The sequence below is a fragment of the Capra hircus genome, chromosome 5, assembly GCF_001704415.2.
Source record: "Capra hircus breed San Clemente chromosome 5, ASM170441v1, whole genome shotgun sequence".
Taxonomy (NCBI): Eukaryota; Metazoa; Chordata; class Mammalia; order Artiodactyla; family Bovidae; genus Capra; species Capra hircus.
Genome location: NC_030812.1, coordinates 30,616,069 through 30,760,247, shown reverse-complemented (window position 1 = coordinate 30,760,247; position 144,179 = coordinate 30,616,069). Strand labels below are relative to the sequence as shown.

General features: G+C 42.8%; 4 protein-coding genes and 1 non-coding gene across 12 annotated transcripts; 1 reads left to right on the top strand and 4 right to left on the bottom strand.

Moving 5' to 3' along the window:
• Positions 6,306–25,928, bottom strand: KANSL2 (KAT8 regulatory NSL complex subunit 2). Of its 4 annotated transcripts, none has more exons than XM_013963666.2 (10): positions 25,260–25,928; positions 24,414–24,680; positions 23,245–23,423; positions 22,645–22,759; positions 18,756–18,919; positions 18,413–18,579; positions 17,376–17,472; positions 13,696–13,847; positions 7,721–7,840; positions 6,306–7,032 (listed from the first exon to the last, which is right to left on the bottom strand). In XM_013963666.2, the coding sequence occupies exons 1-10, from the start codon at positions 25,313–25,315 to the stop codon at positions 6,901–6,903; spliced, it is 1,449 nt and encodes a 482-aa protein (XP_013819120.1). In that variant the 5' UTR covers positions 25,316–25,928; the 3' UTR covers positions 6,306–6,900. The 4 variants fall into 4 exon arrangements, with proteins under 4 accessions (XP_013819120.1, XP_013819119.1, NP_001273955.1 ...); XM_013963665.2 differs by having other exon boundaries at positions 13,594–13,847; positions 25,260–25,927; NM_001287026.1 differs by having other exon boundaries at positions 6,316–7,032; positions 13,594–13,847; positions 25,260–25,302.
• Positions 7,320–7,392, bottom strand: MIR1291 (microRNA 1291). Its single transcript, NR_129572.1, has one exon. It is a non-coding gene; the product is annotated as a microRNA 1291 (primary transcript).
• On the bottom strand, positions 29,368–70,062 carry CCNT1 (cyclin T1). Of its 2 annotated transcripts, NM_001285696.1 has the most exon segments (9): positions 29,383–35,351; positions 44,932–45,002; positions 45,167–45,330; positions 46,483–46,528; positions 47,969–48,031; positions 49,505–49,565; positions 51,941–52,069; positions 66,235–66,316; positions 69,797–70,028. In NM_001285696.1, coding segments are annotated over 9 exon segments (2,181 nt in total). In that variant the 5' UTR covers positions 69,958–70,028; the 3' UTR covers positions 29,383–33,947.
• Positions 70,130–113,226, top strand: LOC102182479. 3 transcript variants are annotated; one of them, XM_005680017.3, is made up of 4 exons: positions 99,158–99,295; positions 108,658–108,780; positions 111,633–111,777; positions 112,202–113,226. In XM_005680017.3, the coding sequence occupies exons 1-4, from the start codon at positions 99,241–99,243 to the stop codon at positions 112,248–112,250; spliced, it is 372 nt and encodes a 123-aa protein (XP_005680074.1). In that variant the 5' UTR covers positions 99,158–99,240; the 3' UTR covers positions 112,251–113,226. The 3 variants fall into 3 exon arrangements, 1 of the variants encoding a protein (XP_005680074.1); XR_001918046.1 differs by lacking the exons at positions 99,158–99,295; positions 111,633–111,777; positions 112,202–113,226 and adding exons at positions 70,130–70,233; positions 77,139–77,227 and having other exon boundaries at positions 108,658–109,173; XR_001918045.1 differs by lacking the exons at positions 99,158–99,295; positions 111,633–111,777; positions 112,202–113,226 and adding exons at positions 70,299–70,443; positions 77,139–77,227 and having other exon boundaries at positions 108,658–109,173.
• On the bottom strand, positions 112,718–132,639 carry ADCY6 (adenylate cyclase 6). 2 transcript variants are annotated; one of them, XM_018047856.1, is made up of 22 exons: positions 132,574–132,639; positions 127,166–128,024; positions 123,555–123,704; positions 123,048–123,169; positions 122,841–122,952; positions 122,544–122,671; positions 121,862–122,020; positions 121,647–121,788; positions 121,410–121,538; positions 121,115–121,140; positions 120,749–120,896; positions 120,462–120,559; positions 120,200–120,287; positions 119,943–120,059; positions 119,521–119,679; positions 119,074–119,252; positions 118,098–118,133; positions 117,886–118,015; positions 117,310–117,573; positions 116,362–116,566; positions 115,408–115,532; positions 112,718–115,182 (listed from the first exon to the last, which is right to left on the bottom strand). In XM_018047856.1, the coding sequence occupies exons 2-22, from the start codon at positions 128,021–128,023 to the stop codon at positions 115,057–115,059; spliced, it is 3,501 nt and encodes a 1,166-aa protein (XP_017903345.1). In that variant the 5' UTR covers position 128,024; positions 132,574–132,639; the 3' UTR covers positions 112,718–115,056. The 2 variants fall into 2 exon arrangements, with proteins under 2 accessions (XP_017903345.1, XP_017903346.1); XM_018047857.1 differs by lacking the exon at positions 132,574–132,639 and adding an exon at positions 131,468–132,262.

Below are 144,179 nucleotides of genomic sequence, written 5' to 3'. Positions count from 1 at the left end.
AGAGTGGTATCATCTGCATATCTGAGGTTGTTGATATTTCTCCTGGCAATCTTGAGTCCAGTTTGTAATTCATCTAGCCCAGCATTTCATATGATGCACTTTGCATATAAGTTAAATAAACAAGGTGACAACATACAGCCTTGACATACTCCTTTCCCAATTTGGAACCAGTCTGTTGTTCCATGTCCAGTTCTAACTGTTGCTTCTTGACCTGCATACAGATTTCTCAGGAGGCAGGTCAGGTGGTCTGGTATTCCCATCTCTGTAAGAGTTTTCCACAGTTTGTAGTGATCCACACACTCAAAGGTTTTAGCGTAGTCAATAAAGCAGAAGTTTGTTTTGTGATCCCCTTGCTTTTCCTATGATCCAACAGATGTCGGCAGTTTGATCACTTGTTCCTCTGCCTTTTCTAAATCCAGTTTGTACATCTGAAAGTTCTCAGTTCATATACTGCTGAAGCCTACCTTAAAGGATTTTGAGCATTACCTTGCTAGCATGTGAAATGAGGGCAATTGTATGATAGTTTGAACAATCTTTGGGATTATCTTTCTTTGGTATTGGAATGACGACTGACCTTTTCCAGTCCTGTGGCCACTACTGAATTTTCCAAATTTGCTGACATATTGAGTGCAGCACTTTAACGGCATCATCTTTTGACATAGTGATTTCACTTCCTTTGGATGTATTCCCAGGAGTGGAAATGCTGGATCACATGGTCATTCTAATTTTTTGAAGAAGTTTCATACTATTTTCCACAGCTACTGCACAAATTTGCATTCCCACCAACAATGAGCTTCCCTTTTCCCCACATCCTCACCAACACTTTCTCTTGTATTTTTGATGACAGTCATCCTGACAGGGGTGAGGCAATACCTCGCTGTGGTTTGGATTTGCAGTTCCTTGATGATGAGTGATGTTGAGCATCTTTTCATGTGTCTGTTGCCCCTCTGTATGTTTTCTTTGGAAAAAACGTCTATTCAGTTCCTCTGTGCAATTTTGAAACAGATTTTTTTTCTTTTTTGCCATTAAGTTGTAGTTCCTGATGCTGTGCTGCTGCTATGCTTTCATGTGCGACTTTTTGCGACCCCATGGACTGCAGCCCGCCAGGCTCCTCCCTCCGTGGAGTTTTCCAGGCAAGAATGCTGGAGTGGGCTGCCATTTCCTTCTCCAGGGGATCCTCCCAACACAAGAATCGAATCAGCGTCTCTAGTATCTCCTGCATTAGCAGGCAGACTCTTTACCATTAGTGCCACCATAGATGAGTGATGAATGGGCCACATTTAACACACGATTTTATTTTTTAATTATTAAAATATTACACACACATTATTGAAACATGAAATTTCACCTAAAGGAGAAGAGATTGGTAAGTCCCATCCCCAGAAGTGACCGCTATGACTGTTTTTGTGCATATCTCTCAGGCTCTGCTTCTCTCCTCTCTCTCTCTCTCTCACACAAGCAGATTCATTCATATCTATGTTGATGTCACATAAAGGTGGTCTTATAGATAGGATCCTGGGTGCAGACAATTGGTCCATGTACATACACAAAGAGAACCCTGAGGTCTCCTTGTCGTCAGACAGAGACCCTACACCCACTTTCTTAGATGCACAGGATTTGTCCATCCATGTGGACTAAAACTGATGGATCCCATCCCCATCTCCATGAACATAAGTGTCATTGCCAATTTCCTACTATTTCAACCAGTACTCTGATGTATCTTTGAAAAATTGAGCAAGAATTTTAGTGGGGCCAGATTTAAGGGTCAGCACTGCTATACAAAAATGTGCGGTGGGACTTCTATGGGTCCTGCACACTGTTCCTTCAGAGGAGTGTCTATTCACTCTTCCATTGAGGGGATCTACCGTGGCCTCTGAGTCTTCTTCACTTTGTCACCAGGGCTGGTTGGCCAGACTAAAACTGCTCCAGTGTTCTTTTTCTGGAACCATTACAGACACTTTACCCCATTTTTACAATCTTGATGGATTTAAAGTCCACTAGATGAGTATGATCAAGCTACTCTTTATCTGTGTGGCTTCTTTCACTTGGGATGTTCATCCACGTGGTAACATGTATCAGTACTTCATTTTTTTCATTGTGCTTAAACATAGATATTTACTATTCAAACCGTTATAACTATGCTTTAAATTCAATGGTATTAACAACATTCACATTGTTATACAAATATCCTCACCATCCATGTTCAGAACTTTTCAATTTTCACTAGTGAAACTCTGTAGCCATTAAGCTCTACTTTTCCTCAGCTCCTGGCAACCAACAGCATTCTGTGTTCTGAATTTGACTTTTCTGGATACCACATACATGTGAAATCACATTCTTGTCTTTTTGTGAGAGTTATTTCACTCATCATCATGACTCCAAGGCTCATATACATTGCAGCATGTGCTGGTATTTCCTTAGTTTTGAAGACTGAACTACATTACTTTGTATATATGCCACATTTAGTTTGCGCATTCATTCATCAGTGGACACTTGGGTTGCTTCTACCATTTGCTCTTATGATTAATGCTGCTATGAATATGACTGTACCCATATCTGTTCTAGTCTTTGCTTTCAGTCTTTTTGGTATATATCCTCATGTGAAATTGATCATACATTAATTCTGTGTTTAAGTTTTTAAAGACCTACCGTACTGTTTTCCACAGAGGCTGAACCATTTCACTCTGTTCCTCCTATGACAGATAATAATGCTGTATATGGAATCTATCCCATTTTTGTTATCTTTTGGCCACACTGTGCAGCACGGGGCATCTTCGCTCCCCACCAAGGAGTAAACCTGCACCCCTGCACTGAAGTGTGGAGTCTTAACCACTGAACCATCAGGATTCACTTAACCTCTGGATCTGCTCCATTTTGCTGATCTGTTTACCCACTGATGGGCATCTGCACTGTTTCTGCCTCTGGGCTCTTGTGAACAGTGGTGCTATCAATATACATGTGTACAGCTGTTTTCAGTTCTTTGGGATATGTATCTGAGAGCAGAGTTGTTGAACCACATGCTAATTGTACATTTATGTTGTAAACATAGGTTGTGCCTTTTCCCATTTCCAGTTTTTAAAGTTTCCAATTTCTCTACATTGTTGCTAACATTTGTTATTTTTAGTTTTCTCGATTACAACCATTTTGGAATATGTGGAGTTGTTGAATATTGATTTTAATTTGCACTTTCATCATGACTAACGATATTTGGCATCTTTTTTTCTGCAATGACCATTTATATCTCTTGTGTGAAGAATGGTCTACTGAGGTCATTTATCCATTTTAAAACTGGGGGTTTTGTCTATGTTGGCATACTCTGGATAACGTTTCATCATATATTTAATGGGCAAATATTTTATTTCATTATGGGCTATACTTTCACTTTCTGAATTGTATCTTTTGATGCAAACAGATTTTTAATTTTGAGGAAATCCAATTTATTTTTTCATTGCCTGTGCTTTGCTGTCAGATCTACAAAACTGTGGCTAAATCCAAAATTATGAAGATTTATCCCCATGTTTTATTGGAGCGTTTAACAGTTATCCCTTCGTATCTGTGAAGAGTTGATTCAAGGACACTTGGGCATACCAAAATCTGCATGGTATTTGCATATAACCTAGGGACACCTTCCTATATGCTTTAATCCAGCCTTCAGTGAAAAGAGAAAAACATCTCAGTAGATGAAGACGTGAGCAGTGCACTTGGCCATCTACTTTTTGTGGAAGGAGACATGGCTGGAGGTGAGAATATACACAGATTCTTAAGCAGCAACCAAGGATCTGGCTGACTGGTCAGGAAATTGGAAGAAAAGGGACTAGAAGACACAAAGAGGGTGAGGTAAAGATACATGACAAGACATGAGAATATGAATCAAACATGAAACTGTTTCTCTGTCACTTGTTAACACCCACCAGAAAGCATTCTCCACTTAAAAATGGCACTGGAAAACCAAGTAGACAAAGTGGCTTGATCAGCTGATGTTAACTATCCTTCATCATCACCCTAGAACTAGGACAGATACATAAACGAAGCAGACAAAGATGGAGATTATACTGAAATGGACTCCTAGTTATCACCTGGCTACTGTCCCCTCCAAACGTCTAACCAGCGACCAACAGAGGCAACACTGAGCCCCTGTTATGCACTACCCCTCAACCACACCACCTTCTTGGTAGTAAGCAGAATATACCAGGCCCTTTCAGTCCTTCAAGAGCAAGTGATACATCCTCACAGGGATGTACCCTATTTCAGGTACAGGTTTTGCCTTTCCTGTTCACAGGGCTTCAGGCAGCACTTCAGGCAGCACTGCAGGCATGAAATTCCACATGACCTATCACCTAAGGAATCCACTGCACAGCGGAGAATCAACTGACCATATCACACACTGCACCATCCAGGAGCAGCTGGCCTTAGACAGCCCTGGAACAGCCTACTGAAGGTACAGTTGAAAAACACCAGCATGGAGGAAATACTTCTCAAGGATGGGTGCTATCCTTCAGGACACAGTTGTTCATTATTTTAGTCGCTAAGTTGTGTCGCATTCTTATTGTGACCCCATGCACTGTAGCCCACCAGGCTCTGTCCATGGGATTTTTCAGGCAAGATTACTTGAGTGGGTTGCCATTTCCATCTCCAGGGGATCTTTGCAACCCAGAAATCTAACCCGGGTCTCCTGCATTGCAGGTGCTGAGCTTCTGTGGAGGCCCTCTTCTTCAGCACGCACAACATGCACTAAATAAGAAATCTCTATAAACTGTTATGTTCCTCTGGGAATTAAAAAATGGGCTTGGGACCAGGAGACAGAAGCAGAATAGCCCTGCTTATTACAACCATGACCTGCTGGGTATTTCCACCTGACTTTAGGCTCTGCAAGATTATAGGTCCTGATCCTTAAGGCATTCTTGCCAGGAAAGATAGGATCTATTCGTTGTTCAGTCAGTGTGTCCAACTCTGCGACCCCACGCTAGGCTTCCCTGTCCTACACTATTTCCTGGAGTTGGCTCAAACTCCTCTTCACTGAGTCAATCACACCCCCAACCATCTCCTCCTCTGAAGTACCACCAGGAAACTTCAAACTCTGTCCAGGATAAGGAGCTCCGTATCAGGATAACTGACTGATCAGCTGAACAAAGTAGGGCTCCAGCTCTATCTGTAGATCTACGCTGAGACCACAGCTCCCTCAGGATGCTGCCACTAAAGGCAGGCCATGTCTTCTGACAGGTAACCTTTGCTTAGGGACTACCATGCAACAGCATTTCCTGAGCTATAAATGCAGCCCAAATAAGTCTCTTCCTACCAAATCTTAATTACAGAGGATAAAACCTTGGAGGAGAGTAGTAGCTATTTGTGGGCTTTTCCAAACGCTTCACCTTGCATTTGCAGACAAGTGGCCATCAGAATCTCTGGGTTCTAGGATACAGGTTCCATGGCTTCTACTCCACCCTCCGGCCCCTGCCAAAGGTATCTGAACCTGTTAATTTATAAAACCACCGGACTGAGTGACGTGGATGCTAGCAGTTTGCCAGCAATTTTTTAAAACAATAAAAAGACGGGACTTCCCTGGCAGTTTAGTGGTTAGCACTGTGCACTACCACCCCAGGAGAGTGGGGGTCTTGTTGGGAAACTAAGATCTTACATGCTGTGTGGTGGAGCAGAAAAAAAAAAAAAAAAAATGGGAAGATATTTTAATCCCTAATCTTGTTGCAGAAGTTTTTCAATCTGCATAAGGGATGTTCATGAATAGTATAAAAAGTACTAGACAAGAAAGCAGTGGGAACAAATAAACTGGAGTATACAGCAAGCCCTATTCAAGGTGATCTCAGGATTCATCTGACAGGTCTTCTGAGTCACTTCCTGACCATTCCCAGGAAATAAACTAAAGCCAAGGTGATAATGTAACTATGTAACTTTTCTCCATTCCAGTTTTTACAAAGGGTAACTTTTTGGCCTCCCTGTCATATTACATTACGGTGAGATCACACACTCCTAGCTTTACACACACACCCACACCCCCCCACACCCACTCCTAGCCTTAGAGGATTTTGAGACAACAGCCATTAATTGTGAGAAAAAAATGTGAGTGGGAGGAGGGAGCACAGAGGATGAAAAATTCCTCCCATTTGGGAGGAATATGCAGAAATATAACTAGACAAGTAGGTTTTAATAAGGGAGCCCTTTCCATTTACTTATTACAGGTTTTTAAATCTTTTAAGTGATATCTGTCTTCTTTTCCCTTTCCCATCAGACAGCTCCCAACCCACCCCCACCAACATATAGACACCACACTCTCAAACACAAACAAAACATGCATTCAACTCCTTGTTTTATATTTTCATAACACTTTAACATTTAATAGAAACTATGTACAATAATTTTTTATCGTATCTTACATAAGATAGCCACTACAGAAAGTTACACAGGTTAGAAGCAAGATGGATGGTTTAGGAAGGCCCAGTTCTGTGGGCTATTTTCTCAAAGACTATGGGTCAGAGTTCATTGAGGAGAGGAGCTTCAGAGTACCCAAGGATGAGAGGTGAGGAAAGGCTAAAATACAGGCTGCTAGACAGAGATAACCAACCACTGGGTCCCTCAACATCCCAAGACTTGGGAAACAGCATTACAAAAACCTCTCTTCCCTTAGGCACAGTCTCCAGGACTCTCCATCCCAGCAGCTCTGATGGGAATCACCTACCTCTCCCCCTTGCATGGAGTGGGAAGACATCCACAGCTTGTAGACACTATTGGTCCCTGCCCCCAACCTCTGACTAGAACACTCGATAACCCAAAAGAAAAACAAGGTAGTCTGGACTGTCCTTTATAGTGAGAGACGGGTCAGAAATACTTGTTTAAAGAATGGGAAATACAAATCCTCCGAAGTCAACTGGTTCCCAGAACAAGCTATCAACTAACAGAAGTGGGTTCCGGCTTCCCATTTGCAGTAGCTATTCCACTCTGAGACAATGGTGCGGGGGCTTTCTCAGAATTTCGAGGTCCCTGTGATCTGCACCCATCTCCAGCCATCTGCATCTGGCCCTGTTAAAACAAAGTCAGTTTGGTTACAAACTCATCCATTGTGGCCTGCAGCATGAATCTGACTTATATAAAGCCCATATACAGTAAGCAACCAGAACAAGACAGCAGATAGAAAATAACTATGTAGTTGCTATTCCCCATACCTGACTATTCCTGACCCCTGGAGTCACAAATCATTACTGGTAGCATTCCCGAGGCTCTCCCAATGCAAAAGAAAGCTGTGGGTTGTTTCTTCCAAATGAAATAGCCATTCCCTGCTGAGGTTCCAGAACAACCAACAGATCACACAGGAAGACAGTGCTCTGGGCCTCTGTTTGAAACCAACAGCTATAGTGTAACTGCAGGTCTTCAGTCAGGGCCGTGAGTGTCCCAGCCAAAGCTCAAAGAAAACAAATCACACTGCTTTGCTTAACTTTTATGATGAAAACAATTCTAATACTGAACTCTCCCTTAAATCAACAATTTACCTACATTCTTTGCCTCAACCTTTCCTAGTTAACCAAATAAATTTATGTCCTGCTCTCCCAGATATGGGGACCAGGGGCTAGTAAATGTTCTAAGGCCCATCTGGAAAACTGCATCCAGGGGCACCTTCACAGCTAGTGGTGACAACCTCAACCCCCGGGAGTACATGCCAGCCAGAGCCAGCATGGAGCTCTCTGCCTGGCTGAAGTTATTCTTCACTTGCCAAAATATCCACTGGGCCTTCGGCAATTTCTTTGACTGGATGATCTTCAAGGGTTAGCGAAGGATCAAAAAGCAAGGGTGAAGGAGGGCACTGCATACTGTCACCCACAACATCCAAATCCTAAGAAAAGAAAAAGAAAAAAACCTATCAGCAACACCAAGTGAATCAACAAGCTAGACTCAAAAGAGTCTGCCTACTTTTAGCAACTCTCACAGCAGTTCTCCCATCCTTCCCTCACCCCTTGTCTACCTTTAAACAGTAACAAATGTGCGTGCAACAAATGGGAGGAGATCGAAAAGTACTGATTCTTGTTGCCAAAAATAAAGCATAGACCACTATAGTAGCTTTTAAGAGTATTTTTTAAACAAGAAAATTCAGGGACAGAAAGTAGAACAGTAACTACCAAGGGCTAGAGACAGAGGCAATGTGGGAGTTACAGTTTAATGGATACAGTCTCTGTCTGAACTGAGAAAAGTTCTGGGGAAAGTTCAATGGAAATTGATCGTGGTGATGATTGCAATATAGTTTAAATGTACTTAATACCACTGAATAGTATGTTTTAAAATGGCAAATCTTACATTATAAGTATCTTACCACAATAAAAAATATTTTAAAGAAACATACTGGGAATTCCCAGGCAGTCCCGTGGTTAGGACTCTATGCTTTCCTTCACTGCCAAAGGTGTAGGTTCAACCTCTGGTTAGGGAACTAGACCTGCGCAGCACCCGGCCCTCCCCACAACAGGCATTACTTCTAAGACTAGCTGTAGTCAACCTCTAAGTTCATGAGTGATGCATCTAAAATGGACAGCAGCATAATTATAAATTAAAATGAAATACTGCCTTAACAGATTGGACACTATGAGACCACTTGATAAATATTCTAACAGCCACAAAGCCAGCCAGTGAGTAAAACAGGAAGAGGTATAGGGAAGAAAGAAGGAAGACAATAAAACTCAAAAGTCCTTTTGAATGGCCAGGAGACATTCTGGTTCAGTCATTATGCCACAGAGAGTAAGTTCCTGATTTTTAAACCTAACATAATCCAACTGCCTTTTAAAATACACACATGACATTATATTCTACAGACTTATGTTTCTTCCAGTTGAACTGGCTATTCCCACTGGAGGGCTGAAGCCAACAGACCACAGGAAGACAATGCTCTCGGCTCCTGTCTGAAACCAACAGCTACAGCAAACTACTGGTCTTGATTCAGGGCCTAAAGCGCTATAAAAGCTCAGACAATGGGTCAAATTCACTTTCATGCCTCTGCTTTCTAAGCTTTACTGCTAAGCTCTGCTTCCCAAGAGCGAAAACTATCGAAGGGTTTAAACTGTCCTGTGTTCAAGGCCCTTTACAGAGGATCCATGTCTCCAATAATTCAGCTTCTTCAGAAAAGCAAAGTTCTATGCTTTAAAAATAAGTCCTAAGAATTCAAAATCCTTTCCGTTGGTTTTGATCACCAAAACAAAGAATCATATCCTTAAGGTAAAGGAAGGAATATAACTTTGAAGCCTTTGACTGTGTGGATCACAACAAACTGTGGAAAATTCAAGAGATGGAAATACCAGACCACCTTACCTGCCTCCTGAGAAATCTGTATGCAGGTCAGGAAGCAACAGTAAGAACTGGACATGGAACAGACTGGTTCCAAATTGGGAAAGGAGTATGTCAAGGCTGTATATTGTCACCCTGCTTATTTAACTTATATGCAAAGTACATCATGTGAAATGCTGGATGAAGCAAACTGGAATCAAGATAGCCGGGAGAAATATCAATAACCTCAGATATGCAGATGACATCACCCTCATGGCAGAAAGCAAAGAACCAAAGACCCTCTTGATGAAAGTAAACAGAGTGAAAAAGTTGGCTTAAAACTCAACATTCAGAAAACTTATCATGGCATCTGGTCCCATCACTTCATGGCAAATAGATGGGGAAACAAGGGAAACTGTGTGTGGGGGTGTGTGTTTTGTCACTTAGTTGTGTCCGACTCTTTGAGACCCCATGAACTGTGGCTTGCCAGGCTCCTCTGTCCACAGGATTCTCCAGGCAAGAATACTGGAGTGGGTTGCCATTTCCTTCTCCAGTGGAAAAATGATTTTGGTGGCTCCAAAATCACTGCAGATGGTGACTGCAGCCATGAAATTAAGACACTTGCCCCTTGGAAGAAAAGTTATGAACAACCTAGACAGCATATTCAAAAGCAGAGACATTACTTTGCCAACAAAGGTCCATCTAGTCAAAGCTATGGTTTTTCCAGTAGTCATGTATGGATGTGAGCTGGACTATAAAGAAAGCTGAGCACTGAGGAATTGATGCTTTTGAACTGTGGTGTTGGAGAAGACTCTTCAGAGTCCCTTGGACAGCAAGGAGATCCAACCAGTCCATCCTAAAAGAAATCAGTCCTGAATATTCATTGGAAGGACTGATGCTAAAGCTGAAACTCCAATACTTTGGCCACCTGATGTTAAGAACTGACTCATCTGAAAAGACCCTGATGCTGGGAAAGACTGAAGGAGAGAGAAGGGGATGACAGAGGATGAAACGGTTGGATGGCATCACTGACTCAATGGACATGGGTTTGAGTAAGCTCCAGGAGTTGGTGATGGACAGGGAGGCCTGGCGTGCTGCAGTCCATGGTCGAAGAGTCGGACACGACTGAGCGACTGAACTGAACTGATAAAGGATGTGCTAGACTTAAAGCTGCTCAATCTGAGCAGAAACATAAGGAAAAGGATATAGCTGGCTACCTAACATCTATTTCAGATGCGTTAGAAACTTCTGTACACAGAAACCAATGTTCTCACACCGTTAAGACTATTAACTACCGGGACTCCCTGGCAGCCCAGTGGTCAAGACGTCATGCTTCCACTGTAGGGGGTGCAGGTTTGATCCCTGTACTTGTTTCAAGGAACTAAGATCCTGCATGCTGCAGACAGAAGGGGGGAAAAAAAACAAAACTGTGAACTGTTCTATCCAGTTCTTTTAGTATGCACAATTATCACGCACTTGACCCTTGCACAATGCAGTGGTCAGGGGCCACAATGTCCAGTCAGAAATCAGTGTCCATGGTTCTGTACCCTCAGATTCAATCAACCGCAGACCATGAAGACTGTAAAAAGTATGCACTGGAAAAAAAAAATCTGCGTAGTAAGTGAACCCACACAAGCTCAAGCCCATGTTGTTCAAGAGTCAACTGCATAATTAACTAGTGTGAAATTTAAAAGAACCCACATAAGTAATGTGGCAAAACGTTTCAAAGTCTCGAAATGACAATGGCATAGAAAGTTTTCAAAGAAAAATAGATACTAAAAAGGCTTTCTTCACATATTGAGTGTTGTCCGTTATGAGAATTAAAATTGGGAACAGGAACCTAAAATAAGAGGAAGAAAGGATCAGCAGAAACGCCTAACATAAGAGGAATATGTGGAGACATACCAGAACATAGGATAGAATCCACATTTCGTTCTGATGTCAAATACAGAACTCAAAAAAACAAACAAACACAAAAAGAGAGCAAGCTCAAAGTAACAGGATTAAGTTATTAAATTATTATTTGTCAAACAGCCTTAGATCAAAGGACAGAAAACAGGCAAGTGTTAATGTCTGATACCTGGTCCTCCCACAAGTTACCAGAAATTATTAAGTTACAGAAATGATATCTAAGAAAGAACATAGGAGGATTGCTGGGTGGAATTCACATAATTAAGAAACTATTTTTTCCCAGCAAGACTACAATATTCAGAATTTATGGGAAGACAAAATTTCTTTTATAAAACTGAATTTGAATATGTTTCAACATTTTCTGGAGAATTTTTACCTCCAAACAATAAAACTACTTTTTAAATGACCAATGTGGTTCATCTAAAGTACATTAATACGGACATAATAGATGATCAAGTACAAATAGCTAATTATCACTTTTAAGCCTCTAACAACAAAGGTCCCTCTTAAAAACCCATTAGATTCTCAAAAATGAAGTTACTTCTCGTACATTCTTTCACATCTCATAATCACTAACATTTTGTGTTATTATTCTCTGAAAAGCAAACAAGAATATAATCTTCAACAAAAAGAGTCATATTTTCTCAGATCTAAATCATCAAAAGTTTGAGAGAGAACACTTCAAAAGGGTCAAAACAGAAATGGCTCTAGAAATTAACAATCACATGAAATAAAAACAATAAAAAAATTAACAATAATCTAGTACATGTAAATAAAACAAGTGCTGATTTCTACATATATACATTACTATGTGAAGGGAATCTGGCAACATAGTACTTGATCGGGTTGTTTTCAAAACAGATAAATCTGTTCATGTTATTAAGTCTGTTTTTAAAAAAAGGAAAGATAGTACCTCTGGGTTTTCTTTACATGTAAAAATGAAGAAAAGTGGACAAAAATTTGCCCATCAATCTAAGGCTATCTATTCAACACTCTCTTCAACACAATCTCACTGGAAAACTTTGGAAAGCACTAGAGTATATAATCTCTAAGATTCTCATATCCTAAGAATCTGTTTGAAAGAAAAAAATTTTTTAATTGTTTTTACTTTTTTTAGCTGTGCCATGCACCTTGCCATGCACTTTCCCCACCAGGGATCAAACCAATGCCTCAGCAGTGGAAGTGGGGAGTGCAAACCACTGAACTACCAGGGAAGTCCAGAAAGAAATGTTTTAAAAAGCAATCATAATCAAGATTACAACCAAAAGTATAATTTTATTATCATAAAGTGACAAGCATTAATATACTAAGCCCACAGACAGTATACAATCAAAAAAGAGAGTAAGGAAATTTATTCAGTTCACTCTTCTTTTCGGTCCACACCACTTGGCTTGTGCGAACTTAGCTCCCCAACCAGGGAATGAACCCAGGCCACAGCAGTGAAAGCACCCAGTCCGAACCACTGGACCTCCAGGGAATTCCTTGGAATCAGCTTACTGATTCACCGAATCTGTTTACTGAATCAGTACCACTTTTTAAGATATTAGCCTTTCCTGACGTATCTTTTTAGTGAGCAATACTGTAGGCCATCCAAATCCTGCTTCTACTCCTACACAAACAATACTGCAACCTTCACTAAATTTTCTATTTAGATTTGTCACTTTAAATATGCCATGGTTATATACAAGACATCTTATTAAAATCAGAAGATTTATCTTCATAATAAATAATGGAAACCTTTACTCAGAAAGCTAAAGATTAAGCCAAGTGCTAAAAAGAGAGAGGGAACATCAAATGATCCCTAAAGTGAATAACATAGTAGGGTAGTGCTAATTAGGCAAGCAAATATAATGAGAGATGCGTTTAAGAGCGAGGAGCAGGCTGAAAAAGGCAATAAAATGTATACACTTAGAAGGTTGTCACAGTAAATATTTAGAGTTCAATGATATCCAAGTCTGTTCACAAAAGAATCTTTAATAACTATCAAAAATGAAAAACAGGCAGAGCTAAGTTTAGGGCTGTTTTTTTGGAGGGGACACATTAATCTAAAAATGATAACCCTGACTACACAACCAAAACACTTTGCACTGCTGAGTAGATACTGGAATTCATTTGTATTGTTAAGATTCTAGTGAATTACCTCGTGAATGGGCACCAAATTTCCCAGCTACATAAATCCAATCACAAAGAGACTTTCCTCCAACTTCTCTTAGTTTGTAATTTCCCTTATCATGCCCTCAGAAAAACTTCTGTAAATTTAAACTGTCTCCAAATGAAAGTGTTAACATACAAATACGACCATACATATCATTTCAAAAACTTATCAGTTTTTTTCTTTTTTAAACCACAAATGACTAACCTAGTCTCACCATTAATAAATAAGGCCTTGCCTCAAGGGCCAACCAGAGCAGAGCTTCTCTAACTTACATCACTGAACTCCAGAGGTAAACTCTCAGTGGGCTGAAGCTCGGCAGCACTCAAGTACAGATCCATGGGGCCGGCTTCCAGATCGTCTGGCACAGACAGTACCTGCTCGGGCTTATACATCTGAGGAGGCAACTGGAAATGCAGTGGGCAGCAAGGATCCTCAGAAAGGCTTACAGGAACTGGTTTGTTGCAGGGTACCTCTTCAGACCCCTGGCAGCATTTGAAGAGAACCTGATTCGTGTCCTGACAAATATCTGTAGAAAAATGGTCAAGGGAAATAAAATGGATCTATCTAAGGCACAAAAACGTTGTCTGCCATGTAAAATTCAAGGTCTGGACTACACAAGATTATTAGTTACATTTGATACAGAATCAAATGCAAGTAACAATTTTTAAAGTTATTTCTCAAACTTTCATTTCCTAGAGTAATTCTAGCTCTACCAGTAGTGTAAAGCTAGTCCCCAACCTCCATTTCAGGGTCTACACTTTAGAACAGACACTAATCTCATTCTCTCCATGAGGGTCAAATATAAAACATTTAAAAACACAGTGCTAAGTGTCAACAGTAATGATCCTAGAAATCTATACCTATCCAGAAGAAAAATGTCAGGGCAAAAGCAAATAGCTTGCAGAGGCCCCTAACTCTGTAAGACTCCTTCCAAGAGTCAAAAGATACAATGTTGTTTCTGCTGTTAAGCAGATGGGCAGAAAGTTGTTTCTATTTTTAAAAATAAACATTTTGAACTGTGTTTCCAAAATGTTTATTACATACATTTGTTTAAAAGAAGCAGTGTACTGGGGGAAACAGAGGCTCTAGTAATGTAATTAGGTATCATACTCTAACAGGAAATACTTTGCTTTAATAAGGGCCCATGGAAAGAAGTACTCCAAGTACACTCCAGGAGCCCTAACTACTTCTATTATGGGTAGAAGCAGAAAGGGGCTATATTTCCAAGTTGGCAAAGAAGCGCTGTAGGATGAACGAACAATGAAATCATGATTAGATAGCAAAATTTCAGAAGTCAGTCTACAAAATATATTTTTCTTAAGTTTTAGCATTTCCTAATATCCTAACTACACAGTTGTTTTCCCTAAATTAACAGACAACTGTCATTTCAAATTTGGGCTCATTTTTTAAACAAGAAAGCACAATTTTCTATAAATTGATTGTACCCAATTTTCTATAAACTGCTTATGCAAGTATGGGTAATTTTTAATCCTCCAAATTTTAAGGTAACTTTTTACAGGTGAAAATTACATTACAGTTTTTAAGCCAAATAAACCTCTTGAAGAAAGTTACTTTTTTTAATCCATTCTTAGAACTTGCCAAACTCTCTACAACGGAGTTGGCACAGCACTGCCACCACCGGCATTATGGCCATCTGTGTGCTGTAGGATGCTTACTAGCAGCATTCCCGGCCTCTGCCCACTCGATGTCAGCAGCACCCCCGCCAGAGCCATGACGGACAAATGTCTCCACATGCTGCCAAGTGGGGACAACGGCCCCAGCTAAGCACTACTGCTCTCAAGGTACAGGATATAGCTCACTGTAAACAAGTAACTATCGAAATGAAAACCAGTTATCAAGTGAACAACAAACTGCAATCTCTGTGTGCTTAAGAAGCCCAACCTTGTTTAAATTATCAAAATCTTAAATGTCAATCCATTAAATGTTTTAATTAGAACTTTTCATGTAATTCAAAGGACTTTCACAAGCCTCTCAGTTATTATCACAATATCCCTGAAAAACCTTCTACCCCCCTCCTCCCCCCCTTTCCTTTCAGATGGGGACAACAGACAAAAAAGGGAATGGATGACCTACAACTAGAGACTGGGTCCTTCACTTTCAGTCCAGGGCTCTCTCCATTAGACCAGAGTAAAGAGTTAACAGGTCACCAATGGCAGTCGCATCTTTCTCTGGGATAAGGACTTAAGGAAGGGTAAGTGACTTAGGCAACCATGGAGTGGAAAGGAAAAGAACATAAAAGAGAAAAATAATACTTCCCTTCTCTTTCCAAATACACTTTATGTTCAACTTTGCTTTTTTAAAATATTAAAATTCTAATAAACTGAGTATAGTACAGTAAGAAAAAGCCTAGAATATTCTTTAATATCCATAAGTTGGGTTTTTGCCTTATAAAGTAATTCAAGGCCACTAAAGAAAACCTTAAAGTACAAGGCAGAGGGAAAACGGCATTCATAACCCCACCATCCAAAAATAGTCACATTTCTGTCATATTCCCTCCCAGTATTAGTTCCATGCAGTTAAAACCATACTCTACTGAATTCCATATTCTATTTTTGTCACTGTCATTTTCTGGTCATTCATAATCTTTAAATATGTTTGATTCCTGAACATATTCCATATTACATTTTATCAAAATTTTCCTATTTTCCATCCCTGAAAATTTTAAGGCTGTCTCTAGTTGGAAGAATTTTATGTAAAAATATTAATCTGTATTTGATTATCTTCTTAAATTCCCAGAGATGACATCAAAGAACATGAACATTAAAAAAGAAAAAAAAAAAAAAAGAATATTGTCAAACTGCTTTCTAAAAAGCCTGTACCACTTTACAGTCTCACTGGCAGTGTTTAAGGGCCCATTTCAGTATTTCCTCACAAACTTTTGAAACTTACTAATTATATTTCATACATAGATAAGTATCAAATTTCTAGATTAGAGGATTCCCAGGTGGTCCAGTGGTTAGAACTCAGCACTTTCACTGCCAGGACTTGGGTTCAATCCCTGGTCAGGGAACTAAGATCTCACAGGCTGTGGCAGTGCAGCTAAAGAGAAAAACAAAATGCATAGATGAAAAAAACTTCCTTGTTTTCTTATTTCACTTATTTATAGTGAAGATGAAAACTTTTCAACTATCAGCCACTTCTTTTAATCTGTCCGTAGATAGCCTTTGCCCAATTATGTTTACAGTATTTATCTTTAGTTTTTAATTACTCTGTATAAAAATTTTGTATACTGATATCAAGGACATAATCCTTTATCAAACATTTGTTACAATAATAAACTCGTATTTAATAAACAGAATAGAAAAAAAATCAGTTTTCCTTTCAAAAAAGAAAGTTTTCCCTCCCTTCTTACCAAAGAAAATACATTTTACTTTCCAAATATTTGTGTATTTTGCCAGGCAAATGAAATCCAGCAAGATTTATGCTTTTCATATAATAAAGATTATATTTTAAAAGTGCATTAACTATGAAAGTTACTTTTCTCAATGTTCATAATGTATATGCACTTTCACAATCTAAGACACAACTCAAAAAATTTTACAACCGAATTATAAATGTAAGTTTCCTGTTTGAATGAAAACTAAAATATACAAGCCATGGTCCTGACCACACAAAAGGATAATATTCAAAGACGGCTCACGGTTCAGAATCATCCCACTGTTTTCAAATACACAACAATTTTATTTTATAGTAACTGGACTTAACATTATAATTTTAATGAAAAAGTTAAACCAGGGATCTCTAAATTTTGGAATCCTAGTATTAATCAACTACAAATAAGTATTAGCCCCTATCACCAATGACTGAGATGTTTCTTTCTAATGAATTGACCATTACATTTCCAAGATCCGAAATGGCCAACAGACCATAGAAAGAGACTTCTTTAGGCTCCTGTTTGAAACCAACAGCTTCAGCAAACTGCTGGCCTTGATTCAGGGCCAAAAGAATACAAAGACCTTCAATTAACTAAACTATCACAGATCCCCACTAGCCTTCAGATTAGCTAGCAAACTAAACAGAGCAAAAAAGATACGGGTAAGGCAGTGTCTGGTCATTGGAAGAGACTGATTGGAACAACGAACATCATCCACAAAGGCCAAGCATCTCTGACTGGAACGAGTGGTATGGGCCTAAAATGAGAAAACACGTTAGTCAAAATAAATTATCTATCATTTAACAATTTATTCACCGATGCTATGCAAAAGGAAAAAAAAATTCAACCTCATGTCCAAATAACGAGCCAACCATAATTTGAAATACAATTCCTCCGTATTACAAAAGTGTGATACACAGGCCTAGCGTTTTTCAAACTACCTTTTACTTATCTTAAATTGTAGTCTTATGCTGAGCCTCAAAAAATATGAGAAAAATGGAATTACTCTGACATTTTGTTTAAAAATAGTTTTAAACAAATTTAAAAATGATCACTTAACTTGTTTCATCAAACTGACTGACAATCATTGTTATTTATTCTACTTATTTCTCTGCTTTCTAAAACAAGTGTCACAAACTGTTAGGTGTTCTGTGCCTATTTCTGAAATGAAGATTTCTGAACCAAGTAACTTAGAGATCTATAAAAATCCTTCAATATGCAGATGAAAACAAGAGTCCAGGGAGGTTCATTTATCAGAGCAGGCACAGAATTGATCAGAAGGGAACTAAAACCCATGTCTCTGGACTCCCAGGTAAGTGCTCAATATAGCCCATGTCCAATAAGTTAAGAGTTCAGAACAAAACTTTTGAAAGTGAGAGTTAATCGTTCAGTCACATCCAACCCTTTGCGACCCCACAGACTGTAGCCCACCAGGCTCCTCTGTCCATGGATTCTCCAGGCAATAATACTGGAGTGCATAGCTAGTTCCTTCTCCAGGAAATCTTCCCAAACCAGGGATCAAACCCAGGTCTTCCATGTTGCAAGCAGATTCTTTACTATCTGAGCCATCAGAGAAGCCCTGTAAGCCTAGTAAGTTAGATTTTAGAAACAAAACTGTACAACAGCATTCACCGTAAAAGCAAAGTGTTCCCTGTAAAAGCAAATGTATACACCTTAGAGGTATATACACAAATTACCTGTTGGGCAGCACCATCTGTGGCCAGCATTCTGCGCTCCTTCAGCTGTCTGTGTAGTAAGGCTTCCACTCCATAGCGCTGACGATACCGACGAAGACATTTTAGACGCTTTAAGTTTTCTCGTTCTTTGGCCAAAAGTCCCTCTGGGCCAGTCAGGAGACTACTACCTGGAAAGTCAAAACAGTCAAGATGTTATCTGCCAAGCAACCAAGGATGCATCTTCAAACAGTTTCAGAAGCAAATCCTTCTCCAGTCCAGGTAACAAAAAAGAAGTAAGTCTAACTACCAAATTCACATGTTGATTAAACCCATGACAGGTTGTTGGAACTGGCATAAAACTTGCCTAGAGCTTCATGTTCCACTTTGCGATTGTGTAAGTAACGTCGCTTCTTCTCTTTGAGCAGATGCTGAAGTCGTTTAAACTGATCAATGTACAAAGATTGCAAACGAATAAGCTTCTCACGCATAATCAGGGCCACTTCTTCTGCTGTATAGACACCAGCATGTCTAGAATAAGATGATTCAAAAAGGATAAGAAGGCACAACAATAAGACCCAAGCTTAAAAGGAGCAAAGAGTAAAGGTTAGACTTAGGTTTGCTATTCAACAAGCAGTCAGTGCTAAGATAATCACCTTACTAAATAAAAATGTTTTCACAGAATTTTATTATTGTCATTAAAAAACAAACTACCCAAGAATGGATACTAATGTATGATCTCAAAATGTGGATAAGGAAAAATGTTTCATTATGCTCCCCAGTTATTTCCATTATGTTTAAACAGGTGTAAAGATACAGAACACTCAAAACTTCTATTAATCTAGTCTTGTTCCCTTTAATAATTTAATACAGAAAAAATCACTTACCAGTAAAGTATTAATTTAGTAGCATGTATCTCAATATATTTTAATTAAAGTACAAAAGATCACAAACAATTACAACTTCTAATTTAAAAGTACACTAATTGGTGGTCCAGTGGTTAGGATTCTACGCTCTCACTGCTGAAAGGCCTGGAATCAATCCCTGTTCAGGCAACTAAGATCCCATAAGCCACAAAGCATAGCCAAAAATAAATAAATAAAAATAAGCTACACTTGTATTTTGGAGTTTATACCAGCCCTCAAAACACTGATCCCAATGGCTAGTCAATGTCCTCAGCTCATTCTCTTGACAATATTCTGAAAATATAGTACCCTGGAGAAACCCTTAATTGCCAAGACCTAGATCCATATCAACTTTATTAAGCTTTGCCACCAACTATGAATTAACAAAACTTAGAAAAAAAAAACTTATTCTAGAAAAAAAAAACAGCTAGATATATACCTTGACTTGATACTCTCCTACTTTGATCTAGTAAAAATTATTTCTATTATTTAATAGGCAAAATATACATGAACTATATGCTAATTTTAAATCCAAAAAGTATGTGCTCTTTAAAATTTAACTCTTAAATCACTGAAATACACAGAATAAAACTATTAACTTTAGGACTGAGAGCAAATAATCTCTGCCAAAAACTTTTCTTAAATATAAACAGGAGATAATACCTGTGTATAAGAAAAGTACAACTACAAAGTACTCTGAAATTATAAAAACAGCAAAATCTAAGACTCAGAAAATGTGAAAATTTCAAAACTATCTAATGTTTAAACAAGGTGATGAGGTTATTCATATTTAAGAAAATGGGGCATATCTGCATTAATGCCTGAATCCCTAAAATATTGAGGCCTTAACCTAACATCATTTGTTAAAATGAATTAATTTCATTGTACCCTCAGAAGAGAATTTAACTGGGGACTACAATTTACAACAAATCATTTGGGGAGGCAGATGAGCATCCTAACTAAGGTAAATGCCTACTGCTGCTGCTAAGTCGCTTCAGTCGTGTCCGACTCTGTGCGACCCTATAGACGGAAGCCCACCAGGCTCCCCCGTCCCTGGGATTCTCCAGGCAAGAACACTGGAGTGGGTTGCCATTTCCTTCTCCAATGCATGAAGGTGAAAAGTGAAAGGAAAGTCACTCAGTCGTGTCTGACTCTTTGTGACCCCATGGACTGCAGCCTACCAGGCTCCTCCGTCCATGGGATTTTCCAAGCAAGAGTACTGGAGTGGGGTGCCATTGCCTTCTCCGAGGTAAATGCCTATCATGTGACAAATGCGTCATTTATTTAAAGATGGAGCCACAAATATTCACAGCTAGTTTTAATTTTAAAAATCATGTTTTTTTTTTTTTTTTTTAAATCTTTAATTCTTACATGCGTTCCCAAACATGAACCCCCCTCCCACCTCCCTCCCCATAACATCTCTCTGGGTCATCCCCATGCACCTGCCCCAAGCAAGCTGCACCCTACGTCAGACATGGACTGGCGATTCAATTCTTACATGACAGTATACAAGTTAGAATTCCCATTCTCCCAAATCATCCCACCCTCTCCCTCTCCCTCTGAGTCCAAAAGTCCGTTATACACATCTGTGTCTTTTTTCCTGTCTTGCATACAGGGTCGTCATTGCCATCTTCCTAAATTCCATATATATGTGTTAGTACACTGTATTGGTGTTTTAATCATGTACTAACTCTTCTTGCTCTGATATGCACAACTCTAAGTCTAGGTTTATTATTAGACCAATTTCAAAAAAGGGAATCACTTATTATATCGTGTTAAATTGTTTTTGCCCTTTGTTCCTTTCAGGGGAAACTGACATCTAGCCCTTTTACCACTTATTATTTCTCATAAAATTAACTGGTATTTTGTTTCATGTAACAATCTCCTATAAGGGCTTCCCTCCTAGCTCAGTCGGTAAACAATCTGCCTGCAATGCAGGAGATCCAGATTCAAATCCTGCGTTAAGAATCCTGGGAAGAATTCCTGGGTTGGGAAGATCCCCTGGAGAAGGAAATGGCAACCCACTCCAGTATTCGTGCCTGAAGAATTCCATGGACAGAGGAACTTGGCAGGCTACAGCCCACGGGGTCGCAAGAGTTGGACACGACTTAGCGACTAAACCACCAATCTCCTGTATGTAAGTCAGGTTAGCGTAAATGTGGATCAGTGAAGACTGACCCACTCTAGATTAGCAGAGACAAAATAAAGTTTCTGGACCTTACAAACTGAGTGTTTACCACACCCAAAGACAATCACTTAAACAATCAAGTATGGCATTTCCAGAAGCACAATGTAACTATATAAATTACATCTATATCTATCTATATCCACATCTATATATATATATATATATATATATAATATCTATATCTATCTATCTATCTGTGGCTTAGTATAAAGTTTCTACTGTGAAAATATCCTGCTAGAAACAAGTTTCTTCTCAAACTACTTACATGGACTTTCCAAACAAGTAGTTCCTGAACAGCTCTCTAAATTCAGATTACTTAAAATAGATGAAACTATTCTACTCAGAAAATAGAACCCTAAATGACTTCTTATAAAGTTCAGAATCCAAGGAATGAAGAAGATGCTATTCTAAGAATTTGTCAAACACAGTCAAGTCTAGAAATGCATCACCCCTCCCACTATTTAAGAGTTCTTCCACCTAAACTGTCAGTGGGAAGTATCAAGAGATAGAAGTTAGGAAAAAACAAAAACTAAACCCAAACTATGAGACACAGAAACATTAGACTTCTGAGTGGCAATGTTCTGTAACTCCAAAGCGATCATGGGTTAGGTAAAGAGCAGAACCTTAGTAAGATGTAATTAGGACAATTACTCCTAGGTTTCTAAATCAGTTTCTCTTTCTTAGGCATGAAATCAAAGGAAGCTCTTAAACACCTTTTAATTTTTCTTAAACATATAAAGGTAAATAAAATATAAATTAATCAGAACTTTGGGGGTAAAAAAGTTGTTATTCAAATATAATCAGTTTTTCATTCCTGAGGTTTAAGTCAAGAACAAATTCTCATCACTCTTCTCTGATCTCTACCCACCTCTCAACTCCTATGTCCAAGAAATCTATTTCCCCCCTGCATTTTCTCCCATGTAGAATTTGATGTCCAAAAATTTTCCCAAATTACAAGACTTCTAAAAAAAGAATTGAATCCTACTCTGAGGCAAGATGGTGATGAATAATGACACTTCAATATGCAGAAGCTATTACTGCTCACAAATAGCTAAGCTATCTTCAACCCTCCTAGCTTATTAATCTATTAACAGCATGCAGTACTACAATCCACATACTACCTTCTAAAATATGTTAAAGCCCTATGTGGAGTTACAACTTACTTTAGGGGATCTTCTTGATCACTGTCTATGCTATCAGCTTCACTGTCAGGGTCACCTCTCCATGTCTGATCCACAGTAATGGGTTCCTGCTCCCCATCACTCCAGCTGTCTTCATCTGAGGCAAGGAAGGGAGAGCAGCCATTAAGACTTCCCACCTCTGTAACTCCACCACACAAAACTAGATTACTTAACACACCAATCCAAATCTTAAAATTAAAAATGCTTAATACAGAAGCACTGGCAAAGAAATATACTTCCTGAGTATAAGTACTTACAACACAAATGAGTTAACCATAGCCTCAAAAAGACAGAAAGGTCAACTCAAAATTATTGTTTCCTGAAATTATCTTACCTAACAAAGTAAAGTATAAAAACAGCACTGAAAGAGTCATAAACTCAGGATAAAGTAAACCTAAGCACACACTAATTAAAACCAAAAAGACTGGTGAACAGCAGCAGTCCTGAATTCTCCCAAACTGGCAATGAATTAATAATAATATTGTACTTTCAAGTGCCACATATGTTCAAGGCATTGAGATAAACCAAAGTTCTTTGTTAACTTTCTTCCTGTTTTTTCATTATGAGAAAGAAGATCCTTACCCAGAATTCGGCTGGCTTCACTGCGGCTACTTTCTGGAGTCTGAGACCCCAGCTCTGTCTTAGCGTAGGAGCTCAGCTGGCACAAGAGTGTTTCACCCACAGGCCCTGGATTAGTCTTTTTCATTTGCGCATGAAGTGCCAGGGCATTCCTCCGAGCATGTTCAGCACAGAAGGATACCCTACGGAGACAAAATATTAACGTTTCATACTCATGCTCCCTCTTACAAGAGTTCAGTGATTTCCACAGATAGTGATCTTTAGATCATTTTCAGGCAATCAAAATGACTATTATCTTCATTTAGAGATTAAAAATGCTAGTGAGGCAGAGTAATTTAATGGGCAAGGTCAACTCATTTGGTATTACTGAAGGGAAATGCAGGTTAACATATCCTAGTGATCTATCCATCTAAGGAAATATTCCAACTATAAAAATGCTGGTATCATTTTGCAACAAGTCACACTGATCCACTTTCATCTCTCAAAATTGGTTCTGGGAGGCAATTTTACATTTTATAACACTTCAAAATCAATCCATTGTAGGTAGTAAGATGTGGGACACAATGCAGAATTATCTAGCCAAATTATTTGTGCATGGATAGTTTAAATGATCAAATCTTTTCCTAAAAAAAATACACATGTATACAATTTTGCATTACCTAAGATTCAAGGACAGCCAAAAGAGCCATGGAACCTAGGCTTAAGAATTTATTTTACAGGGCTTCCCTGGTGGCTTAGCTGGTAAAGAATCTGCCTGCAATGCCGCAGACCTGGGTTCGATCCCTGGGTTGGGAAGATCCCTTCGAGAAGGGAAAGGCTTACCCACTCTAGTATCCTGGCCTGGAAAATCCCATGGACTGTATGGTCCACGGGGTCGCAGAGTGGGACACGACTGAGCAACCTTCACAAGGTAAAATTGCCAAAGAGATAATAAAACGGCCCAACTAGGAGATGTCTCCTCGTTTTCACCATTTTAAAAAATTTTCCAAGGATATACCCGTAACTTCAATTTTACAAACACGTGGCCTAAAAAACTTGGCGACTTTTTCCAAGTCCACATCCTGCCACATCTTCCTCTCACTTAAAAACTAAAAGTACATACGACAGTATCTATCTATCTGTCTGCCTGTCTGTCTCTCTCTCTCTATATATATATATATACACACACATACCCATCTTTCTTCTCAGGCTTTGGGGCAGCACTGGGACATCTTTTTCCGTTCTTCGTCGATATGTAACTACACTGCTTGAAAGGCGCATTCTTGTCTTCAAGGATATGCTTAATGCAAAATTCCTGCCCCTCCAGACGAGGTTGCGAACATGGACGATGAGTAAACGAACAAGACAGGGGCTCCTGAGATCTGGGCACTGGGGTGATCCTCCCCCGATTGGTCGGCAAGACGTGAATCCGAATCCTGTTCATACCAAAACCTGCAGAGCTGCACAAAGATCAAAAAGCCCTTAAACTTCCCGAAAAGCCCAGCTCCACAATACCCGGGCAGACTGCGCGCGGCTTCTAAAACGCCAGGCCGAAGTCACGCTCCTTAACTGCCTTCCGCCCAAGTCTACCAAGATGTTACTGAATTTGCCTCATCTCAACTCCTCTGTCCAAGCCCTCCCCCAACTCCGACCACAGCCACGTTGAAAGCATCTCAAGGGCTCGCACGGTCGTCACACGAGGGAGAAGCAGCAAGAGGCGGAAGCGCCAGCTCCTGCCGCACGTCGCGGCGCAACGCCGCAGACCCACCCGCCCCACCCCTGGCCTCCGCCTCCCCGCATGCCGCCTTTGTCCCGGCCCGCCTCAAAGCTGAACGCTGGGCCCTGCCCATCCTCGGAGGCCGGTGCAAGCGCCATTTTGTCCTAAGACTCCAAGCACAGGCGAATCTGGGTCCTGGAAGCCAAGAGGAGTAAAGCGCCCCTGACGCTGACTGAGACACAGTAGCAGCTCGGAACAAACAGAAGGGGCGAAGCAGCAGCCTAACTCCAAAACCGAAGAGCAAGCACAGCCGCCATCTTACCTCTGCCGCTGCGCCGCGCCACTCGCTTTCTGGCAGCGCCAGCCACTTCTAACCATGCCTTTCCGGGCTCCCAGCCACTGATTGGATACTGAGCCTACGACTCTGTGTCACCATTGGCTATCTATCGAGTTCAGGGGGCGGGGCGCTGGGAAAAGGCGAGGCTGGGTGGCTAGATGAGGTGTCTGTCAGCAACTCAGCTCGGGAGAGAGTGAGGCGGAGGGAGCGTGGGTTGTGGGTCGGCGGGGACAGCTCTTTACATTTCCGACCGTGGCTGATGTCCAGGCGGATTTGGGGCGCTCTGTGTGTGATCTGAGGCCGCAGCTATTTCACCACCCCTACATAGTCGGTACAACAAAATCGACATGTAGAGGCCAAAGAATCACTGTACATTTGACTCTCATTGTCTATACAGGAAAAGGCTTCAGTTTTCTTTCGTGAACACTTCATTTGTGGAAACATTTTTTTCAAGTATTTACTGAGCCTGGGAAATTACACGTATAAACTTTTAATTTTCAGAACCCTAAGAAGTTAGAAACTACGAATAGAACGGGCCCATATCTAGTAAATAGGGCGAGGTGAATTTGAACCCAGCCTTTATTCTGAGTTTCCCCAGTGGCTCAGACGGTAGAGAATCCACATTAAGTGTAGGATACCCGGATTCCATCCCTGGGTCCGGAAGATCCTCTGGAGAAAGGAAAGCCAAGCCACTTAAGTATTCTTGCCTGGAGAATCCCATGGACAAGAGGAGCCTGGTGGAGAGGGGTAGCAAAGAGTGGCACACGACTGACTAACTCATTCTTTATCCCTTTCTTCTCTCTTCTATAGTGAAGTGCATTGGACTGAGAGGGCTTCCCAGATGGCTCAGGTGGTAAAAGTGTCTGCCAGCAATGCGGGAGGCCCCGACTCGATCCCTAGGTCGGGAAGATCCCAGTATTCTTGCCTGGAAAATTCCATGGACAGAGGAGCCTGGTAGGCTATAGTCCACGGGGTCTCAGAGTCTGACACGACTGAGGGAGTTCACTTTCACTTTTTTTCACTTTTTGGACTGAGAAAATTGAGTTCTAAGAAAATTGAGTAAATGAGTTCTAGTTGCGGCCTTGCTTCTCTACAATTCCATGCTAAATAACGCAGGTATATAGAATGGCAGATAAATCCCAATCTTATAATCCTTTAAGGAATTTTTAGTTAAAAGCATTTCATCTCACCAGGACTGTTACATACATAAGCAAACATTCCAACCCTCAGAAGTACAGAGATTTGTTATAAACATCCTATAACTTAAAACTAGTAGAGGCAGTCACATTACAGAAAACATGGGAATCTTCAACCAAATGCAGTGATATCAAAAAGGAAAATTAAAACTACTATAGAGAACAATGTAAAGAGGCATTAGGGACTAGGTAGAGATGCAACAAAGGCTTTAGTTAGGGAGTCTAGAGAAGGCCTTAGTTGTGGGAGCGGGGGAATGCTGTGAAATCCTACTAAACTTGAGAAGACAAAATATGCTATTTAGAACCACTTCTAAGTTGAGGAGGGACAGAGATTATTAAATGATCAAGATATTGGCAAATTCTTTCTGCTTTTTATCAAAGTAGATGGCTGTTTTTAATCCAAGGAGAACTTTGTTAGCTACTGAACAGGTTAAAGTAGACCTGAGGCTGTTCCTAGAGGTTAGGAAAGATGAATCGAAGGATATTTTTAATTTGGAGTTTTGGGGACTAATCCTAGAGGAAGTGAGTGTTGGAGGGGGAGGAGGATAAATGAGTGCTAAAATCCCGTACTTTCTATAGTCACTCTATTTTCCTCCAGCTTATCAGGCCAAACACTGGAAGTCATCCTTGATTTCTCTTCAAACCTTACAGCAGATCCTGATAAGTCACTTCAGTCGTGTTCGACTCTATGCAACCCCATAGACAGCAGCCCACCAGGCTCCCCCATCCCTGGGATTCTCCAGGCAAGAACAGTGGAGTGGGTTGCTATGTCCTTCTCCATACAGCAGATCCTACCAGCTCCAATTTCAAGATATGTACTTCTTGTTACCTTCAGCACTTCCAACCTGGTCCAAGCCACTTTCATCCTGTACCTTAATTACTTTGAGTGTCCTTACCTTTGACTTCCTGTAGTCCACTTTCAACACAGCAGCCAAATGAATATTTGGGGGGTGGGGTGGGGGTCCACGCCTCACAGCTTCCAGCAGCTCACAATCTTAGTTCCCTGACCTGAGACTGAACCTGGACCCTTGGCAGTGAAAGTCCTAACCGTTGCACCACCAGGGAATTCCCCACCAAATGAATACTTTAAAACCCAAGCTAGATCATGTCACCTCTCAACACTTGTCAATAGCGCTCCATTTCACTGTCTTTATAATGGCTTACAAGGCCCTACTTTATCTAGTCTTCTGCTGCTTCTATAACCACATTATCCTACTACTTACCATCTTCCTCAGTCACTTCTGTAACTAGCCCCACTGGCCTCTGCTCTTTCTCAAACATGCCACTATCTTCTCACCTCATAAACTTTGCAACACAGAATCATCTTACAAATATTCCTGTGGCTTGCTCTCACCTCTTCAGGTCTTTGATGAACTGTAATTTCATAAGGCCTTCCTCCCTAGCCATCTTATTTCCAATTTCAACAATCTTACCCACACATATGAAATCCCTCTCCTTCCCTGCTTTACATTCTCCAAAGTACTTATCTAGCATGTTTTGTCTCTTCAACTAGAATGTAAGTTGTATGAGGGCAAGATGCTTGCTTTGTTTACTGCCATCAGTAAATGGTATATAGTACTTAGTAAATACTAACTAAGGAATAAATGAAAGGCAAGGGAGTGCCTAAAACTACTTTCCAGAAAAGATGTAATCTAGCTTTCAGTTTTAACTTGTTTTCATCACTGGGGTTCTTTGGTTTTGAGTGTTATGTGAATCAAAAAAAGGGTCAAGATTCCACAGTGCAAAAAAGGTAGCACAAGACAAGTGACAATCCACAAACTGAATGAACTAACAGAAGTAGCCCCAGAGCTAGAGATTACAATAAATACAAGCCTCTAAGGGAATCCACAGAAGTCATAGAGAGGGCTTCCAACTTTCTACAGAATGTTGAATGATAGAGATCAAGCCAATCTTACTGGTTTTCAAAAGTGTCAGAGACCAGGATGATTTAGGCACTGAACCCTAACCCTATACCAGTTAGTTTAACCAACCTCTGTAACTAGGGATCCAGCTGTTTGGAAGTTTATATTGATTTATACCTCATCTATTCCCAAGGATGAAACAGTTGATATCTCTTTTAACAAAAGCAAATCACTAAATGTATGACTTTATAATAAATTTATATCATCCATTCTCACACTGTTCATTTACTACTTCTCTGTTCTTCCATTTAAGTCAGACCAATATTCCTAAAATATCAGCAACTTTATCACTAAAGTTTCAGGAGGGGCACCACCAACAAAAATGTTCTTGTAATATTTCAGAAAATGGAAGAAGAAATGCACAGGACTCGATTTTCTTTTAAAGAAGTGTTTAACACTGTTAAATTTATCTTTCCTTTTAGAGCTTTTAAACTATAGCTACTTCTAACTTTTTAAAAAATAATTTTAAGCATTATAGCCTAAAAATTCTTTCCATTTAATTGTATAATTTACAAGAATTACCTTGTGTGTGTGATTTTATTATTTCCCAGGAAAAGGGTGAGTATTCACTATCAGAGGCTATTAATTTTTTTTCTTATTAAAAGCACTGCTGTCTATACCAACATTTCAGATTTTTTCAAAGAACCAAATATACAAGTATGAATCACTGAGAGTGCTCACTAAATAAGCAGTACATGATGCTATCTTCTGTTAGAGCTGTTTCTCTGTGTGCCAGGCATCCTTCCAGGTATCCACGTGACAGTGTAGAATGAGGGCTTTCTCCCCTCAGCCACATCATACTTACACTGTTAGCTTCACTGTGATGATCAAATCTTAGGTATTCCCACTGAACTCAATTCCCACAGGATCCTGTGCAGTAAGAAAGTACATACTATACTACCAAAACTAAGACAACTATTATTGTATCAATGAAATGACAGGTAAAGACTAACTTGAAGACTCAGCACACATAAATGATCATCAGATGAGTGTTTAACATTTATTGATGGGATGGATAAATACCGATTGAGAAACATACTTGACAGCAAAATATCAAATTGATAGCCAGACTATAAAATGTATACAATGTACTTGTTTAATTTTTAAAAACATTTTTTAAAATTTTTTACAAAGAGCCCTTACTGTAATGGTCACTTACGTCTTATCATTCACATAACAGCAGTAGAGATCCCAGGAGTAGCATCCAGAACTGAGGTGCCCCAAGGAAGACAGAGGCAAGAGCAGAATAATATGCTGAGAAAGGACTCTTAAGAGCAATACAAAAAAAAAAAAAAAAGACAAAAATATCACCACAAAATTGTACCTGAGTGACATAGATTGGTAAAGTGTTTCATTTTTTTTTTCCTTCTTTGCTCTTTGGTCTGATAAGAAAACAGTTTTAGGTGTGGGGAGTAGGGTGAGGAGGTGGTCAGTTTCAAATCCAGAAACCTAGGTTAACACTAAGTCAAGTCAGCTGCATTCTTTTGTGTGCTTAACCCAGCCAGCACTTCCATCTTGTAACCAAATCCAATGTGATCAACCACTAATCAGTTAAGGCCTCAGCTTTCAACTGAAGAGTTCCTGATAACTTGATGGAGACATACTTGCTCTGGCTTCAATTAGCATGCTGTCAAGCATCCCTCTCCATGCTTAATATGGCAACAGAAAACCCAAGTCTTTCTCTTCTTTTCATTCACCATGAATACACACTTAAAAACAGGAAGAGTAGACACCACTTTTCAGTAAACATTCCTTTAGAGACATTAAAATGAAGGGTCTCCCACTTAAAAATAATTCTCACTCAAGACCACTCTATCAGGCAGGATTATAGTACCAGGCTTTTTATCCCACATAGGGATAAAGAGATAAAACTTGACAGTGTGATACAACATGAACATTCTTTAAACCAACAGGAACAGACACTCAGTTAAAAGCTGGGTGTTGACAAGCAGCAACGCAAGAAATCTGGGGAGACATCAGTCACTGAAAGTTTAGTGGGACTGCAGAGGGCTTACTTCTCACCATGTGAAGGGTTGCATAGGCTGCTTAAATTCTCCCAACCCCAAGACAGTAACATTTGTATTCCAACTTCAAGATGTTTGAGAATCCCTTTTCCCTGGCATTAAGATCAAAACAGATCATCAACAAAGGAATAATCCTCCTAAAAGTTAATCAGTTCCCAAGTTCCCACAGTCCCCTGTTTTTGTGGGAAATACAGGTATCTTTAGAATCCAACCATACTGGGATAAGACCCCTCTAATTGGCCTTTGTCCAGGAACAAAGAGGGGAATGGATTTTCAATGTGGGGAATTAGGTAGCAGAGGTGAAAGTAAACCCAGCACTGATGTTACCATGATTTTATTTCTATATTCTAATCCATTGCTGTTCCACCTGGAGATTTAATTTTTCTATCAATACTGGTGAAGCCAATAATACAGAACTATGTAAAAGGATACATTAAATGAAAACACTAAAATCATCAAAAAAAAAGGGGGGCGGGCTGAGGGTCTCAGATATGGAAACACATTAATTCAAGTAAAAAGACTAGACTAATTCCCAGTATTTTCTAAACCCAAAAAGCATAACTGATACTTCAGAAGACCAACGTAGCTTTAGATTAATGCTTCACTAAAGGTAAGTGAACAGCAACACAGGTATCTGATTAAAAGTCCTAAGGATAATTCACAGATAATCGTTTTTGCCAACATGAGATTCAAGCAAAGTTTCAGGAATGAGATTTATAGAACTTGAGGCTCCAGGCCTGCTTATCACCACTTATCGTTGATAGTCTAGGTTAAAAGAGGGGGGGAAAAGCCATGTTTACGAGACTAACTTTGGATGTATAAATCCTGTTTCTCACCCTTTGAAGTGAGGGTAAAAGACGACACAGTGTTTAGAAACCGCACAACCTCGTGAAGCCTAAGTTTATGGAATTTGGACAACATGCATGCTAGCTGACAGGGACATCTGCTAACCCAAAGACAATGCAGCGAACACTTCATGCAGAGCCCATAAGGAGGCTCATAACGTACGCACAGATATAAAAGCAGACACTACAGGTATCTTAAAACAGTATCAGGAGGCACTAATACAGAAAAGTCTCTAAACTGACCTATATCAGCAACGATCTACTAGTGCAAAGGCCAGACTATGAGGCAGAAAGCAGCTTTTAGGCTCTAGTAAGCACTTTTTTCAAGGTCACTCCTGACAACGTTCTAAGGAACTAACTACAGACTGCCATGGAGAACTGCTGAGGCCAGGTGAATATGTATCTCTGTGGTGAGGAAGCAAATGTGATTAGAAAATATGCGACATTTCACGAGAAAAACTTAAAGCTGTAAGAGACATTTTCATAATCAAATCAGTGATCATCACTTCCACAAAGATATGAAAGCAAACTAAATAACCTTGAAAGGTCAAGGAAGAAAGCTGACTCCACCAAACAAAATCTAAACAAACAGCCTAAATTTAGTGAACACATCACGCATCTACCAATTACCAAACATAACTCAGAAAATATCAAGGAAAAAGAGGAAAATGTCATCTGTAAAAGTGACATTCCAAGTCAAAAGTATTACTGGTGTATCGATCAGCAGAGAGCTCACTTTGCACAGCAATGGCAGGCACTCTAGAAAGTTAAAATATGAAGAAACGTAGGACACTAATCACCTTCGGTTAAGGTTTATTGTACAAATTCCCTCCTGTATTAGGCCAGTGCATCAGCAATTCCAACTGCCTCAGTTTTCTCCCCAACCTGTCCCCGGCAAGCAGCAGCACACGTAGAACTCCTATCTCCCTATGACTTCCAATGAAAATATTCAATTTATCCATAAAGAATATTTGGTGTGAAAAAAGCTGCATTAAAATCAAGAAGACAAATTCAAACTGCATCACCTTTTCCATAGCAAAAAACACCATGAAGATTGAAGACTATCACAGTAAATGATCTGTGACTTGGTGGCATTTTCAGCTGGACAACTGGGTTTAGAATTCTTTCTAGCCCCCTGAAAGATTTCTTTCCTCAACAAAAACATTCACTCCTAAAATATGGGACAATTAAGTACCCATAAGAACAGGACTCCTGATCCATTTTCCTAAAGGACTTTTAGAAATCTCCAGAAGAACTTCTGCCTAGAATTAAAGCCACCAAAGATGGACAATCTAAACATAACAGTTATCTGTAGGCTAGGCTTGCTCACCCTCATGGCATCAGCACTGCTAAATTCGTAAGTTTCGGTCTCTGAAGTCATACAGGCTGCAAAAATTGAGGATGCAGCTGCTTCCCTTCAGACATACAGAAAGTCTTACATTCATAATATAATTTAAAATATAATGTCCTAAAAATCCCCAATCACAATTTCCATTGTTTTCAGTATCCTCTAGCTCCATGGCTTCTCCCAGAACTATTCTCACATATGGTCTGGGCTTCACAGAAAGGACAGCACACCCCACTTCCATTCAGGGACCCTGAGACTGCTCTCACTTGAACACTTTGCTAAAGCCCAACGTGGGGGGCGAAAAAAAAAAAAATACAATTCTGTAGGGCCAAAGCCAGCCTAGCTCTCCAGCCTTCTTCCTCAATCCCATCTTTGTTCTTTATCAAAAGGAAAAAGAGGGTAAAAAAGGAAGTTCGTGTAAGAGTTCAAAATCAGACTATTGGCTGCACCTGCCCAAACCAGAATTTAGAAGGCTACTTTCAATTACAACATAAAGAATAGGGGGAAACATCCTGCCAAATATATGCCTCTTCCTCCCTTTATGCTCAAAAAGGCCACACCGTGTTCTCTCTAGTAGACTGTCCAGAAGTAGAAATGGTGAAGGACAGGGAGGGAAAGATAAAACATGATTTTTAAACACACACATACTTAATATCACACATACCCACACTTATATACACACTTACAGGTCGAAACACTTCAAGTGGCCAGAGTCTGTCTCAGGACTCATGGCCAAAATCCTATCTTCCCATCCCGCCTACACACACCCCCAACCCTCCAATCCCACCCGGAAGGACTCATTACTGTGTATCTCATACACACAGCAAAATCCCTCCCCCTCCCCCAATTATATATAAAAAAAAACTAAACAGATAACTTATTTTCTTTAAATTATTTTTTAAAAGTCTCTTAAAAGATTTTGACGTTTAAATACTTCCTCTCTTCTGATATATTAAACACCAAAAGGATCCACAACTGTTTGATAAAACAAACCCTCCATATTTCAGTCCTGGCAAGAAGAGGGAAGATATCAACTCTAATCAACCTAATTAGGAGGTGGAGAGGCCAAGAAGAGAGAAAGTATTCTGAATCATTCACAGCTTTAACACATTCTCACCTCTCCAATACCAGTAAAAACTATAATAAAATAGTTAAATTTCTGAGGCAGGAGATATTAACCACCAAGGCCCTCAACCATCCTCCCACCTATGTCTCAATATTAATTTATTTCCTAGTCCAAGAAGGGTGACATATTTCATATGAGAAGTAATTTTCTTAGTCCAGAATCAGTAGTTTAAAAACAAATGTGTTTTTAAAGAAGCTTTTTTCTCTTCTTTTTTACTTGGGAAGGGGTGGAAGTGGTGGAGGAGGTTCTGATGGTAGAGGTGGTGGCCGGGGTTTGTCTGTGTTGCCAGATCTGGAGGACATTCCACCAGCCCGTGGATTCATATATTCTCCGTAAGAATGAACATATTCAAACGCTGGGGGCTGAGTGGGCTGAACACCCTGGGCATTGAGAAGGGAGTTAAGCATATTCACAGTATCTTGATAGTCTGTGGTCTGGGGTGTATTGTGACTATTGGCCCCAGTGGAGCTTTTATCCAATTTCATGTGAGGAACTCGGGTTTTACAGCTGGGCTGTGAAAAATGAAGGCCACTTGTGTCTGAGCTATGCCCAGGCAACTGGGCCATTGTAGGAAGAGGTGGGAAGGAGAAATTTATGGAAGAGGATTTAGCACTCTTGGCAGTCTTGGTTGAGTGATCATACACCGCCCCTCCAGTCTCTTCAGGGAGGGGCCTTTTACGAGAAGAACTGGAAGAGGAGAAAGAGCTAGACAAGCTATAGGGTTTGTGTGCTAAGGTGCTTGTCTGGCTACTATGTTTTGGATCACCCAGACGTTTGTTCCCAGTACCAGCTGGAAGCTGTGAGTGAGAGTGTTTGTGTGAGTGGTGATTATGATGATGATGATGATTAGATGGGTGAGTTTTGTGCTTTTCTTTGTGCTCTCGGTTCTTTGTGACACTGTCATCTACAGAATTGTGCTTGTCAGCTGCAGTGTGAACTTTAATGCGCATTTTTATCTCCTCTGGTTTTGTAGAGGCAGCTTTATCTCCACCTGTCATTGGGATTCTCATTTTGAGAGCTGTTTTGTCAGTTTTTTCCAGAAAAGGCCGCTCAGGGTTTTCTGAGCCCTCTATGGGCATTTTCAGAATGACCGAAGAATGGCTGTCATGGTGAGACAGGAGATTCTGGGCAGCATACGCATACTGTGACTTCACATTGGCCTCCATGTTCTCCAGTTGCCTCTTCTGGGCAGCCAACTCTTCTGCATGCTTTGCACGGTATTCTTTCAGTGATACTTTAGCTGACGGCACACTTTTACTATTCTGTTTCTGGGAAACAAACGCATTTGAACCATCCTGTTGTAAGGAATGATCAGCTCCAAGTGCTAAATTCTCGCTCTTCCGATAACCCTGAGCAGGTTCTACCTTGAAAGGAGGGTGGGAGGGCAGCCAGCGCTCACTTGACAACATCTCCACATTGCTTAAGTTGCTCTTTGAGTCTTCAGTGGCTGGAAGGGAAGGCACTGCACTTGTGGCAGAAGAAGCTGACATGCTCATTAAACCTGCAATAGTTGTATCTGAAGAGCTCTGGGAAATCATATTAAGGATTGTCTGCTCCGAAGAGTTTTCATCTGCTCCTCGGTCATCTGCTTTTGTTTTCCTGTCAGCCTGCCATGCCTAGAATGAAGCAAATAGCATTTTTTCACTTCAAGTAATTCAACATATGGGAGAAAAACAGTGAAATGAGTGGACTGTGTCTGCTGTGGCATTGGGAGTTGGGATAGCCCATAACCAGAAGGCTACTCTAACATGAGACTGATAATTATTACCATCAGGAGATTTAAGATTTTTTAAAACTTCAATCAAGAATCACAAGATCGCAAAGAGGCACAATACCTAAGGTATGAAAGCAAACCAAGTGTCCAACAAAAAAAAAAGAATGGATTTTAAAAATGGGGCCTATACATACAATGAAATATCATTTAGCCTTAAAAGAGGAGGGCAGTTCTGTGAAGACAGCAGACTAGGAAGCCCCAAGAATCTGTCTCCCACCTAAACAACAACTGTACAGGCAGAATCTTTTTGCTATAACTATTTTGGAACACTGTAGTCTGCTGAAGGCTTGTAATTTCCAGGATAAGTAAGCCATGGGCAAATAATTGGGTTTAATTTCCCTCAATTTCAGCTCTCAGCCCCAGGTAGCTGTGCATCCGTTCCTACAGTAGCTTTCTCACCGCTTGGGGAAGCCTGACTGGCAAATGCTGGAGATGTTGCTCTGATCGCTGACTGCTGCTTTCAATCACAGAGGCACACAGAGGCAGGAGACCACTGCTGCACCTCCCTCCATTGTTGGGATCCCCTCCTCCTCTGGTTGAAGTGAATTCCTCAGATACAAAGGGCCAATACCCTTCCTTCCCCACTTCATTTTTTCCTTTTCCCTCTTTGGGAGCCAGACATTATGGTAGAACATTTGGAAACTACAAATACAGAAATGTCTAGGAGAAGGCTCAGAAAAGAGAAGTCCACAATTTTACACATCAGGCTAATCTTCAGCACAGAGATATCCCTCAAAATCAAGCCACCAGCCCAAATATACAAAAACAAAAAATAACAAACCCCAGGAAAGCGAGGGAATCTGATTTCCAGAGTTACCATGTTATTAATATTTAAACATTCGATCTTCAACAACAAAAAATCACAAGGCATATAAAGAAGCAAGAAGTATAGCCCATTCGAAAGGAAAAAGAAAATCAACAGAAACTGTCCTGAAAAAGACCCAACGGCAAATCTACTAGGCAAAGACATTAAAATGACTGCCTTAAAGACACTTAAGGAAATGAAGTTGAAAGTTAAGAAAACAACCTGTTAACAAAACGAGATATAAACATTTAAAAAGAAAATAAAATTTTTTAAAGAAACCAGAAAGAAATCCTGGAGCTGAAAAGTACAATAACTGAAATGAAAAATGCACTGGAGGATTTCAAAGGCAGATCTGAAGAGGCAGAAAAATCAGCAAATTTGAAGACAGCACAATGGAAATTATATCAAGTCTGAGGAACCAAAAGGATTAAAAAAAAGAAAATCAGAGTACTATAACTTTAGGATGTTCAAGATAATCCCATGATAAATACGAAGAAAACAGCCTAGAATACAAAACACAAGCAAGAAAGTTTAAAATTTTTCACTATGAAAAATCAACTAAGTACAAAAAACAGTAATGCAGGAAATGAACAAAAGGCTCTAAGGCATATAAGCATACTTGTGGAGATGTTGTGGGTTCAGTTTCAGACCATCTCAATGCAGCTAATATCACCATAAAGTCAGGGAATTCCCTGGTAGCTCAGTCGGTAAAGAATCTGCTTATAGTGCAGGAGATCCAGGTTCAGTCCCCTGCTTGGGAAGATCCCCTGGAGAAGGAAATGGCAACCCACTCCAGTATTCTTGCCTGGAAATCCCATGGACAGAGGAGCCTGGTGGGCTACCGTCCACAGGGTCACAAGAGTCAGACTGAGCAACTAAACCACCACCATCACAATAAAGCAAGCCACAAAAAATTTCTCATTACCCAGTGCATATAAAAATTATCCTTATATTGTCTATTAAATATGCAGTAGTATTATTTCTTAAAAAAACAAGCACATACATTAATTTAAAATACCTTATTGCTAAAAAATGCTAACCATCATTTGAGTTGTAGTAGTATTAAGGATTACCGATCACATATCACCATAATAGGAATTTCCAAAATATAACAGACACAAAGTGAGCAAATACTACTGGGAAAATGGCACAAACAGACCTTTTCATTGCAAGGCTGCCACAAACCTTCATTATAAAAAGTGCAATATCTGCAAAGTGCAATAGCACTAGGTATGCCTATATAAAAAATACCATAAGTGACAGAAGTAAATCTCCCCGTATCTGTAATTACTTTAAGTGTAAGTGGACTAAACTCTTAAGGAAAAGATAGATTTGTAGAATGGATAAAAACATATGCCTGAACTCCAACTTATAGTTATCTGTATGCCACTGAGATCCAAAGACCCAAACAAGCAAAGTGAAAGGATGGAAAAAGAAATACATGCGAACAGTAACCATGAGAACATGCCTGCTATTCTAAGAGCAGACAAAATAGACTTTAAATCAAAAAAGGTTTTAAGAGACAAAGAAGGACATTATATATGTTAAAAGGCTAGGTACAGAAATAAGACACACCAGTTATAAACATTTACATACCTAGTGACAGGCCATCAAAATTATGAGGCCAAAACCTAAAAGAATTCAAGAAAAATAGACAGCTTTACAGTAATAGTTGAAGACTTCAATACTCCCTCAGAATGGTAGATAGATCAGACAAAAGATGAGGAAATAGGACTTAAATGATAAACTAACTAGATCCAACAAACATATACAGAACACTCTCCCCCAAATCAGCAACATACATTCTTTAAGTGAATATGAGACATTTTCCAGGACAGACCATATGTTAGGCCTCAAACTTAGTCAACAGATTTTAAAAGACACATATCGTACTAAAAATCAAAACAAGATAAAAGTTAGTGAAAACTGGGGGGAAAAAAATCACAATGGATCAAAGAAATCAAAGGGAAATGAGAAAATACTTAAAGAGAAAAAGGAAAACAAAAGTACAACATTTCAAAACTTAAGGGATGTAGCAAAAGTGGTGCTAAGGGAGAAATTTCACTAAAATCAGGAAACTAAAATCCCACAAGCTGTGAAACACAAACACAAATCAACAAACATCTCAAAATAACAAACTTTTACAATTTAAGGAACTAGAAAAAGAGGAACAAAGGTAGCAGAGAAATATACAATAAAGATTAGAGCAAAGAATAAAATGGAAAAAAAAGAAAAATAGAGAAAAGTCAAAACAAAATTTGGGGACTTCCCTGGTGGTCACGTAGTTAAGAATCTGCCTGTCAATGCAGGGGACACAGGGTCAAACCCTAGTCCAGAAAGATCCCACACGACGTGGGACAATTCAGCCGGTGCACAACTACTACTGAGCATGGGCTCTAGAGCCCTTGACCTGTAACTACTCAGCCTGTGTGTTCCAATCCCTGAAGCCTGCACATGTAGAGCCCGTGCTCCAGAACAAGAGAAGCCACCAAAAGAAGTAACACCAATCCTTTTCAAACTCTCCAAAAAATAAGAGGAGGGATACTACCCAACTCATTCTATGAGGTGAGCATCACCCTGATAACAAAATCAGACAAAAACACTGTAAGAAAGGAAAACTACAGGCCAATATCCCTTAAAAACATAGATAAAAAATCTTCAACAAAATACTAGCAAAATGAATTTGACAGCCTATTTTAAAACCTACATATCATGACCGTGGGATTTATTCCTGGAATATAAAGACAGTTCAACATACGGAAATCAATTGCTATACTATGTCACAAAAAGGGAGACACGACTGAGCACAAGCACATCACATAAGCAGAATGAAAAGGAAAAAACCAATACATGATCATCTCAATTTATGAAGAAAAAGCATTTGACAAAATGCAACACACTTTCAACATAAAAATACTCAACAAACTAGGGATATAAGTAAACTTTCTAAACATAATAAAAGCCATATATAAAAAACCCACAGTGAATATCATATTCAATGATGAAAGACTGAAAGCTTTCCTTAATATCAAGAATAAGGGAAGGATGCTCACTTTCAACACCTGCATTCAACACACTTCTGGAAGTCCTAGCCACAGCAATCAGGCAAGAAAAAGAAATAAAAGGCATCAAATTGGAAAAGAAGAAGTAGTATTATCGGTCTGCAGATGACATGAACTTATATGTAGAAAACTACAAAGATTCCATCAAAAAATTATTTTCTCTAATTCTATTAGAATTAATCAATGAATTAGGCAAAGTAGCAAGATAAATAAAATTCAGTTACAATTCCCTGAATGAACAGTAAACAATCTGAAAAGGATATTATATGAAAACAATCCCATTTGCAACAGCATCAAAAAGAATAAAGTACTTAGAAATTACCAAGTAAAAGACTTGCACGGGTTTCCCTAGTAGCTCAGAAGGTAAAACACCTGACTGCTATGCAGGAGACCCGGGTTCAATCCCTGGGTTGGGAAGATCCCCTGGAGAAGGAAATGGCAACCCATTCCAGTATCCTTGCCTGGAAAATCCCATGGACAGAAGAGCCTGGTGGGCTGTACAATCCATGGGGTCACAAAGAGTCGGACATGACTCAGGGACTAATACACAAAGACTTGCACAGTGAAAACTGCAAAACACTGGTGAAAGATATTATGGAAAACATAACCAGAAACTCATCCCGTGTACTGGATCCAAACATTAATTCAAACATTAGTATTGTTAAATGTGCATACTCAAAGCAATGTATAGATTCCTGCAATCACTATCAAAACTCCAACGCCATTTTTTGCAGAAATAAAAAATCCATCCTACAATTTATATGAAATCTCAAAGGACCCTGAATAGACAAAACAATCTCGAAAATGAAAAACCAAGCAAGAAGACTCACACTTCCTGATTCCCAAACTTACTACAAAGCCACAGTAATCAAAACAGTGGGGTAATGACATATAGATGAATGGAACAGAAGTCCAGAAAAAACCTTGTCATACATGGTCAAATGATTTTTGACAGGGATGCCAAGACCATTCAATGGGGAAAGGACAGTTTTTTCAACAAATGGTACTAGGAAAACTACACATCCACATGCAAAAGAATGAGACTGGACCCTTACATTATACCATATACAAAAATTAACTCAACACAGATAAAGGATTCAAATCTGAGATCCAAAACAATAGAATTCATATACCCTGAGAAAACCATAATTCTAAAAGACTATACCCCAATGTTCAATGCAGCACTACTTATTTACAATATCCAGGACATGGAAGCAATCTAGGTGTCCATTGACAGATGAACGGATAAAAGAAATTGTGATACCTATATACAATGGAATGTTACTTAGCCACAAAAAGGAATGAATTGGAGGCAGTTAAACTGTGGTGGATGAACATAGAACCTGTTATACAGAATAAGTCGGAAAGAGAAAAACAAATATCATATATGAATGCATATATATGGAATCTATAAAAATAGTATTGATGATCCTATTTCCAGGGCAGGAACAGGCACCGAGTACAGACTTGTGAACACAGAGAACTTCCCCTTGTGGGGGAAGGAGAAGGTAAGATGAATTGAGAGTAGCACTGAAATATATACATGACCACATGGAAACAGTGACAGATTTTATTTTCTTGGGCTCCAGTATCACTGCAGATGGTGACTGCAGCCATGAAATTAAAAGATGCTTGCTCCTTGGAAGAAAAGCTATAACAAACCTCCATAGTGTATTAAAAAGAAGAGACATCACTTTGTCAACAAAGGTCTGTATAGTCAAAGCTATGGTTTTCCCAGGAGTCACGTACAGATCTGAGAGTTGTACCATAAAGAAGGCTGAGTACCAAAGAATTGATGCTTTTGAATTGTGGTGCTACAGAAGATTCTTCAGAGTCCCTTGGACGGCAAGGAGATCAAAGCTGTCAATCCTAAAGAAAATCAACCCTGAATATACATTGGAAGGACTGATGCTGATGCTGAAGCTCCAATACTTTGGCCACCTGATGCAAAGAGCTGACTCAAAGGAAAAGACCAATGCTGGGAAAGATTGAAGGCAGGAGGAGAAGGGGACGACAGAGGATGAGATGGCTGGATGGCATGAATGGACACAAGTCTGAGCAAACTCCAGGAGATAGTGAAGGATAAGGAAGCCTGGCATGCTGCAGTCCATGGGGTTCAAAGAGTCGGACATGACTTTGCAACTGAACAACAACAATGGCTGGTTCACTTGTTGTAAGGCAGAAACCAATATAACACTATAAAGCAATTATCCTCCAATTAAAAATAGATATATACAACTCTTAGAAGAAAGCAAAGAACAAAAGGTTCACAACACTGCATTCAGCAATAACTTCTTAGATATGACAGCAAAGGCCAGGTGACCACACCCCTCCCCAAAAAGGACTCCATGGAAATATTTAAATTTTGTGCATCAAAAGACACTATCTGGAGTAAAAGGCAACACACATAGGAGAAAATATTTGTATAGTATATATCTGCTGAGGGATTAGTATCCAGAATGTGCAGAGAACTCCTAAAATTCAACAACAAAAACCAAACAACCCAATCTGAAAATGGACAAAGGACTAGAACAGACATTTCTCCAAAGAAGATACACAAATGGCCAATAAGAATATGAAAAATGCTTAACATCATTCATTATCAGGGAACTACAAATCAAAGCACATCCTTTAGACAGCTACTGCCAAAAAAACACACATTAACAGCAAATGTTAACAAAAATATAAAGAAATTAGAACTCTGTGGAACTAAAAAGCCTCTTGATAAAAGTAAAACAGGAGAATGAAAAAGTTGGCTTAAAGCTCAACATTCAGAAAACGAAGATCATAGCATCTGGTCCCATCACTTCATGGGAAATAGATGGGGAAACAGTGGAAACAGTGTCAGACTTTATTTCTCTGGGCTCCAAAATCATTGCAGATGGTGATAGCAGCCATGAAATTAAAAGACGCTTACTCCCTGGAAGGAAAGTTATGACCAACCTAGATAGCATATTAAAAAGCAGAGACATTACTTTGCCAACAAAGGTCCGTCTAGTCAAGGCTATGGTTTTTCCAGTGGTCATGTATGGATGTGAGAGTTGGACTGTGAAGAAAGCTGAGTGCCGAAGTATTGATGCTTTTGAACTGTGGTGTTGGAGAAGACTCTTGAGAGTCCCTTGGACTGCAAGGAGATCCAACCAGTCCATTCTAAAGGAGAGATCAGTCCTGGGTGTTCTTTGGAAGGAACAATGCTAAAGCTGAAATTTCAGTACTTTGGCCACCTCATGCGAAGAGTTGACTCCTTGGAAAGGACTCTGATGCTGGGAGGGATTGGGGGCAGGAGGAAAAGGGGACGACAGAGGATGAGATGGCTGGATGGCATCACCGACTCGATGGACGTGAGTCTGAGTGAACTCTAGGAGTTGGTGATGGACAGGGAGGTCTGGCGTCCTGCAATTCATGGGGTCGCAAAGAGTCAGACACAACTGAGCAACTGAACTGAACTGAACTGTTTGGTAGGAATGCAAAATGGTACACCAGTATGGAAAACAGTGTAGTGGTTCCTCAACAAAATAAAAATAGTACTAGCATATGACCCAGCAATTCTACTTCTGGGTATATACCCAGAAGAACAGAAAGCAGGGTCTCGAAAGAGATACTGTACACCAATATTTATTGCAGCATTATATACAAAAGCTAAAATGCAGACACAAACCAAATGTCTATCAATGGAAGAATGGATAAATAAAATGTGGTACAAACACACAAAAGATCATTCAGCCTTTTAAGAGAACAATTAGAATTCTACAATATGCTACAACATGGATAAACCTTGAGGACGTGCTAACTGAAATACGTCAGTCACAAAAAAACAAATAATGTATGATTCCACTTACATGAGGTTTACAGGTACTAACAATAGTCTAAATAATGAAATATAATTGTGGCTGCCAGAGTTGGGGAATAGACAGTCATTGTTTAACGGTTATAGAGTTTTAGTTTTAGAAATGAAAAGTTGTGGGGATAGATGGTAATAATGACTGCAGAACAGTATGCTGCTGCTGCTAAGTCGCGTCAGTCGTGTCCAACTCTGTGAGACCCCACAGACAGCAGCTCACCAGGCTCCCCCGTCCCTGGGATTCTCCAGGCAAGGACACTGGAGTACAGTATAAATGCATGTAATACCTGTATACTTAAAAATGGCTAAGACAGTAAATTTTATGTTATTTGTATTTTACCACAATTTAAATTTTTAAAAAAATTTTTTAAAGAGGGAAATTCTGCCATTTGCAACAACATAAATGAACCTAGAAGACCTTTTGCTAAGTAAAATAAGCCAGACAGAGAAAGACAAGTATTATGTGATCTTACTTATGTGAGGAATCTAAAACAGTCAAACTTGTAGAGAGTAAAATAGTAGTTTCCAGAGACTGAGGGAAGGAGGAAACAAGGACATATTAGTCAAAGGGCAAAAAGTTTCAGTTATCCAAGATGAATATATCTGAGAGATCCTCTGTACAGCATAGTACCTATAGTGAAACATATAATCCTGTGGGAATTCTCTGGTAATCCAGTGATTAGGACTCGGTGCTATCACTGCCAGGGTCCCAGGTTCTAACCCTGGTCATGAAACTAGGGGCTTCCCAAGTGGCACAGTGGTAAAGTATCCATCTTCTACTGCAGGAGACGCAAGAGACGTGGGTTCAGTCCCAGGGTCGGAAAGATCCCCTGGAGGAGGAAATGGCAACCCACACCAGTATTGCCTGGAAAATTCCATGGACAGAGTCTGGTGGTCTATAGTCCATGGGGTCGCAAAGAGTCAGAAAACAAATGATCATACACACACACACACACACACACACACACAAAACTAAGATCCCGCTACAAGGCAATAAAAATTATGAAGTTGTATTCATTCATGAACATCCTTGTCTTATGATTACAGTTAGTCTAAAACTCTAGAAATTTTGGTAAAGTTTTACACAAAAGTAAAAGACAAGACTTGTGTACTCTCAAATCTCCTTTGAACCCTAGGCAAACTCATTTTCTATAACTCAACTTAGGAGAAAGAAATTAAGCATCCTCAGTCTAGAATTCTCAGAAATGCAAGCAATACTTTTAAGCTTTCTAACACTGAAAAAAAAAAAAAGAGAATAATTTCGTTAATCATAAATAAGACTTTCAAGAATACCCAAAATATAACTTTGAACTGTGATCTATATAAAAACAAAATTCTAAAATCCATTTAAAAGCAAGTAATGTCAAAGATAAAATTACAATACCAGCTCTAACCTCCTAACTCTGTCTCTTTCCTATATAAGAAGCCAACATTCTGTGTCTCAGAAAAGCCAAATTTTCCCCCTTAACACTCTACACACAAAAAAATACTCAACCAATGTTGCTCACCAACTAAAAACCAAGAAGAGTTGCAAAACACAAAATAAACCCTGCTGTTACCTACATCAATGCATTTCTGAGCCAGTATTCTAGCTATGAAGCTGACATCGTAACTACTGCATAACTATAAAAAGTAGAAATTCCAAACCTAGGGTACATATCCATCTGGTATCTCACTGGTGCAGTCAAAAGAAAGTGACAACAATAATTCTTACCCTCCAATTCCAAATTCGTTTTAGCCTGTTGGGGGTTTTCTCCAGAATCTGTAGAAATTCATGTGTCAGTTCTACAAATGAAATTAGAACATTTAAGAAAAATTCAGAGAGGCAGAAGTAATGAAACAAGAATAACCTCAACTAACTGTATTTATCTGAAATCAAGTCACCTTTGGCCAGGTATGTGACAGATCAAGAGCAAGTGCTTTTCAAGGTCCCTTACTCTAAAACTTACCATCTAAAAGTTCCAAGGTCACAGTGGCGTCAACATACTCCCACCAGTGCTTCCCATCAGTTGAGACTGGGATCTCCCAGTTGGACCACTTGCAAGCCAGATGAATGCAGACACAGGCCACCACAGGAGGTGTGTACTGCAGGCTGAATGTGGTCAAATGCAGGCTGACATCAGAGGGAAGGAAACAAGAGAGTGTCATGAGCTCTCAACTGAACCCAAAGTTAAAAAACTCTCCATTATTAAAAAAAAAAAAAAAAGAAAAAAAAACACTGGAGAGCAAGAAAGGCAAGAAATAGCCAGTGCTCTGATCCAACACCCAACCTAATCTTTCCATTAACCCATCTGCTCAGGTAACAACTTGTCTAATTTTTTTGACTATACATCATTTAATCCACACACTGATGAAGGACCAGAAAAAATAAAAACAAAAATAGACTGAGTACTCAGTTTTTTTAAATAAGGATTAATCAGCCTAAGAATAAGGTCAGAACAAAAGAAAAATTTTAACATTTTTAATATGTATAATCCCTAAATCAAATACTTAAGGAACTATCCTAAAAATTATCTTATTTCTTGCCAGTCATAGGTCTGGTCTCTTTTAAACATTGAATAGATAATCACTCACTCAAGTGTGAATATGCTTGATAGTTTATTTTTAAAATCTCCCCCATCAGGCTATAAAAATGAACTTCTTAGCCTTGACAGTCATTAGGAGTATCTTTGGTTTCCAAGAACTACAGAGTAGATTGGAGATGAGAATGAGCAAATAATTTGGTAATACATGTTATGTGTTAACTTTTTCTTTAAAAAGGGAATGAGAAGGAAAAAGTATCACAACTCTTCACACATATATGTGCCCATTTATCTGGGAGTGAGTGAAGACAAAGAGTACCTTTTAAAATACCACAATTACAGCAGAATCCTCCAAACTAGATTTTAGTCACCAACTGGCAATGAAATCCAAGTTTAAATAAACTTTCAAAACTATGCTCTTGGATATTTAAATGTAAAGTAACAAATGCAGAATTAAGTCGGCTATCAATCAGCAACGAAAATATTTTATCACCTTAACAAATTTAATAAGCAGCATGGAAATTTTAAGGCACGCATGACAACTGTGCAGAAAAATCAACAGTTACCATGGACTTGTCTATAACACATTCTATTAATATCAGAGATCCTTGACTAGATCTTCGGCTCCTAGCTTACTAAGTGCCAGACCTATCATCTTTCCATATACCCAACAAAAAGTGACAATTCCAACCCAAGTAAAGTACTATCCCAAAAAGAGAAGAGAAAAATATTAAAATATAAACCTGTTGGTTGCCATGAAGTAAGAAGTTTGTGCTAAGTCCTTGCTTGCTAAAAAAAAAAAAGGGGGGGGGGTTATTAGTTCCATTCATTCTCAATAATTACTTAGTAAGCATTTAATATTTGCAAGGCAGAGAATACAGTGGCAAATGAGACAGACATGGTCTCTGACCACCTGATGCTTACATTCCACTATCAAATGAAACAGTTTAAGTGATTTTTTAATTATATTAACAATTATGCTGCTTCCAGACTTAGGGACTCAAGCTTTATTCTGCACACCACATATAAGGGTTACATATTTAAAATACAATTCCTGGGCATCCTCCCTAGAGTCTAACTCAACACTTTTGGAGAAGGATGTAGTAACAATGAGCATTTTTAACAAGTAACTCAGAGATCCTGATACAAGAGTCCACTAAGAAATTCTAAGCTAGGGGCTGAACTAATCTGGAGGCAAGATCAGAAGACCTTTACATATTTGGAAAAAATTAGCAAATGACATAAATTATTTAAACATATTACAATTAAAAAACTCCTCCTTCAAAAAAAAATTTGTCTGGGTGACAAATTTTAATCTTCCTTAGATGAAATATTAACATATTTAACTCATCTCTGTTTAACACTATGCTTGCTCAATGTAAACCTTTTAATGTTCTCAAAATATAAAGAACTCAAAAAACTTGAATTTTCAGATGAAACACATGATAAGGCCAATTATCAGTGAAAATCTACAAAACAAGAAATTGTGTTTAAATGCACAATGCTATTAGATATTCTTTCTTGATATTACTATTTGAATAAAAAGAAGAACTAGGTTTAATGCAATCATGGCTACTAAAGTTAAATTAGAATAAAAAGCAAGTCTACCAAGGAATTAACAATGATGAAAGTTAAGTTCAAATCAATTCTACATGGCCTTCTGGGTAGCCTTTAACAGTGTCCAGGACAACCAACCCTAGAATCAAATTAAGATCACTTCCCTGGTGGCTCAGACCATAAAGCATCTGCCTGCAATGCGGGAGACCTGGGTTTGATCCCTGGGTCAGGAAGATCCCCTGGAGAAGGAAATGGCAACCCACTCCAGTACTCTTGCCTGGAAAATCCCATGGACAGAGGAGCCTGGTAGGCTACAGTCCATGGGGTCGCAAAGAGTCGGACACGACTGAGAGACTTCACTTTCATTTTCACCCCCAAGATATCCTTAAAATTGCTATTGGATACTTTGATTTTAGTGACTTTTCAAAATCTGCCTCCAGCTTTGATAAACAAGAAACTCACTCACTTTATCTGGGAGTCACCTAAAAACACTACAAGAACTCAACAGAAAAGCTCCAACCACTCATTTTGAAATCTAAAAGCCAGATAGGTTTTTTTAATTTAAATTTTGGCCAAAGCAGCTGTATTATGTATTAGCCTACAGTAAATCTTAGCCTCTAAATGGTAAAACAGTTTAAGATAGCATCTCAGGTTGGGATTGGGATTCCTTACCTCGAACAAGCTGAGTGCACTTTACCACATGTGTATGTGGGTGATCAATTGTTAGTTCAAAGCCTAAAAAAAAGTAACTGGTTAAAAACCTAAAGATACTCAAAATATTTTATACTGCTTTTATCTGAGTCATCATTGAAGGCTTCTCTCATTTTCTGGTCCCAAAACTGCCTATTGAGAAGCTGAGAGTCACATAAAGTATGGAGCACACTCTTAAGATTATCTTCAAAGGCACCACTCAGATTAATGACGTTAATAGAGTCTCAAGATCCCTGAACTATCAGTAACATCTGAATACAAAACGTGTTCTTAGGGACAACAGAATATATGACTGGAAAAGATGCAGTTACACAATGATTATCTGTGAAAGCTTAACCTTTAGAAAACATTTTTAAAACCTATTCCTCTCTTACTTCAGTCTTCTTCCTTTTCATCATCTCAATCATCGTTAAGTACTGATCATTTTATCTAACTTTAAATGATCTTAACCAAAATGTAGTATGTCTATAAAAATTTTTCCAAGAAATTTCTTTTTGTGTACGTAAATAAAATTATCTAGTATGAGTAAAGAAATTCTAGGGAATTCCCCGGCAGTCCAGTGGTTAGGACTCCGCACTTGCACTGCCAAGAGCCTGGGTTCAATCCCTGTCAGGGAACTAAGATCCCTTGTGCAGCAAGCCCAAAAAATAAAAAAAAGTCTGAGGCAAACTGATTAAAAAAAAGAAGAAGATTCTATTGCAAAATTTACTTGATGCAAATTATTCTAAAAGCACAACTGATTCTTACAAGTTAGATTTTACAGGTTTCCACATTAAAATATTAAAATGTATCCCACCAGAAAAATATCATTGCCCCCTAAAGTATGGCTACCTTGAAGATAACTAATATAAAGTAAAAATTAGCAGAAACTAATTTGAAGAATTCATTGTGTGTATAGGTGTATATGCAAAAAATACAGGCCGATCAGCAACTTTCCCACATGACTCATGAAATACTCTATCTAAAGAGAAAAATGAGAGCCCAAAAGAACAAGAAAATCTTTATTTTCCGTATTTGCTAAGCTTTTAAAGGCAGTCTTATGAAAATAATACTAGATAATAACAGTACATCATCAGTTCTTTAGCCCATCAATTTAATTTAGCTTGAATTCCTCCATCTCCACTCTACTGTTTTAAATGCTGATTACCAATTTTTAAAACAAATACTGTTATTTAAATATAAGGACAGACTATGAAAACTCCTGGAAGGAAAAAAGTTATTTAGATAGTTTCTGCTATTATTTATCAGAAAGTTAAACACTGCCAAATCTTATCAAGCAAATCATGAATCCTAGAATAAAAACAAGCAGAAAAAGCCTGCTAATGGCTATCTCAAAGGTCGGTGGTGCCTTCATTCTCTCTGTGGCAGGGTTAAGCAATCTCTACAATGTACAAAAACCTTCCCAAGAAATTCTCTTCCTGTTTCCTATTTTGCAAATTAGAAAAACATTCTATTGCATACATATTTCTTTAATGTTTTAAAGGAAAATAAACTTACCTAAAGTCTGCAGAATTATGCTTTCTAGTATCACCAGATCTTGAACTTGCTGCAGGTAAGCCTGCAGATGTGAGAAGACACAAATTATTCCCCAAAAAGACACAGTATATAACATAAAGTGTAGACAATTCTATCATAACAACCTCCAAAGGAAACCAAAGCCACAAAAGGCAAGGGTGCAGTTATGAGGGAAAGTAGGAACTGAAATTAATCCTTATCCCTAACGGATTCTCCTTTAAAAAAAGAAATAGATAAATAAGTGGTACAGCAAAAGATGTCACTTTATTTATAAAGGGCTACAGAATAAACACCAGACATCTGGTTCATTTTCAGACTGACATTTTAGGTTATAATGTTCATATGATACAGATTAAAAACTTTTTTTAAATTAAAATATTAACATACCTTTTTTTAACATCATCAAAACACACTGCACAGCCTTCCCACAGTACTGCATGCAATCTCAAACATTTGATTCCTGTTAAACTTTCCTTTTAGAGTAATGCTGCTGCTGCTACTGCTAAGTCGCTTCAGTCGTGTCCGACTCTGTGCGACCCCATAGACGGAAGCCCACCAGGCTACCCCGTCCCTGGGATTCTCCAGGCAAGAACACTGGAGTGGGTTGCCATTTCCTTCTCCAATGCATGAAAGTGAAAAGTGAAAGTGAAGTCGCTCAGTCGTGTCGACTCTTAGCGACCCCATGGACTGCAGCCTACCAGGCTCCTCCGTCCACGGGATTTTCCAGGCAAGAGTACTGGAGTGGGGTGCCATTGCCTTCTCCGTTACAGTAATGCTAGATTTTTTAAATTCACAGAGGAGTTCACAAGAAAATAGAACAAACAAAAATCCTTCAAATTTGTACAGCCATTACTGTAGCCACTATCCATACATGTCTATCAAGCACCTGAGATGTGCTATGAATGTATAATATACAATGAATTTTAAAGACTTAGTTAAAAAATAATAACGTTAAAAAACACTTCATTAATAATGTTTTAAAACTGACTATATGCTGAAATGACTATATTTTGGGGCTTAACAAAATGCTATATAAAATGTTAAATTAATTTTAAATTTAAATAAAAATTTAAAATAAAAGCTTAATGAAAAGCTTAATAATTTTAATTACATATGTGACTTCCCTTACATTTTTATTAGATAGCACTGGTATAGAGCTCTAGGAGAATGAAGCTTGAGCCAAGAGCTAAGAGACTTATGTTGCTGCTAACTTTCCACTGAACTTTATGATCTTGACTGAGTCCAATAAGGACTTAACCTATGTATGGTAGCTCTCCTTTCCACATAATGAAGAAAGCATCTTCTCCGAGTCACCTCATAAGACAGACTCAGGTGAGAAGTCATGTAAATATACTTTAAAGAAAAAAAAATTGGGATTTTACTTTTTATTTCATTAAAATTTTGTTATTTGGTCAATTCTGCAGACCAATGGCAATTAGTAGTCTTAAACATAAATAAAAGTTCAGACCAACAACTTTTCAACAAAACTACTCTGGTGCAGCCCAGAGAGAAAATGTCAAGACACTGCTATTTTAAACACTTGACTCATATAACTAGGAGCTGTGGTTCCACAATTTCACTTATCTCTTACATGCATCCACTGTAACAGACAAATAACCTGGTACAGAAATCTGTAGTTTTTCTTCAAACTCATTGCTCCCCAATCACTGAATTCTAAAGCCAGGAGAGTTTCCCCTCTTTATAAGGTCAAGGAAAGATGGAAGGGAGGAGGCAGGGGAAGCTATATGTAGACACAAAGGATAAAAGGGCAGAAGCATATATATCTGAATTATAATCAACAGTATTCTCCTAGGCGAAGAAGGGGAGATGAGCTTCGACTTTTACTTTAAATGATTCTTTAGTGTCTGAGTTCTTTTCTAATGAGCATACTTGAATTTCTTAAAAAGTTAAACATATAAATGACAGGATCCATTTTTTAAAAATTCATTAACAAAAATAATGTTCTCCATAGAGATATTTCCAGTAAAAAGCTGGAAATTATCTTAAGAGATAATGGTTAAAATATATGTACATACATGATGAAATTCTATATCAGTATTTAAATAAAGTAGAGAATTGATGGGGAAATATTTGACATACAGTAAGTGAAAAAAGTAGGTATAAAATATATACATGTATAGCTACTTATAGAAAAGAAGCTGGAAATACTGGTTCATTTATATATCTGTGGTACAAATTATACCTAGCTAATATATTTTCTTCTTTTTATGCATTTTCCAATTTTACCAGAAAAAATACAACTTTTACCATAAAATTTCTATGTTTTAAGGAAAAAACAAACACTAAAAATTCCTTTAACAATCCCCATTGAGATTTCAGTAAATCAAAGTTGCAAAATTAAGTTATGATCAAAATAAATTAAGAAAAACAGATGTATGTAATTAATCAACCCCCTACCTCACTCCTGGTATCAGGAAGTGATTCCTGTGGATGGAGACAAGTGTGTGCTACCTTGATGACGTGCTCCAATTTTTTTGGCTGCTCCTCTACTTTGGCTGCTAAAAATAAGGCTGCTGGAGCCACAGACTGGATGAAGAGAAAATAAATCATTTTTATTATTTATTTCTAGAGCAAGGTAGTTCTAAAAAAGAACTAAGTTTTAAACCAACTTCTTTGTTTACCTCAATTTTCATCACCTGTTATGCTTTCCCTTCTATTTAAAATATCTTCTCCTCTCCTATCCATTAACCCAAGCCCACTTCCTAAATCAATCCTTCAATGAACTCTCATTAAAAGCTACTTTCAAGTAGCCACTATAGATGTAAGTAGACAGCTTTCTATTTAAAATGAGATTAAGTTTTATCAAAGCACTCTATATACTTTTTAAAAGGATTGTTAGGGAAATTAAAATAGAGGTAACCTTGTTCTCTTGTTCTAGAGAAGGAAATGGCAACCCACTCCAGTATTCATGCCTGGGAAATCCCATGGAAAGAGGAGCCTGGTGGGATCAGTCAGACACGACTTAGTGGCTAAACCACCACCACCAGTCTTGTTCAGACTTCAGAAGTAGGGCAGCAGGCCTCTGACTGACTTCTGACCTTGCCCGAACTCTGCCTGGACTACATGTCTGCCTGGCAAGGACACCAACCGTTACCAGCAAGTCAAGAGGCACTTTAGAGAAGAAAGAGAATGTGACTTGAAATCTCTAAGCCCCTAAGGGCCTGGCCAGCCCAGTCCCACCTCCAGGGTCTAAGAATTCTTATGACTAACAAGATGAAATAAACAGCATTGTAAAGTTACAGTAAAACCACAGCTGCTTTTTCGCTAGCAAACTGATGAAGATATCAGTTTGCAGCATTGGACTATAATAAGCAGGAGCCCCCAAAACTGCAATCTGAAGCCTCACCCGTGGGGTAGATGTACCACCCTGATCTTTTCCAACTGGGCCTCCAGATTGCTGTTAACTTCTCACGGCTGTTCAAGTCTGGATGTAGGTTGTCAGCCCAATTTGGTGATGTATACACTGTTACACTTCTATTTCTTTTCTTTTAATGACTGTATATTGAAATTAAGTCAAATAATCTTCTATAAAAAAATGAAATTATTTATTTGTGTGTAACGAGTGGTTTCTTTTGTTAATGAATCCTTCGAACCTAAAACGAAAGTAAAACTTTTGGCAAAACATAAATTGGCACTGTAAGCAGGATTCGTGAAGCAAAATGCCACTCTTAAGAAGAAAGACATTAAGGTTAATGAAGTCTTTATTTCCAGATGGGAAGATGCCTTACTTCTTGTTGGCTACTGGACATATGCACTGGACTGTGTGAGAAGTGGGACCCCAAATTAAAGAGGGCTGAACCTTTAAAAGTTACTGAATGTTTGCAGCTCTTGCCAAGTGAGAAAGAACAAGAATGTACCATGATGGATCAGAGAGGCTGGATCCTCTCTGCCTACCATAAGGTTCAAGAAGCCAAATTAAAACTGGTTGAAAAGAAGTCAAAACTGGAGAAAGAATTATGCGACCTGCAAGGTTGATTGTCCATGTTACAATGTCAAAACTACACTTTAGCTGACCAAGTATCCATTTTCCAGTTGGTAGCTGAAAAAGCTGCTGTAAAAGTGCACAAGTTAAATATCGAAAGGAGCAAGGCACAGTTAACAAAAAGAAGTTCATTCTCAGGAAATGACGGGGGGAAGAAGAGAGACCAAGAGACATTTTAAATCTCAAACAGAAACTAAACCACTGCCTGTCTTGATATATGTGTCTGTCTCAGTATGTGTCTTTGTCCTTGGATAACACTGCTAAGGTTAACTTGTAAATGAGCTCTATTTAACTGACTTAAAACTGCGTACTTACAAATTAAAGCTAAATATCTAGAAAACTGGCCAAGATAAATTTTAGGACCACATGATCTGGGAAATATTTAGTACGAAGCCGATATCTGCCACTGAAGATGGTTTAAGTCTGTTGAGTTAATCAGTATAGATGTCTCAATATGTCTTATAGATGTCTAATATGTCTTAGAGTCATCGTATAATAATCAGTAGAATACGTTCACTGTGCCTAGGCTTAATATAAGCTAAATAAAATCTTGCTGTTTCCTTTACAAATTTGTCAGCAAGGAAAGTAACTCAATGTGTAGAAATTTTTAAGGAAAGAAAATGTAAATGAGGTAAGAGCTTTTTTAAGAATAATTATGCTTTAGGAAAGTCTCCCTAACATAATAGGGCTTTGCTGGTGACTGAGTGGTAAAGAATCCACCTACCAAAGCAGGAGACTTGAATTCCATCTCTGGTCTGGAAGATCCCACACGCCATACAGCAACTAAGCCTGTGCTCGAGTCGGAATGGCAACTACTGAGCGCTAGCACTGCAACTACTGAAGCCAGCAGGCTCTAGAGCCCTTGCTTCACAAGAGAAGCCACCACAATGAGAAGCCTGTGCACCACAACTACAGAGTAGCCCCCACTCGCCACAACTAGATAAAGCCCACACAGCAATGAAGACCCAGCACAGCCAAAAAATAAATCAAAGTATTAAATAAAGTCTTTTGTCATCTTAGTTATGGCTTTATTCTGATGCCTTTGTAAAAAATATTTGAAAGACACTTGCTCCTTGGAAGAATAGCTATGATAAACCTAGACAGTGTATTAAAAAGCAGAGACATCATTTTGCCAAGAAAGGTCTGTACGGGCAAAGCTATGGTTCTTCCATAGTAGGTCTGGTGGTGCTAATGGTAAAGAATCTGCCCGCAATGAAGGAGACCTGGGTTCGGTCCCTGGTTTGGGAAGATCCCCTGGAAAAGGGAATGGCAACGCACTCCAGTATTCTTGCCTGGAGAATGCCATGGACAGAGGAGCCTGGTGGGCTACAGTCCATGGGACTGCAGAGCTGGACACAACTGAGTGACTAACATATACACCATGGTTTTTCCAGTGCTCATGTATGGATGTGAGAGCTGGACCATAGAGAAGGCTGAGCACCAAAGAATTGATGCTTTCAAACTAGTGCTGGAGAAAACTCTTCAAAGTCCTTTGGACAACAAAATCAAACCAGTCAATCCTAAAGGAAATCAACCCTGAATATTCCACTGGAAGGACTGATGCTGAAGCTGAAACTCCAATACTTTGGCCACTTGATGCGAACAGCCAACTCACTGTAAAAGACCCTGATGCTGGGAAAGACTGATGGCAAGAGGAGAAGAGTGAGACAGAGGATGAGGTGGTTGGATGGCATCAATGGACGTGAGTTTGAGCAAACTGAGGGAGATAGTGAAGGACAGTGAAGTTTGGCATGCTGCAGTCCATGGCGTGGCAAAGAGTCAGACATGACTTAGCGACTGAATAACAACTTTGTAAAAATATCACCTCTTCAAGATTTACAGAAGTCTTGAAGATTAAATTAAAATTAACTATTAATAGATAAACAAATTTCGTTATTAACAGTAAGCTGGTATCAGACTGGAACTTGGTTTTCTCTGTTAAGAGAACAGTTTTCTTGGCATGTGGCTTTTGATAAAACTGAGAATTTCATTGCCTTTAAGTGATTTATATTTGTTTTTAAAACCTTTTGCAACTTTGGTAAAGTAAATAAATATTTCACAATGATCTATGAAGAATGTGGCACACACAGATAAGCTCATTTTGCTTCTACAAAAAATTAATCCTTCATTGTCAGACTTTTGCTATCCTGATGTTCTTAGAACATGGCAACTGTCTACTTCTAAACCAAGGAATTTAAAACAGGTAAACAAAGGCTATAAATGAAACAGTCAGGGGACTGGGAAATCCAAGATGGCTGCTTGACTTTTCCTGGCTCCCTGATAAACCGCATTTCTTGTTTGATGGGACTGACCACTAACCCTGGCTAGAGGGTTAATGCCTTCACAAAAAACTGTTTCACTTAATAGTAAATTCTAGTTTTGTTAACTGAGATCTATGTTGACCAAGACTTATTTCCCAGATAGCTCCTTGCTGTTATATTTTATTGCTAAGACATTTAACTTAATTTTTCTAAAGCTTATCTCAGTAATCTACCTTTGGATGGAGAGCAGATACCCTGTGACATAAAATAACCTGTATCAATCAATGAACTATATGCCAATTGGAGCTTATGGAAAAAACAAAATAGAGCCCTTGGGTTTCTAGAACAGGAAATTTCCAGAGGCCGGAAAAAGTCATACTAAGAATAGTCAATTTGCTCAATTATACACAGTATATCAGGCTCTAAAACAAGAAAATTTAACAGAATGTCGTATTTATACAGATTCTTGGTCAGTAGCCAACGACCAAGATTGGCCAGTTGGCTTCCCCTAAGCATAAAGAATAACTGGCGAATTCACTCCAAAGAGCTATGGGGAAAGCAATTATGGTCTGACATTTGGGAAACTGTTCAAACTACTACTGTTTCAGTCTCTCATGTAGATGCTCACAGTGTCCCAAATTCTAGGAAATAATGGTATAACTCTATTAGAAATGAACAAACCTGAATTCAAGCAGAACTTGATCCAGACTCCAGCAACTTAAAATGTTCGACTTCATGCACACACCAAAAATGGGGCCATTTGGGAGAAACAACATACAGGTGGGCTCAGGATCGAGGTTATTTCTTTAACTATAGATCTCATTAAATGTGTTATTTTACGATGTCCAATTTGTCAACAATTAAGCATAGAAGCTTGCAACAACCAGTAAAGGACAAGTGGCACATGGCAAGCTGCCTGGGCAAATACAGCAAACTGATTATATTGGTCCATTAATTTGGGAAGAAGGATGCCAATGTGTGTGAACTGCTGTGAACACCTATTCTGGATATTTAGTGGCCATTCCCTTGGGGAAAGCCAATCAGAGTAATACTATTAAAACACTGGAGATAATTAATCTATATTATGGTGTTCCACTTCAAATTCAGAGTGACAATGGATCACATTTTAAAGTAAGTTAATAGAAGAGTTTGTCCAGGAACATAATGTACAATGGATTTTTCATATTTTATTATCCTCAAGATGCTGGCTTGACTGAAAGAATGAATGATCTGCTTAAATAACAATTAATTAAACTTGGAGAGGGTTCTTATAAAAACTGAAGGACTAATTTAAATACTGCCCTCAATATTTTAAATAATAGACCTATAGGAGAATTAGAAACTCCTTTGATGAGGATGACTATTCTAAACGTACAGATTCGTAAAACAGAGTTCCATCCTGAGACAGCTAGAATTAGAAAGTCAGCCCAGGAGCACCAGTTCCTTTCTGAGCTACTCCTGAGGCCTCAAGACTGGATTTGTCACCTACACATGAACAGATACCTTCTAAAGGAGTGATATGTGCTATTTCAACTGGTGTTGCAATTAAAATGTCTCCCAGACACTTTGAATTAATCCAAGAATGCTTCAGTTTAGCATTAACATGGATTTGTGTCCATGGGGAGTTACAGACCTAGACTACCAAGGAGAAATTTGAGTAATTTTACTAAATGAGGAAAAGGATGATCTACTTATTAATAAACATAATCAAGTTGTCAATTGCTGATTCTTCCATTTGTAACTGACAAAGTACAAAACGGAGAACCTCCCACCTTAGAGGGTTTGGGTCCACAAATGAAATACATATTAAAAAAAAAAAAAAAGAAAAGAAATACATACTATTGAAGCTAAAGTCTGGGTGAGGCAGCCTAACCATCCTCCCATACCTGCGGCTGATATGACTGCACAGGGGAAGGATATCATCATATAATCTCCAGACAGGAAAAATGGAAATGTGCCATTAACATACTGTTATTCTCTAGAAAAGACTCTTCTTGGAGACTTACTGTAATGTGGATTGTTATTCATACCTCAACTCCTGATTATCTGCTACTCTTAAGAAAAGAACATGACAAAAAATGTTGGAGAATCTTCAGATGGAGAAATAGGAGCCAGACCCAAACTCAGGATAACTTCACCTGCCTTGCAAACAAGGCTTTGACTTTCTATGGACAAAATTTATCTGTCTGCTATATTACATCAATTTCATGTGTTACTCATTTTGTCTGGGGGAGAGTATTAGTTGTGGCATTTTACTGGGAATTGTTTGGACTTTAATAATCACACCACTTACTGATAGACTATGATAAGCCTACCAAGAGACTGCTAAGTGGACCAACATCTCACATTTGGGAATCCTACTTATCACAGAACTTCATCAAGTATTGTGAATGGACTATCTTCCCTAAATCCTATGTTTTTTAAAATAGCCCCTCAACTTGTATGTATTGTAATCAGTTATTTAGAAACTAACTTCTATGTATCAGTTAGGAACCCCTTTTTCCAGATGCCTAACACATATTGATCATTATTACTTTTCCTCCATGAGAACTTAGGTATTGTGGACTCAAATCCTATTCCTTACTCTCTCTATTCCCAGTATTAGCTTCCCCTTAAACCTTTATGAAAGATTTTGCAAGGAATCAAAGAGTTACAAAATTTCATAAACATAACCATACCTTAATAGAACATTTTGTTGTTACTACTGTAACTGCCAATAACTTAATGGATGTAGGAGTTGATGCACAAAAACGTACTTCTCATTCATGGTGGGTCTTTTTCTTTACTAAATCCCCTACTGCTCAAAGATTCTTTTCTGCACTGTTTAACCCATTACATATTTCTTTGATCACTTTATTTCTGTTGACTATCTGGAACTGTTATTTGACTTATAGAATTAAACAGACTGTTCATGTTACTCTGCCTTATTCCTATGCTCTTCAGTCTGAACAATTCTGAGGTCAACTGGTAAGGATGAGTCTTGTTCAGGCTTCAGAAATAGGGGAGCAGGCCTCTGACCCACTTCTGACCTTGCCCAGACAATGCCTGGACTACATGCCTGCCTATAAGCACATCAACTGTTACCATCAGGTCAATCGGCACATTAGAGAACAAAGGGAGTAGGACTTGAAATCCCTAAGCCCCTGAGGGCCTGGCCAGCCTCTCTTCCCCATCTAAAAATTCTTAAGACTCAGGAAGATAAAACAAACAGCACTGTAAAATTAAAGTAAAACTAGAGCTGAATCTTTTTGAAGTAATCTTTTAAAATTATTTTTACTATCAGTCACCAAAAACTATGCGGAGATGATATTTACAATGTTACATTCTCACAAGAGCTGATTTTTTGCACACAAACTGATGCTATCAGCTTGCGGCCTGAGATTACAAACAGAAGCCCGCAAAATTGCAATCTGAAGTCTCACCTGTGGGGTGGACGTACCACCCAGGATCCTTCCAACTGGGAATCCAGATTGCTGTTAACAAGGGACTGGCCAGTGCTGTTCAAGTCTGGACATAGGCTGTTGGCCCAATTCTGTTACTTGTCTCTACTGTTTTTTATTTTTTTAATGATTGTATATTTAAATTAAGTCAAATAACCTTCTATAAAAAAACTGAATTTGTTTATTTGTGGTAATGAGTGGTTTCTTTTGTTAACGAATTCTTCAAACCTAAAGCGAAAGTAAAACTCTCGGCAAAACAAGGAGTAAATTGAAATGTCCAGAATCAGCAAGTTCTTAGAGACAAAAGTAGACTAGTGGTTGCCAGGGGCTGGGAAAAGAGAAATGGAAGTGACTGCTGAAGTATAAGGCGTTTCTTTCTGGGGTGATGTAAATGTTCAGAAATTAGATCATGGTGATGGTTGTTGGCCTCTAAATATATCAAGAACCAGTGAATTGTACATCAAAAGAAGGAATTCTATCATATGCAAATTATCTCAATTATACTTACATATGGAGAAGAGCACAAAACTGGAATTAGTGCTCTCACTGCTGGGACCCCAGGTTCAATCCCTGTTTGGGGAACTAAGATCCCACAAGCCATGCTGTGAGGCCAAAAAAAGTCAAGCCAATACACAAGAAGACAGAAAACTCAGACGCTAGAAAAGAAATCAGAATAGGACATAAACATACCCTGGTGATTTGGGAAATCTCAGGAAGCAGAACTTCTCTAGAATCTTAACAAGAATGTCAGTGAATCAAACACGGCAATAGCATGAACTAGACAGAATTCACCAGAAGTTAAAGAAAACAATAAAAAATTTTATTGAAGTGAAATATTTATTTACTGAGTATAACTGATAAGAATTCTAATATTTATTTGTATTACTTTGTGAAAAGATTTTTCTCCACAAATTCAATACAGAATATTCCTCTTCCTTTACATCGGCTGCAGCTGTATATGGAGCTTGCTGCAAATATTCTACTAGACCTCAAAACAAAGACAATCCAGAGGAAAATGGGTGTGAACAAAGACGTGAGAAATCAGGGCATCAGGCACATTTTGAACAGTACATGAGTAAAGGATATAAATAAAAGGAAATAGGTCACAAAAAATTTTTAAGAAGAGAGTGACATTAAACATTTTGGGCAAAAAAATGTAGAGTTTAAGAAATAATTAGAAAGATTAAGCCAGTGGTAGATGGAACTAAAAGGAAGAAAGGATAGATACATTACGTTACTTTTTCTTAGAGAAAATTTTACTAATACAAGCACTAGGAAACAAAGTTTAGAATAGGCACTAGCAGTAGAAATAAAGTAAAAAAGAGATACAGTTTTCACCTTGGAAAAATGAATAGGTTTTCAGTAAATATATACACACACACACACACACACACACGTAATTGCATGAAGAGAAAATTCTAGTGGAAATATACGCCAAAAGCTTAATTGGATTATCTCTGAAGACCATAGTTACAGAGAAATAATTACCTCCTTCAATTTGTCCTCTTTAATTTTATGATAAAAATATATATTTATAGGGTGAGAAAAACAGAACAGTACCATTACAGAAATTAATAGGACTTTATAACTGATTGGACAAAGGGGAAAAGGAAAAAGATAACTCAAAGGCAATACTAAGATATTAAGCCTACAACTTTGCCTTCAAGGATCTAAAAATACACTTGAAAGAATCTAACATATATATATACGTAAACATATAATAAAAACAATGTCTAACAAGGCACTATCTCAGTTAAGTGAAAGACTGCAACAGATAAATTTCAACCTAATTGTTGTGCAATCAACCATATACTCATTGCTCCTCACGCAATCATACACCAAGCCAGTTTATCGAAGTATTTTCCTATCAAAGGTAGTTTCAAAAGGAATTCTTATGCCAAGTAAGAGTGTAAGATTTCTTCCATATTATAAACAGTAATAATGCCAGCTAATACTTGCTATGTGCAGGCATTCTGCAAATTAATTCACCTATATCCTATGAGGTAGGCACCATTTTTTACTCCAAAGAGATGAGAAAACTGAGGCCCAAGGTAACTTGCCCAAGGCCAAAGAGCTGTAGGCAGTGCAGCAAGGATCCAAATTGAGATGTGTCTGACTCAAGAGATCATCCTCTTAACCACTCAGTTAAGTTCAGTCACTCAGTCCTGTCCGACTCCTTGCAACCCCATGAACCACAGCATGCCAGGCTTCCCTGTCCATCACCAATTCCCAGAGTTTACCCAAATTCATGTCCGTTGAGTCGGTGATGCCATACAACCATCTCGTCCCGTTGTCCCCCTCTCCTCCTGCTTTCAATCGTTCCCAACATCAGGGCATCAAGTGGCCAAAATATTGGAGTTTCAGCTTCAGCATCAGTCCTTCTAATGAACACCCAGGACTGATTTCCTTTAGGATGGACTGACTGGATCTCCTTGCAGTCCAAGGGACTCTCAAGAGTCTTCTCCAACACCACAGTTCAAAAGCATCAATTCTTCAGTGCTCAGCTTTCAGTGCTCAGTCCAACTCTCACACCCATACATGACTACTGGAAAAAGCATAGCCTTGACTTGATGGACCTTTGTTGACAAAGTAATGTCTCTGCTTTTTAATATGCTGTCTAGGTTGGTCATAACTTTCCTTCCAAGGAGTAAGTGTCTTTTAAAAAATTTCATGGCTGCAGTCACCATCTGCAGTGATTTTGGAGCCCAAAAATATAAAGTCAGCCACTGTTTCCCCATCTCTGCCATGAAATGACGGGACCAGATGTCCTAAAAAATAAAGTCAGCTACTGTTTCTCCATCTATTTGCCATGAAATGATGGGACCGGATGCCATGATCTTAGTTTTCTGAATGTTGAACTTTAAGCCAACTTTTTCACTCTCCTCTTTCACTTTCATCAAGAGGCTCTTTAGTTCTTCTTCACTTTCTGCCATAAGGGTGGTGTCATCTACATATCTGAGGTTATTGATATTTCTCCCGACAATCTTGATTCCGGCTTGTGCTTCCTCCAGCCCAGCGTTTCTCATGATGTACTCTGCATAGAAGTTAAATAAGCAGGGTGACATACAGCCTTGACATACTCCTTTTCTTATTTGGAACCAGTCTGTTGTTCCATGTCCAGTTCTAAGTGCTGCTTCCTGATCTGAATATAGGCTTCTCAAGAAGCAGGTCAGGTGGTCCGGTATTCCCATCTCCTTCAGAATTTTCCACAGTTTATTGTGATCCACACAGTCAAAGGCTTTGGCATAGTCAATACAGAAGAAATAGACGTTTTTCTAGAACTCTCTTGCTTTTTCGATGATCCAGTGGATACTGGCAATTTGATCTCTGGTTCCTCTGCCTTTTCTAAAACCAGCTTGAACATCTGGAAGTTCATGGTTCACATATTGCTGAAGCCTGGCTTGGAGAATTCTGAGCATTACTTTACTAGCATGTGAAATGAGTGCAATTGTGCAGGAGTTTGAGCATTCTTTGGCATTGCCTTTCTTTGGGATTGGAATGAAAACTGACCTTTTCCAGTCCTGTGGCCACTGCTGAGTGTTCCAAATTTGCTGACATATTGAGTGCAGCACTTTCACAGCCATCAGGATTTGAAATACTAAACTTGACCTTTTAAGAGTCAGTTAATGAGAGTAATATACACCCAAATTTGTCAGCTATTACAACACCTGTGTAACAAATATTAGAAAACGCAACATAAATACACACATATCAAGTTGCTCACCTTTACTTTTACATTCCCCCACTTGAAAACATTTAAGATAGTAAATATAAAAATTCAGTTCAGTTTCAGTTGCTCAGTTGTGTCCAACTCTTTGCAACCCCAGACTATAGTGAGGCTTAATTTCTTCTCAAAAAATGAATGCAATGCCAGGATTTAAGTAAAAATAAACCAGTCATTTAATCATGTCCACTAAAGGAATACAATTTATGCAATCATAAGGTAAGTTCGCTTCGAAGGTACTGGAAATACACTATATCTTGTTCTGAGTGGAGGTTATGTATAAATAAAATGCAGAAAAGAATTGTGCTGCACCTCAGACTTGAGTGCTTTGTGTTGCTGCTATTGTTGTTTAGTCACTAAGTCCTGTCTTGACTCTTCTGTGACCCCACAGACTGCAGCCTGCCAAGCTCCTCTGTCCATGAGATTTTCCAGGCAAGAATACTGGAGTGGGTTGCCATTTCCTTCTCCAAGGGATCTTCCCAACCAGAGACTGAACCCGCATCTCCTGCACTGGCAGATGGATTCTTTACTACTGAGCCACCAGCGAAGCCCATGCTTGATGTTATACCTCAATAAAGATTTTAAAATTTTTTTTAAAAAAGGCAAGAGCTTTAGGCTCCAAAACACTATAGAAGAATTACAACAAAACAAGGAAAGTATTCATGGCACATGGCACACAGCTTTGATAGATGAGAAAACCAAAATAAAATAGGGGCAAAAAGAATCAACTGAGAGTTTTTAAGTCAATTCTTCAATTTCACAAGCAGAACAATGACCAACAGGCATAAGAAGTTCAATTTCACTAACTGAAGAAATGTAAATTCAGAAAATAGGACTCCCACTATCTTGCTCACCACTCTATCCCTAGTACTTGACAAATAGTATTTCCTAAAATAATGAGTATTTGTTATTAGTGAGGATGAAGAGAAAAGAACAGTCTTCCACAGTGCTGGAAACAATGTATGCTGATATAATCTTTCAGTAGAACAAACAGACGCATAAAAATCTTTTAAATGCATACCCTTGGACACAATTCCATCTATAGGAACTTATAAAAGTCATGTGTACCAGACTATTTTATATAAATTATTTATAAGACAATAAACTATAAGCAACCCAAACATCCACCAATCAAAAGCTGGTAAAATAAATTATAGGAACTACTCAAATACTATGTGCCCATTTAAAATAACAAGAAAATACCCAATACATAAATACTGTTAAGTGATAAAAGGCAACTGCATAAGAGTCATATAGTAACAAGTGATTTTTATAGAAATACATAAATGCTGGTACTACAGGCACAAAAAAAGGTCTGAGACACTACTGTCAAAATGTTTATCAAAAGTTACTTTTGGAGGATGGGATTACAGATGAGCTTTTACTTTCTACATTGTACATGCTTGTATTAATTTTTACCACAAGCATTTATTACCTTTGTAATAAGAAAAAATTAACAAGAAGAATGTATGAGCATTTCACAGGACATACTATGTATCAATGCCACAATGTACTAAATCCCCTTAAATTTGAATTTGGACTTACCACAGCTAAACCCTTAGAATTAACATCCTACAGGAGTCATATTTTTCACCCATTAATTCCAGAATGTTCCTAAAATCAGTTCTCTAAAGAGGATCAATAACCCCAAATTAAAAGAATCACTGGATTCTCGAAAAGGTACTGAAATCCGAAAGAATATCTCTATATTGGATAACTACCAGATCATTCATTCATTCATTAAGTTTACTGAAGGTGCTTTAGAGGATACACAGAAAAGTCTCTGTTCTTGCTAAGATAAATACACAGAAAATAAGACAAGATGTAATTTAAAAGGTAAAGCAGGGGAAACACACCCACACATGTTGCTGTTTAGTCACTGAGTCGTGTCCGACTCTTTCCTGATCCCATGAACTGTAGCCAGCCAGGCTCTTCTGTCCATGAGATTTCCCAGGCAAGAATGCTGGAGTGGGTTGCCATTTCCTTCTCAAGGGGATCTTCCTGACCCAGGGACTGAAACCGCATCTCCTGCATTGGCAGGTCACTGAGCCATCAGGGAAGCCCATACATACATACACACACACACACACACACACACACAAACACACACACATATAAATACACACACATGCATAGAGTGGACAAATTGATGTGAGATGTATTTCACCCTGGATTTCAAATCTTTACCATAATAAAAGAAATGTAGAAAACTTTTAGAATGGGCAAGACAGCAATAGACTTCCTCTTAAAATACCACTTTTTATCCACTACTTTCTCTTCTAGAGCCATCAGACAGCCTCAATAAATGCTTCTCTCTCTTAAGAAGAATGTGCTCCTGGCAATCAGAGGAGGTAGAGGGATTAAAGATAGGAGACAGCCAAAATGACTGAATAATCTGCAAAAATTGGGAATATTTAATCCACAAATCTAAAGGGTTTCCTGTACAATTATTCCCAATAATGAGTCCACTAATATCTTGCTTTTTAATTTCTTTTCCTATGCCATAAAAAAGAGAATTCAAACCCTATTATCCTAAGGGTAAGTCTGAAACACCTTACCTCAAAACATAACCTTTTCTTAAAAAAAAGTGAAATATTTGACTCATAAATCCATATGAAGTAGTCATCAAGTTCAGCCCTATTATCTTGTGATTTTATTAAACAAATATATTCTTACCTGCAATTGGAATATCACTATTCACTTGCTTCCAAGTCATTTACAATAATGTTAAATAGGACCATTTCAGGTAGCAAAACTGAAAATAGCATTATTTACAATTCTGTCCAGAAAAAAAAAATCCCTTTATTACTATTATTTTATTTTTCTCCTCTTAAAAGTCATCACCCAGTCATCACATAATGTACCTTCCCCTTCCAACCAGACACTGATTGGACTCTTTTCAAAAAGATTTTTAGAAAATGTAAATGACTAACATTCACTTGTTTTCCTGTGACCGTATTATTAACCAGTTCAAAAGTTACACTTAAGTTAGTTTCCCCTTTAACACTACTCTCCCAAACCGAAAATGTTAACTCTAAGTTTTCAGTGATCTATTAGAGAATCCACCTACGGTAAGAATGCACTAAAGCTAAACAAGTAGCTAGACACTAAACAGAAAAACTAGAAGGCTGGATTCAGAATAGCAGTGTCATACATAATGAAAGTGATCAATACTAAATTCTAAACTTCAAACCCCAGTTCAGCAGCAAACATCAACCACAAAAGAAATATGAAGTTGAAATTAATCACAAAAGAATTATACCATATAAAAAAATTATACTTACATTTCGATGGAACTGTGTAAAGGACTGAATCATGTAGAATCGATGCATGTACACTATAGCAGTGTTGATCGTCAATTGTGAGCTAAAATGTTCAAGTTAAGGACCCAAAACAGATAGTACAATCCCCCAAAATACAATCTCTATATGCCCCCAAAAGGACCATGCAGCCAAGCACAGTAGATGCTCTTAAATGAAAATCATACTTACCTCTTTGCGGTGCGGAGAAAGGGAATTCTCTACCCTATTGGTGGGACTGTAAACTGATGCTGCTACTATGAAAAACAGTATGGAAGTTCCTCAAAAAAACTAAAAACAGAGTTGCCATATGATCGAGCAATCCCACTCCTGGGCATATATTCATAGAAAATTCTTCTAATTCAAAAAGATACATGCACTGTAATGTTCACAGCAGCACTATTTACAAAAGCCAAGGTATGGAAACAACCTAAACGTCCATGGACAGATGAATGGATAAAGAACATGTGGTGCATATACGCAATGGAGTATTACTCAGCCATAAACAACTGTATATAATATATACAGATAAGCAAACAGATAACAGCATAGGGAACTATATTCAATATCCTGTAAAAAACCATAATGGAAAAGGACATTTATATATACGTATAACTAAATCACTTTGCTGTACACCAGAAACTAACACAATGTTGGAAATCAATAATTATAATTCTTCAATTTTAAACAAAGATATCATACTTGCCTCTCAGAATTAAAAAGCAAATCTGTTTTCATCAAACTATTGACACTTAACACAATGCCTTCTATGAAACAGGTATCACTATAAACTTGCTGAATTAATAAACAAGGTCTCAATATGTGTGGGTCGAGGACTACAAACAAAACTACTTAAGACCTGTCACCTGTCTACTGAAAATCCTGCCAAGGTGATCCATTAGCACAGAGTCTCTCTTCACACTGATTCACAACACCCTTCCCTGATCTGTCCTCTAGGTATGCTTCTGCTTATCTCATCTTCTCAAGCCCTCCCCGATCTGCCCCCTAGGCTGCTGCTCAGTTGTGTCGCCAGGCTTCCCTGTCTTCTACCATCTCCCAGAGCTTGCTCACACTCATGTCCACTGAGTCAGTGATGCCATCCACCCATCTCATCCTCTGTCGTCCCCTTCTCCTCCTGCCTTCAATCTTTCCCAGCATCACGGTCTTTTCAAATGAGTCAGTTCTTCACATCAGGTGGCCAAAGTATTGGAGTTTCAGCTTCAGCACCAGTCCTTTTAATGAACATTCAGGACTGATTTCCTCCTAGGAATGTTTCCACTAATCTCATCTTCTAAGCTCCAGCAATTAACTTTTCAGTTCTACTTCCCTCTGGCAACCAAACCTTCTCAAAGGTGATCCCTGCGACCAGAAACACTTTGGTATTTAATGAATTATTTGATATTCACTGAAAAGAAAAATTTCGATTTTAACTTTTAACACAATTTTTAAAGATTATGCTCCATTTCCAATTTCTACAGAATATTGGTTATATTCCTCTTGTTGTAAAATATAAAATACATCCTTGTAGTCTACCTCACACCCAGTAGTTTGTACCTCCCACTCCCACCCTTACATTGCCCCCTCACCGCTACCCACTGCTAACCATTAGTTTGTTCTCTAGATCTGAGTCTACCTTTTTGTTTCCACTAGTTGTATTCCTTAGGTTCCACATGTAAATAATATACATTTGTCTTTTTCTTTCTGACTGTTTCACTGAGTATGATAACCTCTAGGTCCATCCACATTGCTGTAAATGGCATTACTTCATACTTTTTTATAGCTAAATAGTATTCCATTGTCTATATATACCACCTATTCTTCATTCATTCATCTGTCCATGAACATTCAGTTTGCTACCATATCGTGGCAACTATAAGCAATGCTGCTATGAACAAACTGAGTGCTCATATCTTTCCAAATGAGTGTCTTTGTTTTTCCAGATATATACCTAGGTGTGGAATTGCTGGGTCATATAGTAATTCAATTTTTAGCTTTTTGAGAAACCTCTATTTGGTTTTCCACAATGACTGCACCAATATACACTACCACCAACACTGTCCAAGGGTTCTCTTGAAAAGGGAAATTTCTGAATGCCTTACTTAAAAAGACCTCAGAAAACAATCTGGGATATACACAGATGGGGGCTTCCCAGGTGGCCCTAGTGGTAAAGAAACCACCTGTTTACTATTGCAGAAGACGCAATAGACACAGGAACAACCCCTGGGTCAGGAAGATTCTCCGCCTCCACCCTCCCGGTAAGAAATAGCACCCCTCTCCAGTATTGGCAACCCACTCCAGTACTCTTGCCTGGAAAATCCCATGGACAGAGGAGCCTCGTAGGCTGCAGTCCACGGGGTCGCACAGACTCGGACACGACTGAAGCGACTTAGCAGCCAGTATTCTAGCCTGGAAATTTTTATGGGCAGAGGAGCCTGGCAGGCTACAGTCTATGGGGCCGCAAAGAGTGGAACACGACTGAGCACACAGAGATGAGACAGTACCACAGTAATACACACACAAGGAAAATACTAGGATGCACTAAAACAGAATTTAAAAAATTTTAACTCAGTACGGACTGGATGCTTAGGAAACACACTGAATATGGGCATCAAAGACACCTTTTTTCAAGTGAGGACAACCTTAAGAAAGAAACATACAGCCAGCAACACATTTAAATAGTAGTTGCGCCCAAAAACAATTTTTTTACTTCCTAAGTGGAAAGAACTTCAAAACTCTACAGCTTTGTCTGCTACAAAATGCGTAGGTTTTCTGACCAAAACACTTAAAGGGGAAAAAAAACCCACTAAATCTTTTAAATATGAGAAAAACGAATATATATTAGCATTTTGAGTAACTTAAAACCCCAGTATTTTATAAAAGATTTTTCAGAACATTAGATGTGTAAGTCTACTTGCCTACAAACTAAACTGACATCGTTCCTTCCTCTGAAATACTGTAAAACTCTTAACAGTAACTACTTTTTGAATATATAAGTGCCAAATATTGTGCTGGGCATAGAAATCAAATTCAAGAGGTATCATCCCATTTTATAAACCAGTCTTCAACAAGCAGTAAGTGGAAGGAACGGATTTTAAGCCAAAGCTGGGGTATTAATTCTAGGCCACCCTTTTAATAAGACCCTCAGGTACTGAAATTTCTCAAAACTCTCTATACACAGTAAGTTTAAGGCAGCCATCAACAGTGAAACCTCCACCAGACACTTTGGGCATAACAGAAAAGCAGAATCTCAAAGTCACCAGAACAGGAGATCACAACACACCGAAATGGGACTACTACTACTTTAAAATACAAAGCGGGAAGGAAACGCATTCCCACTAAGGCTGGTGGCACGGGTGAGCGAGCGGGAAATTAACTCCGCCTCCCTTCCCTCTCGCGAACACTTAACTTTTGCCCATCGTAGGCTCTCCTAACTAGACACCCAGTCCCTGCCCACCCTCCTCCCTTCTTGACTAACAGACCTTGAAGACTGGAAGCAGAGCAGGGCGGGACCGACTTCAAGGCCGAAAGGCCTAGGCCGCAAGGATACACGTTAAGACGTTGGCCCATGTCCTGGAGCAGATTGGCCGCCTGCTGGCGATTAGAAAGTTCTTTATCTGGATCTAAGCCAAAACGACGAGACGGGCTATTTTCCAGTTGTTCTCGAGTAAAATACCACCGTTTATTGTTGTTCTTCCTCTCTCCCTCCATAGTGCTTCAACCAGAAGGCAGCGGCGGCGGCTGCAAGCACTTCTCGGCGTCACCTAAGCGGCGACACACATCCGCTGTGCGGGGGCAACTGCGACGTGACGAACTTCCGCAAAGGCCGGACGGCTAGGTTGTGACACGCTTCCGGGGAGGAAGTAAAGGACCTACTTCCGGAATGGACCCCTGGTCAGCCTGCAGCCGAGTTAACAGCCAGTAGGCGATCAGAAAAACCTTGGTTCTAGGACGCAGGCGCCAGTCATGTGACCCTGAAAAGGCAAGGTGGGGTTAGGAGTTCTCGTTAAAAAAAAAAAGTCTCCTCTCGCGAGAACTATTTTGAGCCTTCGCGCCCTGAGCTAGGGGGCGAGGCAAAGGCTGTGGGTGGGTGAGGCTCCCGCCCTCGCGCCGCGTGGCGGTTTCTCGGAGAATTTCGCTTGTGACGGAGGTGGCTGTACAAAATGAGGCAGATAGAGAACTTGACAGAGAAAATGGGTAAGAGTGTCAAAAACTGAAAAAAGTAATCAAAGCGAGTAGCCCTATCCTATATCGTAACATAAAGCCACCGGAAGCTCTTGAATTAGTTGGTAGGAGTATAAATTACCCACTTGAAAAGCTTCAACGTGTAGCTAAATCCTCGAAAACACTAATGATTCGCCACGCTGAAGCAATTTAAAGGAATAAAATAATTTCATTTTATTAATAATTTAGTGCTTACCACATCGCTGACTCTTATTCAATCGGAACAGCCCGAAAAAGTGGTATTATCTTAACCCCATTGTATGACCGGATGAACTAAAACTGCTCCTTCCGTGTGGAAAACTTCCACTACCATCCTGCGCATGCAGATTTTTAAATTCCTGTCCACTGTCAAGCTATATCCCCGCTCCAAGCTTGAGGGCTGTTTGTTCCTAGGCAAGATACTTAATTTCTCTGTACCTGTTATAAATGGTATGCTGCTGCTGCTAAGTCGCTTCAGTCGTGTCCGACTCTGTGCAACCCCATAGACAGCAGCCCACCAGGCTCCGCCGTCCCTGGGATTCTCCAGGCAAGAACACTGGAGTGGGTTGCCATTTCCTTCTACAATGCATGAGTGAAAAGTGAAAGTGAAGTCGCTCAGTCGTGTCCGACTCTTTGTGACCCCATGGACTGCAGCCTACCAGGCTCCTCCACCCATGGGATTTTCCAGGCAAGAGTACTGGAGTGGGGTGCCATTGCCTTCTCCTAAATGGTATGCAGTACATACGATTTAGGTTCTGAAAAGGATTAAGTGATTTGATAAGTTACAAACAGTTACAGTAGTACTGGGCACATAGAAAACATTCAGTAGGTTTCCTCATAATATTTATTACATTATGTGAAGTTGAGGGTAGGAACAATACCATCTATGCTTTTATATCCTTAGCACCTACCTACTGTAGTCCTGGCCCTAGTAAATGAATGTTTGTCAAACAAATGGTCACTACAACCTATAATAAAGAAACTGAGGCTTGGGAGATTAGGTAATTTGCCCTACACTATACCACTTGTAAATGTAGATTTTAAAATCAAATATAATTTCATTGTTCTTGCTTTCCTGGAACAGTCAATTCACCTTGATTATATTTGAGTAATATTAGAACCTTTTGTCTTTTATAAAAAATATTTTGAGTTTTGTCATTTCTAGACATGGCGTTTCCCACTCAGTTTGATTCTAATTCATTCTCAGAAGTATTTTCTTTTACTGCAAGCCTTCCTCTGCCTATAGTTAGCATTAAGTGAAAGAGGAGAGTGAAAAAGTTGGCTCAACATTCAGAAAACAAAGATCATGGCATCTGGTCCCATCACTTCATGGGAAATAGATGGGGAAACAGTGGAAACCGTGTCAGACTTTATTTCTCTGGGCTCCAAAATCACTGCAGCTGGTGATTGCAGCCATGAAATTAAAAGACTCTTACTCCTTGGAAAGAAAATTATGACCAACCTAGATAGCATATTCAAAAGCAGAGACATTACTTTGCCAACAAAGGTCCATCTAGTCAAGGGCTATGGTTTTTCCAGTGGTCATGTATGGATGTGAGAGTTGGACTGTGAAGAAAGCTGAGCATCGAAGAATTGATGCTTTTGAACTGTGGTGTTGGAGAAGACTCTTGAAAGTCCCTTGGACTGCAAGGAGATCCAACCAGTCCATTCTAAAGGAGATCAGTCCTGGGTGTTCTTTAGTAGGAACGATGCTAAAGCTGAAACTCCAGTACTCTGGGCACCTCATCCGAAGAGTTGACTCATTGAAAAAGACTCTGATGCTGGGAGGGATTGGGGCAGGAGGAAAAGGGGATGACAGAGGATGAGATGGCTGGATGGCATCACTGACTCAATGGACATGAGTTTGAGTGAACTCCGGGAGTTGGTGATGGACAGGGAGGCCTGGCGTGCTGCAATTCATGGGATCGCAAAGAGTCGAACACGACTGACCGACTGAACTGAACTGAACTGACTGAAGTGTTAGTCACTCAGTTCTGTCTGACTCTTTGCAACCCCATGGACTATAGCCTGCCAGGCTCCTTTGTCCATGGGATTTTCCAGGCAAGAATACTGGAGTGGGTTGGCATTCCCTTCTCCCGGGGATCTTCCCGACCCAGGACTTGAACTCAGATCTCCTGCATTATAGACAGATTCACCATCTGAGCTACCATTAGCTCCATTTTACTCCAGAAAAATTGAGAAAATGATGATAGGTATGGAGTAAAGGGATAAAGTAGATGATTGAATAGTTAATCCCACTAGGGGATTGTAAATAGAAGTAGTATGAGAGACCCTTGTAAGTTAATAATTACTTAAGAAAGCAGGTTTGTTTAGCAACAAAATCATGCAACAGAAGCAAGAGATATGCCCCAAAATAATAAAACAATGGTGGCATCAGACTCACATGTGGCCCAGTGAGCTCAGTAAGTTAATGATCCCTAGGACATGCTTTCTGCACACATAAAAAAACAGTAATTTGTGCACCTAACTTGACCATGTAAGGGCAAGAAAACCCCCCTCCTCAACCTGGAGCAGAAGCTGATGATGGAAGCATGATGTCTACTCAAAGATAACGAAGTTCTGATCTTCCTGCCCACTTTTTCTTTAATTATAAAACTAGCCCAGTAAACTCCTGGGGCATGGCATCCTTTCTTCCATCTGCTTATAAGCCTCACAAGCATCCAATTTTAATAAATCACTGCTTATCTATCACTTTGTCTCTTGCTGAATTCTTTTTCTGTGCTGAGATATAAAGGACTGGTACCAGAGCTCTTCAGAGCCCCTGAAATGACACCAAATGGTTTCAAAAATACTTACTTCAAATTATAACATTAAACATTTTTTATTTCAAACTTCTTCCATGGCAGACTTTTTCTGTTAATGAAGAAAGCACTTTTCAGTCATGTCATCATGAATTTTGTCTTTTAAACAGCCAAAATTATTTCTCCCAGATCCCTCTTGCCTGTTTCTCTGACCGGTGTTTGGTTCTCCGCTAAATCTCTTGGATTGATGACTCCATTTTGAATTTGCTACCGTAACTGTGTACCAGTCTTCCAAGAAAAAGTTCTTGTGTTTGACAGGCTTCAGGCAAAGCAAATGCTAGCCAATGGTTTACTACCCTGTCATACGGAAGCGGGGGACCTGTGTAAATCAGAGAAAGGAAATGTTCTTTGACTAAAGATGAAATTATTGAAAGTAAGCAGCAGTGACTACATAATTGCTAAACATAGCTTTTTGATTCAGGCCTGATATCAAACCCCAGTTATTTTAAAACTGTCTTAACCACTTTGAAGTGTATAGTTCAGTGTCAACTGCATTGTTATGTAACAGGTATCTACAGATTTTTCTTTTTGCATAACTACAAGTCTATATCCATTGAAAAATTTCCCAGTTCCCCCTCCCCTAACCCTGACAACTCCCATTCTGCTTTCTGTTGCTTTGAATTTGAATGCTTTAGACATTTCATATAAGTGGAAAGGTATTTATTCATATTAGTGGACAGGTATTTCATATATGTCATATGAGACAGTCTCACAGGATTGTCTTTCTGTGACTGGATAATGTTCACTTAGTATAATGTTTCACTTATTATAATGTTCTAAAAATTCCCAGTTATGTATTGACTAGCTGTGTGATCTTTTTTTAAAAAAATATTGTTATTTTTTTGCGAACTTTAAACTTCTTATTTTGTATATGGGTAAAGCTGATAAACAGTGTTGCAGTAGATTCAGGTGAACCGTGAAGGGACTCAGCTGTACATATGCATGTATCCATTCTCCCCCAAAGCCGTCTCCTATCCAGGCTGGCACGAAAACTTTGAGTGGAGTTCCATGTGCTATACAATAGGTCCTTGTTGGTTATCCATTTTGAATATAGTATTGTGTACATGACCTTCCCAAACTCACTAAATGTCCCTCCCCCCCCCAACAATAAGTTTATTTTCTAAGTCTATGAGTCTCTTTCTGTTTTGTAAGTAAGTTCATTTGTATCATTTCTTTTTAGATTCCATATATAAAGGATGTCATAGGATATTTTTCCTTCTGTCTTACTTCACTCAGTATGACAATCTGGGTCCATCATGTTGCTGAAAATGGCCTTATTTCTTTGGCTGAGTAATATTCCATTGTATATATGTATCACATTTTTTTTCTTGAAAGAAAGCTCCTATTTATTTTTTATTTTAATTAAAAATATTATATGGATGTATAGTTGATATATAATATTATATAAGCTACAGATATATAATATAGTGGTTCATAACTTTTTAAAGGTATACTCAATAATTATCATAAAATACTGGCTATATTCCCTGTGTTCTCATTCTCCAATTTTTTTTACACATGCACACCCGTACTACCCATTAATAGAGGAGATAATAAATGTTAATCTAATCTGGTAAAATTTTAGATCCAGTAGTTTAATTATTTCATTAAGATAGTTCAGTTTCTTCTGGTTTAACAGTTTCTTTTCAGTATTTTGAACTGTATTATCCTTCCCCTGCTCCTTGTAAAACTGTTGTCAGAATATATGGAAGAATGTAGCTAATATGACCTAGTGTCCATGCTGAGGAGGTAGAATCTATAAATAATCCAGTATCCTCTGTACGAATGGTCTGGTCTGGTCTGTTCTATTCCATGAACTTGTTCTGCACAGGTACAGTACTTCTCTCTAACATTTTTGCCTTTTTTTGAGAGTGAGAGTCTAGTGTTCCTTGCCAGAGTCCACAGTCTCAACCATTTAAACCCATTCCCCTCATTCCCAGCTCGGCATCTTCTGCTCCATAGCCTCCTCATCCCAATTTCTGGCAGTCCTCTGGCCACTAAAGGCTTCTCCATCCCTGCACCAGGCCAATTTTCCTAAGCCTTACAAAGGCCAAGGGCAGCCAGTGATGCTCTCTAAGGCTCATCCCGGAGTGATGGAATCTTTTTTCTTTTAAGTTTTTAATCTTCTCCTTTTTTTAATTTTAAATTTATTTTTTAATTTAAGGTTATTACTTTACAGAATTGTGTTGGTTTCTGCCAGATGTCAATGTGAGTCAGCCATACGTATACCTCCCTCCTGAACCTTCCTCCCCATACCACCCCTCTAGGCTGTTACAGAGTCCTGGTTTGAGTTCCCTGAGTCATACAGAAAATTCCCATTGGCCATCTATTTTATATTTGGTAATATAAGTTTCCATGTTACTCTCTCCATACATCCCACCCTCTCCTCACCCCCCCCACCACTGCCTGCCACACTGTGTCCATAAGTCTGTTGACTATGTCTATGTCTCCACTCCTGCCCTGCAAATAATTTCATCAGTACCATTTTTCTAGATTCCATATATATGCATTAGTATACGATACTTTTTTTTCTCTTTCTGACTTCACTCTCTATAATAGGCTCTATGTTCATCCACTTCATTAGAATTGACTCAAATGTGTTCCTTTTTATGGCTCAATAATATTCCATATAAATAACCTCAGATATGCAGATGACAGCACCCTTGTGGCAGAAAGTGAACAAGAACTAAAGAGCCTCTTGATGAAAGTGAAAGAGGAGAGTGAAAAGTTGGCTTAAAACTCAACATTCAGAAAACTAAGATCATGGCATCCGGTCTCATCACTTCATGGGAAATAGATATAGAAACAATGAAAGACTTTATTTTGGGGGGCTTCAAATCACTGCAGATGGTGACTGCTGTCATGAAATTAAAAGACGCTTACTCCTTGGAAGAAAAGCTATGACCAACCTAGACAGCATATTAAAAAGCAGAGATATTAATTTACCAACAAAAGTCCGTCTAGTCAAACCTATGGTTTTTCCAGTAGTCATGTATGCAAGTGAGAGTTGGACTATAAAGAAAGCTGAAAGTGAAAGTGAAGTCGCTCAGTCCTGTCCGACTCTTTGCGACCCCATGGACTAGTAGCCTACCAGGCTCCTCCCTCCATGGGATTCTCCAGGCAAGAGTACTGGAGTGGGTTGCCATTTCCTTCTCCAGGGGATCTTCCCAACCCAGGGATTGAACCTGGGTCTCCCGCATTGCAGGCAGACGCTTTAACATCTGAGCCACCGGGGAAGAAAGCTGAGCACTGAACAACTGATGGTTTTGAACTGCAGTATTGGAGAAGCCTCTTGAGAGTCCCTCGGACTGCAAGGAGATCCAACCAGTCCATTCTAAAGGAAATCAGTCCTGGGTGTTCTTTGGAAGGACTGATGCTAATAACGCTGAAACTCCAATACTTTGGCCACCTGATTCGAAGAACCAACTCATTGGAAAAGACCTTGATGCTGGGAAAGATTGAAGGCAGGAGGAGGAAGGGACAACAGAGGATGTGATGGTTGGATGGCATCACTGAAGCGATAGACATGAGTTTGAGTAGGCTCCAGGAGTTAGTGATGAACAGGGAAGCTTGGCATGCTGTAGTCTTTGAGGTCGCAAAGAGTCGGACACGACTGGGCAACTGAACTGAACTGATTCTATTCTTTTTGATGTGATGGTAAGTGGAATTGCTTCTTGAACTTCTCTTTCTGATCTTTCATTGCTAGTGTATGTAAATGCAACAATTTCTGTGTATTGATTTTGTAACCTGAAACTTTACCAAATTAATTGATGAGTTCCAGTAGTTTTCTGGTAGCGTCTTTAGGATCTTCTATGTATACTCTCATGTTATCTGCAAGCAGTGATGGTTTAATTTCTTCTTTTCCAGGTTGGATTCCCTTTACTTATTTTTCTTCACTGGTTGCTGTTAGCTGTGATCTTAAATGTCATCCTGAACAGAACACCATTTGGCACACGGTAGGTGTTCAACATATGCTTATTGTCAGAATAGTGTTAGCTTTCAGACACATGGCCCTTAAAGAACAACTGGCAAAATCTTAGACCAGAGAAATTTCCCTCTTTTTTTTTAAACATTTTAAATAGGACTCTTTCCTGTCACACTTACAAGGCTATTCATTCTGAGTATAGGATGATATTTCATGCTTTGATCTTATTTTGCATTGTGCTTATGAATGTCATATTTCAGTCGTGTCACACATTACCATTTACTGCTTTTACAACAATTTCTCCACACATTCATGTAGTTTCCAAACAAAAATATGAAAAGATGGTGTGCTATTCATAACTATCCCCAGCTCCACGTTGAGTGATGTGTATATTTATATGTTTATTACAAAATTTATTGATAGGATATATAGCATGTAATTTATAAAACTAAAATATATAATTTTCTTTATTGTAAATTTTTTATAGCCAGCTGATCCTCATGAAATGCTTTCACTGAATTTTCCCAAATCTTGAATCAAGAACCAAATGTGTGGTGACATTTGACAGACAAATACAGGCATACCTTGGAGATATTGTGGGCTCAGTTTCAGACCACCACGATAAAGCAAATATTGCAATAAAGTGAGTCATGAATATTTTGGTTCTTAAATGTGCAGTAGCATTATATCTAAAAAACAATAATACATACCTTAATTTAAAAATATTTTGTTGCTAAAAAATGCTAACCACCATCTGAGCCTTCAGTGAGTTGTAATCTTTTTGCAATAGTAGCACAAAAGATCACTGACCACAGATCACTATAACAAATGTAATAGTAAGGACAAAGCTAAAAACATTGTGAGAACTACCAAAATGTGACACAGAAACACAAAGTGAGCAAATGTGGTTGGAAAAAAGTTTATGCTGGTAGACTCACTCCAACCTTCAGTTTTTAAAAAGCACAGTATCCGCAAAGTGCAAAAAAGTAAAGGGCAATAAAATGAGGGATGACTGTATAGCTTTGATTGCTAGTTGACATTTTCATATGCATTAATAAGGTGAAAGTGAAGCAAAGAGACATGTTGGAACTTCAATTATTTGTCAGTGACTTGAGCAACATCTTTGCTGAATTGGATAATAGTTTTTGAATACTGGAAAAATATTTCAATTTTTTGTGCTTTTGACAATTTAATGGCTGTAGATATGATACATTTTTAAACTTAATGTACATTATTAACATTTTCTTGATCACTTTCTTAAGTCTAAACAGTTGACAAAGCAAATGAATTGACTGTAGTATTTACCAATTTCTATAGTGTGATTCTTTCACCACAGTTAATTTCAAACTACCAGTGTGACATCACTGATCATGAAATTGGGAAGAGATGAACATACCATCACGTAGTATTTCCTCCACACAGATGTAATAGACAGGGATTCTGGTTTCCAGTATGACATACAAAGAGCTTAGACGTTATCACTCCTGTTCTTGCAACAAAAAAGTTGAACAAACTGAAAAGCAGTAACCCTTCTTAGATCCATCAGAGAATCAAGGTGACAGGGCAAACCTCTACCACAAAAAAGAAGAATCAGAACACAGAATCGTGGCTTACTAGGAGCAAAATCATGGAACCAGTAACTGATGTAAATATTTAAAGGACAACTGATTAACTACTGGAGACTGAACATGAACTTGATTGAAAGATTTCCAGAAACAAAAATTCCTTAGTGCCCAGCCTAAGTAGATATCCACATTTTTATGAGTTTTACCTCTCAGAGCCCCACAGGTTTTACTATGAAGATAGGAGAAAAATCCTTTCATCCTTCCAGTGGGGAGAGTGAAAAGTAGCCATTTTGAAATATACTAGAGCATTCAGTTCTTAAAAAAGCCCTTCCCTCAAGGGAAACTATTCAACAGAGCCTGACCAATGTGGGAGAAGGAAAATAAGCCAACTCCAGTTTCCTGTAGCCGTCTTGTTTCATGTAAGAGGGAAAAAAGACAAAAAGCGTCTATGAAGGTCAGAGTACGGGGACACAATCTCACTAAAAGAATGAGACCCACAGGACACTTCCCTTCCCCACCCTTTACCAACACATCAGTTGAGTTCCTGTTAACAGGTGATTCTGTCCAAAAGAACTATAAACTCAGACCCTATTAAGAAGGAATTTCTAGGGAAACCCAAAGACATCAGAGGAAACAAGGACATCAGAGGAAATTTGACACCTACAGCTTTAACAAACAGGAAACATAGCCTAACTCCCAGTCAGACAAACACAGAACCTCAGTTCCTTTTGCCAAATATATCATGTCTCACTTTCTACAAAAAATTACAAGGCATGCTAAAATGCAAAAAATACAGTCTGGGTATTTCCCTGGCAGTCCTGTGGTTAGGCTCCATGCTTCCACTGCAGAGGGGCCCAGGCTCAACACTTAGTCAAAGAACTAGGATTCCACATGCCCTGGGGCATGGCCATATATACAAATACATATTGGGCAACTGGACAAATATATATTTGGCCATGCCCAGGGCATTCGAGATATATATATAAATATATGTACACATAAAGCAAGCATTAGAATCAGACTCATATATGGCAGAAACTGGAAATGTAACTGATTAATATCCTAAGGACTCTAATGGAAAAAGTGGACACCATGAAAGAATCAGTGAGTGATATAAGCAGAGAGATGAAAACTCTTAAGAAAAAATCAAAAGGCTAGAAATCAAAAGCACGATAGCAGAAATAAAAAATGCCTTGATGAACTAATCACTACTCTGGATATGACCAAGGAAAGAATCAGAGAGTTTGAAGATATGTCAGCAGAAACTTCCCAAACTGAAAAGCAAAGAGGAAAAGTAATGAAAACAACAGAACAGAATATCTAGATACAATAGATGTAAATAACTTCATAAACATAGATAATAGTAAAATGTAATAAAATAATTAGGAAAAGATGAATTTTTAGGATTCACTACTGGCATGCTGCAATCCATGGAGTTGCAAAGAGTCAGACATGACTGGGCAACTGAACAACCACCACCCTTATTTTTAATGAGTATATTTTATTCAATTGTAAGTCTAGATAATCTATAGATTATCTGTAATAGCAACAACAATAATAATAATGGGTTAACCAGCTCACAAAATTCCTGAAAACTTAGCAGGTAGTTCTCAAAAGTCAGTATGAACTGGCACAGCACATTACTCTTGAAATAACTTAAAGGCTTATTGAAAGTACCATATTCAGATTTATTAGTGCATTATATACACATATAAGGTTCTATTATATGCAGAACATATGCTGAGGAAGTTTGCATACATTATTTAATTCTGTTAACTATGAAGTAGATATCATAGCCCTTAAAGTCAGACACCTAGAATATGGCAAAACTAAGATTTGAGCCCACATCAGTGGCTTCCCTGGTGGCTCAGACAGTAAAGAATCCACCTGCAATACAAGAGACCCGGGTTTGATCCCTGGGTCAGGAAGATCCCCTGGAGAAGGGAATGGCAAACCACTCCACTATTCTTGCCTGGAGAATTCCATGGACAGAGGAGCCTCGCAGGCTATACAGTTCATGGGATCACAAAGAGTTGGACACAACTGAGCGACTAACACTTTCACTTCACTTTTTCCAGTGCTCTTTCTACTCACTGCTTTCTGAAGCTTACAGTATAAAGACTAGGACAAGAAAAAGGGTAACAAGCACTTGGTTCATCAATTTTTGTGAAGTTATTTTGTCCACTGCCATTCCATCCCTACTGTGAACCCATAAATCCTGTGCCTCCTCAGACAATGGGAGTTTCAGTCATAGTAGTTCTTCAGGACATTCAATTCAGTTCAGTTCAGTTGCTCAGTCGTGTCCAGCTCTTTGGAACCCCAAAGACTGCAGCACGCCAGGCTTCCCTGTCCATCACCAACTCCTGGAGCCTACTCAAACTCATGTCCATCGCTTTAGTGATGCCATCCAATCATCTCATCCTCTGTTGTCCCCTCCTCCTCCTGCCTTCAATCTTTCCCAGCATAAGATCTTTTCCAATGAGTTGGTTCTTTGCATCAGATGGCCAAAGTATTGGAGTTTCAGCTTTAGCATCAGTCCTTCCAATGAATATTCAGGACTGATTTCCTTTAGGATGGACCGGTTGGATCTCCTTGCAGTCCAAGGGATTCTCAAGAGTCTTCTCCAACACCGCAGTTCAGAAGCATCAATTCTTCAGTGCTCAGCTTTCTTTATAGTCCAACTCTCACATCCATACATGACTACTGGAAAAACCATAGCTTTGACTAGACAGACCTTCGTTGGTAAAGTAATGTCTCTGCTTTTTAATATGCTGTCTAGGTTGCTGTCCAGCTTTTCTTCCAAGGAGCAAGCATCATTTAATTTCATGATTTTGAAGCCCCCCAAAATCAAGTCTCTCACTGTTTCCATTGTTTCCCCATCTGTTTGCCGTGAACTGATGGGACCGGATGCCATGATCTTAGTTTTCTGAATGTTGAGTTTTAAGCCAACATTTTCACTCTCCTCTTTCACTTTCATCAAGAGACTCTTTAGTTCTTCTGCCATAAGGGTGGTGTCATCTGCAATATCTGAGGTTATTGATATTTCTCCTGGCAATCTTGATTCCAGCTTATGCTTCATCCAGTCCAGTATTTCGCATGAGATACTCTGCGTATAAGTTAAATAAGCAGGGTGACAGTATACAGTTTTGACCTACTCCTTTCCTGATTTGGAACCAGTCTGTTGTTCCATGTCCACTTCTAACTGTTGCTTCTTGACCTGCAATCAGATTTCTCAGGAGGCAGGTTAGGTGGTCTGGTATTCCCATCTCTTTCAGAATTTTCCAGTTTGTTGTAATACACACAGTCAAAGGCTTTGGCATAGTCAATAAAGCAAAAGTAGATGTTATTCTGAAACTCCGTTGCCTTTTCCATGATCCAGCGGATGTTGGCAATTTGATCTCTGGTTCCTCTGCCTTTTCTAAATCCAGCTTGAATATCTGGAAGTTCACGATTCACATACTGTTGAAGCCTGGCTTGGAGAGTTTTGAGCATTACTTTGCTAGCATGAGAGATAAGTGCAATTGTGCGGTAGTTTGAGCATTCTTTGGCATTGCCTTTCTTTGGGATTGGGATGAAAATTGACCTTTTCCAGTCCTATGGCCACTGCTGAGTTTTCCAGATTTGCTGGCATATTGAGTGCAGCACTTTCACAGCATCATCTTTTAGGATTTGAAATAGCTCAACTGGAATTCTATCACTTGCGCTAGCTTTGTTCATAGTGATGCTTCCTAAGGCCCACTTCACTTCTCATTCCAGGATATCTGGGTCTAGGTGAGTGATCACACCATCGTGGTTATCTGAGTCATGAAGATCATTTTTGTACAGTTCTTCTGTGTATTCTTGCCACCTCTTCTTAATATCTTCTGCTTCTGTTAGGTCCATATCATTTCTGTCCTTTATTGTGCCCATCTTTGCATGAAATGTTCCCTTGGTATCTCTAATTTTCTTGAAGAGATCTCTAGTCTTTCCCATTCTATGGTTTTCCTCTATTTCTTTGCATTGATCACTGAGGAAGGCTTTCTTATCTCTCCTTACTATTCTTTGGAACTCTGCATTCCCATGGGTATATCTTTCCTTTTCTCCTTTGCCTCTCGTATCTTTTCTTTTCTCAGCTATTTGTAAGGCCTCCTCAGACAACCATTGTGCCTTTTTGCATTTCTTTTTCTTGGGGATGGTCTTGATCACTGCCTCCTGTACAATGTCATGAACCTCCATCCATAGTTCTTCAGGCACTCTGTCTATCAGATCTAATCCCTTGAATCTATTTGTCACTGCCACTGTACAATCATAAGGGATTTGATTTAGGTCATACCTGAATGGTTTACTGATTTTCCCTACTTTCTTCAATTTAAGTCTGAATTTGGCAATAAGGAGTTCATGATCTGAGCCACAGTCAGCTCTCGGTCTTGTTTTTGCATGATCTGAGCCACAGTCAGCTCCCAGTCTTGTTTTTGCTGACTGTATAGAGCTTCTCCATCTTTGGCTGCCAAGAATATAATCAACCTGATTTTGGTGTTGACAATCTGGTGATGTCCATGTGTAGAGTCTTCTCTTGTGTTGTTGGAAGAGGGTGTTTGCTATGACCAGTGTGTTCTCTCGGCAAAACTCTATTAGCCTTTGACCTGCTGCATGGGCAGGGGCTCTGGGTGCAGTAGACCTGTAGGGCATAAGCCCTCTTGGAGGAGGTGGCCTTTAACCCCACCGTAGAGCCACCAGAACTTCCACAGGACTAGGGGAACAGACTCTTGGAGGGCACAAACAGAACCTTGTGCACACCAGGACCCAGGGTGAAGGAGCAGTGACCCCACAAGAGACTGACCCAGACTTGCCCGTGAGTGTCCAGGAGTCTCTGGCAGAGGGGTGGGTCAGTGGTGGCCTGCTGCAGGGTTGGCGGCACTGAGTGCAGCAGTGCCTGCATGGGACCTTTCGAAGGAGGTCGCCATTATCTTCATTACCTCCACTATAGTTTGGCCTCAGGTCAAACAACAGGGATGGGACATAGCCCTGCCCATCAACTGAAAATTGGATTAAAGATTTACTGAGCATGGCCTCTCCCATCAGAACAAGACCCAGTTTCCCCCTCAGTTAGTCTCTCCCATCAGGAAGCTTCCATAAGCCTCTTAATCCTCCATCAGAGGGCAGACGGAATGAAAACCACAGTCACAGAAAACTAACCAATTTGATCACATGGACCACAGCCTTGTCTAACTCAATGAAACTATGAGCCATGACGTGTAGGGCCACCCAAGAAGGATGGGTCATGGTGGAGAGTTCTGACAAAACGTGGTCCACTGTAGAAGGAAATGGCAAACCACTTCAGTATTCTTGCCTTGCAAACCAATAAACAGTATGAAAAGGCAAAAAGATAGGACACTGAAAGATGAACTCCCCAGGTCAATAGGTGCCCAACATGCTACTGGAGATCAGTGGAGAAATAACTCCAGAAAGAAGAGATGGAGCCAAAGCAAAAACAACACCCAGTTGTGGATGTGACTGGTGATGGAAGTAAATTCCGATGCTGTAAAGAGCAGTATTGCATAGGAACCTGGAATCTTAGATCCATGAATCAAGGCAAATTGGAAGTGGTCAAACAGGAGATGGCAAGAGTGAACGTCAACATTTTAGGAATCAGTGAACTAAAATGGACTGGAATGGGTGAATTTAACTCAGATGATCATTTATCTACTATGGTGAGCAAGAATCCCTCAGAAGGAATGGAGTAGCCATCATAGTCAACAAAAGAGTCCAAAATGCAATACTTGGGTGCAATCTCAAAAACAACAGAATGATCTCTGTTTGTTTCCAAGGCAAACCATTCAATACCACAGTAATCCAAGTCTGTCCCCCGACCAGTAATGCTGAAGAAGCTGAAGTTGAATGGTTCTATGAAGACCTACAAGACCTTCTAGAACTAACACCCAAAAAAGATGTCCTTTTCAGAACATTACCATGGTTACCAAAAACAGACTCCACTGCTCCCGCCTGAACATTCTAGAAGAAGGCAGGGAGGACCTGAGATGGCCTTCTTCAACTTATATCTGTTAGGATATCAAAATTCCTTTCAGAATAAGAAGAGGGACAAACCTGAAGAAACAAGTAAGGGAAACATAGACTAGAGGGTTAGAAGGGCCACTTCTTAGTCATTTCTTTTCCTACCTTGGGTTAGAGTTTTATCCCCCAAGATTAACCACTACACTAGTTAAAATTATGGAGTAGAGAAAGTATCCATTCCCTCTCCTGTCATTTAATATCCTTGTTAAAACACCCAGTTTGTTCAACTGAATGAATTCATTTGCTCATTTAATCAATATTTTTTAAGCATCAACTATGAGTCAGACTTTATGTTGGTGACTAGGGTTACAAAGATAGATAGGATTAGACCTCTCTCTGCCATAAAGTGGCCAACTATCCAATGAAGATAAGTATGCAAACAAAAAAATTTGCAATATGGTGTATGATTCAGTTAAATATGGAATGCTGTAGAACCACTAAAGAGGAAGTACCTAATGCTATTAGACTGAAATGAGAATACAAGGATCCTTTAGAGAAGAACTTCCACAGGAAATGCTTCTAGAGCTCAGTATTAAAGGATGATTGGAATTAACCGAGTAGACAAGAAGGGAATACAGCACAGACAAAGGAACAGAGAATTGAGAGTCTTATTAAATGAGCTCCAAGTCCTTGAGTACAGACAAACGGTAGACAGGAGCTAAGAAGCAGGTGTTGAAAACTAGGCAGGGGCCAGATAATTGAGGATTATGTTATCCATGCTAACCTGTTAACTTTATAGGAACTATTGAAGGAATTTTAGTAGGCAGTGAGTAAATAATCAGACCTGTATTATATCTGCAATACCTAGCAGTACCTCATATCTAATAGAGGTCTCATAAATGTATTTGTAGGGTGAATGAATGAATAAGTGATACTGAATGACTAATTCTAAAGGGAGGATTTACAGATGTGACAAGATTAAGATAGTAAAAGATGAATCACTTGAAAACGGAAAAAAAAGAGAAAGGGTCCTCCAGGCAGAATGAAGAACACATGTGAAGGACATTAAATGTGGGCAGGAACTGTTGCAAAAGTTGAATTGGGGTAAAAGGTGGGAGAGGGGGATAATCGGGGAAGGATAAAGCACAAAGTTAAGGCTGAGAAGGACTGAGCTTGTGTAGGACTCCATTGGGCACTTTCTGTTCTCTAATCCTATCAAAGCTCTGTTTCATGTATTTAGCATTCAGGTAAGATTTGTACAAAGGGTCCCACTAATAGACCCTGCTGCTGCTGCTGCTGCATCGCTTCAGTCGTGTCTGACTCTGTGCGACCCCGTAGACGGCAGCCCACCAGGCTCCCCCGTCCCTGGGATTCTCCAGGCAAAAACACTGGAGTGGGTCGCCATTTCCTTCTCCAGTGCATGAAAGTGAAAAGTGAAAGTGAAGTCGCTCAGTTGTGTCAGACCCTCAGTGACCCTATGGACTGCAGCCTTCCAGGCACCTCCATCCATGGGATTTTCTAGGCAAGAGTACTGGAGCGGGGTGCCATTGCCTTCTCTGAATAAACCCTAGGAATCCCTTAATAGCCCTACACCCTACTTGCCCCCACCCAGCTGGGTCGAAGCATTGTGCCCTGGTGAGGATTGTTTTGTCTCCAAATTAGTTCATCACCCTCTCTCAGAGAAACACACTTGGCCTACTCACTAATTTCCCATGTTCCATTTTGGTTTATATATTGCCCTCCTGTAATGATAGTTGAGAATTTAGCTTCCCCTCTCCCATCCTAGTTCTTCTAGTATAGTTATGTCACAATTTTAGGTTTATGGTAAGAAAAATTCTAAGAATGACCCTCAATGAATCTTGGCCTTATATCATCCCCTCCCCTTTGAATGTGGGTGGAACCTCTGAATATGATGGAAAACACTCCGGTGATTGTTACTTTACATAGAAAAAAAAGGAGATTATGTGAGTGGGCCTAATCTAATCACACAAGCCCTTTAAAATCTGAGTGGTTTTTTCCAGTTAACAGAAAAGTGGAATTTGGAGATTGGAAGCATGTGGGGCTCTGAAGATGGAGGGGGCTGCATGCCAAGGAATGTGGGTGGCAGTTGCTGCTGTGGCTAAGTCGCTTCAGTCGTGTCTGACTCTGTGCGACCCCAGAGACGGCAGCCCACCAGGCTCCCCCGTCCCTGGGATTCTCCAGGCAAGAACACTGGAGTGGGTTGCCATTTCCTTCTCCAATGCATGAAAGTGAAAGGTGAAAGTGAAGTCATTCAGTCGTGTCTGACTTCGCGACCCCATGGACTGCAGCCTACCAGGCTCCTCCATCCATGGGATTTTCCAGGCAAGAGTACAGTACTGGGTTGCCGTTGCCTTCTCCGGGGTGGCAGTTAGGAGCTGAAAAAAGTGTCCCAGCTGACAGTCAGCAAGGCATCAGTCCTATAACAACAAAAACCTGAATTCTGTCAATAACCTGAATGAACCTGAAAATAGATTCTTCCCAGAGACTCCAAATAAGACCCCAGCCCAGCCAAGACTTAGATTTCAGCCTTGTGAGACTAAGTAGAGACTGCAGACTTCTGACTTAGAGAAGTGTCAGACAGTGAGTGAATGATGTTGCTGTTTTAAGTATTTATTTATTTGGCTGCGTCCAGTCTCCGTCGCGGCAGATGGGCTCTCCCATCTTAGTTGCAGCATGTGGGATCTTTAATTGCTGCTCACGGGAATCCTCTTCTAGTTGCAGCATTTGGGATCCAGTTCCCTGACCACGGATTGAACCCTGGCCAGCTGCACTGGGAGAGCGGAGTTTTAGCCACTTGGACCACCAGGGTGTTGTTTTAAGCCACTAAATTTGTGGTCATTTGAGATGTAGCAGTAGACACCCTAATACAAGCTTCTATCTATAGTCTTGTAGTCTTAAAATATCTAAAAATTGTTTACTCTAAGGCAATTAGTTTGACTATAATAACTTTTTTGTTCAATTTTTTGTTTATTCCTAGAGTTAAGAACTGCCACCATTGTTTTTTTCCCCCGCATTTGCTTGGTTCTCTGCTATTACTTCAACAACTCTATCCAATGCCCAGTGATATTTTTTCCAGTCATTCAAAACACAACTAATCTACCAATTCCTTTTTTCCCAAACTTCTCTCTGCTACTCCTACATTCTGCCTTCTATTCCTGGCACATAGCTCTTTCCTAAAACTTGCTTTTGCCTCTCTCCAAGATTTTATTCCCTATTTCCTGGATTCTTTCTTTCTTGGTTTTACTCTCTCCTTTTCCTGGAATATATCCTTGACTAGCTTTCTAAGAATGTATCAGAGGTATATTTTTGAGTGAAGAATGGTTTTAGACTACCATCACACTTGTCAGCTTTTCCAGATATGGAATTCTAGGTTGAAAGTCATTTTCTGAAAACTTTGAAGGTATACTTTATTGCCCTCTAACTTCCGGCTATATTCTTTTGTGTAGGATGTATTTGTCTCCAGAAGCTTTTTGTTTTCTTTTTTGTACCCTAAGTGTTCGAAATTTCATAATGTTGGAACTTTCTGTATGGGTCTTTTTTTATTCACTGTGATAGACTTTCCATGAGCTTTTTCAACCTGGACATTTGTACCCTTCATTTCTGACAAATTTTCCTCTATTACTTCTTTATTAATTTATTCTCTATTTTCTCTCTTCTCTCTTTTTGGAACTTCCATTTATAAGCTGTAAAGTCTGAGGTGATCCTCTAACTTTATTCATATTTCTCTATATTTCCTTTAGGTTTTAAAAAATTTACTCTTTGGGAGCCTCCTCAATTTTATCTTCCAACCTTCTGGGTTAATTATCTTTTGCTGTGTAAGAAATTACCCTAAAACATAGAGGCTTAAACCAACAAAACATGTATTACCTTATAGTCTCTGTGAATCAGGAATCTGGAAGGAGTTTAGGTAGGTGGTTCTAGCTCCGGGTTTCTCATGTGTTTCAGACAGGGTGTCAACAGGGGCTCCAGTCGTCTCATGGCTGGAGGCCTCAGTTCTTATCAGCAGCTGGGCATCTCTGGCTCTTGACATGACACCTCGGTTTCTCACCACATGAGCCTCCCCATAAGCTGCTTGAGTGTTCTAACCTGGCAGCTGACTTTCCTGAGAGCTGATGATCAGAGAATGGGAGGAAGGAGGAAGGAAGCCAAATGTCTTTTTATGACCTCGTCTCAGAAGTGACTATCACTTCCACCTTATTCTTTTTGTTAGAAGAGAGTCACTAAATCCAGCCCACACACAAGAGGAAGGGTAATAAAGAAGCTGTGGACGTGGGCAAATCACCATATCTTTGTATCAGAATATTTTGGTGACTATATTCTCAATTTCCAAGGACTGTTTTTGGTCCTCTGTTTTTCCTTTTCCACATCTTTTTTCTTCCAGGATATTTATACTTTATTTGAAATTCTCTTCTGTTCTCTGCATTAGCTCTTTTTCTCCTGCTCTTTTCTTTCCTATGAGTTTATTTTGGTCTCCATTTTCCTCACTGATAACTATTGTCAAATAACTGGTTATCCTTGGCTCTTTATTGTAAGAGTGAGGAACTAAAAAGCTGACTAGAAGCCTGGAGAGCAGGGTTGGTTATCCATTTGGGGCTTCCCTAGGAGCTTTCTGCTGGCTTTCTACGTGTTCTACAGGGAAGAACACCATACTTATCTCTCTGGGGATTGTTATGTGTTTGTTGCTAGCATACTGGGACCAAGACTGAGGGTCTCACTTTTGAGGATCTTGGTTTTCACTTAATCATGGTATTTTTAGTCCTACACCATATGCCATCCCTCACAGTAAATCTTGTCCAGGAGTGCAGTGCCTCCAAGATTGAGTTCCTCCAAAGACATCTTTCTCTTTTTTCCTCATTTTTATTGAGATATAATTGACATATAACATTGTGTAAGTTTGGGCTTCCCTGGTGGTGCACAGTAAAGACTCCACCTGCCAAGCAGGAAACGTGAGTTCAATCCCTGGTTAGGAACGTCCCCTGGAGAAAGAAATGGCAACCCACTCCAGTATTCTTGCCTGGGAAATCCCATGGACAGAGGAGTCTGGTGGACTACAGTCCATGGGGTTGCAAAGAGTTGAACACAACTTAGCTACTAAACAACAACAAGCAAATTGTGGAAGTTTAAGGTGTACAATATGTTGATTTGATACATTTAAAATATATTGCAAAATGTTAACCACTGTAGCATTAGCTCTAATACCTCCATGACATCACATAATTGCCATTTCTTTCTTGTGGTAATAACATTTAGGATCTACTCTCTCAGTACCTTTCAATTATATATAATACCATTTAATTACCTATAATCACCATGCTGTACGTTAGATCCCCATAACTTATTCATCTTATAAATGGAAGTTTATACCCTTCGGCCAACATCTCATCCACTCACCTCCAGCTCCTGGTGACCACCATTCTACTTTCTGAGTTCTACTTTTATAGATTCCACATATAAGTGAGATCATAGAGTATTTGTCTTCTTCTGTCTGACTCACTTACTTATCTTACTTAGCATCATGCCCTGAAGGTTCGTTCATGTGGCAGCAAAAACAGGATTTCCTTTTTTCCCATGACTGAATAATATTTCATTGTATATGTATTTATACTGCCTCTTCTTTATCCATTCATTCATTGGCAGACACTTAAGATTCTGTAAATGGCTATTGTGAATAATGCTGCAGTGAACATGAAAACGAAGATTTCTCTTCAAGATCCTGTTTTTATTGCCTTTGGATATATAGCCAGAAATGGGGCTTCTGGACAGAGAAATCTTTTATCTCCTTGCTGGGGCATGGTGAATATGATGAGCCTGGTTGTGCCGTGTGCTCTGTAGACAGAGTTTCAGTGAATACCCCCCTGTTCTCAGACCTATTTTTTTACTCCTACCTTCCGTGATACCTGCTATATACCAAAGTTTGAGATTCTCAAGCAGATTAGGTCAATTCTAGATATATCCTCCGTTGCAGAAACTTGAGTTAAAACTTTTCCTATTCTGATAAACTGGGGCTTCCCAGGTAGCTTTAATGGTAAAGAACCCACTTGCCAATGCAGGAGATGTGGGTCCCATCCCTGGGTTGGGAAGATCCCCTGGAGGAGGGCATGATGCCCCACTCCAGTATTCTTGCCTGGAGAATCTCATGGACAGAGGAGCCTGGGGGACTGCAGTCCATGGGGTTTCAAAGAGTCAGACAGGATGAAGTGAGGTAGCACACACACATGCACATTCTGATAAGTCAGCTGCTACCCCTTCATCCACTTCCATTTTTCAAAAGATGTTTCCAGTGAACTATATCATCTTGCTACTGTACCCTTACTCTCTCTCTGCCCCTGAAGGTTAGTGCCATTTACATCATTGTGTTTTTGCTTGTTTGTTCTGGGGGCAGCACTGGGTCTTCCTTGCTGTGCACAGGCTTTCTCTAGTTGCCGCAAGCGGCGGCTGCTCTCTGGTTGCAGTGTGTGGGCTTCTCACTGCAGTGGCTGCTCTTGTGGAACATGGGCTCTAGGCACACTGGTGTCAGTAGTCGTGGTGCATGGGCTCAGTTGCCCCATGGCATGTGAAATCTTCCCAGACCAGGAATGGAACCTGCGTCCCCTGCATTGGCAGGCAGATTCTCAACCACAGGACCACCAAGGAAGTCCTTGTTGTTGCTATTTTGATGTCATTTTAGGAAATTTAGGAGGGAAAGAAAATAAACTTCATGGTTAATCATTTTTAAAACTGATTTTTGTGATGTATTTCCAAAATTATAGAAAATTTGTAAGACTGGTACAAAGAAATTCCCTATATCCTTTACCCAAATTAGTCAATTGTTAATATTTGGCCATATTTGCTTGTTCTCTCTCCCCTCATATATATATAGTTTATATATTAGCTTATCTATATATAAACATCTATTTTTTTCTCAGCTAGTTGAGAATCAGTAGTTCATATTATGTCCTTTACTCTCAAATATTTCAGTTTGCATTTCTTAAAAATAAAAACACTTTTTTAGGGGCTGCCCTGGTGGCTCAGTGGTAAAGAATCCACCTGCCAATGCAGGGAAAATGGGTTCAATCCCTGATCTGGGAAGATGCCACAGAGCAACTAAGCCAGTGTGCCACAACTATGGAGCGTGTGCCCTAGAGCCTGGGAGCCGCAGCTACTAAAGCTACTAAAGCTCACATGCCCTAGATCCCATGCTCTGCAACAACAGAAGCCACCAGAAAGAGAAACCTGCACACACCAACTAGAGAGCAGCCCCTGCTCACTGCAACTAGACAAAAGCCCAGGCAGCATCAAAGACCCAGCACGGCCAAAAACAAATAAATAAAATTATTCTTTAAAAAGAATAAGAACATTTTTTTAGATAATCCACAGCATAAGTTATCAAACTCAGCAATTTTAACACTGATACAATACTGTTATCTAATTACCTACAGTCTATATTCCAATTTTTCCAGTTGCCCTGTTAATGTCCTTTAGAACAAAATTTTCCCTTTTAGGATCCAATTAAGGATCAGGCATTGCATTTAGGTGGCATGCCTCTTTAGTTTCCTTTTATCTGGAAAAATTCCTCTGCTCCTTTGTTTCATGATATTGACAATTTTTAGAGTACAGGCAAGATGTTTTATACAGTTTTTCTTAATTTGGGTTTATCTGACGTTTATTAAGATTAAGGGCTTCCCTTATGGCTCAAATGGTAAAGAATCTGCCTGCAATGTGAGAGACCCAAGTTCAATCCCTGGGTCGGGAAGATCCCCTGGAGAAGGCAATGGTAACCCATTCCAATATTCTTGTCTGGAAAATGCCATGGCCGTGGGAGCCTGGTGGGCTACAGTCCACAGGGTTGCCAAGAGTTGGATATGGCTGAGCAACTAACACTTCCTTTCTCTAGATCAGGTTTAAATGTTTTTGGCAGGAATAAGCAATAGTACGTCTTTAATACATCACATCAGGAGGCTTGAGATGTCATTTTGTTCCATTATTGGTGATGTTAACTTTGACCCTTTGATTAAGGTGGTGTTTTCCAGTCTTCTTCACTGCCAAGTTGATAGTGACAGAGTAAAGGGACAAAACAGGTGAATAAGTAGTTAATCCCACTGGGAGATTGTACGAAACAGTATGGGAGACCCTGTAATTTAATGATTACTTAAGAAAGCAGATTTGCTTAACCACGAAACCAAGCAGACTAGCTTAGCAACAGAACCACACAGTGGCAGAAGACATGACCCAAAACAATAAAACAATGGTGGCGTGAGACTCACATCCTGCCCATTGAGCTCAGTAAGTTAATGATCCCTAGAATGTGCTCTCTGCACACATAAAAAACAATAATTTGTGTACCTAGCTTGACCATGTATGGACAAAAAAACTCCCTTGCCCAGCCTGGAGGAGGAGCTGATGATGGACACATGACATCTACTCAAGAAAGACAAAGAAGTCCTTCTCCCTCTCCCCACTTTTCCTGTGATTATAAAACTAGCCCAGTAAGTTCTCAGAGCATGGCATCCCCTTGCCCACCTACTTGTAAGCCTCCAAGTGTCCTTCTCTAATCAGCTACTTCTTATCTATCACTTTGTCTCTTGTTGAATTCTTTTCTGCAGTGAGACATAAAGTACTACAGTATCGGAGCTCTTCAGAGCCCCTGAGAGGAAACCCAAACAGTTTCAAAGTTGCTATTTTCATTTTGTAATTAGTAGTGATTTCCAGGAAGATATTTTGAAGAAATGTAAATACCCTATTTTACATCAAACTTTTTCTTACTAGTTTTAGCATCTACTGATGATTCGGTTATCTCTATGATAGTTCCAAAATGGTAATTTTCTAACTCACATCCATTTTAACTCCAAGTGTAAAATTTAGGCATGAGTTTTTCCAAAGCATTCCATTTCATTTTTATACAAAATCACTGCTCTTTTTTTTAATATCCCAGAAGTTTATTTAATTCTTGCTTGATACATTTTATAGAGAAAGGTTGGGACTATTTGCTTGGGGTGCCCCTAGTAAATCTCATGGAGGCACCCAGTGATCCTTTTTTAAAAATATATATTCCATTAGTTTAAATAATATATCATTAAATTGCAATTACAAAGTAAAACTGGAGAAAATTTTACGGGGAGAAAAATCACAGCTGACACTTGGTATGCATACAGTTCCACTGGTGGGAGCATAAGTATGCAGGTATGCTAAAGAGTGGCTCTTGGCTGCAACTGGAGTGTTTCAGGCATCTTTTAATACGTTTTTCAGAGGAAATGCAGAACATTAATTAATCTAGCAAACCTATTCAATGGAGCTTCTTTAGAAGAGCTCCTAATATTTATAATATTAAGCTATTCACATTTAATATTCTAAAATACACCAAGGAACTAGGGCATTGTAAAGAATTATTGATAAAAACTTAGATATGCTTGTCCTGGACCAAGCTAGAGGTTCCTGAATATTTGCCAAATTCTATATGTGAGTTAAGATACAGGGGGGAATAAATGTGAGGTCCCTTTCCAGACATATTTTAGAAGCTTAGAATTCCTTGTAGTGAAATATCACCCAAATGAGACTAATGTAATATTGTATGTCAACTATACTTCAGTTAAAAAACAAAGAAATATTACCCAAAGATAATGATATCTGATAGAAATTGACAAGATACTCTAAAATTCATATGGAAATATAGGGTATCCAGAATAACCAAAGCAATCTTGAAGAATAAGAATGATGGAGGACATACTTCCCAATTTCAATTCTTCTACAAAGCTTCTATAATCAAGACCATGGTGATGTTGGCATAAGAATTACCATATTAGATCAGTGAAACAGAATTGAGAGTCTAGAAATAAACCCTTATATTTATGGTCAATTGATTTGCAACAAAGGTGCAAGACAATTCAATGGGAGAGAATAGTTTTTACAACAAATGATGTTGCAAAAACTGGATAATCACATGCAAAAGCATGAAATTGGATCCCACCTCACACCATATGCAAAAATAAACTCAAAATGGATCACAGAGATACATGTAAGAGCTAAAACTTTTAGAAGAAAAATCTTCATGACCTTGGATTAGGCAATGTTTTGTAATAAATGACAGCAAAAGCATAAATGACAGAAGAAAAGATAGATTGGATTTCATAAAAATTAAAACCTTTTGTGTTTCAAAGAACACTGTCAAGTAAGTGAAAAGAGGTTTATGTGTTTTTGTAAATGTTTGGATTATAAGACAGATTTTAAAATAAATAAGTATAAACTTATTAAATCAACAATCATAAGAAAATGAAAGTTATTACAGTTGTGTAGAACAAAATGTGGGCTCAGACAATTTTGATAGGAAATATTTTCAAAATGTTAACAGATAATTCCATTCTTAATAGAAAAAAATGAAAATAACCAATTAATTTTACAATACTAACACAAACTGATAAAATAACATAAAACAATACAGAATACAGTACAAAAGAGGAACCCATAAACCAATAAATGGGCAAATTCACTAATAGGTTAAGTTCAAGAATAAAGACAATCATATACCATCAAGTAGGATTTATTCCAGAAATGCAATGATGATTTACTATTAGGAAATAGATAAATATAAATACATCACACCTGTATGTCCAAAAGTTATATCCAGCTATCACTAGGAACTAAAAAGGCATTTGATACTTTTAGAAATCACTTTGTAAATTAAGAAAAAAAGGACATCATTAGCATAATATGATATCCACCTCATATTTATACACAAAAATAAATTCTTGATGATGTAAAGACCTAAGCATATAAGACAAAACTATAGAAATATTAGAGGAAAATGTAAAATATTTTCACAATCCTAGGATGATTTCAGAAAACTTTCTTATAGGACATAAGGCCCAGAAGCCTAAAATTAAAGATTGACAACCTTTCCTAAATAAAAATTCTGTATCAAAAGACATCATAAAGTTAAAGGTAAGAAAACAACTAAGAGAGGAATTCCCTGTTAGTCTAGTGGTCGGGACTCCACACTTTCATTGCCAAGGACCTGGGTTTGATCCCTGGTCTGGGAACTAAGATCCCACAAGCCGTGCAGCATGGCCAAAATTAAATAAATAAAAGAAAGACTAAGAGAAAATATTTGCTGTTTATAGATATGTATGTGTGTATACACATATTTATATATATACACACACCTCTGTATAAACACACACAAATTTATAATTCACACATACATATAAAACACACATTTATAATTCATATATATAATATTCAGAGTACATAGAAAACCCCAAGTAGGGCATCAATCCAGATTCCCCTTCTCATTCAACATCAGGTATTTATTTTTTGGGAACTGACTGTGCCAGGCACTGTGTTAGACGCTGGGAATACAAAAGTGACTAACACAAACAATAAATAAACAAGATATTCACAGACTATAACAAGTATAACAAGTATGGAAAGGATATAAGGGTGGGAGAGTTGATGCAATGGCTCAGGAGTTATAAACTGCTGGCCAGAGGGCCAGACTCAGCCTGCAGAGTGATTTCTTGAAAAAATTTGGACCAACATAAAACTCAGGAGATTTTATGTAAATTCCACATTTCTGACTTCTCTTAAAGATCTCTGACCGCACTGGCCCTAAGTCCCCACATGAGCACAAATGGCCAGAGTAAAGTAGCAGCTGCCCATTTTGATTGGACAAGTTTCTTGCTCAGTTTGTTTTATTCATTATCTGCCTGACTCTTGGAGGCAACTGAGTTCATAGATCCCATGATGGAGAGTAACTTGGAGAGGTCCACTTTAGACAATAATCAAGGAAGTAATGTTTGAGCAACTTCATGAAGAATGAGAATGAACCAGCCATGTGTAGAGGTAAGGCAAGAACTTCATAAGAGCAAATTTCAAAATCTAGAAGCAGTTCAAGGCCAAAACTATAGCAAAGCACTTCCAACTCCCACTTTGATCACAGACTACTTTCACTGAATCCCAGTCAGAGACCTGTGACTCATCTCCCATTTGTAACAAGAATTTTTTTCTCCTATGGTTGATTTCTAGTTTCATACTGCTATGGTCAGAAAAGATGCTTGAAATTATTTCTCTCCTCTTAACTTTGTGTGAAATTATGGTCTATTCTAGAAAATGTTCCTTGAGACTTGAAAAGAATGTGTACTCTGGTTCTTTTTTAAAAAATTATTCATCTGTTTTTATTTTTGACTGTGCTAGGTCTTCGTTACTTTGTACGGTCTTTCTCTAGTTGCAGTGAGCAGGGTCTACTCTGCATTCTGGTGCATGGGTTTCTCGTTGTGATGGCTTCTCTTGTGGTGGTGCACAGGCTTTAGGCACGTGGGCTTCAGCTGTTGCAGCTTGTAGGCCCTAGAGCGTGGGCTCAGTAGTTGTGGTGCATGGGCTTAGGTGCTCCTCAGCATGTGGAATCTTCCCAAACCAGGGATCAAACCCATGTGCCCCCTGCATTGACAGGCAGATTCTTATCCACTGCACCACCAGGGAAGTCCTGGTTCTTTGTTTTGTTTTGTTTTGTTTGGATGTAGTGTCTTGTAGATAAAAGTTAAGTCCAGCCGTTTTATTGTGTTCTTTAGGATTTCTGTTGCTTTGCTGATTTTCTGTCTAGAAGATCTGTCCTTTGATGTCAGTGAGGTGTTAAAGTCTCCCGCTGCTGCTGCTGCAGTCACCATCTGCAGTGATTTTGGAACTCAAGAAAATAAAGTCTCTCACTGTTTCCATTGTTTCCCCACCTATTTGCCATGAAGTTATGGGACTAGACGCTATGATCTTAGTTTTTTCAATGTTGAGTTTTAAGCCAGCTTTTTCACTCTCCTCTTTTCACCTCAAGAGGCTCTTTAGTTTCTCTTTGCTTTCTTCCATTAGGGTGGTGTCATCTGCATATCTGAGGTTATTGATATTGCTCCCAGCAATCTTGAATCCAGCTTTCAAGTCATCCAGCCCAGCATTTCACATGATGTACGCTGCATAAATAAGCAGGGTGACAATATACAGCCTCCTTTCTCAACTTTGAATAAATCCATTGTTCCATGTCTGGCTCTAACTGTTGCTTCTTGACCTGCATACAGATTTCTCAGGAGGCAGGTAAGGTGGTCTGATATTCCCATCTCTCTAAGAGTTTTTCACAGTTTGTTGTGATCCACACAGTTGAAGGCTTTAGATTAGTCAATGAAGCAGAAGTAGATATTTTTCTGGAATTCCTTTGGGTTTTCTGTGATCCAACAGATGTTGACCATTTGATCTCTGTTCCTCTGCCTTTTCCAAATCCACCTTGTACATCTGGAAGTTCTCAGTTAACATACTGTTGAAGCCTAGCTTGGATTTTGAGCTTTACCTTACTAGCATGTGAAATGAGCACAATTGTACGGTCATTTGAACATTCTTTGGCATTGCCCTTCTTTGGAATTGGAATGAAAACTGACCTTTTCCAGTGCTGTGGTCACTGATGAGTTTTCCAAATTTGCTGGCATATTGAGTACAACACTTTACAGCATCATCATCCTTTAGGATTTGAAATAGTTTAACTGGAATTTCATCACCTCCACTAGTTTTGTTCGTAGTAATGCTTCTTAAGGCCCACTTGACTTCACACTCCAGGATGTCTGATTCTAGGTGAGTGAACATACCATGGTGGTTATCCAGCTCATTAAGACCTTTTTTGTACAGTTCTTCCATGTGTTCTTGCCACCTCTTCTTAGTGTCTTCTGTTTCTGTTAGGTCCATACTGTTTCTGTCCTTTACTGTGCCCATCTTTGCATGATGTGTTCCCTTGGTATCTCTAATTTTCTTGAAGAGATCTCTAGTCTTTCCCACTCTATTGTTTTCCCCTATTTCTTTACATTGTTCACTTAGGAAGGCTTTCTTATCTCTCCTTGCTATTCTTAGGAACTCTGCATTCAGATGGGTATATCTTTCCTTTTCTCCTTTGCCTTTTGTTTATCTTCTTTTTTCAGCTATTGTAATACCTCCTTAGAGAACCATTTTGTCTTGTTGGGTGTATATTGGGTGTATATATGTTATTAATAACACATGTAATATCTTCTTTTTGTAATATAATGATTCCTTTATCATTATACAGTGTCCTTGTCTTTCTTCATGGACTTTGTTTTAAAGTCTATTTTGTCTAATAAGAGTATTGCTACCCCTGATTTCTTACTGTTTCCATTTACATGAAGTATCTTTTTCCATCCCCTCACTTTCAATCCATGTGTGTCTTTTGCCATAAAGTGGCAGCATATTGTGTGTTCTTCACCAGTCATTTTAATTGTGCACATCCTGAAATATCTATGCACAAAGACATTCAGGGAACTTGACTACCCTCTGCGAAGTTTGGTTTCAGTTATATTATTCAGAAACTTCTACGTAAAAATTCCACTCATTAGCAATTATGTTCTGTTTCTAGTATTCCCTTGAAGCCACTTCAGCTGCCCCAGAACTGAAGTCCGGGCTCATGTGACCAAGCTCTGGGGTACATAGGCTGACTCTAGAAGCTCAGGATAAGGCTATGAAACTCAAGGGAGTTGGAGTGTTGAACTGCAGGGCAATCTATCAAGACAAAGGTATGTGTATATGGCTCTCCTCCTAGGATATCTAGTCTTCCTATAATGATTAGGAACAATAACCACAAATCTCAAGTGAGCACTTGGGACTTCCTGATAATCCTGTTATATTTCCCTAGCCACTGTCCTACTCCTCAAGGCAACTTCACATCTATTCTCTCCTCAAATCTCTAAAATGCCCTCTCCCATCCTCACTCTGAGGTAATAACTTCCTTGTTCCTTATTTAACTAAGTAGGAGTAATCAAAAGACACTGTCCATCATCACATCTAACATTCCACTGCATTTCTATCTTCCCTCTGCTACAATGAATGAACTAACTCCATTTGTCTGCTCTATCTCATCCACTTTTTTTAGGTTTATTTATTTTTGGCTGCACTGGATCTTTGCTGCTGTAAGTGGGCTTTCTCTAGTCGTGGCAAGTGGAGGCTACTCTTTGTTGCAGTGCAGTGGGCTTCTCATTGTGGTGGCATCTCTTGTTAGGAAGCACGGGCTCTGGAACGCGGGCTCAGTGGTTGTGGCACATAGGCTTAGTTGCTCTGTGGCACGTGGGATCTTCCTGGAACAGAGACTGAACCTGTGTTCCTGCATTGGCAGGCGGATTCTTAACTACTGGACTACCAGGGAAGTCATGGATCTAATCCACTCTTAACCTCAAGGATTTTGCTCCTGTAATTATCCCCTTCTCCCTCAGTTTTGTCCCTCTTCCCAGATCATTCCCATAAGTATACACATGTGCTGTAATCTCTTCCATCTGGGAAAAAAGGGAATCCTCTCCTGATCATATGATCCCCTCAAGCTGTTATCGCCATTTCTTGCTCCACCACTCTCCCCCCTCCCACTCCTGATTATACCAAAATGCCTAGGAAAAGTAGTTTATACTCATCAACAGGAGAAAAACCACCATGCTGATTGACCTCACTTTAAAATTCCTGATCACTAAACTCAAGTGGGTCTTTATGGCTGCCCAGATGTCAGACTACATTTCTTTGTTCTATGCATTTTCTCACTCTGCTGAAGGCCTCTTCATATCTTCTCTTCCCTCATTCCTCCACCACTTCCTCCCCTATCCTCACTCTCAGATAATGACTTTCCTTCTATTTCACAGTGAAAATGGAAGCAACTGGAAGATAATTTATATAACCCCTCAAAAATTTCCATCTACCTGCATCTGTGCCCATATATGTCTGATAATAACAAGTGAATGTTCTACACACTTAAGACCAACCTCTCCACTGGTGCATCAGATTTTTGACTATTGAAAGATACTACTCCAACTGTTGCCTCAGTTTTTCTGTGTCTAACCATTCCTATCTACATACATACATGCTACAATTTTTTCCATCTTAAAGCCTTACATCCTATTTCCCTGCCTACCCCCTCTACAGAAAAGCTTCTCAAAAGAATTGTCGGGTCTTTCTGTCTCCAAATGTCCTGCCAGTCTTTCTTGAACCTACATCAATCGGGCTCTTGCCCCGACCAGTCCACTGAAACATACCTAGTCACCAGTGCTCCTATCCATGGTGATGTTGCTAAATTAAATGGTAAACTCTTAGCTTTCATCTTATTTAACATATTAACAAGAAAGAGCAACAGAGCTCACCTGGTTCTGAGTCCTGATGGTGCTAATGTTGCTTACAGTACGTCAGCTGGTAGAGGTTTGGGAATGTGGACCACCATAATGGGGAACTTGCTTCATACCCTTCTGTTACTTCAGAACTGGTTTGGGAAAAGTATGTGTGGAGAAAATACTGCATTCTGTTTGGCTCTTACAAAACCACATCCATCCACCACGCTTAACCAGGTCTTTCTAATCTCAATTTCTACATTCATTAATTTAAGGAACACACAGTTCCTGACTGTGCTCACCCTTAGTTCCACAACACAAGTGATCTTACAGGACTGTGAGTTGTATTCAGAATGATTCTCTGGCCCCGCTCGCTTTCTGACTGATTTCACCTTGTTAATACATTCACTCAAGTGGCTTGACCCTTTTCTGACTGCCTGTACTAGCACTTCAACCTGTTCTCCATGCTCAGATCAGCCACACTCTTACCTGGCTCTTCAGTGAGGGCTTTAACAGCAACATTAAAATGAATCTATTAACACTTCACATTCTTAACACATACTGTAATGATATTTTTTAGTTATTCACAATTTTTCTTTGAAGAAAGTTTTTTTCCCCTTCTAGTAGATATGAGGGCCCACTCAACCTTTCCTTATTATAGTCATAATGAGAACTTGTTGAAGTGAGTCAACACAGGTAACTAAATATTCTGCCAGTCTCTGCCCCCTTCCTTTCTTTTCCTCCTGATAAAGAACCAAAATAGAAAAGCCAAAGGGGAAAACTAGGTGTGGAGAGCATATTTTGGTTTATCCTTGACTTCAGAAACTCATTTTTATCAGGTACTCAAAGCTAACTCACACTAAGCAAATTCAGAGTGCCCCATTTTCCTCACCTGTAAATGGAGATAATAATGCCTTCCTTAGTGATCTGTTTTGGAGAGTAAATTAAACATACAATGTATGTAATACACCTAAGACCTAGCACATAAAACTGTATGACAGATGATTGGAAGAAAAGTTAAAAACCATAATTTTATTTACATAGGGAATATATACCTTTCCTCTGACTGGAATATATTTGCTACTCCAAACATACTTGCCAGGGTAGAGAGCCTGAAAAGCAATATATATATATTTGGGTCATATAGCTTATAGGATCTTAGTTCCCCAACCAGGGGTTGAACCTGGGCCCTTTGGCAGTGAAAGCGCCGAGTCCTAACCATCAGACCACCAGGGAATTCCCATGGAAAGCAATATTTTTAACCATAAGATTTCTTGAGAAGCAACAAATGCTAGCTGGCAGCAAAGGATAGCTCATCCAGACCCTGAAAGAGCCTGGTCAATTGCAGTTGCTCACAGAAGAGCATCCCTGACCAGTGACCAGAACTCTCTTGTCCACCAATCAGTAATTCCTACCCCTCCCAGACTCACCTTACTGATCCTGATTCTACTAGTTGCCCCTGCAGGTTCAGCCCAGCTTCCTGAGTTCATTCACCTTGAATGCCTAAGCTTTCCCTTCCCTATCCTGCCCAGGAGAGCCTGGCCACATATCTGTCCTTTCCTTTGCTCAATCTGTCTCACCAGTTGCTTTGAGTCCTATTCTCCTATCTTCTTTTAGCATCACACCTGGACTCTTTTCTTGGTTCAGAAGTGTCTTAGAATTTCAGAAAAATTCCCTTATATGGCCCTTTGCTAAGACAGCTTGCCTTGTTATATGAAAAACCTAGGTCAAGCTAGACAGAATCCCAACACACATCTCCACTCAGGGCATTGCCCACTGACAGGCATCTCAGAGGCAAATTGATGGGGATTGGTGGTAAAGAGTGCTTATGCTTGTTCTTGATCGGAAACAAATGAAGGAGTCTGCCTGCCAGACTCTAGTGACTGCCCTCCAGCCACAGACACAGTGACCTCCGAGCTCTGCATATCCAAAGGGCCTCACTCCATCTTCCTCCACTGCAGCCTTTATCATTCCTCCTCCCAGAGGAATTCCATAATGAGTCCTCCTAGTTGCTCTTACTTCCAAATGAATCTCTTCAAAGAAAAAGTACATCTTTGGTAAAAACTGAGTATGTATCACTTGTATTCTCATTTTCTGGATCTTGTCAAAGGGATCCCATACGTGGTTTTCCCCACCCTTGCTGGAAAGTACTCTGCTCAGTCTCCTAGTTCTCTTGACCTCTGCTAGCTGCCTGTTTGATGACCTGCTATAAGACAGCTGGATATGCCATTCTTAGACTCCAGCAGAGGGCGCTGTAGTTCTGGCTTTTCGAACAGGAGCGTGAATGGCACAATGCAGCCAAGAGTGAACCGGCCAGTCTCTGAGCCCCTCTGCCTTTCTAAATGGGTAAACGTACTGAAATTATTATTTTTGGAAACACTCATACATCTCATAGCTGCTGGAGACCGTCATCCTCATCCACCTGAAACTAGAGGGACAAGATACTCAAGCTACTCACAGTTAGATAATATCTAATAGACATTACTTGCATTTGTCTTGAAGTTGGTATAACTGTGAGCAGAGTAATACCACCCTGCCAGAGCCTCAGGAATGGGCACCTCCAAGGTAGGTGACTGTGTCTGTATTGCAGCAGACAGACCACTTTTTTCACAGGGGCTTGGTCTTTCCCTGCTGGTTCTCCCCATTGAGGCTGGTTTAATCCACTGAAGAGTGAGCCACCAGGTTCGTCTTCTCTGTTCCCTCGATGCTAGCCATAGGAAATGGTGTTCTGCATTTAAGTGATGCTCAGGGAGGCAAAGATGTGCTTCTGGAACAAGGTAATATCATTACTAAGTCCCTTATCCAACACAGGCTTCTTCAGGGTGAGAAGACACCCTTGACAGGGCCCTCATTGAGCTATACACAAGAGAGCCCACTAAGAGGGTAGTTCTATCAGTTCATCTTTTTCCTTAGCCTTTGGTCTTTCCTGGAAACCCTGATGATATTTCAGAAGCCAATTTAATGTGGTTAAGAGCATGGGCAGTTGAGCCAAAGTGCTGGGTTAAACTTGTGTCTTGGCCATAAGCTAGTCATGTGATCTTGGCAAATCACTTAACTTCTCTGGGCCTCCGTTTCTCCATTTATGAAATAAGGTAATAGTACCCACGTTTTACACTTGTGCCAAGCACATTCATTGCATATCAGCTCTTCTTGTTGTTATCGCTAGAAGATCCATGCAGTCCATTTTATATCAGCAGTCTGCAACCAGCACTGTCTCTCTCTTATCTCATGCACCCCCCCTCAACTTTCCCTGTGTTCAGAATTCTGAAGAACTGCACCACTTTAAGGAAGATATTTTCAGAGGTAAAGGAACTGCCCCCATGTGTAAAATGTGCCCTGAGAATTGGTCTGGTTGCCTGGGTTTATATTCTTGTTTACTTTCTCCCAAATCACTGACAATTTCCTGATGTCAGGAAAGACTAAGTGCAAGATAGCTTCCAAAAATACTTCAACCAGTTTCAGTCTGTGTTAATACTCCAGTCAACTTGCCTCATATCTGATACAACCTCTTAGATAGGAGTCATATTTTATGTACAATACCATAACATCTAGAAATGTTGTTTGCATTTCTACAAGTATGTTCTACAAATATCTTGTATGCATTTCTAGTCTGGGTGGTATTACTCTGCTTACAGTGACACCAACTTCAAGTAATATCTGTTAGATATTATCATCACTATGTACTAAGAATCTGGAACAGACAGGCAAATACCTTAACTTAAAATTCAGAATTCTGGGAGCCACTGAGGTAGCGTACATGCTTAGTTGTTCAGTTATGTCCAGCTCTTTGTGACCCCATGGGCTATAGCCCACCAGGCTCCTCTGTCCATGAAATTCCCCAGGCAAGAATACTGGAGTGGGTAACTATTCCTTTTTCCAGGGGATCTTCCTGACCCAGGGATCAAACCCAGGTCTCCTGCATTGCAGGAAGATTCTTTACCATCTGAACCATCCTAGGTAGACCCATTCTAAAAAAACATTGTGGCAAATCAGCCCCAGTTCCAACTAACAGAAACAGTGGGCAAAGCAGTGGGAAACTAAGATTTTGTGACCTTCTTAGGGGCCCTGGGAAGCTTATACTACTGAGAAATCTGCAACATAAATTTGGAAAAGTAGAAGATCCAGCCATACTTTTGCATTACCCCATATATCCTTCACAGTCCACTCAAAGCATTAAATCTGGTCTTTTGGCAATTCCTAATTTATGGCCTGGTTCTAGAAGAAGCTGTCAGAGCCCTTCCTATCTATTTACCACAAAAAACCATATGGAGTATAGTATTAACTAAGTGGATGAAGAACCTCTGTTATACCATCTGCCAAAAAAAGTGATGAATTTTTCTCCCTTGCCACAGTGGAATTTGCTTATAAAGAGTTCATTGCATCGCGCTATCCAGAACATGCTCTTTCACAGTAGCTGTGGCATGATTCTTACCTACCCCTCACCACCCTTCACCTCGGGTGGCTTCCAAAACTTGGCAAAGCTATGGGTTACCAAAAATATCTTCCAGCTTGCCAAATACTGATCCGAGGAGTAGGCCAACTGGTGCTTGATTCAAGAGGAAGGCGTCCAAGTGGGTGACACTGTCTAATATGCCTCCAAGCACATGGTAACCCACACAGGAAACTGGGCACCCACTACTCAGAAACTGATGTAACAGTTATCTGATAATAATCATATGGCTATACTTTAAAGAACTATCAGCCTGAGGCCTCAGGACCAAAGAAAGAGTTCCCTCTGTCACCTGCACCCTAATCAATACTTGCCTGCAGTCCAGGTCCCATTGCTCACTAGGAATATGCTCTTGCTCTTTCTTGGTCTACACTTACTTGGCCATGGACATTCTGCCACCCTCACTTAGCCCAAAGTCAAACAACCAAACTCAAATGACACTGTTTCTAGGAAATGTAACCTGTGATGAAGTACAAAGCCAACCCCTGGTTCACTCCAGGGTTCCACCTGTCCCAGCCCTCAACTGTCAGTGGAGGGGACTCAAACTTTGCCCCACTCTGGTGGTGTCACTGTCGCAGAGAATGTTAAGGATGTCCATGGGAGGGCAAAAAGGAGGGTGGAGGGACAGAGATGATGAACAACGTGTGGGGCCAAGCAGAAGAAAGGGGAAGGCAGGAACTGCGAAAGAACTACAGAACAGCAGGCATCCCCACCACCCACCCAAGATGAGTCCGCAATCTCAGCAATTTCCAGAGAGAATGGCAAGCTTTGATCCAGTTCACGACAAGCTCAGGATTCTGAGATGCAAGCCAAATCTAGCCTTATAAGTAGAACATGAATTTTTTTTAAAGATAGTGGTAAGACTACACCAAACTTAAAAGCTTCCATGTGGCAAAAGAAACAAATTGAAAAGAGCCTACAGTATGGGAGAAAATACTTGCAAACCATATATATGATAAAGGGTTAATACCCGAAACACATAATGAATTCCTATAACTCAACAGCAAAAAAAGAAAGAAAATCCAATTAAGTGGGCAGAGGATCTGAATAGACTTCTCCAAAGAAGACAAACAAATGGCCAACAAGTATATGAAAAGATGCTCAACATCTAATTATCAGGGAAATGCAAATTAAAACCACAACGATATATCACCTCACACCTCTTAAAGTGGGTATAATAAAAAACAAAACCCACAAAAGATAACAGCATTGGTGAGAAGAAAAGGGAACCCACATGCATTGTGGTAGGTAAGCAAATGGGTACAGCCACTGTAGAAAACAGGGCAATTTCTCAAGAAATTTCTCAAGAAACTAAAATAGAACTACCATATGATCCAGCAATCTCACTTCTGGTACATATATCCCCAAAGAAACTGCAATCATGGTCTCAGAGGGATGTCTGCACTCTCATATTTGTTGCAGCATTATGCACACTAGCCAAGACATGGAAGTAACAGAAATGTCCATTAGGGCTTGGATGGGTTTTTTAATGTGGTAAATGCATACAACGGAATATTAGTTGGCCTTTAAAAAAATAAGGAAATCCTGGCATTTGCAACAACATGGATGGACCTGGAAGAGATGCCAAGTGAAATAAGCCAGACAGAGGACACATATTACATGATACCACTTATGTGAGGAATCTAAAATCATTAAACTCAGTAGAAGCAAAGAATACAGTAGTGTTTACCAGAGGCTCAGGGGAGGAAAAAACAGGAGGGCAATAATCAAGGAGTACAAAGTTTCATGCAAGTATTCATGCAAGAAGAATAAATCCTAGAGATCTACTGTACAGCACAGTATAGTTAACACTATACTATATACTTAAAACTCTACAAAGAGACTAGAGTTTATGTTAGATGTTCTTGTTACAAAATAAGAAGGTGAGAGGAAGTTTTTGGAGGAGATGGATAAGTTTGTGGCATAGATTTTGGTGATGGTTTCACAGGTGTATACTTATCTCCAAACTCATTAAGTTGTATAAATTATATACATACAACTTTTTTTATGTGTGTTACACAACAAAGTAATTTTTATTAAAAAAATTATTATTCAGGTGTGTCAGGTCTTCGTTGCAACACGTGAGATCTTTCACTGCAGCCCACAGACCCTCTAGTTGTGGTGCGTGTGCTCAGTTGCTCTGTGGCGTGTGGGACTTAGTTCCCTGACCAGGGATAAAACCCAAGCCCCCTGCATTGCAAGGCAAACTCTTAACCACTGGACCACCAGGCAAGTCCTTGAAATAGTTGTTTAAAAAATATTAGGAGGCACATAAAAACTGTAGAAGGGACAGAGAACCATGTTGGGCAGATAGTAACCAGAAACAAGGTTCACAGTCATGCCACAGACCTGGCTGTGCAGCTCCGCCAGTGCATTCAGTGCTGTGATGGGCGCTGCTGGCACCGAGGACACTGGGCCCCAGACAGCACTGCTGGAGACAAGAGGCAGCTTCACTGCCCCAGCCTCCATCAACAGAAAAACACTTCACGTGGTCCCAGCTTCTTTGCAACCCCAATCTTTGATTCAAAATCTGAAGAAGACGTGTTGATTAGCCTAGCCAAAACTCTTGGCCCTTGGCCTTCCTACAAGAGAGGCTGGGTCCATGCAGGCTGCTATAACAAAATACCACAGACTGGGTGGCTTATAAACAAAGATTTATTTCTCACAGGAGACTAGCAGTCCAGGATCAGGAAGATAGGTGAGGGCTCTCTTCCAGGTTGCAGACTTCCTGTTGTTCCCTCACGTGGCAGAAGGGGCCAGGAAGCTCTCTCAGGTCTCTTTTTATAAGGGCACTTATTCCATTCATGGGGGCTCCATCTCATGAATCACACCCCAAGAGCCCCACCTCCAAATGCTATTACCTTGGGCATTAGGTTTTCAACATATGGATTTAGGGGGAGGATGGAGTGGAGGCAATTCAAACATTCAGACCACAGCACTGGGTAAGGAAAATCTCATCTTTTCAGTCACTATAAGAAGATACAGATTTTGCATCTGAGAAGATTTCTAAACCCCCGTAAGAATGCTAAGACTACACTATCCCACTCTATACTGCCTTTCCAGCTCCTGGCCCTGTCCCTCTCCATTTGACCCAGCACCAGTCCAGCTCTAAACCAATAGCAAGCTGAGAGCTCTCTAATGCTCCTAACACACTTGATGCCTGCTGCCCAAAATGCTCTTCCTGATACTACTGTGTCCCATGAATGCCTTCTTACCCTGCAGCACTTGGCTTGTGAGGGGCTTGGAGGGACCCCTGCCTGTGCCGGGTTAGCGTGGAGACCAGAGACTGAGAAAGCCAAACAATCCCATTTGCTAGGCACTCAGACCAAGTCTGCTCTCATTTCAGACCAGAAGGATCCAGTGCCCACAAGGCTTCCCCCTATTTCCTCAGAAGATGGGAATTATTCTGTGCACCAAAATAGCCACACAAAGTACCACGAAGCTGTTCGGAAGGTATCGTTAAAGACATGTAAGTATCTTGGATTCGTCACAATTCTAGGGGCAGGAAAAGTGTGTCTGAGTTGCTAAAGTGGCTGGGATGTGGTGGGCGCTGTTTTAGAGCAGGCGGCGAGGTCAAAAAGAGCCAAGAAGAGACTGAGAAGAGGGAGAAAGTGGGCTCCAATAGTGAGGTAAACAAGATAAGATAAAAACTGAATCAGAATTGACAGCAGAAGACCTACCTGTGAGTACTTTCTGTCTCTTTCAAGTGTCTCACCGTGGATAAGTCACTTATCCTTTTTAAACTTGTTTCCTCATTCATTTAAAAAAAAAAAAAAGGCAGAAAATGCCAACTCCACCAATCTTACAGGATTGTCATGAGGATCAAAGCTTGTAGCTGAGAGGTTAAAGCGTCTGCCTGGAATGCAGAAGACAGGGGTTTGATCCCTGGGTCGGGAAGATCCCCTGGAGAAGGAAATGGCAACCCACTCCAGTACTCTTGCCTGGAGAATCCCATGGATGGAGGAACCCGGTAGGCTACAGTCCATGGGGTCGCAAAGAGTCAGACACGACTGAGCGACTTCACTTTCTTTCAACTCCAAACAAGCTGTGTGACCTAGGGCAAAATCCTTTGATCACGTAACTTCTCCGAGTGAGTGAAGTCGCTCAGTCGTGTCCAACTCTTTGCGACCCCATGGACTGTAGCCCACCAGGCTTCTCTGTCCATGGGATTCTCCAGGCAAGAATGCTGGAGTGGGTTGCCATTTCCTTCTCCAGGGGATCTTCCCGACCCAGGGATCAAACCCGGGCCTCCCGTATTGCAGGCAGACACTTTAACCTCTGAGCCACCAGGGAAGCCTCTAGACCACCTGAAAACTGGAATAACACTCTAGTGTTTTTTGAGAAAGAGAAACTTACATTTTAAAAAGTACCTAGGACAAGCTGCAGTCCATGGGGTCGCTGAGTCAGACATGACTGAGCGACTTCACTTTGACTTTTCACTTTCCTGCACTGGAGAAGGAAATGGCAACCCACTCCAGTGTTCTTGCCTGGAGAATCCCAGGGATGGGGGAGCCTGGTGGGCTGCCATCTATGGGTTCGCACAGAGTCAGACACGACTGAAGCAACTTAGCAGCAGCAGCAGCAGGACAAGCTACTGATATAGGCAGATACTTGCAGGAATCTCCAGGGAATTCTGCTATGTAAAGAAAGCCAGTCCCCAAAAGATCCCGTACTGTATGATGCCATTTATACAACACTCTTGAACTGAGAAAATTACAGAACTGAAGAACACATTACTGATTACCAAGGAGTGGAGGGAGGAGTAGATGTGACTGTAAAAGGGCAACTCTGGGATCCTGTGGTGACAGAACTGTATCAGTATGTTAATAGCCTAGTTGTAACAGTGAAAAGTGGAAGTGTGGTGTTTTGTTTTGTTTTGTTTTGTTTTGTTTTTTGCTTAATGGTATTGGACTCTTTGCAATCCCATGGCTGTAGCCCCCCAGGCTCCTCTATCCATGGGATTTCCCAGGCAAGAATACCGGAGTGCACTGCCACTTCCTTCCTCAGAGGGGCTTCCCAACCCAGGGATCAAACCCAAGACTCCTGCATTGGCAGGCAGATTCTTTGCCGCTAAGACACCTGGAAGGCCCCAATAATATAGTAGAGATTTTTTAAAAATAATAATAATTATAAAGACTAGATAGCCCGAATATTAGGCTATACTTCTAAGTTTTAAATACAAGTTTTATACACTGGTATAATTAGATTTATACAATAGTGAAAATCCAAATAAAGAAAATCTAGGTAAGTCTGATATTTAAAAATTTTTAAATATCTAATACAACATTTAGAATTTAACAGGTACTGGATAAATTATAGGACTTCCCTAGTAGCTCAGACGGTAAAGCGTCTGCCTACAATGTGGGAGACCCGGGTTCAGTCCCTGGGTCGGGAAGATCTTCTGGAGAAGGAAATGGCAATCCACTCCAGTATTCTTGCCTGGAAAATCCCACGAATGAAGAACCGGGTAGTCTACAGTCCATGGGGTCGAAAAGAGTCAGACAGGACTGAGCGACTTCACTTTCACTTGATAAATTATATGCTGCTGCTGCTGCTGCTAAGTCGCTTCAGTCGTGTCCGACTTTGTGTGACCCGAGACAGCAGCCCACCAGGCTTCCCCATCCCTGGGATTCTCCAGGCAAGAACACTGGAGTGGGTTGCCATTTCCTTCTCCAATGCATGAAAGTGAAAAGTGAAAGTGAAGTCACTCAGTCATGTCTTGACTCTCTGCGACCCCATGGACTGCAGCCTACCAGGCTCCTCCGTCCATGGGATTTGCCAGGGAAGAGTACTGGAGTGGGTTGCCATTGCCTTCTCACAATTATATGTTAGCAATACCTAAATATAAGGCAGTATCACTGCTAAATTTCAGAGGATTTCCTGAAATAATCAAAGGGGGAGGGGAGGAAGAACCAGTAGACGCATCTTGCACATTTTCCAAGCGGGATGTGTGGTTAGGACTCTGCACTCTTATTGCTGAGGACCTAGGTTCAATCCCTGGTTGGGAAACTAAGATCCCACAAGCCATGTGGCATGGCCAAATAGAAAAGAAACCAAGTAGGTAGACCACTTGTTTTTGCACCACCTTAACACTTGGGGAAAGCGCTCATAGAGATTGACTTGTGGTAAACACAGGAAGAACCGAGACTGATTCCACTGACCATGTAGGGTGTAAGATGCTGAAATCCAGAAGTGGAGCTGAGTGTGGTGACTACATTTCTGGGACTTCTCAGCATCTGGTCAAGCCTAGTTGCTACGTTGGGCTTGTGGTGCCCTGAGGCACAAACTCTAAGAAATCTGATAACCTGCCCAACCATTCAGTCCCTAATCAGGTCTTCAGGGTCCCCCTGACTGATGCTCAGAACTTCAGCTTCTGGCGGTCCAACACTGCAGGAGTGCGCCCAGAAGAGACCATGCCGTGGATCCGGAACCCCCGCCACTGCCTCATCAAAAGCGCAATGACCAGGTTAGGCTGGGAGGGGGGAGGGGGGAGGGTGGGGAGATCACTTAAATCCTTAGAGATGCTTTCCATCTTATTCAGAGTTGGGAAATGGAATAGGAGGTTTTGGTCTTTCCAGGGAAAACTGGCCCCGGAATCTGGGCAGTAGTGGCTACTGCTAGTAGTGGCTATTCAAAGGAGCTAAAGATTCATTCATGTCTTTGTGTTTCACCTTATGGCTATGACTTCTGAACACTCAAGAATCTACAGCATTCCTGTGGGAGGCCTGGAATGTTTCTGCTCCCTTCGCTGCCACCTCCCACCTCTCTAAGCACCGCCCATTGGCAGCAGCTCCACTTCTGCATCACTACCCCTGCCCATTCAAGGTTTAAGCCCCACCCCACCCCCAGTCCAGCCTAACCTAGCTGAATCGGAGACTGTCTCTTTCCAGGTTTATGGATCACTCTATTCTCAATGACAGGAACTTCAGTCTGTATTAACCAGGATATGTTAGCAGAAGGACAAGATAGTACTGCGGATGGAGCAATGAAGAGGTGGTATCCTGGTTCCGATGGCTGACTAATGGGGAGAGGGGACTGAGAAAGTGCAATAAATAGACTGATCTAGAAGTAACTTGTGTACACAGGAAATGAGTGAGTGGGAAATTATTCCCCAATTCCTGTGAGATCAGGATTGTGAGAGATTCCTGAAGGAGTCAGAGCTTGGTACTTAGTTTGGGAGGGGCCAGGACAGACCACTACAAGGGGTTCTGAGCTCATGTATGGTAGGAGTCAGAGTCACGAATGCTGCCGGGCCTCAGAGGGGTCACGTTCTCTGCAGACTCTGCAGCTTCATCTTAGCAGATGAGAGAGGTCTACAGAACCCCCGGCAGGGGCCTGCCCCCTCCACCAGGCTTTGCCACTTCGGACCCAACCCAGGGCCCAGAACAGCTGCAGAGAACAGGGAATTTTACAAAGAGTTTGATTTTTATTGATATTTAAATATATTAAATATTTCACTGAAATACAACGGTATGCCACCCTCCCCCCGGCCTCCATGCTGGTTACATTAAAAAACCAAAGTCCATGGGCCTCCCATCCACTGACTCCCCCACCAACTGGCAAGGAAGGGGGCAATATCAGCCCGGGGGAAATGCATGGCTGGCACTGTGGTGCAGGGAGCCAGGGTGCAGACAGGCCCCTTCCACTAGCAAGAAGCAGACACGAGTCACTCACTTCTGCTGTAAGTGAAGCAGTCTTCCACTCTGGCCTCCTTACAGCCTCCTCCCCACCCCAGGACCCCATGCAGAACCTTCCTGTCCAGGGCTGTGGCTGAGGGAAGGGGAGCTGACTTCATCTGGACCACCTAGTCTTTTCTCTTCTCCTGCCTTGGCTAATGAAGTGACTGATGGCCCACTTGGTTGATACATGAAGATCCCCCAGAGCAGTCAGTACGAGCCAGAAACAACCTCTGCAAGGAACTAGAGTCAGAAAGGGCATGAGGAAGGGCAAGAGTACTACCTGCCCCTTCCAGTCCCCAAAGTCAGCAACTCTGGGACCCTCTCCCCTCTGCCTCTTAACACCTCTGAGACAAAGCGATCTTCAAGCAAAACTGTGGCCACTGCCTCAGCTTAAACAGGTACAGAGAAACCAAGGCACCGACTCATTCAGGCCAGAGGCAAGGCTGCAGGGAAGCGGGTGAAAGGCAGGCGCGGACAAGAAGGGAATCTAAGGCCCAGCCCTCCTAATCCTCCTGCCAGCCCCCCGCAGGCTTCATGGGGACTGGGGAGCCTGCAGCACGCTGGGCCCAGGCTGCAGACTAGGGACGGCCGAGGTCCGGCTTCCCCTCCCCTTGCCCCTAGTACCAGAGTCTGGGTCCTCGGGGGTCCCATGCTACCTAAGCCCCGAGGCTTACCACATCCCAGGATACCAGCTGGGGAAATCCAGGGGACTCCTGAGCCTCTGCCCACCAAACCCCAGAGCGTTCAAGTGCAAGTAGCACGGGGGCTCCAGCAGGCGCTTGGGTCCCTGCCCTAGCAGAGCACACGTGGTCCCCACAAGGCAATTAGGGATTTGGCACAAAAGACCTCCTCTCTCCAGTCACCCTCCTCTTGTTACCACACCCCATCCCACTCCTGTGCAAACTGGGCATCTGTCTCCATCCCTTGAAATCAGACATCCTGCCTTATTCCCAGAAGACAGAGGCCCACAGGAAAGAGGCAACCCAGGGTGGAGAGTTGAGGAGCAGGAGCGTAAGGACACATAGACCTGGAAAACACACACACGGACCACCGTGCACACACAGTTACACAGACACACAGGCCCTCCCCAGTGCCAGAGGTCTGGGAGGATGGGTTTAGGATCAAGGTCGTCTTCCTCCAGGCCCTGGCCCTTTTCTATTTGGCAACAGAAGGGGTAGAGACGCTCTGTGTCTCTTGCAGCAGACAGCAAGAGTGTGCGGGGGCAGAGTGGCCTGATCCTGACCTTCAGAGTCTGGCACCACCCCCATCCCTGGCCGGCCTGCTCTCTTTGGCACCTGCAGGCGAACGTCCACCTTCCAGTCTTCTAACACCCTCATGCACGTGCCTGCTCCCTGGCTGGGTCTTTTCACAGTACCAATGAGACCAGATGCCCCTCTCCCTGGAGCTGTGCAGGAACTGAGGCTAATCTGAGCTGTCAGAAGTCCCTTTGTTCCCCTTTGGGGACAGATCGTGGGACTAGGATTTGGCAAATGGAAACGTTCCCCTGAAATATGAACAGAGCTGGGTCTCCCGAGCCTCTCCCTCCTTGGCCCTGTGTCCCTGAGGGAGACCTGGTAGGGCGGGGAGGGCCCAGGACCCATGCTGGGGATGCAGGCACAGCAAAGGCAAGCGTGGAACAGGTACTCTTCAACCCTGCCCCAGTCTTTGTACAAAAGATTCCCAGGAAAAAGGGAAAGAAAGGGCCCAGCCCTAAGCGTGTTGCCCAGACAGACAGGGAAAGGGGAGGTGTGACAAGCTGCCATTTTAATCTCTCAGGCAGGAAGGGTCCCCCCACCTTTGCTGCTGCCCCCTCCCCTGCTCCCAAAAGCTGGAAGAAAGGAGGGAAAACAGCCCTACCCTAGATTTTAAAAGTTACTTGCATAATCCTCTTGGTATCCCCTCGTTCACCAGCCTGAGGACGTAGTTGAACAGCCTGCTGGGGTGTTCCCTTTGTGATCAGCAGGGTCTGGAAGCTCAGTGACCCCTGCCACAGCTTCCCCCAGCAAGCACAGAGTCCACCCAAATGCCCACCTTGGTCCTTTCAGTTGATCTGTAGCTGGGCCCTGCTAACTGCTGGGGCCCCCATTGAGGAAGTAGGTGGTCATCTCCCCCTTGCCCTTCACCTTGACCACCCCTCGACACTCCAGCTGGTAGCCCTTGGCCGCTAGAACCTGGTACAGGTCCGTGGTCACCTGGGGGGGTGGGGCGGGAGGGGAACCTGCTTAGGCCAGGATCCTTCCTGCTGCATTTGCAGGGGCCCAGGGGTTCTCTGGTCATGCTACTATCTCCCCCTATAACACCCTCCACCAAACACAGAATATCGCCACCCTACCCCTGTCCTGGCTGACTGCAGAGGGGGCCCTGTGGAAGCTCCCCACACCCAGACCCCTCCCAGCTTCCACTTACAACCCCCTCACCTGGATTCGGTCGGGGACCCCGGTGCTGTCCATTCGACTTGAGACATTCACTGTGTTCCCCCAGATGTCATACTGTGGCTTCCGAGCCCCAATGACGCCTGCCACAACTGGGCCCATGTTCAGTCCTGGGGTGGGCAGGGATAAAAGTAAGAAATTGAGAGCAGTGGATGTTCCCCAGTCAGCCCAGGGGGGCACCACTTCCTGGTACCTTTAGAAGGACCCAGAGAAGAAAGTGGAAAAGGGACAAGTCTCCTGGTTGTAAAGAATGCCAAGGAGCTCCCCTGAGTCAGAAGGGCTATGCCAGAACGGCAGCTAATCCACCAAAGGCTCATGCTGTGCCAACCGCTCTATAAGCATTCTACACTATCTCAGCCTCTCAACAGCCCTACAAGGTAGGGCTCATCATCCCCATTTTACAGAAATGGTACCTGAAGCTTACAGAAGTTAGGTGACTTGCTAAATAAGCCCATAAGTAGAAGAGCCAGAATTCAAACATTCTGACATTCTGACTCCAGAACCCACACTATTAACAACTCCCATCCACCACCTCATCTGGGAGGAAGTGCCTCTTACCAGACCAGCCACAGATAGGGACATAGGTACTGGTATCTACATAAACCTGGTCTTGAATCCCAGTTCAGCCGTAACTAGTTGTATGACCTTGGCTGAGTTATTTACCCACTCTGAAAATCCAACTCTTTTCTGTAAAAGGGGATAATGTGAGGATTGATATGTGTTTAAAAAAAAAAAAAAAGTCTGAGACAATGCTTAGCACATAGGAGGCCCTTAATAAATGGTATCTATTCTTAACATCAGATGATATAGGAAGCAAGAGAAAAGGAAACCCCCACAGGACTCCTGATGGGGAGTCTGAGACACCATCCCTAGCCTGCTGCCTCAGCTTCACCCCAGAAACATCCCTAGGAAAACGTGCCATCATCCAGGCCTTCTTACCAATCTTCATCTGGAAATTGTTGAAGGAGTGCTCATTGATGTGCTTCATCTGCTCCATGAGCCGCATGGCATAGTCAGCGAGGGCGGTGATGTGGGAGCGGCCCACCTGATCATAGGTGCTGGCATTCAGCCCAGAGGCAGCCATGTAGGTGCTACCAATTGTCTTGATCTTCTCCAGCTGCCGGAAGCGCTCCTCACTGATGATCTGGACAGCACAGGGGGACCTGGCTGTCAAGGCAGAAAGGCCAGACCCAGTCCTGCCCCAAGGCTCCTTCCTGGCCATGCTCTGGCCCCTGCCCCACTTCCCTGCCTCATACTTCCCTCCAGTATGTGAGCCCCGCTTCAACTACTGCTCTTGGTGCTGGGCTAGGAACTGGGAAAATGTTTCCTTTACTAGGCAGCCGTCAAAACCCAAGCAGGGACTTGAGCACACAACTCCAGGACAACTTCGACAGCCCGCTACAGAACCCAGAACCACAGGAGGGATATCAGGCATTAATGATTCCAACCCTCACCGCTAGAGAGAGTCCCAGACTGAGGAAGTGCCTTCTCTCCAGACCTGACCTGGATGTTCAGGACGCTTCCTCATATTTTACTTCAATTTTCTCTATTCAGGGGATCATCTTGATTACTTGGCCTCTTGAGGCTGTAGTCTACAGATTACCAGCTCCTTCTTCAATGACATCCACTTGCTAACTCTACTGGCCCCTCCACAGATCATGTCCTCCTTTGCTCCTCAGTAACAATGACCCTGCCCCACTGGAGCTGACCCTGCTGCCTGTGACACATTGATATCTGTCCCTCACTCCACGGTGCCTACCTTTACTCCTGCCCTTCACATCTCTGGGTCTCATGAAATGAGCCCCTCCAATCCTTGCCTTCTTATCCAAAGTTCTCCCACCTCTCATCCCCCCACCCTCTGCCAGCACCAGCCTAAGGGACAAGTACCTCATCAAAATCAGCAATGATCTCATTGAGCAGTCGCAGGCACTCGACACCCTCGTTGTTGGCCTCCAGCTCCACGTAGAACTCAGAGAAGTTGGCAATGGAGGCGAACATGACAGCCACACATTCACAGGACTGGTAGTAGAGCTCGTCGTTCCGGCGCTCCCGGGCCAGGAAATGGGCGGCCACATCCTTGGGCAGAATGTTATGTAGCAGCCGCCGGTTGTAGGCCTGGAGCTCCTCCATCTCCTCCTTCTCCCCTGTTGCCTGTGGATACCACACCCATCACCCACTGCCCAACATCCACAAGGCGTGGGTACAGCAGCCAACACCTGGAGAAGGGTATCTAAGGGAACCGCATGGGAGAAGAAAACCAGGGAGAGATGAGGCCGAAGAACAGGCAGAGGGGCCGAGGGGGCAGGGACAGGATGAGGCGGGGGATGGGGGTGGGCACAGGGAAAGCATGGAGCCACGGTGGCTCAGGGCAGGCTGAACCTTGACCAGACTAAGAGATGCCTGACACGGCCCAGGCTCCGCCCCCAGGAACCACCCACCCACCCCGGAGGCCTGCCCTGTCACCTGCAGCTTCCAGAGGAAGTCCAGGCGGGCGGTGGACTCCACCTGCTGGGCATGCAGGTACAGCGCCAGTGCAAACACCAGCAGAATCACGGGGGTCATGTATTTGAGTGCCACCCTCCCGGCTGCTGGGCTGAGGGAAGCAGAGGCGGGCTCAGTGGCTGAAAGAGGCATCTGGCAGCCCAGCCCTTTACTGCCCTGGAGCCCTCACTCACCAGTCCAGCCCATCAAAGGTCTCATTGGAAGAAGCCCTGGCAAGAAGATACAAGAGACAAAGTCATTGGTTCTTCCTGGGTCGCCAGGTCAGGGCATGGAAGAGGAGACAAACTGCATTTACTGAGCACCACAGATCAGGGACCAGGCCAAGGCATTTGCTTATATTAAGAGCAGAGATTCCACTCCTGGCTCCTCTACCCACCAATTATGTGACCTGGAACAAGTTGTTTAACTCTGTAAGCCTCAGTTTCCTCATCAATACAAGAGTGATCAGATCTAAACAATGTGAGCAAAAGGCTTAGCACATCCACAGCTATAGAAAGCCTAAAATTATAGAAAGTCTAAATTCTTAAAAAATGCTTTTAATTAAAAAAAAGATTTAGCACAGTGCTTGGCCATCAGCAAGTCTTCAATAAATGTTAGTTACTATAATCTTTACAACTACCCTGTGATATAGATGGCACTGCCATTTTACAGATGAAGAAACTGAGGCTCGGAGAAGTTAACTCACCGATCTAAGGTCACACAGCTAATAAGTGGCAGAGTAGGGATTCAAACTCAGCAGGCTGCAGAGGCTTTTTCTACCACACCATATGTTTCTGCCACATAAGGTGTGGGCTTTTACAGAGGAAAAGCCAGTGTTGTCCCAGGCAGAGCCCTAAAGCAGGAGCCCGAGTTTTGGTTCCTTTCCTAGCCAGGGCTCTACCCCAAGCAGCTATGTGACCTACAAGTAGTTAAGAGTGGATATGAAACATGCAAATACAAGAGGGAGTTTTTATTGTTAATGTGTAGCCTAAAGACAAAGGGATTTCCCAGGTCTGGGGTTTCCTTGAAGTCACTGTCGGGGGTCAGTTGCTACCTCCTTTTCCCCTATGTGAGGGATGAGTGGTAGCATGCCAGGCCACAAAGGGCTGTCAGTGACCTAGCAGGGTCAAGAGGCTCCTGGGGGATTAAAGGGGTTGAGAATAAACTCACAAGCCATGGACGCCCAGCAGGAGGTCATAGTTGTCAAAGATGGTGGCTGGGGGACCCAGCAGAAGCAGCACCAGATAGACGAGCCCCAGGACAAAGATCATGGCCAACTTCCCGATACTACTGATGTGCAGGAAGACAGAGCTGGCCAAGAGACTCAGCAACACGTTCCCAATGAAGTACTGCGGAGCGAAGGCAGAGGAAGTCTGGGTGAGAGGGCAGAGCACAAGGCACACCGCCGCCTGGCCTGAGCCCCCTCGACCGCCTCAAACCCAAGCCTCCTTCGCCATCCACACACCCTGACACCACACCACGCCAGGGCTGCTCCTGGAGCTGGAGGCTCTGGTGAGATCCTGGGTCCCCAGTGCCCACCACCAAGCCTGGCACAGAAAGGTCAGGAACTGGCACTGATCAGGACCCCCCCACCCCGCCTGACCACTGCCTGGACACCTCGGGGAAGCTGCAGGTGGGTGCGGTGCCCTCACACAGGGGAGCATCCAGGCCCAGAGAGTAATTGAGCTGCTGCAGGTGGCAGGCGGTAATGTCAGCAGGGGTTAAATTCAACATCCGGGCTGCACAAGTTCGTATGGGGGTGTGGTTACAGGTGAACTGCAAAAACAGGGGGAGAGGAGGTATATATTAGGGTAACTGAGGGGGGGAGGGGTTACCAGGGCCATGCCCAAGTGCCTTATATGCCAGAGGCCCAAATTCTCACTGAGGGATAACAAAGGCAAAGGGAGAAAGCCAGGAGGACAGGTGTTAACCTCACTCCTGCTTTGAGGAGAAAATGTGTCTCGTTCCTCTCTGTAGCCCCAGCACCCAGAACAGTGCTTGGCACAGGAGGAGCAGGAGAATTCTCCCTGGACCCTTACCATGCTGGCGACGGCGGAGGTGAACACAAGCAGGACAGAAAAGATGCCAACTGCAGTGCTATGTGCCCTCGAGCGGACGATACTGCGAGACACACGTCGCAGGGCCTCAGGGAACAGCTGTCAGGAGGCAGGAGACAGAGAGTGGCCAACGGGTAAGGCCACCCAGGGCCAGGCCTAGTGGCAGAGGCCTGGCCTTCTCCTCCCTCCCCACTCCCGGCCTGGCCTCCCCAACCAGCCCCGGAAGGTCCCCCACGTACAGAGCCACAGGTGTACACGGCGCAGGTCAGCACAGTGACCAGTAACAGCAGGAAGATCCCGGCGTGGATGCCAAGCATCAGGGCTGAGCTGGGCGGGAGAGGGCCAGGGAAGATGTTACTCTGGGAGATCTGGGGGTCCTTTCCCACTCCCTGGGCAGGCGGGGGGCAGGCCCTAGGACTGTGTGCTTGTGAGGGTGTTTAAGAAGGGCCTGGGAAGTGGTAGCGGGAAGAGAAGCCCAGCAGGGAGGGGCAGAGCTCTCACCGTGGGAAGACGACAAGCTGGATGAAGCAGATGAAGCAGAAGACCAGCAGGGCACAGGCCACGTAGGCTCCAAAGCGGGGGTCCACCTTGCGTGAGTACTGAGGGAGAGGAGACTGAGCTGGCTGCCACTGCCCTCGGAAGGCAGGGTGTTGCCAGCTGGCCCAGCTGAGGTGAATCCCCAGTGCCCGGTGGTCACCCCCCGCTCCCTAGAAACTTCTCCTGTTCCCTCACTTGTGTTCAGACCGCCCTGCCGGGACCTCCTCCTGCTGCCCTTGCACCCCTCAAACCTTCTTTTCAAGATCCTCTCTCTGGAAGGTGAGCAGGAACCGGCGCACGTGGTCCTTGCGCAGCTGATCGATGCTGCGGGCATCAATGGCCCGGCCCAGGAACTCGTCTACCTCATCCTCAGGGTTCAGGGCATCCTGAGCACCCCGGCTGAGGGCAGAGGACATGGCTTCACCAGGCGCCTGACCATGGCCACGTGACAGGTGATGAGAAGGGAGGGGCACGGGCAGCACTCAGAGGGGCAGGTGGCACCCAGTCCCACGCGACACGTCTGAAGTCCAGGGAAGAGGGGGATCTCAGCTCCCCACCGCCTCACCCCAGGCTGCAAGTGCCTTCACCCACCCGCCCTCCTCAACAACTTGACTTACTTGTCTTTGCTGGAATCATCGATGCCCTAGAGAAAGGGACAGTGTGTGAGTGAGGTGACAGGCAGGCCACCTTCACCTCTACAGTCCCTTCCTCACCCCCAACACTGTTCTGAGGGCTTTCCCCATAGACTCTGGGGAGCTTGGGACCCCTGGGATGAAATAAGCCCTCCCATTCCCAATTGCAGAAACTAGAGAGACAACAGCCTCCAAAAGGGAGGCGGAAGAGGGCAGGGCAATACTGAGTGTTGAGGGAAACAAGAAACCAAGGCCCGGGCCAGGCGTGGCGGAACCCTACCATCTGGCGGAAAGCCTTGGAGTCCTTGGTCCGGGAGAAGGCACGGTCAGGCACCCAGCGTGGCATCAGCCCCTCCATGGAGTTGGCCCGCGCCCGCTGTAGCTTGGCCAGCATGGCCTTCTCCTCTTTCTGTGTAGACAGCACAGGTACAGGCTGGGAAGAGGCGCCCAGAGAACGCCTCTGCTTGCTCCCTCCATCTGCCCCCTCCCCAGCCGCCTTCCCCAACCTGACCCTGACCCGTTTCTGGCTGGCTCCTAGGATGAGGAAGGTCTCAATGTGCTGCTCCTTGAGGTAGGCGTTGCGCTCCCCACCACGGCCCGGCTCCACCTCATAGTCCCCATTCAGGTACTGCAGTGTGGCCCGGGTGATGTGGATGCGGCTGCGTAGGACAGGTGGGTAAGACCCCGGCTTACCCGATGGCTCCCACCCCTTAGCCCTGGACCAGCACTCACCCAGCCCGGCCCCCGGCCTCCATGTGGTTGGCCAGAGTCACGTCATTGGACCACACGTCAAACTGCCATTTCCGCAAGCCAAGGACACCGCAGTGCACACGCCCGCTGTGGATGCCCACGCGCATGTTCACGTTTACACCTGTCACCTCGCGCACCAGCCTGGGAGGAGGTGGCCTGGCTTAGCTCTCAGTAGTCCTCCCCACCCCCAGCCCAGAGCCCAGGCCTTAAGCTCGCCTTGGAGCCAAGTGGGCAAGGACAGACCCAGCCACAGGGCACACGGCACACCCTTGGCGGGACACACCCTTGGCGGGACACAGGTAGGAGGCTGCACAGGGCTCAAGGACAAACCTTTGGGAACCCTGTTCACCAGCAGGGGTCCAGCAGTGTCCTATGGGACTGGGCGAGGAGATGAGGAATCGCCACCCGCCCAGCAGGCCTACAGCTGGAATTCTCTCCAGCATAAATCCCCCCTCACCCTGACTCCCCCTGCCCCATCCCAGCCGCTGGAGTCTAAGGTGCACGTGGATCTTCACATGGGCTGAAGCCTTTCCCCTTCCCAGGCATGGATCTCCAAGACAGAGAGACAGCCAAGACTGACGAAAGGTCCTAAGGACACATCGAAGGGCGGGGGCAGGCGGAGCCCCCCTCAGTCCCAGGAAGCCTGGGAGGGAACGGTGCTCACGAGATAGCCTCGATCATGTCCACCCCCATCTCCACGCAGCAGTGGGCATGGTCTGCCCGGGCCTCTGGCAGCCCTGACACGCAGTAGTAACAGTCCCCTAAGATCTTGATCCTGAGGCAGTGGTTTTCCTGAAGCAGAAAGAGTTGGGGGAGAGTCAGTCACCTTTACTCTCTTTACCAGCCAGCCCGCCTAGCCCACTACTCTCATTGCAGACTCCACAGGCTCTCACCCCCAAGCTGCTGCCAGAGAGGTGTGCCCCACCCGGTCACCCCTGCCCCCTAGCCCCAGCACCCTCACCGCAGCCAGCTTGTCGAACCGGGCAAAGAGCTCATTCAGGGTCATGACCAGCTCCTGTGCCGTGCACTGGGATGCCAGGCTGGTGAAGCCTTCAATGTCTGCAAACAGGATGCTGTGGACGATGGCAGAAGACGGAAGGACGGTGTGGCCCTCAGAGACTCACAGACCGCCCCCACCTCTCCCAGTATCCTCCCCACCCCACCCTACCTGACATTGTCATGCTTCTGAATGTAGATCTTATGAAACATCATGTCTTCTTTCTTTGTGTTGATGTCTTCTTTCATCTCCATGGCAACATGCTGGGGCAACACAGACAGCAGCAGCCGCTCCTAGACCAGTGGTTTCAACAGGGCACCACTATCTTCCTGGCCCCACACTTTAATCCCTCCTGGTCCCTCCACATCCTGGAACCCTCCCTGACCTCTCTGGAGACCTGAGCTTCCCTCCTGGACCATAGCCTGACCCTCCTCCGTTAGAGCCCTTGCCAGACACACACCCCAGTCTTCTCTGACGACACCCCATTCAACCCCTCAGGTGCACTGCGTCTATTCCCTCCCCTCCTCTGACAGGCCAGCAACTCCAAAGTCAGAGAGCCTCTGTGCTGCACAGTCGGGGGGAACCATTCACACTACTCCATGGCACAGGTGGCAGATCCAACCTGCAGGCTACTGGCAGGGGGCTGGGGAAGGCTGTGACGAGGGAGAGCAGCCCCACCTGCTGCCGGTTCTCATGCTGCAGGTGCAGGCGGGCCTGGATGTAACCGCGGGTCTCTTGAAATGCCTGGCGCTGAGACACCTCAGCCGGATAGTGTGTGCAGATCCCAATGACATTGGTGCAGAGGAACAGCAGCATGTTGGCACCGAGCTGCAGAGGGGTCGCAGTGGCAAATGGTGACCACTCCCAACACACACAGCTGCAACTAGCTAGGCTCTCGGTGCACGCACTGCTCTGGGGAGGAAGCCAGGATCCTGTGCCTTGTCTTCCCCAAGCCAGCCCCACCCCTGCAGTCCAGCTCCCCATTCCCCACAGGGGTCCAGCTCCCTGCCTGGCTCACCCGTGGTGAGAAATGTGATCTTCTCACAGCTCCTGGGAGTGGAAGCACCAGCCAGGGCCAGGTAGGTCACAGGGCCTGGGCCCAGCACTCTCTGACTCCCTGCCCCACAAACACCCCAAACAAAAGACATGCTGCTGCTCCAGCATGTGGTTCTCCTCACAGGACGACACCCAGGAGACCTGAGCTCCAAATCTTCCTGTGCGTGCCCAGGACAAGTCACCTCATCTCTCTGGGCCTGTCTGCTTGTCTAGAACCTGGAGAGGGACAGTAAGATCTCCAAGGTTCCTCCCTACACTGACATAAATTAATATGATAATAATGACTACTGTTATTACTGGAGCTAATTTGTTGGCTATTTACATGCCTGGATTCTATAGGTGTGCTTTATACATTAATGGATGCATTTCTTACAACTCTTATGAGATGGGAACATGATCTTATTTTAAAGGTGAGGGACTCAGGTGCACAGAAGTTATATAACCTGCCCAGGATCTCACCACTGGTATGGGACTCGAGTCCAGGACAGTCAGACTCCAGGCTGTATCCTAACCCTACCGTGTACTACAACCCACGTTCCCAGGACTCCAACTCACTCCACTCACCAACGCTTTTGAGGCCCACCTCAGAACCCAGGCTTGGGGAGTCATCAATTTCACAGACACGAAGAACCCTTCTGAGCTGGGATGGGGTGCCACCACGCCTGGCCACTCCCAACACTTGGTCCAGCCAGGTCCCTACACCCTAGGACCCCAAACCAAGGGTGTTCCATCCTCAGTCAGCAGCAGCAACAGTGACTAGAGAGCGAGTCTAAGGGAAGCTGGGCTCAGTGATTCTGGAACTTCAGGAGTTAACCTGGCACTCATGGCTCCACCCCAGAGTTGGCTGGGGCAGGGCTCTGGTTTTGTGAGAAGGGAGGGCAAGAGCACCAACTGGAAGCCAGGAGTTCTGGGCTCTGCCTGGAACCAGGACTCATCCTGCAAAATTGGGCCTGTCACTCAGTCTCTGGGACCTCGGCTTCTTGTTCCTTGGGTAAGACGGAGGGTGGGCCAGCTAACCCCCGCCATTCCCAGCTCCCGCCCTCTAGGACTGGTCTCCCAGCTTCCCTTCTCTGTCTAGCTCACAAGACCACCCCCTTCCCAGCAGCAGGGGTGAAGAAGGGGGGCACACTCTCTCCCTCGGGGGTTTCTAAGAATAGCCCCCAGTGGGGGAGAAGAAAAGGGGAGGCAAACCAGGCAACTTCCCTTCCTGGCCCCAGGAGCCCAAGAGGAAAATGTGAGTCATGGTGGAGGGAAGGGGAAGGGGGACAAGAGACTGAAATAGATCTGTACACAGACCCCAATCCGACTGTGAGAAAAAATGGCTGCCAGGACACTGCAGGACACACCAGGCTGGACTGGGTCACTGGGTGAAGCTGCTCAGTGTGTCTGGGTGAGCGGGTCAGAGGAGGTGAAGGGCCTGGATCTGGAAAGGGGCTGCCCAAAGACCATAGAAAGGAGGCCAGAGCCCCACCCAGAAACCTGAAAGCCAACTGGGTGCAGGGAATCCTCAGTTCAGAGAAGGGGTATGGGCTGCCCTGGCCCCAAGGGCTGGCACAGGCCATGGGCAGCTTCCTCCACTCGCCCCAGGAATGTGCCCACTGAGCCCCACTGGTTGGGCACCCTGGAGAGGCGGGAGACTGGTGCAGTCCTGGCCTCCATGGAACTATGGCTCCCTAGTCAGGCCCTGGGCTTGGCTCTGGGCACCAGGCCAGCAGAGAGCAGGGAAGAGACACCTATCTATCCTAGAAAGGATGGGGGATGGGAAGTCCCACCTCCAAGCTCCTCCTTCCCCAAGAGGGCAGTCCAACTCCAATGCCCAGTGTGACAGCTCCCCTGGAGAGAGATGGGGGCTAGCAACGGCAGAAGGACCCTGGCCCTTTAAGAGATCTGACAGTGCCCTGCGGGTATGTGCTCTACAAACAAACTGGCTATAAGGTTACTCTTAAAAAGGTACATTCTGTTCCACAGGCAAGGCAGGGAAGGGCATCATGCCAGAGCACCCAGCTTCTCACCCTGGGAGCCCCAGGCAACTTCCTCTTTGTGGGTGGGGCTGGGTGGGCTACAGGCCACAGGCTCTGGGCAAGGCAGAGCAAGAAAGAGGACAGCACCATCTAAAGCAGGGGCCAATGGAGGGATCACAAGGAGTGTTGGGGAACTGTATCTACAGCAGCCCCAAAGGCTCAGCTGGGCAAAAGTCCCTGTGCCTGGTCAGGGGATGACATGAGACAGCCGACTCCACTGGCTCACGTCTCTCTGCAATGGACGTCCCGGAAGCCCCTTTACTGGGTACCGTCCCCTCCAGCCTCCCCACACCTTGCTGCAGGTGAGGACACCACCCTATGAGGCAGGGTCCTCAGCAGCATCACAAGGTCGACGCCATTTGCATCTTCCTTTTACAGAATGGGAAACTAAGACTGGGAGAGGCAAGATGTGCTGTCCGTACTCTCACAGAGAAGATTTCAGCCCCTTGGACAACCAGGTCTGCCCGCAGCCAAGCTCTTACGAGAGCCTCACCTCACATACCGCTCAGAACCCAGAGGCAGAAGCCCACATGGGCAGAGAGCCTCAAGGCAGTTGCCAGAGCCCTGGTGCTCAGTGGGAAGTAGGCGAGACGAGGTCGGAGCCTAATGCCCCTCTTGTCCACAGTCCCACCCCAAACTACTCCCAGCCCAGGAGAGGAGAGACCACCCATCACCTCTCCTGTCCTCTTGGAGCTGGCCTCGGTCCAGGAGACAGGTGACTCCTCCCTTGCTAACTCCATCGAAAGCCTACTCGGTCCCCCCGCATCACCGCCGAGAGCTGCCTAGAAGGCAGGCACCGAGCCCGGAGTCTCAGGCTGGGGGTCAGGGGTCAGGGTAGGATGTAGCCTCCCCTGCCCTCTCAGCCTTGCCCCCACCCAGGGGCTAAACATCACCTGCCCTTCTCCAGCCCTCCACGGTGTCTCTGCAGATGATACTATTTCAAAAGCCTCAGGCTAAAGAGCTGCGGACAGTGGCCCATGGGAGCAGAGCACAGGGTCTGTAGCCTTCCTCCCCCTCAGCAGGGCCTTCTGCCCCAAACCCCAGATGGAGACTGACCCCCGCAACCAGGCCTCCCAACCCCTGCCCCTCCTTCCAGATCCAGCCAGACATCCCTCACCCAGTGTCCATCCAGGGCTCACCCACCACCCTGATCACCAGACCCCTTCTCATTCCTGGCCTGATGCCCCAAGGCCTACCTCCCTGACCACCCACCTGCTTCCAGAGGAAGGCATCACCACGGTTGAGCTGCCAGGCCAAGACCAAGTGCAGGGTGGAGAGGCCCAGGCCGCTGAAGACAGCGGCCCGCATGCGGATAGGGAGGAGCGTGTAGGTGATGTAGACAAAGAACACGGGGCACCAGAGGCCTGCAGATGGGCTGTGCGGGTCGGCTGCCAGGGCGCCCCCGACCTGCACGGCCGCCAGGATGCCCAGCACCACGTAGCTCACCACCCACATGGAGTCCTGGCGGAAGCTGTGGCGGTTGCACACCACCATGAGTGCCACGAAGAGGGTGGCGGCACAGGCCAGCAGGGCCACATAGGCGGGCTGAGGGCGGGCGGGCGCTGCGTGGAAGGCCAGCAGCACGGCCGTGAGCAGCACGAGCGCCGCCATGAGCAGCGTCAGACTGCTCTGGTTCATCTGGAAGAAGTACCGCTGGTACAGGCGCTCCAGCTTGGCCGAGCGGAACTGCTTCGACTGGAACACCTGCACCAGCTGGCGCCAGCAAGCCCGCCTGCTCCTGGTGGCCACGGCGGGGGCCGCCTCCGCTGCTCCGACGGCCACGGCCACCTCAGGGTCCTCGAAGCCCAGGGCCACCGCCCGCAGCCCCAGCTCCGGGCCCTTGCCTGGGCCGCCCCGCCGGATGAAGGCCTCATCCTGCCAGGGGCACCGAGGGGCAGTGGCGGGGGTTGGGCTGGGCGGCTGCGCACCCTGGAGGCAGCTCATGTAGCGGGGCGTGCAGAAGCCACTGGTGCGGGTCCCGCGGCGCGGCCGCTGCTGCCCATTGCGCTCCCCCCAGGCTGTTTTCCGTTCATCCACCTTGGGGACCAAGAGGCCGCTAAACCACGACATCCTGCGGGGAGGAAAGGAATGAGACGGTGTCAATACCCCATCACAGGCCGCCACCACCAGCAGCTCTCACTAACTGAGCACTTTCTGCTGCCAAGCTGAGCGCTTCAGGGACATCCTCCTCCTAAAATGACTCTGAGGAAGACCAAGGTAGCCCTAGTCAACAGGTGAGAAAATCGAAGCAGAGACGGGTAGGGTCACCTGCCCAAGGTCAAGCAGCCACACAAGTGTAAGAGCTGAGATTCTAACCCAGATCGGTCTGACTCCAAAGCCATTCACTTAAACATCCACCTCTTCCTTACAAGGCACTGATTGGTGTGACCTGTCAGTGAGAAAAGCCGCCTGGCTCAGGAGAGAGGGCACACCCTAGACAGGGGCTAGCACCACCCCGCACTGGGGGACTGGTGCCACTGGCGTCCCAGTGGAATCTGATCTGATTTTTCAACAGAAGCTTTAAAAAAAAAAAAAAGTAGACTTTAACACGACATCTCCTGGTTTGCAAGGAGGGACATGTTGGCAAGGGACTTCCCTGGTGGTTCAGTGGTTAAGACTCCACTCTCCCAAAGCAGGGGGCCCAGGAGCCATCCCTGGTCAGGGAACCAGATCCCACATGCCATGTGGCGCGGTCAAAAGATTTAAAAAAAAAAAAACAAACTTTGGCAAGTAACCAACATTTCTCAATACTGCAAGCCAAATAAATCACATCTATGGAATGAATTCAGCCTGTGAGCTGCCAATTGGTGACCTCTGTACATGGGGGGGATCTTGCACGCGTGCGCTCGTGCACACACACCGCTCACTTCACCGAGTGAAAGTCAAACTCTCCCTCAGGTCCCAGCTTAAACGTAACTTCCTCAGGAAGGTGTCCCAGTGCCCCCACCCAGACTAGGTTTGGTCCCTTATTCACTCTCCATGCATTCCCTCCGTAGTACTGATCACAACTGAAACTAAACCATCCCTTGGAAAAGACCCTGATGCTGGGAAAGACTGAGGGCAGGAGGAGAAGGGGGCCCAGAAGACAAGATGGTTGGATGGCATCACTGACTCAGTGGACATGAGTTTAAGCAAACTCCAGGAGATGATGAAGGACAGGGAAGCCCGGTGTGCCGCAGTCCTGGGGGTCACAAAGAGTCGGACAAGACTTAGAGATGGAACAGCAACCACAACAGCCCTTGTTTATTGTGTGACTCTGCCCCCAGACTACAAATGTTATGGAAGGACAGATGACACCTAGTTTGTTCAGCACTTTATCCCCACCCCCAAGTACCCCGAGCATTGAGCCTGGCTCATAGCAGGAACTCAACCAATTTATATGTTGAAAAGATAGGAAAAAAGCAAGCTCAAGGGACTAGTTCAGAGAAGCTAACGTGAAATAATAACTAATAGTAATAATCCTATGATTCTCCATCTCTCTTTCTGCACTCTGCTTCACTTAGCCTCTTTGCTGTTCCCCAACACACCATGCACAAGCCAGCCTGGGACCTTGGTGCTTGCTGTCCCTTTTGCCTAGAACAAGGGCTCCTCCAGGTCACAGCTCAAACACCCCCTTATCAGTGAGCTTTCCCTAACCACTCTATTAAAATAGCAACCCCCTTTCCTGGCGCTCCCTATCTCTCTTCCGAGCTTTATGCTTTATTTTTCTCTACCACTCTTATCGGCAACTGCCATTCTATATATTTTTCTTATTTGTTCATTGTCTGTCTCTCCTAACTGGAATGCCAACTTCACGAGGGCAAGGATTTTGGCCGGTTTTGCTCACTGCCACATCTACAACACCTAGAAGGGTCTAAATGAATGTTCGCTGAGTGGACAGATGGGTTGGGGGACGGATGGATAGATAACACTTCCATGCACTTTCCCTCTGCTTTGAACTACTATCTGATCATCACCAAAACCCTGTGAGGCTGGTCCTGTGGCCACCCAGTGCACAGGACAGATTTGACAGCCAAACAAAACAAAATGCAACTGAGGTCCACTGTAGTCTTACACGGCCAGCCCAGACTCTAGAGATCACAAGTAACCAAGTCAGCCCCAGACCTCACGTCTCCAGGAGGGAAGTGTCTCGACCTGGGCCAGGAGGACTCCCTGACAAAACCGTGGACGTGTCTCCAGCTGAGCCCAGCTCCGAAGGTGAGGGTGAGAGCCCTGCCACCACGGATGCCTGTGTCCCCTCCAGGGCTACACTCCTCCGTGGCCACGGGGCACCCTGAGGGGCTCCTCATACTTAAACCTCCAGAGCGAGCAGCACTGACATTCGTATTCACGAGAGGAGTACCCAGCACTTGCCCCAGGTGGCCACAGCAGCAGTGCTTCAAGCCGACAGCCAGGGACCCCCAGAGCAGAAGGCAGCCTGGGGACCTCTCCGCACACGGGGAACCCCCATTCCCAAGCACACTCCGCCGAGTTCCCTCGGTGTCCTTCAACCCCTCAACATCACCAACAGCACCATCTGGAGAAACAGATCCAAAACCTAAGACTTCTGGGCAGGCTGGCGTTTGGAAAAGGTCACCAAAGAAAGCCTGGCTCTTCAAAACACTTCCCTGGATACGGGGTCTTGGGAATGAGACCAGGCTTCAAACCGTACTGTGATTATTTGCTAGCTTCACGGCCTTGGACAACGTTACATCACCTCCCTATGTCACTTTCTTCATCTGTAAAATGGGAATAAGAAGTGTTGCGGGGAAAGAATAACAGCCCCTGCCACACACATAGTACACACTTAATAAACGTGAGCTCTTCTCCCCGCCTTCCACCACTTTGAACCCAAAAGCCTGTCAATGTCCAAGAGATGGAAAGAGAGGAAAAATCATGAGCAAAACCCCACGCGTGCCAGCCAGTCACGTGTCGCTATGTCCTCAACTGTCAGTCTCCAGAGCTGCATGAGACACAGCCCAGAGCGAGCAGGTTGCCCACTCCCTGTGATATTTCGCTTCAGTCTCCTCACCCTCACCCGTCCCCTGACCTGTCCTTACCGCCACCACCCCTCGCCACTGGCCAGACCTCTGTTCCCAAAGGACCCGTTTCTGGCCATGTTCCCGCCCCCTGGAAGCACATTCTAGCATGTGGCTTGTACTCACAGAGGAAGGACACACACTGTCCAGCAGAACGCATGACCCTCCCAAGAACACTCTGACCCCACAAGCGGATAGCTTTGGAGATCTGTAATTGTCCAACCAACTGCAACCATCCCACCCTGGGCTCCACTCCAGGCGCTGCCCAACTTGGGAGAACTCACTCCTGGCACCCCATGCCAGGCTGGTACGGCAGGGAACAGGGCAGGGTACTGTTCAAAGCCACAAAACTTCCCTATATGGGCCCCCACCCCTACATGTCCAGGAACCCAACTCTGTGAACCACAGACCACCTGCTCCTCCCCAGATGCAGGCTCCTGAGCCTGTGCCCGGGACCCCTCCTCCCCAGGCTCCTGGTCTCTTTGCTCTCTCTCACCGATCTTCTGCTCCAACACAGATACAGGCACCTCCGGCTCCATCTGGGAGCTGTGTCCATGCAGCCTGGCAGACCCAGGCCCAGGGCCCCTGACCCCAAATCTGGATCCTCCGGTGGGTCTGCGACTTGGAGCCTGAAGCAGGCCAGGCCCCAGCCCCAAGGATGGCTGTACTTGCTGCTTCGCCCTACACCCTTCACTCTACACCCTCTTCCTGGCCACCTCCTCTTCCCAGGACCCCTCTGCCCCTGCCCTCCTTGGCAAAAGGAAGCTCCGGGGGGACTTTAAAAGGACTTCAGAAAGTTCATGGCAGAAGGCGCTGCCCAGGCTGGGCACTTCAGTGCCAGCACCACCCATCAGGCTGGGACGTGGGCCTCAATTCCAGGCCTATCCAGATGTGGATGAGCCTGGCCAGGGCCTGTATCAGGAGGTCCGGCGACCCTATCCCTCCCTTCCGTAGCCCCTGGTCTCCCTGAAGATGGCACTGAGCTCCGTCCTCCGCCACAGCCAGAAAACCCCCATCAGGCTCCTCCAGTCACAAGGCACTCGGGGCAGGGGAGGCTGGGGAAAGAGTCCACCGCCTGACTCTTGATTCGAGCTTTTCAGTCGGGCCCCAGAGCTGTTCTGAATAAAGTCTGCCTTAGCAGCCAGCCAGCACACCAACCCATTCTGTTCCCAAGGTCTGGGGTGAGGTGGGTGATTGCAGGCAGAGGGCACCCCTCCCTCCCTTCTTCCCCAAGCACAACCACACTCTACCTCAAACTCGGAGACGCACCCACAGCCCGGCTGCAAAAACCTCAGGGCAGCCCCTCCCCGCTGTACATGCCTCTCCCCATCTTCCCCGCCAGCCGGGAACTCACTCCGGGTGGAGAAAGAGAAGCGCCCAGCGAGGGGTGAGGGTGGGAGGCTGCAGCCCCGGGCCTGAGTCCACCGTGCCCCATCCATCCCCTCCCGGACTTCCCTCCGCCAGTCCCGACGGCCCGGAGCTCCCCGCTCCTCCGCGACCACAGACCTCTCCGGGGGCTGCGCGGGAGTCCGCCCGCCGCCGCGCCGAGACCCGAGCGCCGGGCGCCGCCGCCTCCCCGGACGCTCCTCCGCGCGGTCTCACCTGCCGGCCGGGGTCGGCGCGTCCCCGGGGCCCCCGCCCCGCCGTCCCCGCGGGCTCCGGCCGGCCGGCAGCCCCGCGGTCCTGCTCCGCGCCCGTGCGTCCCGGCCGTGCCGCCCGCCGTCCGCCGAGCGCCGGGCCCGCGCCCCCTCCCTTGTTGTCCAGCGCAGCCGCCCTCTACCCCGGATCCAGAAGTCCCCTCCCCGCCGGCTCCCGGACTCCCCGCCTTAAAGGCACAAGCTCCTTTTGTCTGGGCACCCCCTCCCCCCCGCCACCACCCCGGACGCCCGGCCGAGCGGCCCGGTTCCCTTAGGGGGAGCGGGGTAGGGGCGAGCGAGCCCGAAGAAGAATGGGAACCCTCCCTCCGCGCGCCCACTCCTCTCCTCCGGCCGCTCCCTCCCCCAGTCTCGGGAAAACAGGCGGCTACTGTTCTGGGATCAAGACCCCGGGGAGGAGCCGGCCGGCCGGCCCTCTCCCCACTTCCCTCCACCCCCGGGCTGCCTGCTCGAGCATTCTCTTCCCACCCTCACTCCCGGGGTCCCCCCACGCGCAGGGGAAACGCACTCTCCAGCAGCGATTACCCGACCCCCTCCCGCCCCCGGCCGGCGCCCAGAGGGTCAGCTTCCTTCCTGTCGGGGTACCCTGGGACTGAACGGGTGCCCAGCACCCACTCCTCACCCCTCCTCCCTACCCCAGCCTCCACCCCGCCATTCCCGCCCCGCCTGCCACGGCTCTGCTCGCTCCCGAGGGAACTCGGTTTAATAATTAATAAAGATTTCATTCCACAAGGCGCCAGGTGTGTGCGGCCTGCTTCCCCACACACCACTTTTTTCCTCTTCCTCCTCCCTCCGGAGCGTCGGCCCCACGTGAATCTCCTGCACCCAGAGCCCCAGGGGGCCTGAGGGAAGGGGCACTCACCACGTGGCCCCACTCTCTCTGGGAGGCCGCTCCCCAGCACCTGCCCTTGTGTAGACACACACCTGCACCTTTCACACACACACTTTTTACCCAAAGGGTTGTCCTCTGTGGAGTGGGGGTTGGGGTGGAGAGAGGGTGCATTGCTAGGGTGCTGAGAAATTGTTTGGGACTTTTATTTATTTCCCAGGTTTTCAAGCCGGGAGCTGCAGCCCAAGTAACCTGGATGATGGGAAAATCACGTGGAAACCGCTTTAACCCTTTGATGGTTAGAAAGACGGTGTAGCCAGAAAGGAGAGGAGGGTGAGTGACCTCACCCAGGATGTAGGTGATTCTGGCTTTAGAGGGGGTGCCAGTCCTCCCGAGCTGGGGAGAGGGCGGCTTGTCAGCCTTCCCCTGGAAGCCGCTCGCAGGGTCCTCAACCAGCCCAGTAGCTCATCCTTCCTTTGGCAGCGCGTTCCCCACCCGGAGGTCCCAGCCTAGATATGGGAAGCTGCTCTTCAGACCCAGCCCTCCTGCCCTCACTTGCACTGTGCTTCAGGGCCCAACTCTTGTCCTTGCCAAACTCCTACTAGGATCCCAAAGCCCAGGACAGAGCCTGAGGCCAGAAAGAGAGGGGAAGAATTAAGAAAATCCCTTTCAGGGGGCTTCCCTGATGGTTCAGTGGCTGAGACTCCGTGCTCCCAATGCCTGGCTTCCATCCCTGGTCAGCGAACTAGATCCCACATGCCGCACCTAAGACCTGGTACAATCAAATAAATATTTTTTAAAAGAGAAAAAAAAGCCTCTTTCAGTCACTTATCAGGCATATATAATTGGAAACTCTTCATCTGCGGTTAATCATCACTTACTCTCTTGGTGCCTCATCTATAAAATAGGGATAAAACTATCTGTCTTGTCTTACAAAATTTTCAGGATAAGCTAGAAAAATGTTGGTTAAAATGTTTGAAAATTGAAAGTGAAAAAGGGACAGTTTATTCTTCCATGTATGAGTCTCAGTGGTGCAGGCCTGGCTTGTAATTTGACCTTTGGGGCCTTTCTGCCTGACTTCTCCCTTCAAGTAGCCAGTGTTCTGACCACTGTCAAAATTTCCTCTCCAATCTGAATCTAGTATCTGCCATTTATCTCTTAGAATAATATGTTTACAGACAGTATTGGGGAAATACAAAAGACATTGAGGGAAAGAAATGTGTGTGTTATGAAATTTTATATTTCAAAATGGAAGCCTTGATCCTTCATTTTATTTTGGAATGAAAAAGAAAATTTGGGGGACATCAACCAAGTAAGCTGGAGAAACATGCTAGGGACGCATCTCTGGCCCCCTCTGCCTCCTGGGAAGCTGCTATGGCGGTCTGGCCTCCTGCAGTCCTTTTCTGGTTTCTGAAGGGCAAGGCTGGCACCAGCATGTTCCTTTGATCCCTACTATCAGCACCTTACACAGAGAATCTGTTTCTAGCGCTATTGGGGCCATAAAAATGATTCCAGCCCTTTACTTCACAGATAGGAAACGTGAGCTAGTGCTAGGCATGTGGGGAATATTCAATCATTAAACATTTTAATCTATATGATATTAGAGCAGGAAGAAATCTTTATGTAATGCAGCTGCTATACTTTCCATAAACAAAATAGCAAGCACATTCATATTATTTACTGTGCACTGACTAGTCTTCTAAGCCCTTGACTTAAAACAATTCATTTAATCTTCATAATTGCGTTCATGGTGCTGTTACTATCCTCACCTTGGAATGAGGATGAAAAATGAGGCACAGAGAGGTTCAGTAGTCCCAGGGTCACAGAGTGGTAGGTCCAGATTCTGAGCACGGGCTGCTTGGCTTCAGAGTCTGTGTGTCACCACTGTCCTCTGCTGACTCTGGAAAACCCAGCCCCTGAGATGGGAGTGGACTTGCCTATGATCACCCAAATCTAGACAGCATATTAGAAAGCAGAGATATCACTTTGCTGGCAAAGGTCCATATAGTCAAAGCTATGGGCTTCCCAGGTGGCACTAGTGGTAAAGAACCTGCCTATCAATGCAAGAGACATAAAAGACGCAGGTACAACCCCTGGGTTGGGAAGATCCCCTGGAGAAGGGCATGGCCACCCACTCCAGTATGCTTGCCTGGAGAAGTCTATGGACGGAGGAGCCTGGAGGGCTACTGTCCATGGGGTCACAAAGAATTGGACACGACTGAAGTGATCTAGCACAGCACGATGGTTTTTTCAGTAGTTGTATACAGATGTGACAGTTGGACCATAAAGAAGACTGAGTGCCAGAGAACTGATGCTTTCGAATTCTGGTGCTGGAGGAGACTCTTGAGAGTCCTCGGACTGCAAGGAGACCAAACCAGTCAATCCTACAGGAAATCAACCCTGAATAGTCATTGGAAGGACTGATGCTAAAGCTCCAACACATTGACCATCTGATGCAAAGTGCCAACTCATTGGAAAGGACCCTGATGCTGGGAAGGATTGAGGGCAGGAGAAGCGGGTGGCAGAGGATGAGACAGTTGAATAGCATCGCTGACTCAAAGGACATGAGTTTGAGCAAACTCTGGGAGATAGTGAAGGACAGGGAAGGCTGGCGTGCTGCAGCCCATCGGGTCACAGAGTCAGACCCAACTTAGGGGCTGAACAACAACAACAACAAATGGTCACACAGCTGACTGACGACAGAAGAGGACGGGCACACAGAGCCCTGGCCCCGGTTCCTTTCCCTCTCCACTCAGCTTCCCTGGGCCGGCCCAAAAGTTTGTTTGGGGTTTTCCATACGATCTTAGGGAAAAACCCAAATGAACTTTTAGCCAACCCAAGATCATATAGACGTGCGTTGTTCTCATCCTTCCCTATATTCCCTCGGAGGCACGACATTCTTCTGCTGGCAGGCGGCAACATTTTTCTCCCCTTTGGCTGTGGGGAATGCACTGAAGGGTAGGGACAGTGGGCCCCCGATCTGCAGCTTCCTTACCCTGGAAGAGTGAGACCTGATGCTAGTGACTGACTGTCGGGGACCAGGGACTCCAGATTAGAGCACGGGTTAGAGTCTGGGCCTTCCACCAGCCCCTCGGTGAGAGAAGGGTGCACGTGTGGGACATTTTTAAGTCAAATCACCTCCCTCTGAAATGCACCAAGGCTATTTAAAAGAGCTTGCATAGCAAACATGGAATTTTTGAGATGGTGGTTCTCAGACTTAATCCTGAGCCCCTGGAAGAAATGGTACTCTTAGCAGACCAGGATGAAATATTAATATATTAAAATACATAATGTTGTGCATTGCCAGGTCTAACAGACTCTAGAATCACAGGCACCTATGTTTTACAAAAAATATTGGAGAAACTTTAAAATTGAGAAAATTCTATTAATTTTTAGTCCTTGAGCCAGAACACAATGGCTATTACTCAATTTTCATGGCAGAACACCTTGATCCAGCTGAGGGAACACCAGCCCTGCTGAGCCTGGTTTGAGAACCACTACAATAAGTGAAATATTCAGAAAAGACCTTCTTATCCCAGGGTGGGAAATAAAACCAGTCGGGAATCAGTTGGAAAGTTTTAACCCTAACAAAGAGAATTAAAAAGAGAGAGGCAGCTGGCATGAACTGTTTCTGTCGTCCAAGTCTAGCTTAATGTCAATGACTGTGGTTTTTTTCTAATACAGACCACAGTCACAGAGTGATATACTCTCAACCCATTTTCACAAAGAGGAAATTCCTATGAGAAAAGTGCATCATATGTAAATGCAAGTTCCATATCACTGTAAGTGTATCTGGACAGTGCTATAAATACCCAGCGTTGAAAGCACCCTGGAACATAAGTAATGGAAGAGCTTGAGTCCCCTGAGCTTTCCTGGGTTGTTTGGGAAACAGCTAAGCAAGCCTCTGCCTACTCCCTTTTACAAGGCAAGGATTCCTTTACAGTGCAAACAACCATTCCCTGACTTTTCTCTCTTCAAGATCAGATTTCTGTGTATTTCATTTCTGGAAAGTAAGAAAGATGTGTCAAGACAACCCACCTTCGTATATCCCCACCGGAACGTGGCTACTGCCACCATCACCACCCCAGAGACTCTTGGCTTCCTCTAGGTCCCAGATTGAAGGAGCCCTTGGCTGCCACCAGTCCCACAGCCACTACCATCTATGGGAATGGAATGGTTAACTGTCAACCCAAGATGGATACGAACTTCCTCATTCCTTAGCTCCCCATCATTCATTCATTCTCTCTTTCTTTCCACAAATACTTATCAAGTGCTTACTAAGGCCCGGTACTGTTCTGTTCATAGGTACTGGGGCTACAGTCTCAGCAGACTGGGTCCTCATTCTCATGGAGCTTTCCTTCTAGTGGGAGGAGACAAGAAACAAATGAATAGATGAGAAGATATGTTGATGGTGATGGGTGTGATGATAATCTTTAGAAATGGGGACAGGGACTTCCCTGGTTCCAGGGGTTAAGAATCCACCTTGCAACGCAGGGAACCCAAGTTTGATCCCTGGTGGGGAACTGAGATCCCACATGCCTCGGGGCAACTAAGCTCATGCTGTGCAACTACTGAGCCCACGTGCCACAACTAGAGAGTCCGTGCAATTCACTGAAAGGTCCCCAATGCTGCAACTAAGAACCGACACAGCCAAAATTAAATATTAAAAAAAAAAAAAAAGCGGGGACAGATAGGAAGTAAGTTCCTCTCTGAGGAAGTAATGTTTTCATGGAAACTTGAATGACAGGGAATCAGCCATGCAAAAAATATGAGTAAAGAGCATCCAGGCAGAGGGGACAACTAATGTAAAAGTCCGGAGGCAAGAGCAAGCTCACTGGGTTCAAGAAACAGAAAGCAAGTCAATGAGGTTGAAGCCCAGTGTGCTGGAGGAAGAGAGTAAAGATGAGGTCAGAGAGGGAGGCATGCCCTAGCTAGTGCAACAGCTCGGAGGCCAGGGTGAGGAGCTTGGATTTCATTCAAAGTGTAATGAGAAGCCTTTGGAATATGTTAAGCTCAGAAGCGGCATGATCTGATTTATGGTTTTAAAAGATCATGTTGGCTGCTAGATGAAGAATAAATCAAGGGATCAAGAGATGCAAGGGAAACCACTTAGGAAGCTATTATAGTGGTTCAGGTGGAAAACAGCAATGTCTTAGACAAGGATGGTGATAATAGTGGGCTATTGAGAAGTGAAAGGTTTGGAGTTGAAGTACCCTGATGACCTGTCTTGGTTCCCTCTGCATGGTTGATCCACAACAAATAATAATCCCAAACTGACAAATATGTATTGAGCAGCCACTGTATGCCAGACACTGTGCTAGACGCTGGAAGTTACAGTCCAGCTGCTGCTGCTGCTAAGTCGCTTCAGTCGTGTCCGACTCTGTGCAACCCCATAGACGGCAGCCCACCAGGCCCCGCCATCCCTGGGATTCTCCAGGCAAGAATACTGGAGTGGGTTGCCATTTCCTTCTCCAATGCATGAAAGTGAAAAGTGAAAGTGAAGTCGCTCAGTCGTGCCCGACCCTCAGTGACCCCATGGACTGCAGCCTTCCAGGCTCCTCCCTCCATGGGATTTTCCAGGCAAGAGTACTGGAGTGGGGTGTCATTGCCTTCTCAGTACAGCCCAGAGAAGACAAACCTACCCTCTGCTGCCCCACCACCATATCAAGCTCTAGGCTGAGCAAGCCACTGCCCACCCCGGGCCCTGTCCCACCTTCAGGGCCATGGCCACACCCTCACCTCACCCCTGCACTAGACTCCAACGCTGAGCTGGAGTTAATGGCATGGGGGTGGGGGAAGTGTTAACAGCTGGAGAATTGATGCCATAAAAAAATGAGTCCAAAGTCCTCCCAAGATCTCAGAGCAAAGACTGAAAGAGCCCAAAGCTCCAACAATGGGGAGATGGGGCAGTCAGGGCCATGAGGACAAGAGAAACCAGATGGTGCCCACACCAGTGCTCGCGCTTCTCTGAGCCCCTACAGCCTCAACACACCAGAGCCCCAGCCAAGCCCGACTCCTCTCTACCCCTCGGTTTTACTGCTCCCAAGCCCTCCAGCTCCCTTTGATTTCTGAGTCTTGTGTGCCCTCTGGTGGCAGATTCCTGACACTGCAGCCCACAGTTAGCCTCTCCAGTTTTTCACCATGCAAGCTACAATCCGTGCTGGGGCAGGGCAGGGGACACTATCGGAACCACACTCTTCCACGGTGGGGTGTGTGTGTGTGTGTGTGTGTGTGTGTGTGTGTGTGTGTGTGTGAGCACACGCATGCAGTCTCTCAGTCGTGTCTGACTCTGTGACCCCATGGGCTGAAGCTAGGCTCCTCTAGGCTAGGCTCCTCGGTCCATGGAATTTTCCAGGCAAGAATATTAGAGCAGGTTGCCATTTCCTCCTCCAGGGCATCTTCCTAACCTAGGGATCAACCTGCGTCTTCTGCACTGGCTCTTTAGCACTGAGCCACCTGGGAAGTAATTTCCCTTTGTTCCTGCCTGTTTTTTAAGCCTGGTACTCTGACCTTTCCATCAATTCTATGAGCAAGTTATTCCCTGTTGTTAGTTGCTCAGTCATGTCCAACTCTTTTGTGATGATGGACAGTAGCCCGCCAGGCGCTTCTATCCATGTGATTTCCCAGACAAGAATACTGGAATGGGTTGCCATTCCCTTCTCCAGGGGATCTTCCCGACCCAGGGATCGAACCCAGGTCTCCTGCATTACAGGCGGATTCTTTATCATTAGACACCAGGGAAATTCAAGATATTCCCTAAACTTCCAATAACCTTCCAATAAATATCTCTTCTGTTCACATTAGTCGAAGTCTATTTCTGCTTTTACAACCAAGAAGATGACTGATACATTGATTGGACAATTGATCCAGCCTCTCTCAGCTCTAGTTTCCTCTTTGGTAAAAAGGGATGAAAGTGAATTCTTTTTCCAAGGCTGTTTTACTAAATGAGTGTATTAGTTATCTATTGCTGCCAAACTACCACACATTTAACACCTTAAACATGGTTACTAGCTCAGTTTCTGTGGATCAGGACTCGGGGCATGGCTCAGTTGTGTGCTCTGAGCTGTAATCAAGGTGTCAGCCAAGGCTACAGTCTCAACCGAGGCTTGGATGAGGAAGAATCTAATTCCAGGTTCAGGTGGTTGTTGACAGTTCCCGAAGGGTGTTGGACTGAGGGTCTCAGCTCTTTGCTACATGTATCTCTCCAGCATGGCAGCTTACTTCATCAAAACCGGAGGGAGAGAGTCTGCTAGCAAGATGGAAGTCACAGGCTCCTGTAGCCTAATCAAAGAACTGACATCTCACCCCTTTTGCTATGTTCTGTGAACTAAAACCAAGTCACAAGGCTGGCCCTTATACCAGAGGAGTGGATACCAGAAGACAGGGATCCTCTGGGGCCAGCTTGGAGTCAGCCTGCCACAGCGAGCTAGCTTTTAGTTTTCATTCTAGGCCTTGTTCAGAATCACACTTCCTTCTTTTGGGGGCTGGGGGGTGGGGTGGGGAGGGTGTGTGCCATGTCCCAAGACTTGCAGGATCTTAATTCCACAACCAGGGACTGAACCCCGGCCTGAGGCAGTGAAAGTGCAGAGTCCTAATCACTGCACCACCAGGGAAGCCCCAGAATCCCACTTCCTTCTTGAGGGCTTGTCAAGTCCCTCCTCAACCCAAACTCCTCCCAATCAACCTTTCTTACAAAAGAGGAAGCTTGATGTACTGGGTGTCACATGGAATTATTTTTAATTGTGTTGGGGGATAATGTAATTTCAGTGCTATGAGAAAATGTTCTTTTTGAGAAATACTACTGAAGCTTTTAGCGGTAGAATATTATGATGTCCACACTTTTGTTTAAAATATTTTAGAGTAGTAAGGAGAGAGTCATAAGGCCATTCTCCCACTGCTTCCCCATCTCCCTGGCTGAGTAGTTGCCATGGAAAAAGTTGCTTTTGCTCTTGCCAAAAATGGTCTAGAAAGTCAGCTTTATACATGCGCTCAAGATGGGAGTGGGACTAAAAGGAACAATATTTAATAAATATCAGAATTCCTCATCTCATGAGCCTCAGAGGTTGTGTGTAAGGCTGTAAATATATGTGTGTGTGTGCTGTGTGCTAAGTCGCTTCAGTCATGTCTGACTGTTTGCGACCCTATGGACTGTAGTCTGCCAGGCTCCTCTGTTCATGGGATTCTCCAGGCAAGAATACTGGAGTCGGTTGCCATGCCCTCCTCCAGGGGATCTTCCAAACCCAGGGATCAAACCTGCATCTCCTGGGTCCTCTGCATTGGCAGGCAGGTTCTTCACTGCTAGTGCCACCTGGGAACCCCCATAAATACATAAATATACATAGATAGATAGATAGATATAACCTCACTAAAGTGCTTTCATCCACCCTGAATAGAAGGATGTGGGGTGGAGATGATTGTCATTGGCTTATAGATATTGTCATTAAAAAAATTGGTGTTTAGCATACGGCATTTCCCCTTCTGTATTGTGCTTAGTTCTTCAGGACAGATCAAGATCAAGAGAAAGGATCCTAGAGAAATCCCAGGATGGAGAACCAGCACCTAGGAATCAGCTATCACTCTGTAGATGTGGGTGGCAGACACTCAAGACAAGGATTCTCTTTGAACTTGGTTTTGACCCAGGTGCATCTCAGCCCTTAGTTCAGGACCTGGGCATCAGGGAAGAGAAGGGAGAAGAGAAAGTCGCTGAGTTGCTGCTGCCTTGGCGCAGGCTGGCTCCAAGGCTCCGCGGCAGGGAGCAGGAAGCACGCTTCACTTTGCACAGTGTTGGCCCCAGGAAAAATGATGGCCAATCTTAGCCCTGCCTTTCCTCTCCTCCCTGGTCTTCTCATTCTTTCCTCCAGCTCTCTCATCCCTCTCCTCCTCTCTGAGGTAACATCCTCCCTAACTAAGAAAAATGCCATGAATGCCACCTTAACCAGATGACTAAATTTTTATCCGATTTTATTTCCGTATTTTCGGCTGCTCTAGGTCTTCCTTGCTTTGCACGGGCTTTCTCTAGTTGCAGCAGCAGGGGCTCCTCTTGGCGGCGGTACATGGGCTTCTCACTGGGGCGGCTTCTCTTGCTGCGGAACGCGGGCTCCGGGCCTGTGGGCTCAGTAGCTGTGGCTAGCCAGCCCTAGAGCGTGGCCTTTCCAGTTGCGGGGCACGAGCTTTTGCTGCTCTGCGGCATGGGGAATCTTCCTGGACCACGGATGGAACCTGCGTCCCCTGAACTGGCAGGCAGGTTCTTTACCACTGAGCCACCAAGGAAGTCCCACCAGGTAATCAGATTTAACGTCGCCAAAAATGGGACAAGCTGACATCACTTGTCCCCCACAGGATGCACCGGGGAAGACACAGAGTCACTTGTCGTATTCCTACCAAAAATGTTTAAACTGAATCTGATCCCAAGGAGACAAATTGAGGTATATTTCTAAAATAATTGGCCTGCACCATTCAAAAATATCAATGTTATGCAAGAAAAAAAATAGAGCAGGGAAATCTTATAGTTTTAAGGAAACCAGAGAGACATAATTAGATGTAATGCATGATGCTTGATTGGATCCCGCGGGTTTGGAGGGTTTTTTTGGTTTATTGTTTGTTTTTTTTAATCACAGGAAAATTGTTGGGACCATTGGGGGAATTTGCAATAGACTATATAGTAGATAATACTGTAACAATGTTAAAATTCCTGAATGTGATAACATTTTGTGCTTATGTAGAAATGTCTCTGTTCTTGGCAAATACATGATGAAGTATTTAGGAATGAAGCTGATATCTGGAACTAACTCAAATGGTTCAGCAAAAACACATGTCTACACAGCAAATGTGGGAAAACTGTAACAACCAGTGAATCTAAGTGAAAGTCATATATAGTCATATAATTCTTGCAACTTTAAATCTACAGAAAGGTTTAGAAATTTTCAAGACAAACTTTTGGGGAAATGCCAATTCAGAAAAATACTCTAAATAAGGAAAGACACAATATACTATAATTCCCCTAAATTTCACATTTCCCTCCCACCAAGGTGGGGTTTTGGGGATTTAACAGTGACTGTTCACTCAATAGACATGCCGAGGGCTAGGTGTCAGCAAAACAAGGCACTGAAAAATATTTATTTAGAAATAATTTTATATTTGATATTTTCCCCCACACATCAAATTTGTCATGGAAATTTTCAGAATTTTGTTAAACCTCTAAATTTTTTTGCAGTTGAGTTTCTTGAGGGTTGATTTGTTTTTCACTGTACAAGGATCATTATAATCTTTGTCATGCTTAGGGCATCTTGTCATGTCCTCACACCCATCAACCAGCACAAACAGGCTAGGAGCTGGGAGGCAGGGAAACACAGAAGGCATACAGTTCAGTTCAGTTCAGTTCAGTCGCTCAGTCGTGTCCAATCTTTGCGACCCCATGAATCACAGCATGCCAGGCCTCCCTGTCCATCACCATCTCCCGGAGTTCACTGCAAAGTCATTAAAAAAAAGAGAGAGAGAGAAAGAAACTAACTTTTAAATTGTGTAGCAGTTATCTGGGGGGTAAGATCTACAAAGGAGCCAAGCCTGGATGTCCAAGGATAAAGCCAGCTGTAGTGAGAATGGGAACTTTCTTTAAAAAAAAAAAAATATATATATATATATATATATATATATATATATATTTGTTTGTTTGGCTGTGCCGGGTCTTAATTGCAGCACTTGGAATCTTCACTCTTTGTTGCAGA

Excerpts from the sequence above, each read along its gene's own strand:
- CCNT1 (XM_018047538.1), bottom strand. The coding sequence starts at position 69,957 with ATGGAGGGAGAGAGGAAGAACAACAATAAACGGTGGTATTTTACTCGA. Across the intron at positions 66,317-69,796 it reads ATGGGCCAACGTCTTAACGT|CTCACAATTGACGATCAACA; the intron begins GTATCCTTGCGG and ends TGAACATTTTAG. Across the intron at positions 46,529-47,968 it reads GTGCACTCAGCTTGTTCGAG|CAAGCAAGGACTTAGCACAA; the intron begins GTAAGGAATCCC and ends TTTTTTTTTTAG.
- LOC102182479 (XM_005680017.3), top strand. The coding sequence starts at position 99,241 with ATGAAACTCAAGGGAGTTGGAGTGTTGAACTGCAGGGCAATCTATCAA. Across the intron at positions 99,296-108,657 it reads GGCAATCTATCAAGACAAAG|ACCAGAAGGATCCAGTGCCC; the intron begins GTATGTGTATAT and ends CTCTCATTTCAG. Across the intron at positions 108,781-111,632 it reads GAAGGTATCGTTAAAGACAT|TCCCTAATCAGGTCTTCAGG; the intron begins GTAAGTATCTTG and ends CCAACCATTCAG.
- ADCY6 (XM_018047856.1), bottom strand. The coding sequence starts at position 128,023 with ATGTCGTGGTTTAGCGGCCTCTTGGTCCCCAAGGTGGATGAACGGAAA. Across the intron at positions 121,789-121,861 it reads GAGGCCGGGGGCCGGGCTGG|CCGCATCCACATCACCCGGG; the intron begins GTGAGTGCTGGT and ends TGTCCTACGCAG. Across the intron at positions 121,141-121,409 it reads CCAAGGCTTTCCGCCAGATG|GGCATCGATGATTCCAGCAA; the intron begins GTAGGGTTCCGC and ends CCCTTTCTCTAG.
- KANSL2 (XM_013963665.2), bottom strand. The coding sequence starts at position 25,315 with ATGGTTAGAAGTGGCTGGCGCTGCCAGAAAGCGAGTGGCGCGGCGCAG. Across the intron at positions 22,760-23,244 it reads TGAAGCCAGCCGAATTCTGG|ATGAAGACAGCTGGAGTGAT; the intron begins GTAAGGATCTTC and ends TCCTTGCCTCAG. Across the intron at positions 17,473-18,412 it reads CAGATGGTGCTGCCCAACAG|GCCCATACCACTCGTTCCAG; the intron begins GTAATTTGTGTA and ends TTCTCATTTTAG.